This window comes from Oncorhynchus masou, chromosome 1 (assembly GCF_036934945.1).
Source record: "Oncorhynchus masou masou isolate Uvic2021 chromosome 1, UVic_Omas_1.1, whole genome shotgun sequence".
Taxonomy (NCBI): domain Eukaryota; kingdom Metazoa; phylum Chordata; class Actinopteri; order Salmoniformes; family Salmonidae; genus Oncorhynchus; species Oncorhynchus masou.
This window is the reverse complement of record NC_088212.1, coordinates 49,504,931-49,649,109: the sequence shown is the minus strand read 5'-3', so window position 1 is coordinate 49,649,109 and position 144,179 is coordinate 49,504,931. Positions and strand designations below refer to the sequence as shown.

The 144,179-nt window shown below is 42.2% G+C and overlaps 2 protein-coding genes and 1 long non-coding RNA gene across 5 annotated transcripts; 1 reads left to right on the top strand and 2 right to left on the bottom strand.

Moving 5' to 3' along the window:
- Window positions 1-4,945: 4,945 nt before the first annotated feature.
- Window positions 4,946-31,510, bottom strand: surf4l (surfeit 4, like). Its single transcript, XM_064973878.1, has 6 exons — window positions 31,290-31,510; window positions 28,295-28,481; window positions 15,892-15,968; window positions 15,696-15,739; window positions 6,878-7,064; window positions 4,946-6,450 (listed from the first exon to the last, which is right to left on the bottom strand). Exons 1-6 carry the CDS (start codon window positions 31,335-31,337, stop codon window positions 6,184-6,186), a joined length of 810 nt encoding a protein of 269 aa, XP_064829950.1. The 5' UTR covers window positions 31,338-31,510; the 3' UTR covers window positions 4,946-6,183.
- Window positions 31,511-55,723: 24,213 nt separating this feature from the next.
- On the bottom strand, window positions 55,724-57,687 carry LOC135555528 (uncharacterized). The gene is made up of 2 exons (XR_010457882.1): window positions 57,546-57,687; window positions 55,724-56,348 (listed from the first exon to the last, which is right to left on the bottom strand). It is a non-coding gene; the product is annotated as an uncharacterized LOC135555528 (long non-coding RNA).
- A 974-nt stretch (window positions 57,688-58,661) lies between these two features.
- LOC135545889 (regulator of G-protein signaling 3-like) lies at window positions 58,662-141,482 on the top strand. Of its 3 annotated transcripts, XM_064973865.1 has the most exons (23): window positions 58,662-58,806; window positions 59,602-59,652; window positions 60,068-60,126; window positions 60,541-60,635; window positions 60,805-60,873; window positions 61,530-61,590; window positions 62,544-62,643; window positions 63,847-63,926; window positions 78,462-78,543; window positions 90,101-90,206; window positions 91,773-92,163; window positions 92,652-92,691; window positions 101,407-101,675; window positions 102,316-102,396; window positions 114,844-114,955; window positions 115,512-115,555; window positions 120,311-120,433; window positions 120,988-121,722; window positions 123,211-123,281; window positions 126,597-126,695; window positions 127,220-127,281; window positions 128,965-129,131; window positions 137,845-141,482. In XM_064973865.1, the coding sequence occupies exons 1-23, from the start codon at window positions 58,728-58,730 to the stop codon at window positions 138,040-138,042; spliced, it is 3,174 nt and encodes a 1,057-aa protein (XP_064829937.1). In that variant the 5' UTR covers window positions 58,662-58,727; the 3' UTR covers window positions 138,043-141,482. The 3 variants fall into 3 exon arrangements, with proteins under 3 accessions (XP_064829937.1, XP_064829921.1, XP_064829928.1); XM_064973849.1 differs by lacking the exons at window positions 58,662-58,806; window positions 59,602-59,652; window positions 60,068-60,126; ... (3 more) ...; window positions 62,544-62,643; window positions 63,847-63,926 and adding an exon at window positions 73,340-73,516; XM_064973856.1 differs by lacking the exons at window positions 58,662-58,806; window positions 59,602-59,652; window positions 60,068-60,126; ... (4 more) ...; window positions 63,847-63,926; window positions 90,101-90,206 and having other exon boundaries at window positions 78,459-78,543.
- Window positions 141,483-144,179: the final 2,697 nt, after the last annotated feature.

Here is a 144,179-nt window from a genome sequence, read left to right as displayed (position 1 = left end):
TGTCCCTAAAATGTTAGCTTTGGCTCAGTTTAGGCTGCCAGATTTGGGAAAAAAGACTCGGGCCTAGTCTGTACCGTCATTCATTTCATCCTCGGGCCGAATACCTGGGCAGTTTTTTAACATGGTTGATACATTGGAGGCAATATATGACAACTACTAGAAAAAATAGAACAACATGAAATATCCAAGAAGCAAGGCCTGTTATTCCAAACGGATTTTCATAAACACTGGATTTCATATATAAATTCCTGTATTTTTTTCAATTTCGGTGAGTCTCTTAATTAGTGGGTTAAAGTAACATACAGTGGGGAGAACAAGTATTTGACACACTGCCGATTTTGCAGGTTTTCCTACTGACAAAGCATGTAGAGGTCTGTAATTTTTATCATAGGTACACGTCAACTGTGACAGACGGAATCTAAAACAAAAATCCAGAAAATCACATTGTATGATTTTAAGTAATTAATTTGCATTTTATTGCATGACATAACTATTTGATCAGTAAGAATTATGGCTCTCACAGACCTGTTGGTTTTTCTTTAAGAAGCCCTCCTGTTCTCCACTCATTACCTGTATTAACTGCACCTGTTTGAACTCGTTACCTGTATAAAAGACACCTGTCCACACACTCAATCAAACAGACTCCAACCTCTCCACAGTGGCCAAGACCAGACTTTTAGACAAGAAGATGTTTGAAATTATTTTCCTTCTGAGTTTCCTGCTAATACAGGATGTAGGTGGTGTTTCCTATTTCTAACACAGAGATGCATCAGCAGGATGAGGGCATCAATAGGTAGGTCATCCTACACTGACAGTATAGGAATAATTCAGTTCTGTTGGATTTTGGCTCATACAGGTGTTTATGGAAATGATATAGTAGATAATAGCAAAAAGGGCAGTGAAAGAGAATATTATGGATATTAATAATAACTCAATCAGAAGAATTAGTTAAGATTGCTGGCAGAGACAATGGGAGGAAAGTAGTAAGGGCAGACTTTTTATAGTACAAGGAAATCGGTACGGGACATACTGCCATTAAATGGGAACAGAAGGGAGGTTATGTTGTATAGGATGAGATTAGGGCATTCGGGATTTAATTCATCTTTGAAATTGATAAGGAAACATGGTACTGGAATTTGTAATGGAGAGGAGACGGTTGAACATGTACTATTATTTTGTTAACTGTATGATGTAGAAAGGGAGAGTTTGTATGACAGGGTCAAAGAGGTTGGTTGGGAATAGGCAGTGGGTGGTATTTTGGGTGGGGGGTGATGGGAGTAGTGAGGTTTTAGAAATCCAGGTTTAGAATATAGTGAGAATAGATGAGTTTGAGGCTGGTCACGACCTCAGGACTGTAGGTGGTGGTGTATGCACCTGTCAGTTGGTTGCGATTCGCCAGTAAAACTTAAGAGAAGAATAATAAGAAGGCAGAAAGTGCCATCTACATGAGCCATCTTAGTGATGGATCTGTACTGCTGTTGCTCATTTCATGGCAACGTTTGCAAATAATAGATACAAATGATGTACTTACTCATGATATACTTCTGCTAGGTTAGCCTACTTTGCTGTTAACATTTAATTTGAAAGGTTTTGGGGAAAGTATTTATTTCAAAAACCAAGAGTTATCACCAATATTCCCGGAAATGTTTTTTCATCACTGAGCAAATTTCAGGTATGCTAAGTGGGGCGGCAGTGTAGCCTAGTGGTTAGAGTGTTGGACTAGCAACCGGAAGGTTGAGAGTTTAAACCCCTAAGCTGACAAGGTACAAAATCTGTCGTTCTGCCCCTGAACAGGCAGTTAACCCACTGTTCCCAGGCCGTCATTGAAAATAAGAATTTGTTCTTAACTGACTTGCCTGGTTAAATAAAGGTAAAAAAAAAAAAACTTGAAGGTTGTCAAAATTTTGTGCAACTTCCAGCACGCATTAACTGTGAACACTGATGGCTGAACATTGATAACCACTTTAAGTTTGTTTTAACAGTGGTCAATTAGTCTACTGTGGCTATATAATCATAATGTAGGCCTACCAGAGTTGCCTACCATCAAAAACAATGTAGAAAATGCATCCCATAACATTTTAACATGGAAATATTGTAGCTGTTCTATCGTTCAGCCAACAGAAGCAGCCAATGTGTTGTGTTCAATGTAGGCCTACATTCCATAAAAACTTTTGAAAAAAACATGCAGGGCTTGACATTAACCTGTTTATATACTTGTTTTTCAGACGAGGTGACTGAATGTTGTTTGATGCAAGAAACCACTTTACAAAATAAAATGCATCATTATTCCTATACCTGCCCCATAGCGAGCATCCAGACTGAACTGTTGTGAGCTCGTTTGTCCTCACTAGGTAAGGAATTAGGCTGTCTGACAGGTCTCCTCCTTTCCCACGAGTGACAATGTCCATGACCTCAGACGTCACTGGATCACTGTGGGTGAACCTTTTCACTTGGACAGACGTAACTGGGGCGTTTGTCCCTTTCTTGATGTAGAAGATTTTAGCCTGGGAGTGCTCAGTGTGTGCGACCGGTAAGGAAAGCCTTGAGAGGCCGTCTGCATTGCAGTGCTGCTCAGACCTTCTGTACTTGATATCGTACTGGTGAGCAGATAACAGTAATGCCCATTGCTGCATGCGGCTGGCTGCGAGCGAAGGCATGCCGGTGTTGGGACCAAAGATGGAGGTGAAGGGTCTGTGGTCTGTCAGCAGTGTGAATCGTCGGGCCAAACAGAAACGAATGCAATGTTTTAACTCCAAACACATAATTGCTCTCAGCTTTACTTAAAGTCCGTGATGCGAAAACAGTTGGCCTTTCTTCACCTGATGGCATGATGTGTGAAACAGCACCATTGCCATAAGGCCATGCATCACATGCCAACGCTAATGGCAAGTTGGGGTTGAAGTGGGTTAGGGCCTCTGATTGAGCGAAGGCTGTTTTTACTTTATTGAAGGCCTCACATTTTTCTGTCCATTTCCACTGTTTGGTTTTGTTCAAAAGTTCATGCAGTGGCTTTAACAATGCTACCTAGGTTCGGCAAACTTTGCGTAGTACGTCAGTAATCCAAAGACTGATCTCAGATAACTCAAGTTCTGTGGGTATGGAGCTTCCTCAATGGCCTTCACCTTTTGACGGTGCCTTGCGGAGCCCCGAACTGTCGATGACATGGCCCAGGTACTCAACAGAAGCCCGGAAACACTTGCATTTGTCCTTCCGGACCCTCAGTCCGTACTCCTCCAGTCTCTGTAGTGTAGCGTTCAGGTTTCTTAAGTGCTCCTGCTCGTCTTTGCCGGTGATGACTAGATCAAGGTAACATTGGACCTCGGTGAGCCCGCTCACTATCTGGTCCACATCCATCTCTGAAACAAGGCCAGAGCTGAGGTGATTCCAAAAGGAAGCCTCCGGTACCTGTACAGTCCTTTGTGAGTCACTATGGTCAACAGTTCTTGTGACTCTTGGTCCACATGCATTTGTAGATAGACTTATGTCAGGCCTATCTTACTGAATTTGTCCTCCAGCTAAACCAGAAAAGAGGTCGTCAATGCAGGGTAGTGGATATTTCTCAGCACTCAAGACTGGGTTAATGGTGACTTTGAAATCACTACAGTCTGAGTGATCCATCTTTTTTTATGACTGCAACGACAGGTGTAACCCATTCACTAGGTCCAATACTCCACTCTCGACTAGTCTGTTTAGCTCAGTTTCAACTTTTGGTTTTATGGCGTATGGGACAGGTCTCGCTTGCTGTCTGGTTTCATAGGCACTAACAATCACACTTCCTCTCATTGGAACAATCTCACCGGTGTGAGATGTGGGCTGTGGTGTGATGTGGTTTCTCCTTGTATACAGAAAAGATATGGCTGCTCCAGTGTCCACTTGCATCCGTACTGCTTTTAAAAAACAAACATTTATTTTACTAGGCAAGTCAGTTAAGAACAAATTCTTATTTTCAATGACGGCCTAGGAACAGTGGGTTAACTGCCTGTTCAGGGGCAGAACGACAGATTTTGTACCTTGTCAGCTCGGGGATTTGAACTTGCAACCTTTCTGTTACTAGCCCAATGCTCTAACCACTAGGCTACACTGCCGCCCCAGTGTAGCCTATCTAGTAGCGGTGTCACCCAGTATCCGTGGCCATTGTCTGAAATGGACAAAACACACAAAGATTCTTCCCCTTCTGACAGGGTATCACTTTGTTCATCCTTTGTGTGCTCCATTTTATGTACTTTCTGAAGTCGCTTTTCCTTTGTTCACTCAGCAACAGCAGTCAACCTGTTTGGCCCTCTGTTTCAGCACAAGGGCCGGTACGGCACGGCTATGCTGGAGCTTAGACTATGCACTCGCCACACCACACCCACCTCAACTGCCTGGTGCCAAGGGAAGCTGTCAGTTCATAAAAGGTCAGGTCAGTCTAGCTTAGTGAAGCAGCCTTGTTCGCTACTGACCACAAAACGGACTCCTTGAAATGTGATGACAAAGAGACAGCCTGGGAGGAGATTGCAAACCTAAACTGATGTCCCCTCATGGTCTCTTCCACGTTGACAGGAACTCCTGATTGCTAGTATTGAGTCAGTGGGAGGAGTCGGGGCTACTCAGTTATGCCAATAAAACCACTGTGGCCGTAACTTCAGATTTGTCCAGTAGATGGCACAACTAACTAAAAGATTAACAGTTGAGCTACAAATTTAAAAAAAGATCTGGTTTGAACTAGAATAAAAAAATGTAACATGTATCCATTTATCAACTTAGGTCTTTAGTGCATTTAAATATTTGATTCACCTATCATGAAACAGAATAGTGGAAAATCTAGCAGTCACAAGTTATGAGGACAGTGAATTCATACTTTTAGACTGCCCTCAAAATGTCAATTATTTCCTGATATCATGGGAGCCTTGATATTCATGGTGGAAAAAAATTGTGCGGAGAAACACAGCCATCTACACAAAGCCATAATAAACACAGAGTTTATGCTTTTGTTTATGATTTATAAATATTCAAAAACAAATAGAAAATCATTATTTTTCTCATACATGAATAAATGGAAAAACACTGAGTGAGACCAATGATAGAGGGCTTTAAAGCTAAATGGCCCTGTTGTGCTGGATGACATAGAATACTATAATTAACCAATTGTAAACTTTGGACTCAATTGACAGCACTCACATTTGTCATATGGAATAGTTTAACATGCTATGAGGACTCATAGTTGTGACAAAATTTAAATAAAGAACAGAATAGAAATCCCCTCATGTGAAAGTGTCTGTACATTAAATGGCTTAAGGTGTTCATGGGATTCTACAAGGCACAGAGAAACTCAGAAAGTGGACAAATACAGTAAAAAGCAGCTAACATGCTTTTTATTTTAACTATGCAAGTCAGTTAAGAACCAAATCTTATTTACAATGACGGCCTAGGAAGAGCGGGTTAACTGCCTTGTACAGGGGCAGGACGACAGATTTTTACCTTGTCAGCTCGGGGATTTGATCTAGCAACCTTTTGATTACTGGCTCAACGCTCTAACCACTAGGCTACCTGCCGCCCCAGTTCATTGAACTGTCAAATTATGCAACTAGCCAAAAGGTACTTTTTTATCCCTTGTTCATCCTAACTTAAAATATTTGATAGAAAGTACTGCATTTGCCCCTTCATAGAAACCTACCTAACCATAAATATAGTAATGTATCTATTCTGTGCTAACTCAAATCAGCACAAAAGCAGCTACCATCATTTACACACAAGAGTGTAAAACTTGTCCTCTAAAACAGTGGGTTGTGTCTTTAGTTAAGGGCTGGCATTATTGAAAGCATAGACAAAAGATGCGCACAAAAAAAATAGCAAAAGAAGCATGAAAGAATTACAGTATATAAATTGTACAAATACACCATTAAAGAAAATAACTTGAAAATTGGTCACTAAAATATATATTTGTTTTAAAAGAAAAAAACATTTGATGTATTGGATATCCCCAAATCGAGAGATGGCCATGTCACGACGAGCTACAGTAGCAAAATAAAGACTGCAAACCATTTGTAAAGGTGCCTGTGGAGGACAGTCACAGAAAAGTTAGCGAGGGAGAATGAGACAGTGCTGAGGGGAGGGGGGTAGAGGGAGGAGGTGCGTACTGCTTAGGCCATGTTCGGTAAGGTGGGTCCCTGTCCTGTCGGTCCTGGTAACTTGGGTCGAGTTTCACCACAACTTCTTCTTTTCGTCCATGGACACCCCACCGGGCCCCAGAGCCACAATCAGTAGCAGCCCACCGATCACAGACATGGTCTGGAAGAAGTCGTACTTGAGGAAGTCGTGCATGGGCTTGTAGGCGGGCACCATCCAGAAGGCATTGAAGTATACGTTGACGGCAAACAGCCACAACACCAGGGTGAGGGCGGCCAGCTTGGTCTTGAAGCCGATTGCCACCAGCACGATCAGAGCTGTGCCCACCAGGTTCTGCAGAATCTAAAATGAGCGGAAGGTGTACAGTAGGACAGCAGTCAATGTTCATTCAAACTCGTACCAGGCTTACAGTAGCATGTTGATATGGTTGCATCCCAAATGGCAACCTATACTTTATATAGTGCGCTACTATTGTCCAGGCACCCCTAGTCAAAAGTAGTTTTAATAAAATGTTAATTAATAAATAAGGGAATACAAGCTGACTGCCTGAGACAAACAGTTTAGACCCGGGTTCAAATAGAATCAAATGTTTTTTTCAAATACATGAGGTGCTTGATTGAGCTCGCAATGAAACCAATGGAAGTCCCAAAAGTAAAATAAATAAATCAATTTAAATAAACACCCTCATCCAGGCAGGCTCGATCAAATGCTGAATCAAAAGTAAAGAACAAATGCGATTTGAATCGGTATGCAGGAGCTCAGAACTCACAGAGATGAAGCTGGGGTCAAAGTGCAGCAGGGTCATGAACATGAGCACCAGGAGAACCCGTCCTCCCAGCTGCATGTACTGCTTGGGCGAGTGCTCTCCCATTGACGGCACCCCAGCAAACATGCTCTTCCCCTCCCCACGCGACTCGGCTAGCAACAGCAGGAGCCCCCCGCCCAGGGCCAGGTTCCTGGAAAGGAGGAGGCAGAGTGAGAGGGAGAAAGAGTTAAACAAAGCAAGTGTATTTGCAGTTTTGCACAGAGATGTACAGTGGTTCCTCCTTTAAAAGTTGCGTCATACTGCGGCACACCTTGCGTGCTGCCTCAGCATTCTGTGGCACCTCATTTAATTCTCAGCCATTTTTTTCTGTTACTGCTAGTTTGACCACTAGAGGGCATATTTGAGAAGTATTTGATAGTCTTCCATATTGCAGACACACGTGAGACTGGGGTTCAATTTTTAATGGGGAGGAAGGAGTAGGCTGTCCTTGTAACTGATTCCATATGTGTTATTTCATAGTTGTGATGTCTTCAATATTATTTCACAATGTAGAAAATAGTAAAACTATAGAAACATCCAGGAATGAGTAGGTGTGTCCAAACGGTTGACTGGCACTTGCTTAATTTGATTAATATTATGGTGCTTTTAGTCCATGAAAAACCCTCGGTAAATTCAGACCGTTTCGCTCTCGGAGAACACACTGGACGTTCGGGCCGAGGCAGTCAAGCACCCAAGCTAACGTTGGCTAGCTTCCTAGTTACTTCCATACACAAATGAGACCACTGACCATTTTACTCACCCAAGCAGAGCTGGTTAGGCATGTTCTGTTAATTGTAATTGTGCTGCAGGAAACAATTTAATTATACATTTTTGCCGACGTTTACCGACACTGGCCATAATCAACGGGTGTTGAGCGCTCGTAAATTCATAATTCCCGAGCTCTGGTACACTCAGACGAGAGTGCTCTGAAATCGGAGTAGATAGTCAGAACGAATTTACGAAAGCACCCGAATGTCCATTGAGAACGCACACCGACAATACCATTTAGCTAAGCTAAGAATGACAGGAATAATCAAGTCCATAAACGTTGGGTAGTTAGATAGCCTATAGTTAATAAACTGTCAAGTTTGATGTATAACTACTAACGTTAGGTAGGTTAGGTAGCTAACATACTGGTACATACTGCTGTAATGATATGCTATGTGGACAGTGTAGCTAACAAATTGTCAGCCAGCAAAACATGTAAGGTAACTTATTTAAAAAGTAATTACTTTGAGTTGCAAGCTACCACAAGGACGCGCTCTATCGACTCTGCAGACAACTACGAAGAACTGTGTGATGGCATCTCAGGTAAGCCGCACTGGGCATTCTTCCGTCCAGCTTTTACATAGCTCCTACGATTCAGTGTCGGTTCATAACATTGTACTATATTACATACATACCATAGAATGAATCATGCAATTATTATTCTCAAGCTAAACAAAATCATTTAGCTACGAATGCCTGTTCTCGCCATTTTCAGTTTAATTAATCTAACTTTCTTTCATGGCAACTCATAAGCCGGCCATGTCCTATTTGTTTCACAGTCAATATATAATCATATTTCATGACAGTGTAACAGTTAGCGTTGTTACAGAAGGATGAAAGAACACAATATGTCTGTCAGGGAATGCAAGGATGCCCCATGTGGGCTTTAGAATGGTCAAAGGAAGTCTCAGAGCAATGGGCCATCGTGTACAATGGCGAAGTCTTTGCAGAGTGTAGATGGTGCAGGTATCATTGCCAGAATGATCCAGCTTCGTTGCATTGCTTTTTCCTGCACCCATCTCTCATCCACATTGATACAAATCGTAAACTCAGCAAAAAAAGAAACGTCCCTTTATCAGGACCCTGTCTTTCAAAGAAAGTGTAAAAATCCAAAGAAATTCACAGATCTTCATGGTAAAGGGTTTAAACACCGTTTCCCATGCTTGTTCAAAGAACCATAAATAATGAACATGCCCCTGTGGAACGGTCATTAAGACACTAACAGCTTATAGACAGAAGGAAATTAAGGTCACAGTTATGAAAACTTCAGACACTAAAGAGGCCTTTCTACTGACTCTGAAATAACACTAGAAGAAAGATGCCCAGGGTCCCTGCTAATCTGCGTGAACGCGCCTTAGGCATGCGGACTGCAGTTGTGGGCAGGGCAATAAATTGCAATGTCCGTACTGTGAGACGCCTAAGACAGCTCTACAGGAAGACAGGTCGGATAGCAGATCATCCTCGCAGTGGCAGACCACGTGTAACAACACCTGTACAGGATCGGTACAGCCAAACATCACCCCTGCGGGACAGGCACAGGATGGAAACAACAACTGCCCGAGTTACACCAGGAACGCACAATCCCTCCAATGCTCAGACTGTCCTCAAAAGGCTGAGAGAGGCTAGACTGAGGGCTTGTAGGCCTGTTGTCTGGTGAGGACCTGCCTTACATCACCGTCAACAACGTCGCCTATGGGCACACCCCCACCGTCGCTGGACCAGACAGGACTGGCAAGAAGTGCTCGACACTGACGAGTCACGGTTTTGTGTCACAGCATCATTGGACTGGGCTTGTCATTGTAGGCAATCTCAACGCTGTGCGTTACAGGGAAGACATCCTCCCTCATGTGGTACCCTTCCTACAGGCTCATCCTGACATGACCCTCCAGCACAACAAAGCCACTAGACATTACTTCCGGCGCCGACAGAGATGGCCGCCTCGCTTCGCGTTCCTAGGAAACTATGCAGTTTAGTTTTTTTTACGTGTTATTTCTTACATTAGTTCCCCAGGTCATTTTAGGTTTCATTACATACAGTCGAGAAGAACTACTGAATATAAGATCAGCGTCAAATCACCATCAGTACGACCAAGAATATGACTTTCGCGAAGCGGATCCTGTGTTCTGCCTTTCAACCAGGACAACGGAATGGATCCCAGCCGGCGACCCAAAAAAAACGACTTCGAAAAAGAGGGAAACGAGGCGGTCTTCTGGTCAGACTACGTAGACGGGCAAATCGTGCCCCACTTCCTAGCATTCTTCTCGCCAATGTCCAGTCTCTTGACAACAAGGTTGTTGAAATCCGAGCAAGGGTAGCATTCCAGAGGGACAGAGACTGTAATGTTCTTTGCTTCACGGAAACATGGCTCACTGGAGAGACGCTTTCGGTGGCGGTGCAGCCAGAGGATTTCTCCACGCATCGCGCCGACAGAAACACCTTTCTGGTAAGAAGAGGGGCGGGGGCGTATGCCTTATGGCTAACGAGACGTGGTGTGATCACAGAAACATAAAGGAACTCAAATCCTTCTGTTCACCTGATTTAGAATTCCTCACAATCAAATGCAGACCGCATTATCTACCAAGAGAATTCTCTTCGATTATAATCACAGCCGTATATATCCCCCCCCAAGCAGACACATCGATGGCTCTGAACGAACTTTATTTGACTCTAACTAACTTTATTTGACTGGAATCCATACATCCTGAGGCTGCATTCATTGTAGCTGGGGATTTTAACAAGGCTAATCTGAAAACAAGACTCCCTAAAATGTATCAGCATATCGATTGCGCCACCAGGGCTGGCAAAACCTTGGATCACTGTTATTCTAACTTCCGCGACGCATATAAGGCCCTGCCCTGCCCCCCTTTCGGAAAAGCTGACCGACTCCATTTTGCTGATCCCTGCCTACAGACAGAAACTGAAACAAGAAGCTCCCACGCTGAGGTCTGTCCAATGCTGGTCCGACCAAGCTGATTCCACACTCCAAGACTGCTTCCATCACGTGGACTGGGACATGTTTCGTATTGCGTCAGGCAACAACATTGACGAATACGCTGATTCGGTGTGCGAGTTCATTAGAACGTGCGTTGAAGATGTCGTTCCCATAGCAACGATTAAAACATTCCCTAACCAGAAACCGTGGATTGATGGCAGCATTTGCGTGAAACTGAAAGCGCGAACCACTGCTTTTAATAAGGCAAGGTGACTGGTAATATGACCGAATACAAACAGTGCAGCTATTCCCTCCGTAAGGCTATCAAACAAGCTAAGCGTCAGTATAGAGACAAAGTAGAATCTCAAATTAACGGCTCAGACACAAGCGGTATGTGGCAGGGTCTACAGTCAATCACGGACTATAAGAAGAAATCCAGCTCAGTCGCGGACCAGGATGTCTTGCTCCCAGGCAGACTAAATAACTTTTTTGCCCGCTTTGAGGACAATACAGTGCCACTGACACGGCCTGCAACGGAAACATGCGGTCTCTCCTTCACTGCAGCCGAAGTGAGTAAAACATTTAAACGTGTTAACCCTCGCAAGGCTGCAGGCCAAGACGGCATCCCCAGCCGCGCCCTCAGAGCATGCGCAGACCAGCTGGCTGGTGTGTTTACGGACATATTCAATCAATCCCTATACCAGTCTGCTGTTCCCACATGCTTCAAGAGGGCCACCATTGTTCCTGTTCCCAAGAAAGCTAAGGTAACTGAGCTAAACGACTACCGCCCCGTAGCACTCACTTCCGTCATCATGAAGTGCTTTGAGAGACAAGTCAAGGACCATATCACCTCCACCCTACCTGACACCCTAGACCCACTCCAATTAGCTTACCGCCCAAATAGGTCCACAGACGACGCAATCTCAACCACACTGCCCTAACCCATCTGGACAAGAGGAATACCTATGTGAGAATGCTGTTCATCGACTGCAGCTCGGCATTTAACACCATAGTACCCTCCAAGCTCGTCATCAAGCTCGAGACCCTGGGTCTCGACCCCGCCCTGTGCAACTGGGTACTGGACAACCTGACAGGCCGCCCCCAGGTGGTGAGGGTAGGCAACAACATCTCCACCCCGCTGATCCTCAACACTGGGGCCCCACAAGGGTGCGTTCTGAGCCCTCTCCTGTACTCCCTGTTCACCCACGACTGCGTGGCCACGCACGCCTCCAACTCAATCATCAAGTTTGCGGACGACACAACAGTGGTAGGCTTGATTACCAACAACGACGAGACGGCCTACAGGGAGGTGGTGAGGGCCCTCGGAGTGTGGTGTCAGGAAAATAACCTCACACTCAACGTCAACAAAACTAAGGAGATGATTGTGGACTTCAGGAAACAGCAGAGGGAACACCCCCTATCCACATCGATGGAACAGTAGTGGAGAGGGTAGTAAGTTAAGTTCCTCGGCATACACGTCACAGACAAACTGAATTGGTCCACTCACACAGACAGCATCATGAAGGCGCAGCAGCGCCTCTTCAACCTCAGGAGGCTGAAGAAATTTGGCTTGTCACTAAAAACACTCAAACTTCTACAGATGCACAATCGAGAGCATCCTGGCGGGCTGTATCACCGCCTGGTACGGCAACTGCTCCGCCCACAACCGTAAGGCTCTCCAGAGGGTAGTGAGGTCTGCACAACGTATCACCGGGGGCAAACTACCTGCCCTCCAGGACACCTACACCACCCGATGTTACAGGAAGGCCATAAAGATCATCAAGGACAACACCCACCCGAGCCACTGCCTGTTCACCCCGCTATCATCCAGAAGGCGAGGTCAGTACAGGTGCATCAAAGCTGGGACCGAGAGACTGAAAAACAGCTTCTATCTCAAGGCCATCAGACTGTTAAACAGCAACCACTAACATTAAGTGGCTGCTGCCAACACACTGACTCAACTCCAGACACTTCAATAATGGGAATTGATGGGAAAGGATGTAAAATATATCACTAGCCACTTTAAACAATGCTACCTAATATAATGTTTATATACCCTACATTATTCATCTCATATGTATACGTATATACTGTACTCTATATCTACTGCATCCTTATGTAATACATTTATCACTTGCCACTTTAACTATGCCACTTTGTTTACATACTCATCTCATATGTTTATACTGTACTCAATACCATCTACTGTATCTTGCCTATGCTGCTCTGCACCATCACTCATTCATACCTTTATGTACATATTCTTTATCCTGTTACACTGTGTATAAGAAATTAGTTTTGGAATTGTTAGATTACTTGTTGGTTATTACTGCATTGTCGGAACTAGAAGCACAAGCATTTCGCTACACTCGCATTAACATCTGCTAACCATGTGTATGTGACAAATAAAATTAGATTTTAATGCTCGTTCTGTGCGTGATTTCCTGCAAGACAGGAATGTCAGTGTTCTGCCATAGCCAGCGAAGAGCCCGGGTCTCAATCCCATTGAGCACGTCTGGGACCTGTTGGATCGGAGGGTGAGGGCTGGGGCCATTCCCCTCCAGAAATGTCTGGGAACTTGCAAGTGCCTTGGTGCAAGAGTGGGGTAACATCTCACAGCAAGAACTGGCAAATCTGATGAAGTCCATGAGAAGATGCACTGCAGTAATTAATGCAGCTGGTGGCCACCAAATACTGACTGTTTACTTTATTTTGACCCTCCCTTTGTTCAGGGACCCATTATTACATTTCTGATAGTCACGTCTGTGGAACTTGTTCAGTTTGTGTCTCAGTTGTTGAATCTTATGTTCATACAAATAAACGCAGTTGACAGTGAGAGGTTTCTTTTTTTGTTGAGTTTAGATTTGAAAAAGACATTAAAGAGTTATTTAAACTTCTTTATTCTTACATCATTGAAAATTTGTCTAGGAATAAGTATGAAATTGGAGTTCTTCATTATTTATGTATTACCAGTTGAAGGTTAATAGGTTAAACATTACACTTTAAATTCCAATGCTTTTTTTTCAAGATACAACAGGCAAGCATATTATTTTGTATCCATATTGCTTATTTCCCATCACCTCACGAACAACCACAATACCAGTCCAGTGCTAAGCTTTCTGTGCTGTATTGACATATCCTGAAAATGACATCTGCTGCTTTAGATTGAATGGTCATATTGCAAGTTATTGTTTTCATATCTATAAAATAAGCTATTTTCTGTACTTTGAGTATGAGCTGATCAAGGGGTCAAAAATGTAGATATTGCCAGATGTTCACTGTCTAAGGAACAGACCGTGGAAGCGTTATTCCATAACCAGAGGTAATTAAACTGTTCTTTTTCCCCTCTGCCTGTCTTGTTGTACATGGAACCTGTCTCACATGTACAGTTGAGGGAGGAAGGGGGGGTACATTGACCTGTCGAATTCTATCCACCTCCTCTGTGTGGGATATGTTCCTACCTCGTCTATGGGCAGATCTGCAGCATTTCAGAGTTGGAATAATCACCATTTAAGTACAGAGGCATTACGGAATGCTGTGGCATTACGGAATGCTTCAAACACCTGTGCACTTTTGTTTTGCCTTAGCACTACACAGCGGATTCAAATGATCAAGTCATCAAGCGTCAAGTGGTATTTATGTCTAATAATGACATTATCTTCCATTGTTTGTCCTCACGTGTTTTTCAGCATAAACTACTCTTTGTCCACAAGCAGGTGAGACCACACACACAATTAAGTCTCTTTCACTTCATCCCTCTCCTCCCTAAATCCTCTAGGTCATATCAGTTGTGTCGGTGAACCCCTCCCGCATCTGAACTGGCTGACACAGCATGATCATAGGTGAGAGGTCAGGTCAACAGGAAGTATTGTTAAAGAGATGCTTTACATTGAAAAACAGAGAGATGTAGTAGTCCCAGAGGTAATGATCCAAGATCAGTTTTGCATTTCACCTCCTGATGACTGACCGTGTTAGAATAAAATCATGCTTAATCATGCTCTCTCTATCCATCGGTCTCTCGTCTGCAGGTATGTTTTGATATGAGAGGGGAATCCAGTCCCGTCATCGCCACCTCAACCACTTAAGATACCCTTCGGCCCAAGGCTAGTTAGGAAACACTATGTAATTGTGATGAACTGAGAGAATATTAGGGTAGCACTAATTCATTAATCATATGCTGTCTACCTCTGTTCTTACCTCGTTCCCTTCTACACCTCTCTCCCCTCATTTTATAATGCACACCCTATATGCATTTAAGTACAGATTGAACTTGTATTTAGAATAATTATAACATGTATTAACACCTGGATAATGAACTTTTCAATAAAGCATTTCACATTCTCCACTGGCTGAATATATTGACCAAATACTTATTTTCCACCATAATTTGCAAATAAATTCATTAAAAATCCTACAATGTGATTTTCTCTCTCATTTTGTCTGTCATAGTGTACCTATGATGAAAATGACAGACCTCATCTTTTTAAGTGGGAGAACTTGCACAATTGGTGGCTGACTAAATACTTTTTTGCCCCACTGTATATAGGACTTGCAACCTTGGCACAAATTTATTCCAGTGTAAGTCGGAAGTTTACATACACCTAGGTCAAATACATTTAAACTCCGTTCCACAATTGCAAAATTTTTATCCTAGTAAAAATTCTGTCTTCGGTCAGTTAGGATCATCACTTTATTGTAAGAATGTGAAATGTCAGAAAAATAGTAGAGTATGATTTATTTATTTCATCACATTCCCAGAGGGTCAGAAGTTGACATACACTCAATTAGTATTTGATAGAATTGCCTTCAAATTGCTTAACTTGGGTCAAGCATTTCAGGTAGCCTTCCACAATAAATTAGGTGAATTTTGGCACATTCCTCCTGACAGAGCGGGTGTAACTGAATCAGGATTGACGGCCTCCTTGCTCGCACACACTTTTTCAGTTCAACCCACTCATTTTCTGTAGGATTGAGCTCAGGGCTTTGTGATACCACTCCAATACCTTGAATTTGTTTAAAAGACTTATGACCACCAACTTTGCACTCATTGGTTAATTTGAAAAAGACAATCAAACGACTCACCTCATCAAGAATTTAAGATCCCATAAAATGCTGTAGGCAATAGTCTGAAATGGTAAGATGATTAAGTGAGACTCTGGTTTCCCTTATGTATTTAATTAATTAATTATAAAGACTGTAAACAGAATATAGTATAATGAATGGTTTCATCTTCTGCTGTATTCAGCCCATATACAATTAAAAACAAGTTTAGACTTACCTGTAAAGAAAGGATTCCAAATAACGCAAAGCAAGCATACTGGACAAAATTCCTACTGAGGATAAGGACACAGCCACCTGTTTGAAAGAGAGAAAAATATTTAACGAGGCAAGTCAGTTAAGAACAAATTATTATTTACAATGACGGCCTACCCTGGGACAATTGTGCGCCGCCCTACGGGACTACAAATCACGGCCGGATGTGATACAGCCTGGATTCTCTCCCTCCCTAGGCCAGTTCTCAGGGCCCAACTTAACTGCAACTTGCAATCCCTCATCTGCTAGATAGTGATGGGGAATAAAATCAATACAGTAACGCATCAGGATATTATATCGATATGACTGATAGGTAGTGTTAGCTAGCACTAGTCGGCTGTACCTGTGCCAAAACTCCGGTATTATTCATCCTTTAGCGTTTTCTTTGTATTAAAGTTAGCCGACATGTTTTCAGCACTTATTTCAATGAGTGATCAAAACTTATTTTAACATGCTTTCTCATCTCTCTGCAGCAGACATATAGTGAGCAATATGTTTGGAACATCAAATCGCAATACATATAGAATCGTGAGAATTGCAATACATATCGTCTCGGCACATAAGAATCGTGATAATAATCGTATTGCAATGTCCCTGGCAATTCCCAGCCCTACTAGCAGTCTCCCCAGGCATTGCACCAACATATTCACTACATAGTGAACAACTAGCCTCTCACACCTAGCTGTCCGAGTAGGTTCAGTAACTCCCCTAATTGTCCTGGTAGGTTCAGGAGCTAACCTAGGTGCTCTAGAATGTTTACTAACTCACCGACACTAAGACTTTCCTGTAATTTCAAGTGTTTCACAGCATGGATGCTTTAGACTACACTGTACCGTGGGTAAAAAGCTGAGAAAAATACTATAACTAATTGGAAGCCTCATGTAAAAATGTACATAACACTGTTTAACAGTTATATCGTATGCCTACTGTAGATTCAAATAATCCGTCTCAGGCGCCAACCTCATGCTGTCGGGTGAGACGCATGATGCTCCGACTATTTTAGTAAATATCTTGAAGTGGAAATATATTTTCAGCAGCTACCTTGATTTGTTTATACACTGAACAAAAATATAAAGCGCAACATGCAACAATTTCCAAGACTTTACTGAGCTACAGTTCAAATAAGGAAATGAGTCAATTGAAATAAATTCATTACACCCTAATCTATGGATTTCACATCACTGGGAATATAGATATGCATCTGTTGGTCACAGATACAGTACCTTTAAAAAAAGGTAGGGCGTGGATCAGAAAACCAGTCAGTATCTGGTGCGACTATTTCCTTTGCATAGAGTTGATCAGGCTGTTGATCGTGGCCTGTGGAATGTTGTCCCACTCTTCAATGGCTGTGAGAAGTTGCTGGATATTGGCGTGAACTGGAGCACGAAGTCATACATGGCGATCCAGAGCACCCCAAACCTGCTCAATGGTTGACATACTCTGTTTCATCAGCTGTCCGGATGGAAGGTCTCAGACAGTTCCGCAGGTGAAAAAACAGATGTGGAGGTCCTGGGCTGGCGTGATTACACGTGGTCTGCAGTTGAGGCCGGTTGGCCGCACTTCTAAATTCTCAAAACTGACGTAGGAGGTGCCTTATGGTTGAGGAATGAACATTCAATTCTCTGGAGGACATTCAGACCTCAACTTTAACCTCATTGTTAAGTTAGACTTGTTCTAAAATTGATGAAATAATAGCTAGCCAGCCCCCCCCAATCAACACAATACCCCATAATGACAAACAAAACAGGGTTAGAAATGTTTGCAAGTGTATAAAAAAATGGGGAGCTTCTCCCATTCTCTGCAGAGCCTCTCCAGCTCTGTCAGGTTAGATGGAGAGCGTCGCTGCACAGCTTTTTACAGGTCTCTCCAGAGATGTTCGTTCAGGTTCAAGACCGGGCTCTGGCTGGGCCACTCAAGGACATTCAGAGACTTGTTCCGAAGCCACTCCTGCATTGTGTTGGCTGTGTGTATAGGGTCTTTGTCCTGTTGGAAGGTGAACCTTGATACCATTCTGAGGTCCTGAGCACATTTTCATCAAGGCTCCCTCTGTACTTTGCGCCATTCATCTTTCTCACGATCCTGAATGGTCTCCCAGTTCCTACCATTGAAAAACATCAACAGCATGCATGCTGCCACCAACAAACGTAGGGATGGTGCCAGGTTTACTCCAGACATGACGCTTGCATTCAGGCCAAAGAGTTTCATCAGACCTGACAACCTTGTTTATCATGGTCAGAGTCCTTTAGGTGCCTTTTGGCAAACTCCAAGAGGACTGTCATGTGCCTTTTACTGAGGCATGACTTCCGCTTGGCCACTCAACCGTAAAGGTCTGATTGTTGGAGTGCTGCAGAGATGGTTGTCCTTCTGGAAGATTCTCCCATCTCTACAGAAGAACTCTGGAGCTCTGTCAGAGCAACCATCGGGTTCTTGGTCAAGGCCAAGGCCCTTCTCCCCCAATTGCACAGTTTTGCCAGGAGGCCAGCTCTATGAAGAACCTTGGTGATTCCAAACTTCTTCTACTTAAGAATGATGGAGGTCACCGTGTTCTTGGGGACCGTCAATGCTGCAGACATGTTTAGGTACCATTCCCCAAATCTGTGTCTCGACACAATCCTGTCTCAGAGCTCTACAGACAATTCCTTCGACCGCATGGCTTGGTTTTTGCTCTGACATGCACTGTCAACTGTGGGACCTTGTATAAAGTAAATTTTATTGCATGTGAACCTTTGGAAATACCTGGATTTCTGCATAAATTGGTCATACAATTTGATCTGATCATCTAGGTCACAATAGACACAGTCTGCTTAAAACATGTCTATTGAACACACCGTGTAAACAATCAAAGTGCAGGGTGGAAAAGGTGTGTGAAACCTTGGATTTAATAACTGGTTGACCCTCATTTAGCAGCAATAACCTCAACCAAACGTTTTCTGTAGTTGCAGATCATTCCTTTTTATAAAACTGTTTCAGTTCAGCAATATTCTTGGATGTCTGGTGTGAACTGCTCGAGGTCATGCCACAGCATCTCAATCAGGTTGAGGTCAGGACTGACTGAGCCACTCCAGATGGCGTAATTTCTGTTAAAACTATTCTGTTGATTTACTTCTGTCTTTTGGGTTGTCGTCCTGTTGCGTCACCCAACTTCTGTTGAGCTTCAATTGGCGGACAGATATCAAGACATTTTGCAGGAAAATGTAAGGCTAAGCTTGGGAATTCATTTTTTCCGTCGATGATAGCAAGTTTTCCAGACCCTGAGACAGCCCCAAATTATGATGTAAGTCGCTCTGGATAAGAGCGTCTGCTAAATGACTTAAATGTAAATGATGCTCCCTCCACCATACTTTACAGTTGGGATGAGGTTTTGATGTTGGTGTGCTGTGCCTTCCAAACAACTCAACTGTAGTTTCATCTGTCCACAGAATAGTTTGCCATTAGCGCTGTGGAACATCCCGGTGCACTACTGCAAACCTCAGACGAGCAGCAATGTTTTTTTGGACAGCAGTGGCTTCTTCCGTGGTGTCCTCCCATGAACACCATTCTTGTTTAGTGTTTTACGTATCTTACTTCCGGCGCCGACAGAGATGGCCGCTTCGCTTTCCTATTTTGTTTTTTACCTGTTATTTCTTACATTGGTACCAAAGGTAATCTTAGGTTTTATTACATACAGTTGGGAGGAACTACTGGATATAAGAACAACGGCAACGTCAACTCAACATCATTACGACCAGGAACACTACTTTCCCGAAGCGGATCCTATGATTTGCCCAACACCCAGGACAATGGAGCGGATCCCAGCCGGCAAACCAAAACAACTTTGCCATAAAAAGGGGCAAGCCGGTCTTCTGGTCAGGCTCCGGAGACGGGCACGTCGCTCACAAGCATACTACTCGCCAATGTCCAGTCTCTTGACAGCAAGGTTGATGAAATACGTGCAAGTGTAGCATGCCAGAAAGACATAAGAGACTAACGTTCTTTGCCTCACGGAAACATGGCTCACTTCGAGACACACTATCGTAGCCGACAGAAACAAGCATCTTTCTGGGAAGAAGAGGGGCGGGGGGGTATGCCTTATTATTAACTAGACGTGGTGTGATCATAATAACATAATAGACATGTTTTAAGCAGACTGTGTCTATTGTGACCTTGATGATCAGATTATAAATCACAGCCGCATATATTCCCCCCCAAGCAGACAAACGGCCCTGAACAAACTATTTGATTCTATGTAAACTGGAAACCACATAATACAAACAGTGTAGCTATTCCCTCCGCAAGGCAATCAAACAAGGTAAGCCTCCGTATAGAGACAAAGTAGATTCAACGGCTCAGACACGAGAGTTGTGGCAGGGTCTACAGTCAATCACGGATTACAAAAAGAAAACCAGCCCCAGCACGGACCAGGATGTCTTGCTCCCAGACAAACTAAACAACTTCTTTGCTCGCTTTGAGGACAATACAGTGCCAATGACACAGTCCACTACCAAAACCTGTGGACTCTCCTTCACTGCAGCCGACGTGAGTAAAACATTTAAACGTGTCAACCCTCGCAAGGCTGCAGGCCCAGACGGCATTCCCAGCCGCGTCCTCAGAGCATGCGCAGACCAGCTGGATGGTGTGTTTACGGACATTCAATCAAACCTTATCCCAGTCTGCTGTTCCCACATGCTTCAAGAGGGCCACCATTGTTCCTGTTCCGAAGAAAGCTAAGGTAACGGAGCTGAACGACTACCGCCCGGTAGCATTCACTTCCATCATCATGAAGTGCTTTGAGAGACTAGTCAAGGACCATATCACCTCCACTCTACCTGACACCCTAGACCCACTTCAATTTGCTTACCGCCCAAATAGGTCCACAGACGACGCAATCGCAACCACACTGCCCTAATCCATTTGGACAAGAGGAATACCTATGTGAGAATACTATTCATCGACTACAGCTCAGCATTTAACACCATTAGTACCCTCCAAACTCATCAAGCTCGAGACCCTGGGTCTCAAGCCCACCCTGTGCAACTGCGTACTGGACATCCTGACTGTGCCGCCCACAGGTGGTGAGGGTAGGTAACATCTCCACCCCGCTGATCCTCAACAGTGGGGCCCCACAAGGGTGCGTTCTGAGCGCTTTCCTGTACTCCCACGACTGCGTGGCCATGCACGCCTCCAACTCAATCATCAAGTTTGCAGACGACACTACTGTGGTAGGCTTGATTAACAACAATGACAAGACTGCCTACAGGGAGGTGGTCAGGGCCCTCGGAGTGTGGTGTCAGAAAAATAACCTCACACTCAGTCAACAAAACAAAGGAGATGATTGTGGGCTTCAGGAAACAGCAGAGGGAGCACCCCCCTAACCACATCGACAGGACAGTAGTGGAGAGGGTGGAAAGTTAAGTTCCTCGGCGTACACATCACGAACAAACTGGATTGGTCCACCCACACAGACAGCGTGGAGGCTGAAGAAATTTGGCTTGTCACCAAAAACACTTTTACAGATGCATAATCGAGAGCATCCTGGCGGGCTGTATCACCGCCTGGTACGGCAACTGCTCCGCCCACAACCGTAAGGCTCTCCAGAGGGTAGTGAGATCTGCACAAAGCATCACCGGGGGCAAACTACCTGCCCTCCAGGACACCTATACCACCAGATGTCACAGGAAGGCCATAAAGATCATCAAGCACAACAACCACCCGAGCCACTGCCTGTTCACCCCGCTATCATCCAGAAGGAGAGGTCAGTACAGGTACATCAAAGCAGGGACCGAGAGATTGAAAAACAGCTTCTATCTCAAGGCCATCAGACTGTTAAACAGCCATCACTAACATTGAGTGGCTGCTGCCAACATACTGATTCAACTCCAGCCACAAAAATGTATCACTAGCCACTTTAAACAATGCCACTTTTATGTTTACATACCCTACATTACTCATCTCATATGTATATACTGTACTCTATACCATCTACTGCATCTTGCCTATGCCGTTCTGTACCATGACTCATCCATATATTGGTATGTACATATTCTTCATCCCTTTACACTTGTGTGTATAAGGTAGTTGTTGTGGAATTGTTAGATTAGATTACTCGTTGGTTGTTACTGCATTGTCAGAACTAGAAGCACAAGCATTTCACTACACTCGCATTAACATCTGCTAACCATGTACATGTGATAAATAAAATTTGATAAACGTCAGAGATGTTAGAAAATTCCAGAGATTTCTGTAACTCCTTTGCTGACATTGTAGGATTCTACTTATCCTCCTTGACTTTTCTGCACTGTGCTCTTGCAATCATCTTAGCAGGACGGCCACTCCTAGGGAGCGTAGCAACCATGCTGATATTTCTCCATTTATAGACAATTTGTTTTACCGTGGACTAATTAACATCAAGGCTTTGAGATACTTTGGTGATCCTTCCCAGGTCAACAATTCTTAATATTCTGAGATCTCTTTTGTTCAAGGCATGGTTCACATCAGGCAATGCTTGTGAAAAGCAAACAAACTTGTGTTATTTATAGGGCAATGCAACTAACCAACATCTCCAATCGCATCTCATTGATTGGACTCCAGGTTAGCTGACTCCAATTAGCTATTGGAGAAGTCAATAGCCTAGGGATTTACATACTCAACGCTGTATGTTACAGGGAAGACATCCTCCTCCCTCATGTGGTACCCATCCTGCAGTCTCATCCTGACATGACCCTCGAGTATGACAATGCAACCAGCCATACTGCTTGTTCTGTATGCGATTTCCTACAAGACAGGAATGTCAGTTCTGCCATTGCCAGCGAAGAGGCCGAATCTCAATCCCATTGAGCACATCTGGGACCTGTTGGATCGGAGGGTGAGGGCTAGGGCCATTCCCCCCAGATATGTCCGGAAACTTGCAGGTGCCTTGGTGGAAGAGTGGGGTAACAACTCACAGTAAGAACTGGTAAATCTGGTGCAATCCATGAGGAGATGCACTACAGTACTTAATGCAGCTGGAGGCCACCAGATACTGACCGTTTACTTTATTTTGACCCTCCCTTTGTTCAGGGACATTCCATTTGTTAGTCACATGTCTTTGGAACTTGATCAGTTTATGTCTCAGTTGTTGAATCTTATGTTCATACAAATATTTACAGGTTAAGTTCGTTGAAAATAAACACAGTTAAAAGTGAGGACTTTTTTGTTGTTGCCGAGTTTACATACAGTTGAACTTGGAGGTTTACATACACCTTAGCCACATACATTTAAATTCAGTTTCACAATTCCTGACATTTTAATCCAAGAAAAAATTCCCAGTCTTAGGTCAGTTAGGATCACCACTTTATGTTAAGAATGTGAAACGTCAGAATAATAGTAGAGAGAATTATTTCAGGTTTTATTTCTTTCATCACATTCCCAGTGGGTCAGAAGTTGACAAACACTCAATTAGTATTTGGTAGCAACACCTTTAAATTGTTTTACTTGGGTCAAGAAATGTGTAGCCTTCCACAAACTTCCCACAATAAGTTGGGTGAATTTTGGCCCATTCCTCCTGACAGATCTGGTGTCACTGAGTCAGGCTTGTAGGTCTCCTTTCTTGCACACACTTTCAGTTCCACCCACTAATTGTCTATAGGATTGAGGTCAGGGCTTTGTGATGGCCACTCCAATACCTTGACTTCATTGTCCTTATGCCATTTTGCCACAACTTTGGAAGTATGTTTGGGGTAATTGTCCATTTGGAAGACCCATTTGCGACCAAACTTTAACTTCCTGACTGATGTGTTGAAATTCTGCTTCAATATATCCACAATTTTCCTTCCTCATGATACGATCTATTTTATTAAGTGCACCAGTCTCTTCTGCAGCAAAGCACCCCCACAACATGATGCTGCCACCCCTGTGCTTCACGGTTGGGATGGTGTTCTTCAGCTTTCCAGCCTCCCTCTTTATCCTCCAAACATAACGATGGTCATTATGGCCAAACAGCTCAATTTTTGTTTCATCAGACCAGAGGCCATTTCTTCAAAAAGTACAACCTTTGTCCCCATGTGCAGTTGCAAACTGTTATCAGGCTTTTTAAATGGTGGTTTTGGAGCAGTGGCTCCTTCTATGCTGAGCGGCCTTTCAGGTCATACCGATATGACTCGTTTTTACTGTGGATAGATACTTTTGTACCTGTTGTTTCCTCCAGCATCTTCACAAGTTCCTTTGCTGTTCTTGGATTGATTTGCATTTTTCGCAACAAAGTACGTCTCTTGGAGAACGAACACGTCTCCTTCCTGAGCGGTATGATGGCTGCTTGGTCACATGGTGTTTATACCTTTAGGTGTTTGGAAATTGCTCCCAGGATCAACCAGACTTGGAGGTCTACAATTTTCCCATGATGTGTGTAACTAAGTCAGGTTTGTAGGCCTCCTTGCTTGCACACACTTTTTCAGTTCTGCCCACAAATTTTCTATGGTCAGGGCTTTGTGATTGCCACTCCAATACCTTGACAAAGGGATACTGAATTTGAAGGTAGGCCTTGAATTACATCCTCAGCTACACCTCCAATTGACCCAAATTATGTCAGAAGCTTCTAAAGCCATGAAATCATTTTCTGGAATTTTCCAAGCTGGTTAACCTCTTACACTTATGGTGGCGCTATTTCATTTTTGGAAGAAAAACGTTCCCGTTTTAAACAAGATATTTTGTCACAAAAAGATGCTCGACTATGCATATAATTGCTACTGTTCGAAAGAAAACACTCTGACGTGTCCAGAAATACAAATATCTTCTCTGTGCGTGCCCTTTAACGTGAGCTTCAGGCAAAACCAAGATGACTTGGCATCCAGGAAATGACAAGGATTTTTGAGGCTCTGTCTTTCATGATCTCCTTATATGGCTGTGAACGCAAGAGGAATGAGTCTGCCCTTTCTGTCGTTTCCCCAAGGTGTCTGCAGCATTGTGACGTATTTGTAGGCAGATCATTGGAAGATTGACCATAAGAGACCACATTTACCACGTGTCCGCCCGGTGTCCTGCGCCGAAATTGGTGCGCAAAAGTCACCTGCCAGTATTTTTCCATGGGGCAGAGAGAGAGAGAAGCAAGCTTCCAAGAACTGCATGTCAATGAAGAGATATGTGAAAAAACACCTTGAGGATTGATTCCAAACAACGTTTGCCATGTTTCGGTCGATATTATGTAGTTAATCCGGAAAAAGTTTCACGTTGTAGGTGACTGCATTTTCGGTTCGTTTCGGTAGCCAGGCGCAATGTAGAAAACGGAACGATTTCTCCTACACACAGACGCTTTCAGGAAACACTGCGCATTTGGTATGTGGCTGGGAGTCTCCTCATTGAAAACATCAGAAGCTCTTCAAAGGTAAATGATTTTATTTATTTGGTTATCTGGCTTTTGTGAAAATGTTGCGTGCTACATGCTACACAAAATGCTATGCTAGCTTTGCATACTCTTACACAAATTAGTCAATTTCTATGGTTCAAAAGCATATTTTGAAAATCTGAGATGATAGTGTTGTTAAGAAAAGGCTAAGCTTGAGAGCAAACGCATTATTTTAATTTTATTTGCGATTTTCAGAAATCGTTAACGTTGCGTTATGCTAATGAGCCTGAGGCTTAGTCACAATCCCGGATCCGGGATGGGGAGTTTCAAGAGGTTAAAGGCACAGTCAACTTAGTGTATGTAAACTTCTGACCCACTAGAATTGTGATATGTTGAATTATAAGTGAAATAATCCGTCTGTAAACAATTTTTGGAAAAATGACTTGTGTCATGCAAAGTAGATGTCCTAACCGACTTGCCAAAAATATAATTTGTTAAGACATTTTCGGAGTGGTTGAAAAACAATGACTCCAACCTAAGTGCATGTAAACTTCAGACTTCAACTGTAGATCCATGACTACATGGAACTCTATTCCACATCAGGTAACTGATGCACGCAGTAGAATCAGATTTTAAAAACACAGGTAAAAATACACCTTACGGGACTGTAGAGACAAATAGGTGCAGACACATGCAATTCTGGGATCTCCTTTTTCAGCTCATGAAACATGGTACCAACGAGTGATGCACCGATATGACATTTTTTGGCCAATACCGATATCCAATATTTTCCTTGCCAAAAATCCTGCGGCCTTTTAAGCATTCTAGTACAGTTTATTTAGGATTGTGGCTCAATGACATGGGTTATCAGTCTGCTCAGTGACACCCAGAGAACATTAGCATCATGGCTCAGACTCTGAAACAACTGAATTGAGCCACATTTATTGTCAACCAGTGTGTATTGAACACTATTTGAGGAGAAACAATACTGTGTGGATGTTTAGGAGCCTGATAACTCTGAGGACGACGCTGGGGAAAAATATATTGGGTATTAAGTAGACTGTTACCCCATTTCATTGATCCCCAATCCTTAGGTAAAGCTGTACAGTGCAATATGAATGTCAATACACTCAATAGGCTGACTGGGGAGGTGATTTCCCACAAGTCACAGTCCCGCGATAAGAGCTACAACGCTAATATTTGCATAACAGTTGTGTTCTGTGGGTGTCACTGAGTTGACTGAACCCCCACTTAATTGCTTCACATTCCAACCTTGTTTAACATTATCTAGTCTAAATATGGCATGATTCCACCAATTGTAACCTTCTGCATCACTTTCAAAGAGGTACTTTTATTTTGAAGGCAAACTCCTCTTGTGCCTAATCCTTATTGTGGCTATCTTCACAACACACAACCAGGTCAGGTCAAGCCTCACTAGCCAGATGAAGCTATCTGGCTGCTTATAACGTTAGCTTTGGGCAAAAGGGATAATTAACTGGCTAGCAATTTATTTACATTAACTGAAGTTCAATTTCAATAGGCGAAAAACAAGTGGCTACCAAGCTAATACTTAAATCACAAGGACTACTAAATCCTTTCTAAGAAAAGTAAAAATGAATGCAGTTTCTACTGGTCATTGTTTTCAGGCTGGTTGTATTGGTGCTATCTAGGTACCAAGCTAAAGCTAGCTAGCTACCCCAGAAGTTGCGGTCAAACAAATAATGCTTTATTACCTTCGTGGTATTGTAAACACATTGTTCGTGGCCAATGTTTGCATATTTTTTTTTTACAGCTTTGACAGTGCTACTGATAATAGTGGTGGCGCTTGGCTTGCACGTGCAAATTCAGAAGACAACATTCTATAATAGAACGGTATTACTTGATGGGTCAAATTAAAAGCTTATTTAACGCGTCAAAGTGTTATTGTCAAATAGTGTTATTTGACGTGCATCTTTTTTGATATGCAAAGACCCAAACGGCATTCCATAGTACGTTGTGAAGCTAATAGCAGTGACGATATCACAGTGTAATTCCAGTAAGGCAACATCTGAACAATAACGTGGTAACGTTAGTGTGTACCGGTGCTCAACCGGTCGCAAAGGCCCACACCAACCATGACAAAACGGTTGATTGTCAATGGCAATGAATTCCATTAATTTGTCATTAATGGATTTCGCCTTTGAGTTGTCTCGCTGAAATATTCTTACTCTTTCAAATTAGTGCTCGAGCCACACAGCAGCCATTTTGGGCTAGGTTAGGAATGCTGTGTTGCACATGGAGTGAACATTTTATGTGGCGTCATTAAGTCATGTACCTACGTATGCATGTAAGCTTTGACATTAGTTTAACGCTGATGTGGAAAAACCAGACATCGGGCCGATACTGATGTTGGCATTTTTAGCTAATATCGTCCTATTCCGATGTTCACAGATATATTTTGCATCCCTAGTACCAACACTTTACATTTATATTTTTGATCAGTCTAGTTAGCAAAGGTTTGAAGTAGGTGTATCTAGCTGTCTTATTTGCATTTGTTCAATGCCTCAATTGAGTCGATAAACTATATTGGATATATGGCTGTACAGATTCCTGGTTTGAATTAACCCAAGATGAACCCTGAAGATGGGACAAAGTGCATGACAAGGTGGCCCAGAGGAAGCCAGCTGTTCTCAACCCCTACATTGCCCCATTCCTCCAAGAGCTCACTGAGTTTGGATGACCACACACACAAAAGCTTGATATGTCCCTTGTCACCTGTCTTTTTACCCACAGAGTAACTAGTGCTCATCCCTCATTCTAATTCTTTATTTTTCTATGCTTTTCCTAATTGGTGAGAAGAGATCCTGTAATGTATTTGACAGTACTATTTTGCTTACTGTAAAACATTACAGCATCCATTAAAATGTACAGCAGGGAGCTGCAATATCTTTTTACAGTAAGGAAAATAGTACTGTCAAATACATTAGAGCATCTCTGCGGTAAAGCAAAATTACAGTATTAAGCTGGCAACGCAGGGAAAAGCTTTACAGTGCAACGGTTCTCGTAGGTTCAGTAACAGGTTCAAGTAACTCACCTAGCTGTCCTAGCAGGTTCAGTAACACGAAGCAGGCGGCCAGAAAGTAGCCACAGCTCCAGGTGGCCTCAATGTAGTCCCGCTGCTCATTCCACTGAAACCACATGCGAATGCCGTCCTCCAGGAAGGTGCTGATCAGACACAGGCGTGCCACGTGAGGAAGGTATTGTTTGGTCACTCTCAGGAACTGCCAGAAAAGAGGAAGTGGTTGATTAAATGGTTAGTCAGAGAGAGTAGCTCAGTCACAACACATGCAGTTGCAGGTGTGAGGTTAAGTTTTCCCTAGGTACATATCTAGGATCCCTCCCTCAATCCAAACCTTAACCATGAGTGAGGAAAATGCTAAATTGACCCAAGATCAGTATCTAAGGTCAACTATTGTAGTCATTAGTGGCGTTTCAGGCAGGTCGTCTTCTGTCCAGTCACAAGTGTTGAATGTCTCAGGTTAATATGACATCCTCTGGGATGCATTAGCATAATAACAGACAAACTGGATTGCCCCCAGCATTGCCGCTGGTTGGAGCCAGGAGAAGATGATTTGCTTACCGGGTATGTATTCTTATAAGCAGAATTACAAACTAGCCGGTTGTGTCTACAGAGGATCGGTGAAGGGAGGGTGCACTGTTGCAGTAGTGCTTGTACTGTCCCTCTGATGTTAGGCTATAGGCTAGGATATATCAGTACACTAGAATGTAGGCTAACAGTGATATGGGGGGGGGGGGGGAAATCGATAGTTACATATAGCAGTTAGGGATGCAAAGGATCGTAAATTAACAGTAAATTTCCACGGGAAGTTAAGCCCGTGAATTTGATGAATTTTGCTTAACAAGGCAATTCTAGGCCTTGTAACATATTTTGGTTAAACTATCCCCAATTCGATGGAAGTGATGGTACGTGTGAAAGGGTTAAACAGCTGGGAAAATACCAGAAAACGATGTCATGGCTTTAGAAGCTTCTGATTGGCATTATGTGAGTCAATTTGAGGTGTACCTGTGGATGTGTTTCAAGGCCTACCTTCAAACTCAGTGCCTCTTTGCTTGACATGGGAAAATCAAAAGAAATCAGCCAAGATCTCAGAAAAAAAATGGTAGACTTCCACAAGTCTGGTTCATCCTTAGGAGGAATTTCCAAACGCCTGAATGTACCACGTTCATCTGTACAAACAATAGTACGCAAGTATAAACACCATGGGACCACGCAGCCATCATACCACTCAGGAAGGAGACACGTTCTGTCTCCTAGAAATGAAGGTACTTGCAAAAAGTGCAAATGAATCCCAGAACAACAAAGGACCCTGTGAAGTTGCTGGAGGAAACAGGTACAAAAGTATCTATATACACACAGTAAAACGAGTATATCGACATAACCTGAAAGGCCGCTCAGCAAGGAAGAAGCCACTGCTCCAAAACGGTCATAAAAAAGCCAGACAACGGTTCGCAATTGCACATGGGGACAAAGATCGTACTTTTTGGAGAAATGTCCTCTGGTCTCATGAAACAAAAATGTAACTGTATGGCCATAATGACCATTGTTCTGTTTGGAGGAAAATGATGGAGGCTTGCAAGCTGAAGATCACCATCCCAACTGTGAAGCACGGGGGTGGCAGCATCATGTTGTGGGGGTACTAGCATCATGTTGTGGGGGTGCTTTGCTGCAGGGGGGACTGGTGCACTTCACAAAATAGATGGCAACATGAGGGGGAATTATGTGGATATATTGAAACAACATCAAGACATCAGTCAGGAAGTTAAAGCTTGGTTGCAAATGGGTCTTCCAAATGGACAATGAACCCAAGCATACTTCCAAAGTTGTGGTAAAATGGCTTAAGGACAACAAAGTCAAGGTTTTGGAGTGGCCATCACAAAGCCCTGACCTCAGTCCAATAGAAAATGTGGGCAGAACTGAAAAAGCATGTGAGAGCAAGAGGGCCTACAAACCTGAGTCAGTTACACCGGCTCTGTCAGCAGGAATGGGCCAAAATTCACCCAACTTATTGTGGGAAGCTTGTGGAAGGCTACACAAGGCTACAGATTCACAAAAATAAAATTGTCTCTGTGGTAGAATGTTTATTTTCTGATTGGCGTTTTTCTTAAATGTATTTAAATCCCATCAGGTAGCCTGATTTCAGATTTCCATGTGAACAGGATTATAATATTTCTTGCAAAGCATGTAAACGTTTTAAACAAACTATTATATTAATCTGACTATCCATGTTACTGTGTTTACTGCCAACAGCCTGAGGTAGACAATTCATAGACACTAACTGATTTAGCAGTCCACCGCTTACCTATTGATGATAGTATCTTCTGACTGGGTGAGTTTTGTTAAGAGCCCCGACACTGGTCTACACATTAACATATCGCTTGCGGTACGTTTTTGGAAACATAAGGAACGTATCTTTCATTTAAGCTTAACGATTTTCTAAAAACTAAAAAAGTTCAACTAAGACACACCTTTATATGGTTCGTGTTCCCACACGGCCATATCTCCATGTTTACATTGCTTGTTTTCAAAGATAGATGGAAGACATTGGCGGCCACATGTGCTAATCAGCCATATAGCTTGCGCCTAACACCTGTGTGTAAGCATAACTGCTATATTTTTTTATTATAACAATTATGTCAGGGGCATATCAGCATATGTTTCGAAAACAATTATTGGCGTTTCTAAGAGTAAGAACACAGCGTCGGAAATGTACCAAATGTGGACGAATGTAACCGCTGAAACCCATACATACGGAGCAGAAGTATTTTCGAAAGCTAAACCAGAGGGAGCCACTACTGCAACTGTTTCGGCTTCATGACTGTACGATTGAAGAATAACTCAAACGGGAAGAGACTACACACACCATCATTGTTCATTAATATACATTCACTTTTTTTATCCACATTCTAGTTTCGATATCTTGAAAAAGTGAGAAGACTCCCTCCCCTTAATTCAATGATGACTCCTGTCTGGTTCTGCCGTAGCCGCGAGGGCCTTGTGCACTGCTTACCTGGTCTGCCACGTCCTCCGCATTGCTCATCAAATCATTCTGCGCCATGTCACGCTCTGAGTCTGGTACTGCTGGTGCCACAGCAGTTTCCTAGAATTCGAACTGACAAAAAATCTGACCTGTCGCCTTGAGTTTTTTCAGACGCTAGCTCCTCTTCATCGAAGAAGTGCAAACGTTTCCTCCGCCCCATAACACAGCTCCCTCTGTAGGCAGTAATTGCCATTAGCGTGCCACGTATACTGATCCAAGGGGCTAGTGTTCTGGTTGGGAAGCACGCCATTCCATGTAGACAGAGGAGACTGGCGGTACTGCAGTTTAACTGACGCGGAGCCCAGAAAACGCCCTCAAAGAGAAGTCAATTTTCAAAATTATTTAAGAAGAAACTTTCATCATCACCTTTGTGACAAATATCCATTGAATTTTTCCATGAATTGTCTTCGAGGCCAATTTTCTTCCATCACTCACAGCCGAAGTTTTATATTTTACATTTTATATTCATGCTGCTAGGGCTCCTGAGTGACACAGCGGTCTAAGGCACTGCATCTCAGTGCTACAAAGGGGTCATAATTGTCCCTGGTTCAAATCCAGGCTGTATCACATCTGGCTGTGATTGGGAGTCCCATAGGTTAGTGCACAATTAGCCCAGCATGGCCAGGGTCGGCTGTCATTGTAAATAATAATTTGTTTAACTGACTAACCGCCTAACCAGTGGCGAACCGTCAGGTGGGGCATTAAATTAAATTGAAGCTAAAAACAAGAATTTGACATATAAATTAATTTTAATTTTAAATGTGCCTGTTTTTGCATGTTATTTTGGCATTAATACATGTCGCATATCAGTTTGCAAACAATGTAAAAAAAATAATTATTATTATTGAGGTTACAAAACAGCATAAAAATATGGTCTCCATTTTTAGGGGCTGACATTCTGCACATTTTCTCTTCGATAAAAGAGTAGCTCTCTATACAGTTTGCTGTTCCCAAATCTGCTTTGAACAGAGTGGACTAAGTTTTGTAGACTTTACCCTTCGCAAAACTTTTTTTTGAAATGCGCTGTGTAGAAGGAATGCAAAGGCGAATTGAGTTATTGCAAGCACATCACAGAGTAGGCGTTCCCTAACGGAAATATGCAGATGTATGCTAGAACACGCCAATAGGATCTCGCTAGCGTGTGCTTGGCTCTGCCCACGTCCTTGCTTGCTCTGCTCACTATGACTCATTTGTTTCCATTGAAAATGACAGGCAGTGGTGTATCTTGGATTAGTTGTAAATCCTTGGCGTATGGGGTTGGTAATGTTCTCTAGTTGAGCCATGATTGGCTCAGTGTTCTGTCACTCATGGGGATACTACATCACTGCAAAATGTACAGGCAGAACAAAAACATTCAGGCCCCTATTGTGCTGCCATAGAGTTACATTAGAAGTGGCGATCCAAGAAAGCTCAAGGTCATTGGCCACAGATAAAATGACGTCAAATCACATTATATCTACAGTAACTTTGATTTGATCTTTGATTGGACAAGCTAGCAGTCATCATCTTGAATCAAGTCGACAATCTACTGGAAAATCCTTTTCAATCCTTGTCATATGAAGAGAAATTATGAAGAGAAATTATAGATACAATGTTTCGGTGCTCATCGGCCATTGGATATAAACATTACACAACAAGTTGGAACTTGCAAATTCAACAATGGGTGGTTTGGGAGGAATCAGTGGCTAACTGCAAGCATTGCAAAGCAATCACTAGCCTGCTCTTCAGTGGAGTGGATGTGTGGTCCAAGTCTGAGTTTAAGAGTCTCTTTTCCAAGCTTAAAAGGATAAACATTCAACATTGGCCATGCTGTCAATCCAGCATGACTTCTGCCCCTTTCAAAACAACTGGAAACTCAGAATTGGGAAATCTCAGACTTCAGTGAGTTCAAGAGCTCTGAAAAAAACGAGCCCGACTGGGAAAATACATTTTGAACGGTCATCCAACTCAGAATTCCAACCTGCCTCTTTCTAGAACTCCAACCTAAAGATCACTAATGTCATGATTCAACCTTGTTTTTTCCTGAATCCCCTGCTATCTTGAAAGAACCATAAATCCAGAGAATGCCAGACTTTGATGACAAAATTTGCCCACGAAGGAGCGCCGTGCCACATTCCTGTTCAAGTGAACACAGCACAACAAAGTGAGTCCATAAATGTATTTTATGCTGCTGCAAAAATGATGTAATATGCCAGGGAGATATGTATACTGTAGCTAAGAAAGTAATACTATGTGTATGTTGGAAAGTAAGCTGTTAGTAGCCCATGTGCCTCACCCTAATAATTTGGTCCCTTTTCCCCTGATAATTTAGCCTACTGTTCTGACTTGGTGGTGCACATGTAGCTTATAGCCTGTTTTAGAGAAATGTCATCATTGAATATTGTAAGAGCTTTCATTGTCTGCTTACATGCCCCCTTTATTTATCCTACTGACTTGGTATACAGGGAGAATACTGTAAGAACGGCCCATGTTCTGAATTCTGTCGCTGCACATTTCAAACATGCTGAACAAATAGTTATATAGACCACGTCTGTCCTAGCACGCTCATTAATGTCTCAATCGAAATTACAGATTGTCTTTTATCCGCTCATCACCCCCTTATGCCATAGTTTGTACATCTCAATTGTCAGTGGAAACCACATTTGTTTAAGCAAGTCAGCCATATCAACTATGTTTTTTTTTAAGGCAGTAAACGAGGCTGAATGAACTGTTCCGCAGCCAGACAAGGCTCGCCTGATAGCCAGGTTGATTTGTGGTAAGGTGTTGAGATTGCTGTTGGGACTCTGCCATTGGGACAGCTTTATGTAGGGCCTAACAGTTTGTGGGAACCATTTGTCACCGTTATAGCCCAATTAATGTATCGTTTATTGTTGTGTTGTGTTGTGTAGTGGCTTTGCTGGCATGTATCTAAAAAATATATATTTTAGCTTGCCCCACCAAGATTTACAAGCTAAAATCGCCACTGACCCCAACCTTAACCATCACCTTTACTATATTAAATGTCAACTTCAAGGGGGTAACTTCAGAGTTGGAACATCCCAAGGATTCTAGATAGCGTGGACTGTGTTATGATACTGGTGGTTTGTCAACACTAATTATTTGTAAAGGGACATGCTGGAAGAAAAAACAAGAAAATGCTGTCATCAGAAAACAGGAGGCGTGGAATTTTTCTCTTTTCCCCTGTTAACGTTTCTTAGATTGTCCGATTATAATTACATTTGCTTGTATGCATATCACCCACCTCACTTGTTTTATTTGATACATCAACACCGAAATCATATTAATGGTTGGAAGTTAACCTCCATAGTTGTGAACATACTGTATCATTGGCATCAGTCAAAAGGTACTTGGTGTGTGACATTGTGTGACAATGAAGACTGAAACATCGAGCAGGTCTACGTTCTATGTGCTCGATTTTTCAGTCTTCGTATTTTCAGATGTATTTTCTTATAATAATGGGTATTTCATACCACAACCTTGTTGTAACAAAAAGTACGCTATTATGCACAAACCAACAAGTGTTAACTTTAACCAACAGGCGACGCTACACTACAATAAATGGTGGTGGGTTCGGGGACTCAGAGAAATTGTGAGCTAGCTGTTCATCACTACTGTACTATGTAGGCAAAATTTTTCACCAGCAGGTTAAGTTATATTGCGGCTAGGAATAAGCATCACCAATAATATTTTTATTTAACTTGGCAAGTTATTTCAGAAAAAAATCTTATTTTCAATGACAGCCTAGGAACAGTGGGTTAACTAGTTCAACCCTTGGTCCCAAATGTGATTTAATAAACTCAATCATTTGTTTCAGATTGGTATTGGGATTACACTATCGCCATAAGGTTGCAATTGTAAAATTGAAGTCATTACAATATTCTCCAGTTTCTCTGTCTGCCTGTCGGTGTCCGTCACACTCTAATTTCACAACACCACAGTCAACTACTTCCATCATAAAACTTTTAGACAGCCTCAGTTAGCATAGTGTCTTCAGATATCTAATTATTGATTTGATGGAGGGTTACACCCAAAAAGGTTTTGGTGATAATAATCCTTGACTCATTTTTTCCTGCAGGTACAGTGGGGCAAAAAAAGTATTTAGTCAGCCACCAATTGTGCAAGTTCTCCCACTTAAAAAGATGAGAGAGGCCTGTAATTTTCATCATAGGTACACTTCAACTATGACAGACAAAATGAGAAAAAAAATCCAGAAAATCACATTGTAGGATTGTTAATGTATTTATTTGCAAATTATGTTGGAAAATAAGTATTTGGTCAATAACAAAAGTTTATCTCAATAGTTTGTTATATACCCTTTGTTGGCAATGACAGAGGTCAAATGTTTTCTGTAAGTCTTCACAAGGTTTTCACACACTGTTGCTGGTATTTTGGTCCATTCCTCCATGCAGATCTCCTCTAGAGCAGTGATGTTTTGGGGCTGTTGCTGGGCAACACAGACTTTCAACCCCCTCCAAAGATTTTCTATGGGGTTGAGATCTGGAGACTGGCTAGGTCACTCCAGGACCTTGAAATGCTTCTTACAGAGCCACTCCTTCACTAACCACCTGGTCATGTTCAAAGAGGAAAAGGAAAGAATCCCACACAAATCCTGTCGACTTCCTACTCCGTCTGCTGCCTCTTCTGCTGGTCACACTGCTGCGTCTTCTGCTGGTCACACTGCAGGTCACTCTGTTTTTATCTACAGTGTATTTTGTTCCCCTTCATTGTTCTTTTGTTGTCCTTCCTGATTAATTTACTTCAACCATCTCATACTTCATCCTTCCTTCACCAATCTTGTCCCGTTTTACCAACCTCCTAAAGCAGTTCCCCACCATAACTGACCTCAGCCTGCCACCATCACCAGACCTCAGCTTCTCCCTCCCACCATCACCAGACCTCAACCTCAGCCTCCCACCATCACAAGACCCTAGCTTCAGCCTCCCACCATAACCAGACCCCAACATCTGTCTGCCACCATCACCAAACCCAAGCTTCAGCCTCCCACCATCACCAGACCTCATTCTCAGCTTTGGCCTCCCACCATAACCTGACCTCAGCCTCTGCCTGCCATCATTGTCTCTGCTTCCAACATCCCCCATATTCTCTTATCCTTTTCCCCCCCCCTGTGTCGCCAGCCTCCACCATTAGTGCAAAAAGGCCTTTCAGGGATGCATCTGGCCTCAAGGCTACTGATTTAGAGTGTGTGGTGGCTTATTTCTGTATTTACCAAATGAGGAGAGTTCCAAACTTCACACACCAGTCAGAGTTATACTTAAACTACATATTTAATAATAAGAGCTTTGCAAAAGCCTTTGACAACAGAAAAGTACAAAGGTCTTTTATAGCCAAGATACACCCCTGTCAATCTACATGACGAACCACAGATCTTAGGAACAGTTCACAAAGGGACTTTATAATTGAGAAAGGAGTATCCCTTAGCCAGATAACATTCGCTATAAATTATCGTTCAGTTTGGTCCCTAAGACGATGTTCTAATCTCGTTCCTGGTAATTCATAGCACAAAAACATTACCTCATGTTATCTGGAATGCTCTTTAGGTTTTATCACCCAAAGACATCGTAAATCTCCTCTGTCAGTGCTATCTCATAGAGGCCCATCCTCAGTGGAACACACAAACAATAGTTAACAGAATACTCTATTCTGTCGAATAAAACAACTATTATAATTCAATACAAGCATTATAACATAATCTTGCAATTTTCCACGACAAGTGTGAGTTCTGACTCAAAGTACCACATTTATCCACATTCAAATTAATAAATGGTCACAACATCTTGTTTCCTCCTGGGCTGAATGACATCTAGGCTGGGAAAGCTGGGGGCATTTTGTGGAGTAGAGTGACCCTATAAGCTGTTGTCATGGAAATTACCACCAGGGATACCTGAAGTCAATCTTAAATTAATCATTCTTTATTAACAGCAAGCTGGAGAGGTCACAGTCAAACTTAGACGCATAAACTACAGGTCTGAAGTGAGGTCCACCGGGGAAGTCCCGTCAGTTCTCTTATATGCTGCAAACACAGACAAGTTATATTTGCATGATTTTGCTTGTTCATCATTCATAATTAATTCATCAACATTTGGTTCATGTCAGGATTTGGCCAGGGTTGTTCCGGGTTTTGGTCACTAGATGCCCCCATTGTGCTTTTTGACCTTATGTTTTTTCCCTTGTTCCCCATTATTATTTGCACCTGTGCCTCGTTTTCCCCTGATTGTATTTAAACCCTTAGTTTCCCTCAGTTCTGTGCTCTGTGTTTGTATGTTAGCACCCAGCCCTAGTGTTCTGTGTATTCTTGTCGATTCCGGTGGATGCTCTTGTGGAATTCTGTTTTTGTTTTTGAGTATCTCCTGAGGCTTTTTTGTGCTATTCCTACCACCTTTTGGATTTGCCATTTTTGTATTTAAGGACTTCTCCTTTTTACTTTATTAAATACACCGTCTTAAGTACTGCTGTGTCTGCCTCATCTTCTGGGTTCTGCTGACTATTCGTGGCTCAGTTGGTTAAGTGATTGTTTCTCACTCTGGAGACCCAGGTTCGTAACCGGGTCCTGACAGAAACACAGAGCCAAAAATAAACCCAGAGGCAGCCAGTTCCACGGACCTTTTTGCCATGCTGTCCCACCACCAGGAGACTGTCCAACGCCACGAAGCCGCCCTGGTTCAGCAAGAGGCCTTAATGGCTAGACATTGTCATCTTCTGTCGGAGATGCTGACTTCCATTAAGCAAATATCTGATCGTCTTACCCCGGCAACAGTTCCCGTCCCAGTACCTCAGATTCACGTACCCATGGCAGTTAACCCCCTGGCTGAACCTCGTCTTCCACCTCCCCAACGGTTCTCAGGTGATCCAAGTGCTTGTTAAGGGTTTCTCACCCAATGTTCTCTCTCCTTTGAGCTACAACCCTCGTCGTTTCCCACCGACCGGTCTAAGATCGCTTATATCATCACCCTGCTGTCGGAAAAAGCCCTGGCCTGGGCTACTGCTGTGTGGGATGCCCATAGTTCCTGCTGTGCCAGCTACTCTGCCTTTGCTGAGGAATTCAAACGAGTGTTTCAAGGCCCAAGCAGTGGTTCTGACTCAGCCAAACAGCTCCTGATTCTCCACCAAGGTTGGCGCAGCGTGACGGACTATGCCATCCAGTTCCGCACGGTGGCAGCAGCAAGTGGCTGGAACAACGAGGCGCTCACGGTGTGCTTTCTGAAAGGCCTTTCCGACACTATCCAAGATGAACTGGCCACTCGGGAACCACCGGACAATCTCGAGTCCCTGATCAAGTTGGCCTCACGCATTGACCAGCGTCTGAGAGAGAGAGAACTCAACCGTAGACCTCTAGCCCCTATCAGTCCCAGCTCCGAGTCCCCACCTTTATCCTCGCTGGCTCCATCGGAACCCATGCAGATTGGACGCATCTCCCAGGCTGAGAGAGACCGCCGGATGAGGGAGCGACGCTGTCTATATTGCGGCAAACCGGGCCATTTCTGTTCCACGTGTCCCGGGCTCCAGGGAAACGCTCTGTCCCGTACAGACCGGGGGGAACTGTAACGGGAAACATAACCTCCTCCCATCCGTCCAACTCCCGTCTGCTCATTCCAGTCACCCTCTCCTGGGACAACCACAAGCTTCACCTTCAAGCCTTGGTAGACTCTGGAGCCGCAGGTAACTTCATGGATGGTGTCTGGGCGAAGGAGAATGGCATTCCCTCTGAACCTCTAAGTGAACCCATGAGGGTCACTACATTGGATGGAAGCCCTTTGGGATCTGGACTTGTCACTCATGTCACTACCTCCTTGCGACTTTCAGTTTCACAACACCAGGAATTGATGAACTTTCATTTGATCTCCTGTTCCGAGTTCCCTCTCGTCCTTGGATACCCCTGGCTTCACAGCCATAACCCTCACATCGACTGGTCTGTGGGCACTATCAAGCAGTGGGGTCCTACGTGCCAAGCTACTTGTATTTTCCAGAATTCCCCGAGTTCTACTCCCGAGTCTTTAGAATCCATCGACCTGACCCGAGTTCCCGAGTGTTACCATGACCTCAAACTGGTGTTTAGCAAACAGAGGGCCACCATGCTACCACCCCATAGACCTTACGATTGCCCCATCGACCTGTTTCCGGGCACTTGCCTCCCCAGAGGTCGGATCTTTTCCCTATCTCCACCCGAACGAGCTGCTATGGATACCTACATCAAGGACGCTCTGGAAGCAGGCCTCATGCGTCCATCCACCTCCCCGGCGGGAGCAGGGTTTTTCTTTGTGGCCAAGAAAGACTGTGGATTACGTCCTTGCATCGACTACCGGGGACTCAATGCCATAACCGTCCGTAACCGTTACCCGCTACCCCTTATGGCCACAGCCTTCGAGCTGCTCCAGGAAGCAGTTGTTTTCACTAAGCTTGACCTGCGGAACGCATACCATCTTGTGCGGATCAGACCTGGTGACGAGTGGAAGACCGCTTTCAACACGCCTACTGGTCACTATGAATACTTGGTGATGCCCTTCGGCCTGACCAACGCCCCAGCGGTGTTCCAAGCGCTCATAAACGATGTTCTTAGGGATATGCTTAACATATTTGTGTTCGTTTACTTGGATGACATCCTCATCTTTTCGAGCTCCCTTCAAGAACACACTAAGCATGTCAGACAAGTACTCAAACGCCTCCTGGACAGCCATCTGTACGTTAAGCCGGAAAATTGTGAATTCCATTCATCCCGAGTACAATTCCTGGGATTTGTAGTGGAACCCGGTCGAGTCCAAATGGACCCCAGGAAGGTAGGGGCGGTAGCGGATTGGCCCACCCCCAAATCCGTTAAGGAAGTTCAGCGTTTCCTGGGCTTCACAAACTTCTACCGCAAGTTCATCAAGAACTTCTGCTTGGTGGCAGCCCCTCTCTCAGCTTTAACCAAGGGTGGCAATGCAAGGTTTTTGTGGGGAAGAGAAGCTGAGACGGCCTTCCAAGGACTCAAGCAGCGCGTTCTCTCTGCTCCCATCCTGATACTACCGACTACGGATGAACCATTTGTGGTGGAGGTAGACGCATCAGAGGTTGGTGTTGGAGCTGTCCTGTCTCAGAGGGGTGAAGACAAGAAGCTTCATCCGTGCGCTTTCTTCTCACACCGGCTTACCCCGACTGAGAGGAACTACGATGTGGGGGATCGTGAACTCCTAGCGGTTAAGATGGCATTGAAGGAATGGAGACACTGGCTCGAGGGGGCTTCTCACCCGTTTCAAGTGCTTACGGACCACAAAAATCTGGAGTATATCCAGCAGGCGAAGCGGTTGAACTCTAGACAAGCTAGATGGTCTCTTTTCTTCAATCGATTCCAGTTTATCCTCACCTATCGGCCCGGGTCGAAGAATCTCAAACCGGATGCCCTGTCCCGAGTCTACGCTCCTGCCATTCGAGATGACACGGACATGCCTGTCCTTCCTGCTGCTAAGATTGTGGCTCCGATCTCGTGGCAAGTTGAGGATACCGTGAGACGTGCTCAAGCTAGCGAACCGGACCCGAAAGGAGGTCCTGCCAATCGGTTGTTTGTCCCCAAGGCAGTGAGGACTCAGGTCCTTCTGTGGGGGCACTCCTCTCGCCTCACCTGTCATCCGGGTGTAGGTCGCACCTTGGAGTTCATCCAGCGTAAGTTCTGGTGGCCTACCATAAGAGAAGACGTTGCCACTTTCGTCAATGCCTGTCCCGTGTGCTGCCAGGGCAAATCTTCTCACCTCCGCCCTCAAGGACTCCTTCACCCTTTACCTGTTCCCCACAGACCCTGGTCCCATATCTCATTGGACTTTATTACTGGACTTCCTCCATCCCATGGCAATACTACTATCCTAGTCATAATCGACAGGTTTTCAAAGGCGGCCAGGTTCGTCCCTCTGACTAAGTTACCTTCTGCCAAGGAAACGGCTGAGTTGGTAATTAATCATGTGTTCCGAGTCTTCGGCATTCCTCAAGATATGGTTTCTGACAGAGGTCCCCAGTTCGCCTCAAGGTTTTGGAAGGCCTTCTGCCAAATCATGGGGGCTTCTGCCAGTCTATCTTCAGGGTACCATCCGGAGTCCAACGCCCAAACAGAGAGGATGAATCAAGAGCTGGAAACCACCCTCCGATGTATGACTCGTGACAACCCGTCCACATGGTCATCCTTTATTGTTTGGGCCGAATACGCGCACAACACCTTGCGCTCCTCCTCCACTGGTATGTCCCCGCACGAGTGTCAGTTTGGCTATGCTCCTCCATTGTTCCCGGACCAGGAGGCAGAAGTCAGAGTGCCTTCAGCCTTGAAGTTCGTCAGACGCTGTCGGCTTATGTGGAGGAAGACCCGTCTTAATCTTATGCGTTCCTCACAGAGGTACCAACAACAAGCCAACAGACGTCGCCATCCCGGGCCTACCCTGCGCCCCGGCCAGAGAGTCTGGCTCTCCACAAGAAACCTCTACGGGAGGAGTCTCGCAAGCTGTCCCAAAAATACATCGGTCCCTTCAAGGTTGCCAGGAGAGTTAACCCAGTTTCTTATCGCCTACACTTACCCAGATCCCTTAAGATTAATCCCACATTTCACATTTCATTGTTAAAACCTGTTGTTTTTTCTCCCCTTGTCCCGGCAGACAGACCTCCCCCTCCGCCTCGTGTCATTGGAGGCCAGCCGGCTTATACCGTCCATCGGATACTGGATTCCCGCCGGGTGCAGCGGTCCTGGCAGTATCTGGTGGACTGGGAAGGCTACGGTCCCGAGGAGCGCTCCTGGGTTCCTGCCAAAGACATCCTGGACCCTGACCTCATTCGTCAGTTCAGGGCCCTCCACCCTGAGAGAGCTGGTAGGAACGTCAGGAGCCGTTCCTAGGGGGGATTCTGTCAGGATTTGGCCAGGGTTGTTCCGGGTTTTGGTCACTAGATGCCCCCATTGTGCTTTTTGACCTTATGTTTTTCCCTTGTTCCCCATTATTATTTGCACCTGTACCTCGTTTCCCCTGATTGTATTTAAACCCTTAGTTTCCCTCAGTTCTGTGCTCTGTGTTTGTATGTTAGCACCCAGCCCTAGTGTTCTGTGTATTCTTGTCGATTCCGGTGGATGCTCTTGTGGAATTCTGTTTTTGTTTTTGAGTATCTCCTGAGGCTTTTTTGTGCTATTCCTACCACCTTTTGGATTTGCCATTTTTGTATTTAAGGACTTCTCCTTTTTACTTTATTAAATACACCGTCTTAAGTACTGCTGTGTCTGCCTCATCTTCTGGGTTCTGCTGACTATTCGTGGCTCAGTTGGTTAAGTGACTGTTTCTCACTCCGGAGACCCAGGTTCGTAACCGGGTCCTGACAGTTCATGCATGTGACCGACCAATACCTCATGACAATTCCTCTCTCCAAGCTGAGACCTTGACACAGGGATAACCCTTTCCATTCTCAAAACAATGTTGTGGGCATTCTGCAAAATTGCAATTACTGATAGTGACGATTCCTCCCAGGCACGATCAATCAGTCACTTGCATGCACCCAGTCAAATTGGTTATTATTAATCACAAACACAGCATTTTCCTTCACATTCCCTCCTCTCCTCTTCTGTGATAATAACCATTCAATTTTAAGGTAAGCATTAGATTATAGCTTCTATCAAAATGTTGTATACTTCTATTAAAGTAAGGGAAATCAACACATAAAACCAGACACTTCATCATTTCATCACTTCATCTGGGTTTTACAATCTAATTAGTATGGTATGACTATCATCATAATAAAGGTTATACTTCTATTAACGGGAGTGGATTTATCAAAAATACACACATGTACACAGCATGTTAATAACACAATTAGGCAAACTAAGAAAAAAACACACGCTGCAGCCCATTTGGAAATTGGGATCCCCAACTTCCAAACAGGGATTCCAACCATGTTGCAACTTTCACTCTGATTGTGGGGAATTATTCTTAGAAACAGTGTATTTGGCAAGATCAGTCATATTAGAAGAGTGATCTGGGACACAAGTACAACATTCATCGCCAATGATTGCACGAGTGCCCCCTTGTCCTGCCAAAAAACTGTCAAGAGCCTCTCTGTTTTGCAGAGACAATTTACGCAATTCTTTTAGCATTGCCACTTTTCTCCAAGTATCTAGAGATCTCCCGAATTTGATCTAGGGCATATGCAACTCCATATCGAGGGAAAAACACACCAAATAACCTGGAGGCAAGTGCCTGAGTGTGTGATGTCATCTAGAGACCTCTTATCTCTCCTCATTCCAGGAGGTCTCTTAAACAGAGCCTACAGATCTTCTCATTGTTTGGAACGGTTCTCATAGCTATCACCACAAACCCAACAGTGCAAGCATTTGATCCATTAAGATTCAATGGACATTGTTGGTCATAGGCTTAAAATGAATTTCTTTCCAATTGTTAGGTTCTAAATGAACCTATTAAAAAACTCACAGACACTTAATAAAGCTCAAAGCCAATGCATCTCTGTTGCTAGAACGAACCTTAGTGATATATGTTCTTCCTCACTTTATTTGACCTGATCTCTGCCCCAAAGTGTTCACTCCTCCACAACTCACGGCTGTCATGTTGACTAGTATCAGACTGTGTGTCTTTTTCCTCCCATAAGATCCCTGATGGTTAACAATAACATATCCGGACAGAATGTAAACATACATTCCCCTCCCCTCTCAGTGCCATGAATAAGTACATTTCATATTCTCATAACCCAACACAATGATATAGTAAAGTTCACCATCTTAACCCTTTCATGCTTGAGTTCCAAATATCTCTAACGGTCGCTCCAGCCTGAGTTTTTTTATGCACGTGATGTTAGAACGTTCTCTCCATTCCAGAATGTAATTGTTAAGCAACAATACATTTAATCGGTGCTGCCCTCAAACCAAAGCACGCGGCCTGTTTTTAGTTATAAGGCTGTTTTCAATTTGACAATTTCAAATGATTTGCTAGCAAGTTTTTTATTTTCTAAGAACATTCATTCACATAAAAGTAGTCATTTTTACTTTACAATTTTTTTTTTTACATTTCTAATCCGGACAAAATTCCCCAAACACTTCCCAATTGTTAGTGCAGTTCAAGTCTCCCCTCCTGCACACACATGTTCACATCTTTCGTCTGTTGCCTGCATCGCAGTCATAGTTGTTTTCGTAACCAATAATAACTTTGGAGATGTGTGTGTTTCTATCAAAGTATGTGCCTTATGACGTTATAATAGTTTTTGCATGTCGTTTCTACTGTAGCATAATATTTTTGTGTACATTCCTTATAACCGCGGACATGCGAGGTAACGTTACTCATTTCATAACCTTTATGGTGTTATACTCAATGCTTAGGTAGTTGGCTACATTATTCTATTTGCTCTGGAAAACAATGATAATTGTGTCAGAGAAATATTAGCATGTGTTGTATTTTGAAGCCAACCTGGCTTTATGTCTCCCAAGTGACGGAGCTGTAAGGAACAGCATCTCAGTGCCAGAGGCGTCACTACAGACACCCATGTTCAAATCCAGACTGGTTTCTATCAAAGTTAGTGCCTTATTACTTTATAATAGTTTCTGTATGTGGTGTTATACCGTTTCTACTGTAGCTCACTGTGTGTATGGAGCATAATATATTTGTGTATATTCCTTATAACTGCAGACACGCTAGGTAATGTTACTAATTTCATAACCTTTATGGTGTTATAGTCAATTGTGCTTGTGTAACAGTGTTGGTTATGTTTCCACTTGCCTCTAAAGAAATGTGTATTTAATGTTCAAGCATTCTTATTGGTTAGTTCAACTCTGATGACAATAAGGTGTGTTGTGATTGGCCCCGCTTGCAGATAGGGGGAGATCGCGAACGTCAGGTCTTCCCAGTATGAAAAATGTGATGCAGGGTGTAGGTCACGTTCTGAATACTGTTTTCTATTTTACAATGTGTACAAGTTTGCTGTACGTTACTGATTTATACATGTGTGGGTATATGGTACCTGTTAGGGATTGAGGGGCTTTCTGGGATGTGCTTTGGCATATGATTGCTGTAAATAAGCGTGTTAGCTAGCATGCACCGATGGAATGGTCACATAAGCACCCCTGCTAACACAGTTGTCTTCATGAAGCAGATTTTGCCATCAACAGCCATCAATATTGTTAAGCCCTGCACAACTAATGTGCCGTTTCCCATTTAACAAAAGCAACAGAAATAAATTATGCTCAACTGGGACCACTGGCTGATGCGATTTACTTGGAAAAAACATTGCAAGGAGTGTACGATATACATCTGTTACACTAGTTACATTATTCTATTAGCTCTGTAAAACAATGCTAATTGCATCAGAAGTATTGGCTTGTTGTATTTTGAAGCTACCCTGGAAATGTTTTAAAATATCTTCTTATAACCACTTGGTCATTTTCTGAGTGCATTCCACAAAGCTGTTTATCATGTTCGCCTTATCCACTGCCCCCATTTTGAGGTTATAGTCAAGCACACAGTCTGGTTTGATTTTTTTCTCTCCTGTCAGGTGGTCCACCTTCTCTGTGACCGGCGTGGTTGCTGTGTGGACAGTGGAGAGGACATGGATGTCTCGTTTGTCATGCCACTTTACTGCCAGCTGTTGACATTTCTTATTTTGTATAACGGGTCATTTAAGATGGCAGTAGCATTGTTGATGAAATGCAGTTTAAAGAATGTGGCAAATAAGGGAGTTGCAAACACAGGATCTGTGCTCCAGTATTCTCTTAGTGAGTTATTTTACTATCCCCATGAGAAGGACTGTCACCAGGAAGGTATAAATTTCACTAATTGTGGTTGCCCCCCCCACTCCTGGCTCTCTGTAGCTCCAATGCATAGTGAATGGTCTCTGCTATGTCTCCCACCAGCTCCTCTGTCAGAAAGAACAGATGGAAATGGCAAGGGGCGTTGCACTCCAGACTGGGACTCATCAAAGCAAACAGCAGGGCCAGGAGGGTGAAATGGGTGGCAGCCTTCCAGCTACCACAGAACTCCTGTATTTCATCCATTGTAGGTCTGCCTCCAACACCATCAGCATCTTCAAAGGGAACTGGAACTTTGTCAGTGGTAAAGGGGTCCTCAAATTCAGGGTTCTCAATGGCTGGGGGGCAGCTTCTCACTGACAGTATCTGATTCCTGGCTTTCAGACTCATTGTCAGAATTGTTTTAAATCTCCAGAATTTCCTCATTTGTGAGTTGTCTCCTTTTGAAAGACTGCTAATGCTACAGCTTAGCTCACTAGCTACATACATAGACAACAACACTGAATGGCTCAGAGTGAGCGGTTACTTGATTGACTGCCTGCATGCGAAATTTGTATCAACTTTCGATTTCTAGAAAGTGTTTTACTCAATTATTTTGATAAACGGTGAGCTCAACCGTGATGTGATTAATTATACATAGTAATTGCTATTAGCTAAATCATATTGTAGTTTATGTCAGCCGAGAGTTAGAAAATATGACCGATTGTGTTGCGCCAATCTTTCCTCAGCGCTAGTATATACATGTAGCCTACATTTTTCCTGTTAGGATGATTGTGTTATGCTATAGATACTTCTGTGAATATCTGAACATTGCATCCAAAAATAAACTGCTCACATTCTGGACATAACTTTGTAAGGACTGTTTGTGTAAATAGTTTCAGGAAAAAAATTGTGGCCAGTTGAAATGCTGATTGTAGCGTCATTCGAAACTGGCCGTTCTCAATAAGCGTTCCAGGACCCCCAGTAAAGGGCGGAAGGAGGACGAGAAACTGAGAGATGAGGATGAGAGTAAGCCCCAGCAGGAGGTAGCCACGGTAACAGAGAAGCCGTGGATGCTTCCGTATGATGCTGCGTTCCACCAAGACCATCCTCCCGCTGCACGCGGAGGGTGAACAGTACAGTGCCTTCGCCAGGCTGGTGAGTGAGGTGATGGGCGGCGCAGTGGAGGTGGACAGACAGCATGACTTCCTGTGGGAGCTCCACCTCAGTGAGCTGCGCTACGAACTACAGTCCAACATCATCCCCATCGGACAGATACGCAAGGGAGCTTACTACCACAGGGTTCTGCTTTATAAGGTGTTGGCTAACCGTATCGGTGTGAGTTGTAGCCTGGTGAGGGGGGAGTATAACCGGATGTGGAATGAGGTCCTCTCAGTTGGGAAGCCCCTCTACCCAGGGTGCCAGCCCCAGCCCAGAGCTCATCTGGTGGACCTCATACACCAGCCTGGGAGGCTGCTGAGAGCCAGTACACCCCAGGCTACAATACCAGACTATATAACCACACGTTAAAATACACTTTATAACTACACTATACCATACCCTGTGTGGTCCACCACACAACCCCAAGTTATACAATGCCAGACTGTACTGTACTTTATAAACAACACCAGACCTTATAAACCGTCTGAACTAGAAAAAAAAGGAAAAAAATCATTCTAAATAAGCATTAACTTCTGGGCCACTCCAGGCTTGCGTTGGTCCCTTTGGCTCAGGACTCCTACGACTACCATCTCACCAATATAGGAACATATTTCAGAGACAGGCCCCCTTTGTACTTTGCCTCCGGCCACAAATACATTTGCACATAAATCATTCCATCGAAATCATAAGACATGAATTGCTCCACATATATAGTTATAAACTAACATACAATCCCTGATCTGGAACAATGTTCACTCACATGTTCAACACCACCTAGAAACCATATTGACTTTCACAGGGAAGAGAGAGAACACATGTTATAACAGTTTCACACCAACCTTGATAAAAATGAGATTGGGGCAAGGTTAGCCCAATCTACAACCTAGTGGCTCTCCTCACATTTTAGGGGCATCGCTCTGTCTCTAGAAGCCTCGCCTATAGGGCAAACTATTAATAAATTATCCAACGCAAATTTAGAATGACAGTCCTTAGTGCTTTGCGTTGGTTCTATCACTTGAATTTAAAGCCCTCAACTTAGTATACACCGACGACACTGGCAGAACGTACATTGACAAAAAGTATATTAATCTTATATTTCTAGCATTAACTTTTCTCATCACAGCCCTCATTTGCGGGAACGACAGATTGGTATCTCAATGCATTCTTAGTCTAAATTACTATAAATTCCGCAGTTTGCAGGCCTCCACAAATCAACCTGATACCCCAAATACATTTTTTATGATAAGCCTAAATCATTAACTGGGATGGTTGACCCCCCCCCATTCACGGCACGCATTCTTCTGTTTTTTCTTTATTTTCTTCTTCAGATAGCTTTACAGTTTGTCCTCCCAATGGCACACATGTTAAAAGTAGATGGCACTTGATAATGTCCGGATTTCAAAATCTGGTGAATAATCTGATTTTCCCAAGCAGACTAATCTCCCACCTGAGCCGCTGTCCTTTACAGTCCATTGTGTCTTGTTTATTTTCCTACCAGTACACCAGCAGTGTGAGAAATGTTTGGACAAGATCTCTCTACATGCTCACTCCACGTGGACTCCTGTCGCACTCCTGTCAGAAAAGGCAGTCGATAGCTTCGACTGGATGGTGTGTACAGGTAGCTGGCTTTGACTCAGGTTTCAGGTAGAAGTGGTGAAGGACCATAGTGAATGCCATTGTCGTCATTACTTCAGCGGGTTAGAGGGGGAGAGGCTCACACTGTTCTTGGTCAAATTATCCCTTCCATGCATCTAGATACCATCTGTGGTCACCTTCGCCATAACCATGAGTAAAAAACAGTTTAGTTTAGGGCAATTCTGATTCAGGAAATCCAGACAAACTATTCCCTCTATGACAAATTATTACTTCTACCAATATTCTTAATGCAAATGGCAAAGACAAATATCAAAGAGAATAACAACACACAGATTAAACAATTTTTTCAAATTGGTTTATACTCCCCCATCATATTGGTTTCCGCACAGCAGAGTTACAGGTTCAGGGGTCAGAGGGCTAATTCTTAGGGAGAAATCCCGACCATCCAGCAGACTCAATCTGGTGAGATTTTAATTGAAGCAAGACAAAAACAAAACAACAGCAACAATGCACTTCTTCCTTTTTGACACGACTCACATTGTGGTTCATAACAACACTGCCGGTTGAATCAAAATAACAAATACAATTTGAATTACAACCCTTGATAACTCAATCTTAAAATAATTGTATTGCATAAGGTAATTAAAGGAATAGTAAAATAGACTAGAGACAGGTTTCCCTCATTCAGGGGCAGCGCTCTCTCTCTGTCCTTCTCTGGTGGTACAAATTACACATAGGACTGTTGATAAATTATAAACTTCTTCACAATGATTAGTGTTTGCATATTATATTTAAATCTTATCCAATGTCTCTAGTGTTGTTATTTTGCTGAACACTAGATGGTTGAATTTGATTTTTGGCAGTTAAACGAGCTACTCCGGCAAGAAAAAAAACTCACCAAAATTGTTGTTTTGTTGTATTTAAAAAAAATGTGAATTATGTTTTTATTTGGCGTAGCCCTGATGGCATTGCCAGGGGTATGTGTGCCCCAGTTTGGGAATACCTGCCCTAGTTGATCCTGCCCCCGTGGAGGCTCCTCAGAGGAGGGAGGAGAGGACCATCTTTCATTCAGAGATTTGTCCTGAAGCCACTCCTGCATTGTCTTGGCTGTGTACTTAGGGTCGTTGTCCTGTTGGAAGCTGAACCTTCACCTCTGTCTGAGGTCCTGAGTGCTCTGGAGCAGGTTTTCATCAAGGATCTCTCTGTACTTTCCTCTGTTTGTCTTTCCCTAAATCCTGACTAGTCTCCCAGTCCCTGCCTCTGAAAAACCTCCCCACAGCATGATGCTGCCACCACCAATGCTTCACCATAGGGATGGTATTGGCCAGGTGATGAGCGGTGCCTGGTTTCCTCCAGACGTGACGCTTGGCATTCAGGCCAACGAGTTCAATCTTGGTTTCATCAGAGCAGAGAATCTTGTTTCTCATGGTCTGAGAGTCCTTTAGGAGCCTTTTATCAAACTCCAAGTGGGCTGTCATGTGCCTTTTACTGAGGAGTGGCTTCCGTCTGGCCACTGTACCATAAAGGCCTGATTGATGGAGTGCTGCAGAGATGGTTGTCCTTCTGGAAGTTTTCTCCTATCTCCACAGAGGACCTCTGGAGCTCTGTGAGAGTGACCACCTCCCTGACCAAGTTCCTTCTCCCCCGATTGCTCAGTTTGGCCGGGTGGCCGGTTCTAGGAAGAGTCTTGTTGGTTCCAAACTTCTTCCAATTAGGAATGATCGAGGCCACTGTGATCTTAGGGACCTTCAATGCTGTGTACATTTTTTGGTACCCTTCCCCTAGATCTGTGCCTCGACACAATCTTGTTTCTGAGCTCTATGGAAATTTCCTTCAACCTCATGGCCTGGTTTTTGCTCTGACATGAACTGTCAACTGTGGGATATTTTATATAGACAGGTGTGTGCCTTTCCAATTCATGTCCAAACAATTGAATTTACCACAGGTGGACTCCAATCAAGTTGTAGAAACAGCTCTAGGATAATCAATGGAAACAGGATCGACCTGAGCTCAATTTCGGTCTCATAGCAAAGGGTCTGAATACTTATGTAAATAAGGTATTTCTATTTTTATTATTTATGAATTTGCCAACATTTCAAAAAACCTGCTTTTACCGTATCGTTATGGGGTATTGTGTGTATATAGATGAGGATTTTTTATTTATTTAATAATTTTAGAATAAGGCTAATGTAACAAAATGTTGTAAAAGTGAAGGGTGTAACGGGTGTTGTCGTCAACAAAGAAATACAAAACATAGAAAAAGGAACATAGAATGCCCACCCAAATCACACCCTGACCAAACCAAAATAGAGACATAAAAAGCTCTCTAAGATCAGGGCGTGACAAAGGGCTCTGAATACATCCAGAATGCACTGTCGCTGCATTAAATTATGTTATTTGCTACTAACCTGTGTATGAATATCATTAGCTTAATTAAATACCCTCATTCCCTGTTAATAAAACATAAGACATTTGAAATGAGTCATAGAAATAGGCCTATATTCCTGTCTGAAAGAACGCATAAAAAGACTGAGGTGAGTCCAAGAAAGAGAGAAGCTCGCAATTTGGGACATTACTGCATTATACTTCTATTGTTCCATTTTAAAGCTAGGACTACAGTACACAGGCGGCAGGGAGAGCTGGTGGTAATTTACCATAACGTTGATGCCAACTCTCGATAAACCCCACAGAAGAAGAGGTGGAGATGACAACGCCGGTAGCTAGCTAGCTAGGACAACGGTAATGTGATTCCATACATTAAAACTAGTTAGATGGAGTTTGCCTTCTCCCTTTCTCTCCCTGCAGTCTAGAACTGGAAAGCTGCAAGAATGAGTCATGTGGCTTGTGATGTTTCTTTGTGCACTACTAGCTCCCCAATTATGGCCATATGGCTAAAAAGATGGTATCACATTATACTTGTCATGGCTTTCCTCCTCCTCTTCTGAGGAGGAGTAGCAAGGATCGGACCACTACGCAGCGTGGTAAGTGTCCATGATACTTTAATAATAACTGAACACGACTCAATACAAAAATAACAAAGAGAATGAAAACCGAAACAGTCCTGAACGGTGACACAAACAATAAAACAGGAAACAATCACCCACGAAACACAGGTGGGAAAAGGCTACCTAAGTATGATTCTCAATCAGAGACAACTAACGACACCTGCCTCTGATTGAGAACCATACCAGGCCAAACACAACATAGAAAAACGAACATAGACAACCCACCCAATTCACGCCCTGACCATACTAAAACAGAGACATAACAAAAGAACTAAGGTCAGAATGTGACAATACTTGTGTGCTAGGATGAAAGTGTTTCTTTGTCAATACACCCAACAATAATAATTTGGCATATAACCCATACTATCTTAACTGTCAATAACTTTCACATTTATAATTGTATGTTTCATGAACCCATTGTGACAAAAATAACTAAGGTCAATTTCCTTACAGATCTTCAACAGCAAGCTCCTCTGGCACCCATGTGAGTTGATGTTGTCTACTGGATATTTGTTTACCTATCTGCCAATAGGTGCCCTTCTTTGCGAAACCATTGGAAAACTTCCCTGGTATTTTTGGTTGAATATGTGCTTGAAATTCACTGCTTAATTGAAGGACCTTACAGATAATAATGTGAGGGGTACAGAGATGGGCAGAGTCAGTCCATGCAACTCAAATTAAACTCTAAAAGGTCTTTACCTATCACATCTATAAACAAATTATTAATCATAACCTCGTGTCATATTGTCATTCTGAACATCCGTAACCTCCTTGCATCTGCAAAAACCCAAACCTTACTTATGATTCAGTACTACACAAATTGGTTTAATTATTTATTTACTAGCTAACTAAATGGTAACACAAGGTAAAAATATACTTTAAAAACAGGTCCCTAGCAGACTGACACCAATATGGCTGCTTGTTACAAAAGACAGAGGGAGAGAGGGAGGGGAGAGAGAGAGGGAGAGGGAGGGGAGAGAGAGAGGGAGAGGGAGGGGAGAGAGAGAGGGAGGGGAGAAAGAGAGGGAGAGAGAGAGGGGGGAGGAGAGAGAGGGAGGGGGGAGAGAGAGAGGGAGAGGGAGGGGGAGGAGGGAGAGAGAGGGAGGGGGGAGGAGAGAGGGAGGGGGGGGGAGAGAGAGAGAGGGGGAGAGTACTTATAGTACTCTTATACTAAACCACCGCTTCCCTGAACTACTGTACGTGTCTTTGGAATGGCAATTTCACCATGACCCATCATCTGCTGATCACCAGTTCTCTTAGCTACAGATTGTTACACCAGATAATGTGATTTAACCAAAAAATGTTGCTATCCATTACTGGGAGTTACAGGATAGGTACTGTTTGGTGTAGCACAGAGAATTTTTGACCGACCTTAGCGATGCTGTCTTCATCCTCGATTCAGGGAAAAAGGAGCCTCATAAAATGTCCTTGTCTAGTGGCAGGGGTCAGTTTGAATTTAGAAAATGCTGTTATTAAAATAAAATAATTCTCCATAAAGTACTTCAAGAATATGTGCGCCGCCATTGTGTCTATTTCAAGTCTTCTCACTCATTGATTGAGACAGGTCTCTGACATGCAGCACTTTGGGGTGGACACCCACCTGTCTCGATAAATGAGAGACTTGAAATTGACAAGATGTCAGCAAAAATCTTTGGGTAAATCACACTATCTTCTGTAACAATCTGTAACTACAGTTCCCTGAACTTGTGTGTCTTTACACCTGAAAAATACTTGGACACACTGAACTGTACTACATTGTTGATACTATTTGTTTTGTATGCTACTTTTACCATATACCATTGTTCTTGAATACCCAGGTCTCTTGAGTTAGGATTAAATATTGTACACTTCTGTATTTTACATTTGACAAATAAACAAACATTATTTTGATATCTGGTTGATGCTACATAGCCCTGTAAAGCTTATTTAAATACTTGATCTTCTGTGAATCCATAAGGGCAGACAAATTTTGAAGATTGATAAAAAAATATATCCATATTTATGCTATGGTGGTTCTACATCAGGGCTATCCAACCCTGTTCCTGGAGCGCAACAGTCCTGTAGGTTTTCACTCCAACCCTAATCTATCCCACCTGATTCTAATGATTAGCACCCGTTACCACAGTCAGGCCAATTCTGATATCCATTAAATGGTCTTAATCACGTCAGATCTTTTTTAGAACTGGTCTGTTTGGTCAAAAGACCAATTAGTGGGAAAAAAATCTTAATTGGACTGCCTGTGTAAAAGCAGCCATAGTCCTTCATCTGGCTTCGATACACTGGCAATGGTGGGCTGGGGAAACTGATACTCTTTGTGCTTATGGCAATGGTGGGCTGGGGAAACTGATACTCTTTGTGCTTATGGCAATGGGCTTCTCCTGTCTGTGGTGAATGGCCAGCTGGATAAGACTGCCGATAATGGTGTAGGGCTTCTTAACCACCAACTGTTTGCTCCTCTTGCAGAATATTTGCTGGTACTGCACCTCTCCTGGAAAGACATGGTTGTGGTCTTAGCATTTTACACTTTTTGTGGAAGGGACGTAGGGCAACATGCCTTTGTTGGTAAAGGTATTAACCTAATGGGACCTGCTAGCATATTCATTATGGACAATGAGGGGACATTGGGAGCTGCTTTTGAGAGGAAAGATTAGTCAACAAAGTGAATGGACTGGGAGACTAAAGATGTGAAAAGTCTTAGGAAGGCAGTTCTCACACAGTATGAATTGTTGTGTATGGGAGATAAAGAAATGGCACCTCAATCGTTCTCATACAGGGTAGCCTAGTGGTTAGAGCGTTGGACTAATAACCGGAAGGTTGCAAGTTCAAACCCCTGAGCTGACAAGGCACAAATCTGTCGTTCCCAGGCCGCCATTGAAAATAAGAATTTGTTCTTAACTGACTTGCCTGGTTAAATAAAATAAAAAATACATGTACTGTCTAAGCACAACTCTTTCAACCAAAACCCCCTTCCTCATCTCAAAGTACTGTATGTGAAACTCCCCCAGCCCATTGACTTTGACTGATCATTCTTGTCAATAGTAGCCCTTTGCAGGGGAGTTTTGTAGACGTGCCTTGGTATTGTGTTTTGAGGATAATCCCTGCAGAAAGAATGAGGTGGTTGTAATTACTGTTGTAGTCTTGATTTTCTACATTTCAGTGTCCCTTGCTGGTTTCCGTTCCACAATATTGTTGTGCTCCATAACTGCAAGGTGTGTCAGCTCCCTCATGCTTGTGTACACAAAATGCCCCCCTGCTTTGCAGTATTTTTCAGCAGGGCACTGTGGAATGGCTCCAGATAACCTGTTTTACAAAGAGAAAAGGTACAAATTGAAGATTAGACTAAATGGATTACATGGTCTGGAAGGTACTGCTGTCCTCAGGCTACCTCTAACCACCTGTAACCCCATAACACAAACACTACCCAATTCATGTTTATACCATGTTAACCCATTGTTCCCCAGGCACGATGGCATTTCCCTTGCTGTGAGCTAACTTGTGTCACTAAATTGGCAGCAACTTTGCCAGCCAGCTGAGATTGGCTGAAGAACCAGCTAACCAACCATAGACGATTTATAGAAATGCATCATTGCTAACAACACACAGTGAGTTAGCTATGTCGACAATTATATTTTTAGTAATGGAGTGTTTTCCAGACAAGCGTAGAATAATGGCTACCAAATTGAGATAATTTTACTAGATAAAGACTAACTAGTTTACATTCGCTAACATCAGTCAAAGATAGAATGAAAGAACAAACAAACATGTTTACTCTACTGAAGGTAGCTATCAGTCTAGCAGTGACTACCATGGCATAGGCAAAATTGATTAACAGTGTTTGTGGCAGACCAGCGGGTTGGGTCAAAACGTGTACAAAGATTAGATACGGACAGAGTTGGATGAGCTCAGTTTCAAAGGTGTTTATTAAAATAATAGTTCAAAAGAAAAGAATAGGTCTCCCCCATGAGACCCTATTCGGGATACTGTCTTCTTGGCTCCGGGTCTTGCTGTATCCTGTGGGGATTAAAAACTGAACTCACTCCTGTTACCTCTGTCCCCAACTATACGGGAGTCCTGTCTTCCCCTACTCTCTCCCCTGTGTGCTGCCCTTCTGGCAGCTTCATGGGACTGGTACAACTGGTGAGCAATCAGCCCCAATTAGTCCTGTCCGGAGAGCCTGTCGAGACCTGGCACGTCCAGCAGATGGCGCCATCGCATCGTGATGTATACTCCGTCTGTCACCAGGCCTCAACAAGTCTCCCCCTGGTGGCTGACCTGCTGTACGCCAGTGTGTATACCAAAATATAGCTATATGATTTGCAGGACTGTATAACGTTAGCTAGTTAACTTAGCAAGCTAGCTAACGTTAATTGAGAAAGTTCTGTTTTCTGGTGAAGAAAAAACATTACTGGTATCGCATCACTTCTCAGCTGTCGTCGAAATGTATTCCCCATCAGTTCAGCCTGAAAATCCTTCTGATAATGTTTGGTCACCGCATCATTCTTGATAGTCCCAAGGCACTGGTAGAATCTGGTAGGCAGAATGATGAAAGATAACTAATTTTCGCGCTTGTTTGTAACTAGCACAGCCACAGAACACCACACGGTCATGATGACAAACAGTGATAAACAAACGTTTTCAAAAAAAATATTGCCTAGAGAAGTTCTGAGAATACTGTGTGTTGGTCGTTCGAAGAAAACAATGACATTATTCAGGTTTGTGTGCATGCCCCCTCTACCTAGCGGGCGGTATCAGCATTGAATGCCAGACTTTGGTTCACTATGAGCAGCTCAATAAACAGGGAGTCCAAACTTCCCGATTCTACCAGTGAAATAAAAATGCGCTTGTTCTAGCTTCTGGTTTGGATAATTGTGATGTTTACGATAAAAATGTTATGTCGTTAATATAGTAATGACTATATGCCTGGCAGAGCCAGGGTGAAATTCCCCTTTAATGTTTTGTATACTCAGTGTCGAATCTCAATACTTTTATCGGCACCTAAGTATCATGGTAACATCGTATCGTGAGGTCCCTGGCAATTGCCATTTTATAACCTCATATTGAAGCACAATGAGGTATTTAGGAATTCCGACAATTGATTGAAAATAAATGTTCTCAGTAGTAATCAAGCATGTGTTGTTTGTTGCTGTTGCTAATATTTGAACGATTACGCTCTTTGTTATTTGTGTCATGTATTGTATATGATCTATCCTACTGGATGTCATTTTTCATAGTTCTATGTATGCACTCTCCTATACTCCCCTCCCTAAGGCTACTAGGTAAAATCCATTGCTCAATTGAAAAGGGAAGTGACCCTGATAAACAGTACATGCCGTATATCTTCAGTGACAGAAAAATATGATGTGGCGTTATATAAAAGGCTGTTGTTTTGCCGTATCAAAACTACAGTCATGCACTGTTGCTTGAGTGCTTGCGTTGCTATCAACATTAGCGCCGCTGTAGTCTTGTGTAGCCAGACGTCATGTTGTTTTCATGTTGTAAGGCAACAGCAGCAGCAAAAGTAGTTTCTTTATTCTTTAGAAATCTTGAAAAGCATTGACACTAAAACACAATGGCTACCGTTCATTACAGTGCATATTAGAAGACAGTCTGTATGATTTCCTGTCAAAAGGTTGCTACTCGTTTAGCACTACTGATATACCATAAACCAAGTGTTACTTGCTTTGTAAAAATGCCATGGAATGAACCTTGGGATGCATTGTTCACCTTTTGTTGTCTGTGACCCACTCTGGCATTCATCACCATCTTAGTGTGGCTTTAAATTGCTGCTTGGCTGGTGAGAATGAGTAAGTCATAAAGATGAAAGTCCATTAACAGATAACAGACCACTGCTTGGACGGCTAGGATCTTCGAGCTCACATGAACTGGCAACAGTAAAACATGGTGAAGAGTAGGGTTGCCCCCTAGACGCTGATCTTGGGTCAGTTTATTATTTCCCCCACTAATGGTTAAAGTAACTGTCCAGATGAATTTCAATAAGATTGAAATATTTTTCCATCCAAAAAAGGGCAATTAAGTCTGTTAAAAGGAAAATGTTCTGTTGTAATAGTGTAGGTGTACCCCAACAACAGAATGGTGTGGGCGTGTTCCGGTCATTAAAAAATATGAACGATAGTAAGACCGCTGATTGGCTAGCTCATTCTCCTCAAGAGGATGACAAACTCCTCTATGAGGAAATAGTAAGCATTTTTAAACGATCTGTTTGAGATACAAGTTTGAGTTGGGGTTTTTGAAGTGCTTTTTCTCCAATTTATTCTTTGGCCACATATGAGTATAATACAACAACATTGTTTCGGTATGTGGTAGCAAAATATGAACTTTTAAAAGTGAGATTTTCGCTAGACAGTTACTTTACGGTTAGGATTGGGAGAGGGGAAGCTGATCCTAGATCTGTGCCGAGTGGGAAACTTTACCCCGGAGCTAGATTGGAGGGGTTTTAATGTGCTGGGAAGGGCTCAGGTGGTTCCTCAGAGCATTCTAGGGGCCCATGAGTGGTCTGGTCCATGTTTTGAGTGTGGCTGGCTCCAGGGTGAAATCCCGTCATAATGCTCTGGTGTGAAAGGGCAATCTGGAGCACTGACGCAGCAAAGAAGTCACTCAATTGTTTCTAGCTGTAGCAGCAGGTGGACTGGCCCCTCCCTCCATTCAAACGAGTTCCCAACCAATCAGAGGGCCCCATTTCCAATTTCTGTTCAAAACCAAAAGGTGGTTAAGAATTATGAGCACACACAGTTGTCTTTTTCTCTCTTGACTGGCCATACATTCACTGACAAACTGATTTATTTGGGTCATTGAGGATTCCTTTGGAGCATGGATTGAGCCAAGTAATGTGGAGAAGGGTTTTTATTTAGTCTTCAGTCTTTGTTTACTGTTGAGCATCATTATGATATGGACGACTGTCAAGTCCCAGTGATAAATTCAGGCAAAGTCAAGTTACAGACATCCTCAACCCTTTTACAAACCTTTGGTGAGTTTTTCTGTTTCTACTTTCTTTATGGGTTTGTCTTGTTTCTGCACCTGACAATATGTTACTGTTTTAGTAACCTAATGCCCTAATATGCCTTTGTTTTTATTTTGAAACGTTGAATCAACCCAAAAATCTGTATTTTATTTTGGTGGTTTTTCATCCTATTTATGTGCACATTTTTATGGTGTTCTTTAGGGGGCCTTTTGGAGGCGTAGCAGGGTTTTTTTTTTCTAAAAGGAGTTTGTAATTCCAAACCCCCTTCGTATTGAATAATTAATGTTTGGCACAACAGTGGGACGCTTGAAAGAGTAATAGAGAGTAGAGTAGCATGACGGGAAAGTGGCCAACCTGGGGTTCGACTGTGTGTAGTTTTGATTTGGCAGTGCTCCACTACACCCAACCCTGGCTTGCATCCCAATTGGCACGCTATTCCCTATTTAGTGCACTACTCTTGTCAGAAGTAGTGCACTATATAGGGAACAAGGTGCCATTTGGGACTCAACCCCAGGCTCTGAAAATGACAGTTTTAGTTGTGGAATTGAATTAGTTAAAATAATTAGAAGGAACAGTCCTTGGTTAGTTCTGCTCTCAGTGAGTCATTATGGCCTTCATGTGATCAAACATGCCTAATCATCCATACGGAGGCCATAATTATCTGATTAATAAGTTATTAATGTGGCAAACTGTCACATTTTAATAACATACTGTCATCATATGATCCAGGACAGCCCTTCCCGCACCTTACTCCTGTTTTTTACTGTACGCCCTACTGAATGTTTCTTCTTTCACATCTAGGTCAGCTGAGAGTGTCAATAATGCCATACAATGGCTGCCTTAATATTCAGAGTAAGTATGGTATGCAGTATACTGAAGATCAGGGCCCATTTTCATAAAGGGTCTCAGAGTACAAATGCTGATTTAGGATCAGTTTGGTATTTAGATAATAATGAAAAAGATTACTTAGACAGGGGTGACCTGATCCTAGATCAGCACTCCTACTCTAGTTCCTAGATACATACGGTCCCTGGTTGTGGTTGAATCTTGAATGTGTGGTAAAGTTAATGAAATGATTAATGATAATATGGGTCTGTGATTGAATAAGCCGTTTGGACAACTAACCCGGGCTCAAGTTGTTTGCCCCATTAAACACCATTTTCTTTTATTGACGTAAGTATTGTGTAAGTATTCCATGTTATTTGGTCTGCAGTAGACGGTTGGATGTGTAACCTCTTGTGTACTCGTCACAACTCTTCATTCGCAGTCATTGAAGCCAGAGGACTCCTTGGGAATGAAAATAGGAAATGTGATTTTTATATCAAGGTAAATTCTTGCTTCCCTTAGTTTGTTTACAGTTGAAACTAAGACAGGGATTCAATCTGATCATTCGTTGTAGTGCGCTTGACATTGGTTAATTTTTGGTTGAGCCTGCATAAGCAGCATTTATCTCTATGAAAGATGCATTATCGACATGGCTCTACAATGTGTAATTGGATTGAATCCTGGCCTAGGTGTTCAAACAATTACTCCATTCTTCACAAACAACAAGAACATAAACAAAAAATGCATAGCTCCAAAAATTCAACTACCATATGGATGTCACCTTCTAGCGTTACATTTACCCACCAAGTGGCAGGGCTGCAGTTTTTCTGAAAAAACGAATCCCAGATTTTAACTTTAAATGTCTTGTCTGCTGGTCTGTTTGTGTATTATGAGTCCAATTATTGTCAATTTCAGCTAGCGATTATCCCAGACCTCAATCACCGTACTCATCGGAAGACCGAAACTGTATTAGGCTGCAAAAATCCTCTCTCCCTTGAGACCTTTTTGCTGTGAGTGGTGTTTTTTAAATTCTTGTGAAATCCCCTTCAGCCTGTTGAAATGTTTGATACATACAAATGTTAAGCCTTATTATGAGAGCTCTTACATACTTCCAACAAGTTATAAAGCATTATACATGAAGATTTTAATAAGCTAAAGTGTTATCTCTCTGTTACTCAGGGCTATTAGCGTGGAGGATTATCAGAAGAGACTGCTGGTCACTGTGTGGAATTGCAACCCATCCTCCAGGTATTTGGTATTTCATGTTTTTCATTATTTCAAGTATTATTTATTTTTTGATAATGATGAATTATAATTCTTATTATTAGTTGTATATAGCTTTGTTCGTTGAATATATGGTATTATTATATGTGTGATGAAGTTTGTCAACCTCCGGTCCATGGAATGTTGCTGGCTGGTCCCTGAGATGGTTAACTGACCCTAATTTAATCAGTTATACAGTGCTAATGTTAGCAGCCCCCTAAAGAGGATAAACTATAGCTTGCCAGTCTCTGGCATCAGAAAGGTTGAGAAACACTTGGCACAGGACAGTACAAGCAGATCATTGTGAATTTAGGCAGATTTCACTGTGATCTAGATTTCACATTCCCAGGCAAGCATCTCCTTGAAGCACTCTCTTGTCAGCTGTTCCAGTATTGGGCATATTACCATTTATGATATGGAGGAAGGAGAACTTGGATTACATTTTCATTGACTGGGAAAATGAGAGAAAAAAGCGTCATATTTATAGTGACGTTTCCCTTTGGAACTGTGGATGTAGGGTATAGTTGCCCCTATATCTTGGGTCAGTTTAGCCTTTTCTCCATTAAAGGTTAGGAATGGGGGAGGGGAAGCTGTTTCTAAGATCTAAGGGAAACTTAACTCTGGAGCTCTTGTGTCTACAGGAGGAGTGAGTTCCTGGGCTGCATGAGTTTTGGAACACACTCGCTCATAACTTCATCAAAGGTGACTATAATCCGTGGGGGGGGTTTATCTTCTAATACTACAGGTTGGGACTCCTGTTTTTTGTTGTGTGTTTGAGAAGGAAAAACTGAATAAAAAATGTATTGGTCAGGTACACAGTTTGACACATGTTATTGCTGGTGCAGTGAAATGCTTACGTATGTTTCTAGTGCCAACAGTGCAGCAATATCTAGCAATACAATATCAACAAGAAATGAAGACTTATCAGAATGAGTAATATCAGAATGAGCAGAGTCTGGAATATAAATATACAGTATATAGGACGAGAACCATGACTAGAATACAGCATCTACACACAAGATGGGCAAAACAGCATGCAAACATCATTAAGTGACCAGAACATATGCTTGTGCTGTCGAGGCAATTATTTCTGCCGGATTAACTGCTATTTTAAAAAAATAATCTCATCCACTGTTTACCGCTACACAGCTTTATATAACACACACACACACACACACACACACACAAACAGCCATCTGTGGGCTCTGGGCTGGCCTTCGGTTGGGCATCAGCTGCTGGAGTGCAGTGAACCTCAGTTACTGTGCATGCAATCCTGAGGGAGGTGGTCATGAGATAGCTTAAGTTAGCTGGGCAGGGCTTTGGCGCTGCTACACGTCCTCGTCATGAAAGCATTCTGAAAGTCACAAAGTAGAATTTAAAAAATCAACCTCCCTGCAGTCTGTTATTTTAACCTCTTTTATTCTCTCCTCTTTCTTCATTGTCTCTGTCATGTCTCTTCATTCATTCTCTTCTCTCTAATGCCCTACTCTCATTTTCTTACTCATCCTGTTTCACAACAACAAACACATTAACCCACAGAAACATATAAATGTTAACACTAGCGTGACCAATCATCAGACAGTGTTTAATTTTGACACCCCCCACCATCAGAGGCTTATGACTTTTGACTAACCATATTATACTGTGTCTGCTAGGTGATCAGTGGCTGGTATTATCTCCTGGGCGAAGAGCTGGGGAGAAGCAAGCATCTGAAAGTGGCTTCGAGACACCTCACAGGCAGGCAGGACTCTGCTGGTGAATTGAGACGGGCGCATCTGGCTTCTAAGCCACGGGGTAGGTGGGATTCACTGGATAATGAGGGGCTGGGAAAATAGGTCCATTTGGACAGATTTCTCTCATTCTTTTTCCTGCTTGCAACTGTGAAAAAGGAAAGTGCTGCTCAGCTACTCTATATCTAATAACATTTTATGGCTATTTGAACGTTAATATTGTAACGGCTCTTGTTTATAGAAGGAAGAGTGGACCAAGGCGCAGCGTGGTAGGCGTACATAGTGTTTTTATTGATGACACCAAAATAACAAATACAAAAAAGCAAACAGTTCTGTCAGGCACACACTAAACAGAAAACATGATCCCACAAACCCCAAAAGGAAAATGACAACTAAAATATGATCCCCAATAGACAGCTGCCTCTGATTGGGAACCACACTCTGCCAAAAACAAAGAAATAGAAAACAGACTTTCCCACCCGAGTCACACCCTGTCCTAACCAAACATAGAGATCCTTATTATTCTCTAAGGTCAGGGTGTGACAACTATGTCTTTAGTGAAACCGATATGTCCCATAAACAAATTAATTGAAGTGTTTCACTTTGGATTGTCCTGAGTGATTCAACATCAGGGAAACAACTCAGTTGGAAAGGCAGGCTGCTGAATGAGATGCCTGACATACCTCAACATGTTCTTTTCTCATCCACTTTGACATGCAGGCGATTACGTTTGATCTCCTCTGTGTGGAAGGAGGAAAGGTGGGAGAGGGAGGAGGCTCTCTCTGACATGGAACTGTTTAGAATGTGCGAAAGCAGCCAATGGTATTGTCTCCATTGAAGGGCTCCCTTTCATCCAGGATGTTTTAGGAGACAGTGTTACTTGAGAGAGAGTTGTAATCACCAAGGTTACACTAAGGAAGCCCTAGTGACAGGATAGGGGGTAGGAGTCATGCAATAGGACGTGTCCCTTTTTCTCTGTCTCTGAAAACAGAAGTCTATGTAACCGCAATCTAGAGTGATCTCCAGAGCTCTCAGCACACGACTCTCTCTGAGTTGAACTCCAGAGCCTTGTTGACTCGCTACCGGAAAGCTTAGCAGTGCACTCTATCAGAGTGCAGAGTGCTAGTCCGGACGCTGTTTCTTTCATTGCAAAGTGGCTGCTACTTTTGAGCTGAGATGTTTTGGAAGAGCAGTGCTTCAGCTTGGGATCCTTTGGACGATGTTTCAGAAGCTGCCTTGTCCAACCATGGTGCTCCAGCCTCTGGGAAGGTGCTGCCTTCAAGCCCAGAGAATATGCTATGCTTAACAGTGAGTAGTACTCCATCTCTCCTCCTTTCTAGTTCTCGAGAGGGCAGTACAGTATAGATGAAAGTGTTTGACATCCATGTGATTGCCAAAGCATGTGTTGGAAACATTCATACTGATTCATGGATATCGGCGGTGTTTGGCCTCTAAAAGCTTGAAAGGCACATTTTCATATTTTTATTTAACCTTTATTTTAGCAGGGAGTCCCCTTGAGACCAAGTGCTCTTTTTCAAGGGAGCTCTGCATGAACACCATTTATTACATTTACAACATACAAAGTAAAAAGTATACTTTGTTACAAGCAATTTAAAAAGCAAAACACATTACTCAATTAACACCTGAATTGCCCTAGAGGCACCAGAGCATGAAGGTTCAGAGTACTCTGCAGATTGTTTCATAAATGGGGCGCAAAGAAAGTTTACTGTACTTAATTTGGTACTGATCAACGGGACCCCTAGAGTTAGCCATTCCTGTGATTGGGTCTGGTGCCACGTATGTCTGTAATTTAACAAGTTATAGGAGAAGTTTGAATGAGGGCTTTATAAACAATAAGGGAGTAGTGCTTTGATCTATGAGACTTGAGAGAGCCATCCTACTTTCTAATACAGAATGCAGTGATGTGTACTGAACCTATTGCTCGTAATAAAGTGTAGTGATATAATGATAAACTATGATTTGTTTTGTTATTTAATGAAAAGCATTACCCATTCCTATAAAAATGTATTCTACATTTCTAAACTACATCACAAACATGCTTTTTGAAAGATATCTTTTCATCAGTCCAGATGCCCAGATATTTACAGTGCCTTGCAAAAGTATTCGGCCCCCTTGAACTTTGCGACCTTTTGCCACATTTCAGGCTTCAAACATAAAGATATAAAACTGTTTCTTTTTTGTGAAGAATCAACAACCAGTGGGACACAATCATGACGTGGAACGACATTTATTGGATATTTCAAACTTTTTTAACAAATCAAAAACTGAAAAATTGGGCGTGCAAAATTATTCAGCCCCCTTAAGTTAATACTTTGTAGCGCCACCTTTTGCTGCGATTACAGCTGTAAGTCGCTTGGGGTATGTCTCTATCAGTTTTGCACATCGAGAGACTGACATTTTTTCCCATTCCTCCTTGCAAAACAGCTCGAGCTCAGTGAGGTTGGATGGAGAGCATTTGTGAACAGCAGTTTTCAGTTCTTTCCACAGATTCTCGATTGGATTCAGGTCTGGACTTTGACTTGGCCATTCTAACACCTGGATATGTTTATTTTTGAACCATTCCATTGTAGATTTTGCTTTATGTTTTGGATCATTGTCTTGTTGGAAGACAAATCTCCGTCCCAGTCTCAGGTCTTTTGCAGACTCCATCAGGTTTTCTTCCAGAATGGTCCTGTATTTGGCTCATCCATCTTCCCATCAATTTTAACCATCTTCCCTGTCCCTGCTGAAGAAAAGCAGGCCCAAACCATGATGCTGCCACCACCATGTTTGACAGTGGGTATGGTGTGTTCAGGGTGATGAGCTGTGTTGCTTTTACGCCAAACATAACGTTTTGCATTGTTGCCAAAAAGTTCAATTTTGGTTTCATCTGACCAGAGCACCTTCTTCCACATGTTTGGTGTGTCTCCCAGGTGGCTTGTGGCAAACTTTAAACAACACTTTTTATGGATATCTTTAAGAAATTGCTTTCTTCTTGCCACTCTTCCATAAAGGCCAGATTTGTGCAATATACGACTGATTGTTGTCCTATGGACAGAGTCTCCCACCTCAGCTGTAGATCTCTGCAGTTCATCCAGAGTGATCATGGGCCTCTTGGCTGCATCTCTGATCAGTCTTCTCCTTGTATGAGCTGAAAGTTTAGAGGGACGGCCAGGTCTTGGAGATTTGCAGTGGTCTGATACTCCTTCCATTTCAATATTATCGCTTGCACAGTGCTCCTTGGGATGTTTAAAGCTTGGGAAATCTTTTTGTATCCAAATCTGGCTTTAAACTTCTTCACAACAGTATCTCGGACCTGCCTGGTGTGTTCCTTGTTCTTCATGATGCTCTCTGCACTTTTAACGGAGCTCTGAGACTATCACAGTGCAGGTGCATTTATACGGAGACTTGATTACACACAGGTGGATTTGTATTTATCATCATTAGTCATTTAGGTCAACATTGGATCATTCAGAGATCCTCACTGAACTTCTGGAGAGAGTTTGCTGCACTGAAAGTAAAGGGGCTGAATAATTTTGCACGCCCAATTTTTCAGTTTGAAATATCCAATAAATGTTGTTCCACTTCATGATTGTGTCCCACTTGTTGTTGATTCTTCACAAAAAAATACAGTTTTATATCTTTATGTTTGAAGCCTGAAATGTGGCAAAAGGTCGCAAAGTTCAAGGGGGCCGAATACTTTCGCAAGGCACTGTATATAGTACCGTCATACCTTAATGGTTCATGAGCTAAGTACAACTAACTGTCTTACCCTATCATAACCCAAAACAGAAGGTTGTTGTACTCCATTGTTTATCTTTTTGTTGTAATTTAGTTTTTGTAAACAAACAATTTACAGTGGCAAGAAAAAGTATGTGAACCCTTTGGAAATACCTGGATTTCTGCATAAACTGGTCATAAAATTTGATCTGATCTTAATCTAGGTCACAACAATAAACAGTCTGCTTAAACTAATAACACACAAACAATTATACATTTGTCTTTATTGATCACACCGTGTAAACATTCACAGTGCAGGGTGGGAAAAGTATCTGGTTGACCCTCCTTTGGCAACAATAACCTCAACCAAACGTTTTCTGTAGTTGCGGATCACACCTGCACAATGGCCAGGAGGAATTTTGGACCATTCCTCTTTACAAAGCTGTTTCAGTTCAGCAATATTCTTGGGATGTCTGGTGGGAACTGCTCTCTTGAGGTCATGCTACAACATCTAAATCAGGTTGCGGTCAGGACTCTGACTGGGCCATTCCAGAAGGTGTATTTTCTTCTTTTGATGATTTACTTCTGTGTTTTGGGTTGTTGTCCTATTGCATCACCCAACTTCTGTTGAGCTTCAATCAGCGGACAGATAGGCTAACACGTCTTGGGAACTTAATTTTTCCGTCGATGATAGCAAGTTGTCCAGGCCCTGAGGAAGTGCCTCCAAACCATGATGCTCCCTCCACCAAACTTTACAGTTGGGATGAGGTTTTGATGTTGGTGTGCTGTACCTTTTTTCTCCACACATGTTCCTTCCAAACAACTCAACTGTAGTTTAATCTGTCCAAATATTATTTTGCCAGTAGCTCTGTGGAACATCCAGGTGTACTTTTTTTAAACTTCAGAAGTGCAGCAAAATGTTCAGCAGTGGCTTCTTCCATGGTGTCCTCCCATGAACACCATTCTTGTTTAGTGTTTTATGTATCGTAGACTCGTCAACAGAGATGTTAGCATGTTCCAGAGATGTCTTTAAGTCTTTAGCTGACACGCTAGCATTCTGCACTGCCTCCTCTAGGGAGAGTAGCAACAGTGCTGAACTTTCTCCATAGACAATTTGTCTTGCCGTGGACTGATGAACATCAAGGCTTTTAGAGATACTTTTGTAACCCTTTCCAGCTTTATGCAAGTGAACAATTCTTAGGTCTTCTGAGATCTCTTTTGTTCAGGGCATGGTTCACATCAGGCAATGCTTCTTGTGAATAGCAAACTCAAATTTTGTGAGTTTTTTTAAGGCAAGGCAGCTCTAACCAATATCTCCAATCTCATTTCATTGATTGTACTCCAGGTTAGCCGACTCCTGACTCCAATGAGCTTTTGGAGAAGTCATTAGCCTAGGGGTTCACATACTTTTTCTAACCTACACTGTGAATGTTCAAATAATGTATTCAATATAGACAATAAAAAAACAATAATATTTGTGTTATCAGTTTAAGCACACTGTTTGTCTATTGTTGGGACTTAGATGAAGATCAGATCAAATTTGATGACCAATTTATGCAGAAATCCAGGTAATTCCAAAGGGATCACATACTTTTTCTTGCCACTGTAGGGCTTCAAAATATGATTGAAAGTTGATGTCATAGATGGTGTTATGGATGCAAGGACTGACCAGCCATGTGGTTACATTTTTCTATCTCCATCCCTCAGCTTTTTTTGTAAACACAGTGGTGGTGCTACCATTGGGCTAAAACACAAACTCAGGATTGTGGCTTTAACTTAGGTTAATTGAGTATGTGGGAGGAAATATTTGTTCAGAAGCGATCAAACATTCGTAAATGATGAATTGTTGTGCACTCACACAGTTGTATTAGCTGATTGCATATTGGTCACACCAGTGCTAAATGTTTTACATTTTGACTGTCATTACTGAAGGCAGATTTTTCTATGCATATTGAAATTATTCTTTTCATTTTCCAAACATGAACCAGACATTACTGTGTGTTAAAATTGAAGATGCATGGATGAAGTGCATATGGTTTGGCTTTGTAACCCACTACTAGCTAACTATAACATTAATTGTTGAATTATTTTTTACTTTGAAATGTCCTTGTTTTTGAAAGAAAAGCAAAAAACAAATCCATTATCCACGGCCGCTTTTTAAAAAATGGAATATCTACACAGGCGTACAGAAGCCCATTATCAGCAACCATCACTCCTGTGTTCTAAGGGCACGTTGTGTTAGCTTATCCAAGTTTATAATTTTAAAAGGCTAATTGATCATTAGAAAACCCTTTTGCAATTATGTTAGCATAGCTGAAAACGGGCCTCCGTTAGACTAGTTGAGTATCTGGAGCATCAGCATTTGTGGGTTTGATTACAGGCTCTAAATGTCCAGAAACAAAGCACTTTCTTCTTACACTCGTCAGTCTATTCTTGTTCTGAGAAATGAAGGCTATTCCATGTGAGAAATTACCAAGAAACTGAAGATCTCGTACAACGCTGTGTACTACTCCCTTCACAGAACAATGCAAATGGGCTCTAACCAGAATAGAAAGAGGAGTGGGAGGCCCCGGTGCACAACTGAGAAAGAGGACAAGTACATTAGTGTCTAGTTTGAGAAACAGACACTTCACAAGTTCTCAACAGGCAGCTTCATTAAATAGTACCCGTAAAACCCCATTCTCAACGTCAACAGTGAAGAGGCGACTGCGGGATGCTGGCCTTCTAGGCAGAGTTGCAAAGAAAAAAAACATATCTTAGACTGGACAATAAAAGATTAAGATTGGCAAAAGAACACAGACACTGGTCAGAGAAACTCAGCCTAGAAGGCCAGCATCCCGGAGTGTATATACAATTGAAGTCGGAAGTTTACATACACTTTGGTTGGAGTCATTAAAACTTGTTTTTCAACCATTCCGCAAAGTTCTTGTTAACAAACAATTCCAGTGGGTCAGAAGTTTACATAAAATAATTTGACTGTGCCTTTAAACAGCTTGGAAAATTCCATAAAATGATGTCATGGCTTTAGAAGCTTCTGATAGGCTAATTGACATCATTTGAGTCAATTGGAGGTGTACTTGTGGCTGTATTTCAAGGCCAACCTTTAAACTCAGTGCCTCTTTGCTTGACATCATGGGAAAATCAAAAGAAATCAGCCAAGACCTCTACAAGTCTGATTCAAAAAATAGTAGACGTCTACAAGTCTGATTCATCCTTGGGAGCAATTTCCAAACGCCTGAAGGTACCACGTTCATCTGTACAAAAAATAGTACGCAAGTATAAACACCATGGGACCATGCAGCCGTCATACCACTCAGGAAGGAGACGCGTTCGGTCTCCAAGAGATTAACATACTTTGGTGCGAAAAGTGCAATTCAATCCCAGAACAACAGCAAAGGACCTTGTGAAGATGCTGGAGGAAACGGGTGCAAAAGTATCTATATCCACAGTAAAACGAGTCCAATATCGACAACCTGAAAGGCCGTTCAGCAAGGAAGAAGCCACTGCGGTTTGCAACTGCACATGGGGACAGATAACATACTTTTTGGAGAAATGTCCTCTGGTCTGATGAAACAGAAATAGAACTGTTTGGCCATAATGACCATTGTTTGGAGGAAAAAAGGGGGAGGCTTGCAAGCCGAAGAACAGCATCTCAACTGTGAAGCATGGGGGTGACAGCATCATGTTGGGGGGAGGGTGCTTTGCTGCAGGTGGGACTGGTACATTTCACAAAATAGATGGTATCATGAGGTAGGAAAATTATGCGGATATATTGAAGCAACATCTCAAGTCATCAGTCAGGAAGTTAAAGCTTGGTCACAAATGGGTCTTCCAAATGAACAATGACCCCAAGCATACTTCCAAAGTTGTGGCAAAATGGCTTAACGACAACAAAGTCAATTTATTGGAGTGGCCATCATAAAGCCCTGGCCTCAATCCCATAGAAAATGTGTGGGCAGAACTGAAAAAGCATGTGCGAGCAAGGAGGCCTACCAACCTGACTCAGTTACACCAGCTCTGTCAGGAGGAATGAGCCAAAATTCACCCAACTTATTGTGGGAAGCTTGTGGAAGGCTACCCGAAATGTTTGACCCAAGTTGAACTTCTGTATTTAAAGGCAATGTTACCAAATACTAATTGAGTGTATGTAAACTTCTGACCCACTGGGAATGTGATGAAAGAAATAAAAGCTGAAATAAATAATTTGCTCTACTATTATTCTGACATTTCACATTATTAAAATAAAGTTGGGATCCTAACTGACCAAAGACACATAATTTTTAGTCTGATTAAATGTCAGGAATTTTGAAAAACTGAGTTTAAATTTATTTGGCTGAGGTGTATGTGAACTTCCATCTTCAGTCTGGACACACCTACTCATTCAAGGTTTTTCTTTATCTTTACTATTTTCTACATTGTTGGCTGCTTTTCCTTCACTCTGCGGTCCAACTCATCCCAAACCATCTCAATTGGGTTGACGTTGGGTGATCGTGGAGGCCAGGTCATCTGATGCAGCACTCCATCACTTTCCCTCTTGGTCAAATAGCCCTTACACAGCTTGGAGGTGTGTTTGGGGTCATTGTCCTGTTGAAAAACAAATGATAATCCCACTAAGTGCAAACCAGATGGGATGGCGTATCGCAGCAGAATGCTGTGGTAGGCATGCTTATGAAGTGTGCCTTGAATTCTAAATAAATTAGACTGTCTCACCAGCACAGCACCATCACACCTCCTCCTCCATGCTTAATGTTTGGAACCACACATGCGGAGATCAATCGTTCACCTACTCTGAGTCTCACAAAGACACGCCGGTTTGAACCAAAAATATAACATTTGGATTAATCAGAGCAAAGGACAGATTTCCACAAGTTTAATGTCCATTGTTCGTGTTCCTTGACCCAAGCAAGTCTCTTATTTTTATTGGTGTCCTTTTAGTACTGGTTTCTTTGCAGCAATTCAACCATGAAGGCTAGATTCACACAGTCTCCTTTGAACAGTCGATCTTGAGATATTCATTTTATCTTGAGATGTGTCTGTTGAACTCTGTGAAGCATTTATTTGGGCTGCAATTTCTGAGGCTGGTAATACTAATGAACTTATCCTCTGCATCAGAGGTAACTCTGGATCTTCCTTTCCTGTGGTAGGCCTCAAGAGAGCCACTTTCATCATAGCGCTTGATGGTTTTTGCAACTGCACTTGAAGAAACAAAGTTTTTGAAATTTTCCGGATTGACTGACCTTCATGTCTTAAAATAATGATGGACTGTCATTTCTCTTTGCTTATTGTAGCTGTTCTTGCCACAATATGGACTTGGTATTTTACTAAATAGGGCAATCTTCTGTATACCACCCCTTGTCACAGCACAACTGATTGGCTCAAATGCATTAAGAAGGAAAGAAATTCCACAAATGAACTTTTAACAAGGCACACCTGTTAAGTCCATGTGACTACGTCATGAAGCTGGTTGAAATAATGCCAGGAGTGTGCAAAGTTGTCATCAAGGCAAAGGGTGGCTAATTTGAAGAATCTCAAATATAAAAAATATATTGATTTGTTTAACACTTTTTTGGTTACTACAGGATTCCATGTGTGTTATTTCATAGTTTTGATGTCTTTACTATTATTCTTCAATGTAGAAAATAGTAAAAAATAAAGAAACACTAGAATGAGTAGGTGTGTCCAAACGTTTGACTGGTACTGTGTGTATGTATGTGTATGTATGTGTGTGTGTATATATATATATATATATATATATATATATATCCTTAGCCATATATATCCTTAGCCATATATATAGATCATCTTTTTACATTTTAATGTCAAATTTGACTTCTGCTATTAGGTTTTGCGTCAGCATTTCTCTAGCAGAGTTTTAATGGAAAGGAATGGACTAGCAACAACATCCACAAACCAATCATGTCAATGGTGGATCCCCCCCCCCCACTCTTACTGTAATAAGTTAAAAGTGCTTATGCTGATAATAGAAAAAGGCAAAATAATGACAGGGAAGTGTAGGCTATTGATGTTGTTGTCTTTCAAATAGCACTTCATTGTCCTGCCCTCTAACTCTCTTACTCCACCTTCCCCCGGTCTGCTTGGCAGTCTCTACGTTTCCTAGTCCCACAGACAAAGATGGGAAGTAGCAAAAGCCAACATTTTGGCTGTAATATGAAGCTGGGGCATCGCAGTAATTTAAGTTTAATCTGCTGTTTGATTCCACTTACAAGTACTGTGGGTGTGTCCGAAATGGTACCCTATTCCCCATGTAGCCTAGTGTACCACTTTTGACCAGAACCTATGAGAATAGCCCTATGAAGCTCTGGTCAAAAGTAGTGCACTAAAGTATACAGGGAATAGGGTGCCATTTTGGAAGCACTCTGTGTTTTCCCTCCTGTAGAGGGAGGGGCCTTTTCAGCCCACAGTGGAAGCTGGTCAAACAAATAACTCTTAAAACAAATAACTTTTCTTCGCCTCAGAATCAGGGATTCACAAACCCTCACTTTTTGAATAATGTTTTAATTTCTTTACGATTTAAAAAAAATGTGTTGTATTGTCTGCTGTCCAAAGCATTACTGTTATTCTGTGGTGGAAATTAAAAATAACTTATGTTGAGGCATTTAATCGTAACACAATAAAAACAACACAAAGATAAAATTAGGAAATATATATAAAATAGTACAATAAACCTTTCTACTAAAACCATCCTTCCTATACCTTCCATGAAGGCACTTCAAAGTACTTTACACATCTTTTCACAAACCCTGATTCCTATGAAGGTGACGAGAAGTAAATTTATTGGAAATTTGTGTGTGGGTTAACGTGAGTCACACGAGACTAGGGTAAATGTACTGAGAGTGGAGTGACACCACTGTGCCTGTTTAGTTCAGGAAACACGTTGGCTTATCAAGCACAGACATACTGCTTGGCCACAGGTTGGGGGTTGGAAGGTGGTTTCCTGCTATTCTTCTGCCGAGTTGGGTTCCCATGAGTGGAAATGCTTGGTTCACAGCATTAGAGTGCAGCAAAGCAGGCTACTGGTCCCACTTCACATTGCACTTGCACTGTCTGATATCCTACTGAATAATATGCTATCTGCCGCATGTATAATTTAATCTGCTGAAGCTATGCATACCATCCACGGGCTTTGCAGGGTCTGCATCGGACGGAATCTGCCTCAGGTTTGTCACACTACTTTCGTCAGGTCTGACACAGTTGAGGGGTAGAGAAGGATTGGGGAACTTCAGATTATTGTGATTGTGTGAACTGGGAGACTAATACATATAATATATCAGCAGTGTTGAATTAGCAGTGCTCTTATTAAATAGGTGCAGGGGGACATTGACCCTAGACACTGATCTTGGCATTTCCCCCACTAATGGTTAGGATTGGGGGGAAGGTGATCCGAGATCTGTACCTATAGGGGATTGTATTGGTAGCTTCAAGTTAGTTTCAGTCATGTCAATATTCTGGATGGTACTGTAGTTTGCATTTTCAACCGGTTGAAGACTTGCTGGAGGAATGCTGTTCATACTTGAAGCTTCGGGGATTTCATCTGAGCTGCACACTTGAGTTCCTATGTACACCTTAGCCAAATACATTTTTACTCAGTTTTTCACAATTCCTGACATTTAATCCAAGAATAAATTCCCTGTTTTAGGTCAGTTAGGATCACCACTTTATTTTAAGAATGTGAAATGTCAGAATAATAGTAGAGAGAATGATTTATTTCAGCTTCCATCACATTCTCAGTGGGTCAGAAGTTTACATACACTCAATTAGTATTTGGTAGCATGCCTTTTATTTTTTTAAACTTGGGTCACATCTATTTTGTGAAGTGCACCAGTCCCTCCTGCAGCAACCCCCCCAACATGATGCTGTCACCCCTGTGATTCACGGTTGGGATGGTGTTCTTCGGCTTGCAAGTCTCCACTTCTTTCCTTCAAACATTACTCTGGTCATTATAGACAAACAGTTCTATTTCTGTTTCATCAGACCAGAGAACATTTCTCAAAAGTACGATCTTTGTCCACATGTGCAGTTGCCAACCGTAGTCTGGCTTTTTTATGGCGGTTTTGGAGCAGTGGCTTCTTCCTTGCTGAGTGACCTTTCAGGTTATGTTCGATATTGGACTCGTTTTACTGTGGATATAGATACTTTTGCACCAGTTTCCTCCAGCATCTTCACAAGGTCCTTTGCTGTTGTTCTGGAATTCATTTGCACTTTTCACACAAAAGTACGTTCATCTCTTAGGAGACAGAACGCGTCTCCTTCCTGAGTGGTTTGACGGCTGCGTGGTCCTATGATGTTTATAATTGTGTAATATTGTATGTACAGATGAACGTGGTACCTTCAGGCATTTGGAAATTGCTCCCAAGGATGAACCAGACTTCTGGAGGTCTACTTTTATTCTGAGATCTTGGCTGATTTCTTTTGATTTTCCCATGATGTCAAGCAAAGAGGCACTGAGTTTGAATGTAGGCCTTGAAATACATCCACAGGAACACCTCCAATTGACTCAGGCTAATTGACATCATATATCAGAAGCTTCTAAAGCCATGACATCATTTTCTGGAATTTTCCAAGCTGTTTAAAGGCACAGTCAACTTAGTGTATGTAAACTTCTGACCCACTGGAATTGTGATACAGTGAAATAATCTGTCTGTAAACAATTGTTAGAAAAATGACTTGTGTCATGCACAAAGTAGATGTCCTAACTGACTTGCCAAAATTATAGTTTGTTAATAAGAATTTTGTGGAGTTGTTGTAAAGCGAGTTTTAATGACTCCAACCTAAGTGTATGTAAACTTCCGACTTCAACTGTAGATCGAAGTTGGCTAAACTTGAAATTACATAGCTTAGCTAGCTACTCACTAGCACGTGAGCTTGAGAGATTGTTTATGAGAACTGTGCTACTTCTCTATAATGCCTTCTACATGTACATTATTAGTGAATGTGCATGGTTCTGGTTAAATTTGTAACAAAAAGGGCATTTTCATAGACCGACTTGAAAGCCAGATCAGTGATTATTGCAAAAAGTGCAACTATTTTGATAAAATAATATATTTATTTTTTAACCTTTATTTAACCAGGCAAATCAGTTAAGAACAAATTCTTATTTTCAATGACGGCCTAGGAACTGTGGGTTAACTGCCTGTTCAGGGGCAGAACAACAGATTTGTACCTTGTCAGCTCGGGGGTTTGAACTTGCAACCTTCCGGTTACTAGTCCAACGCTCTAACCACTAGGCTACCCTGCCGCCCCAAATTACTATTACCTTAGTCCTGTTTGCAACCAAAGTCTTTCAAGATATGTTCGCCCTCTGGTTGGTATTGTATGATTGGAAACTAATGTTGGCGTGGCTTATTGTTAATACTTTATTTGTTTCCTATTTTATGTCATCCAAAAGTGTCTGGTATGGTAATTTCTTATCAAGATCATGGGTAAAATATCCCTGGACAGTCCATATTTGAAATTTGTAAATACATAAAGTCAATCCGGGGGATTGAGTACTTTGTACAGAAGGGTGTGGGCCAGAATCAAACCCACGCGGACCTGGTAGGCCTAAAATGTGCACGCTGAAGGCAGTGGCCTAACCCCTAGACCACCGTATGCCATGTTTGAACAACATTTTGACCTTAGGATACACATGTATGTCGTAGCTTAGTGGAGACCAATATCTATCTGGGGTTATTCATCTATAGAAAACGATGGTTGTTGATGTGTATGTCTGCATTTCAGATACATTTTTGAATACACGTTTGAATGTTTCAGTAATAGGACGGAGGACTAGCATTTGAACAATCGGGAGATAATTATTTGCTAGCAAGCTCTGATCCCAATGTCTTGACTGTCCCTGCATGGAGAGAAACTAAACTGCTATTTTTCAGTGATTTGCAAGGTTCATTTGAATTTCCTTATGCAGCAAGAAAATCCTCTGCAACAAAAGAGTGATCAAGTTAAGATCCAACATCTGTAAAGCCAGTCATCATCTGTGAAACTCATTGTGTTGAAAACCTGTTTATCATCCATAACAATGACATCTTTCTTGGCACCAACCCATACTAAGCTAAAGGAATTCATCGGAATGCTAGTTGAATCATTTCAGAATAACTGTGCCAGCCAAGCACACCAGAGTAGCTCGAGTGTTGTAGACCCAAGTCCACATACTTTTTTCCCCCATTTCTGTTTGAACTGGTGCCTCTAGACAGACATCTTGATTGGGACTATTCAAACACGGTCACTGTCTTTACTGTTAGTCCAAGCCGTGGTTAGTAAGTTAAAGGTCAGTCCACCTCAAAAACCACAAGAAAGAGGATTTCGACCCCCACCATCTGATTGTTGAGAAATTAATCCTGTAGTTAAAAAAATATGACTAGCATTCCTGCAACATTATTTTGTTGAACTATAATTTGATCTCTGAGAAATTAAGATAATTGATTGCACCCAAATTGGACATTTACATTTATAGGATTCATATAATATTCAATAAATATATTACCTAACATCCGATTTGAATCACACTTTTTTCTAACAATGAGTTAGACCAGAAGAATCCATACAAATAGTTCTGACCACTAGATGGTGCTGTTCCTGCTATAATGTTAAAGGTATAGTTCACTCAAATTACAAAATTAAATATTGGTTTCCTGTAAGCAGTCTATGGACAAGGTATGACAGCAATCCGTGCTTTGGTTTTGTTGTCCACTGTTTCAAATACTAACTTTTTAGCATTTATGGCACAAATCCAATGCAAGTCATTTTAATGCTTCATGGCCAAATCATCCTAAAGTATCTACAAATTGATTGTGTAGCTCAATGATGTTTCTTAAAAATAAAAATGCTAATATAGTGTCCATTGATTTGCATTGGATTTGTATCACAAATACAACAATGTTAGCATTTGAAACCTTGGCCAGGTAAACAAAACCAAAACATAGGTTGCTTTCATACTTTGTCCATAAACTTCTTACAAGGACACCAATGTGCAATTTTGGTGAAATATCCCTTTAAATTTGAGAGGGGGAATATTTTTTTACATAAAAATCACCTAATAGCAGGAACAGCACCATCTAGTGGTCAGAACCTAGTAATATCAGGATGTAGTATGGGACATAAACCTAACAACTTCAATAACCAAATTCACTGAGAATGCATTACATAGGATGAAGAAACGATACTCAGAGCCACAGCTCCATACTACTTGTGAGACATAGAGAACTGATACTGTAGATTTGTTGTTGGGTGTGGGGGGTCCATGGGTGGCTTTTGACCATTTTCTTTGGATTCCTCAAAGTTTAGTCCAAATTGGATGTTAGGTACTGTTGAATATTATATGAATCCTATCAAATTAAATGGGCAATTTGGGGGCAATCAATTAGCTTAGATATCAAATTATATTTCAAGAAAATAATGTTGCATGAATGCTAATCTTATCTGCTTTTAACTACAGAAATGATGAACGACCCTTAAGGATGTTCGGAACAGTTCCCATGTTTGTCAGCAAAGGTCTCCTAGGTCAAATCTCCCAGCAACAGCGTGCCCCGCTGTTTCTCTGGCTTCTTAGTGTTTTTAATATCGCTGGCGGCTTGAGGCCGTGGCATTAAAGCTTTTGTCCTGGGAAAGCTCCCATGGAGCCCAACTTTTTTTTATTTTTTCCTGACCTGGTTACAAGGGACTCTGCACTGCTGCTGCTGCTATTAGTGGCTGTAGGGGGTCCAAGCCAATGGAAGATGTCACGTTTGAAATGTTTACTTCTGGCCTTGGGATTTTCATGAGATACTGATTCTCACACTGTACTGTATAGCCGTGATCACACTGCACTTAGCCCAGGGTTAACAGCCTTCTTAGCCCTGGGTTAAGAGATTTCAGCCCAGGCTGAGAACAATGCAGTGTAAAAAGGCATTATTTCTCAATGTTTGTGCACTTAGACAGTGATTGATTAATTCTACGATTCAGTGTCAGTTTTTTTAAATTTTGATGAATACAATTACATGGAGGAGGAACCTCATTCTACATCAGCAGTTCTACTCTGAGACGCTTTATGAATGTGCTCCACTTACATGGGTAGGAAGGCAGCAAGTTCAATGGGAATTCAAAGTAATATGATCTCTTTGGCTCTGGCAGGTGACTATCCTTCGGGGTAAAGATGGCTTCGGCTTCACCATCTGCTCGGACTCACCTGTGCGTGTTCAGGCTGTCGATCCAGGTAAGTTGTTGCCTGGTCCCAGATCTAATTGTGCTCTCTTGCCAGCACTATGGTAAGGATGTTTGAGCAAGGCACTTAACCCTAATTGCTCCAGGGTCGCGTGATAACAGGGCAATTCCACGGTAACAGAATGATGCTGAATCTCAGATTTTCTGTTTAAAATTTATATCAAACCAAAAACAATGATTTCAAAGTAAAAAAACAAAAACATACTACTCTATGCATAAGGACGACGTTTAACAATTTCCACTGAATATTTCATAAAAACACATTTACTTGAAGAACAGGGCAGATGAAAAGTTTGGTAACAGAATGACAGTTTGTGCTGTTTGAGCCTTCATTCTGTTACCAAACTTTGCATCTGCCCTGTTCTTCAAGTAAATGTGTTTTTAAATAAAATATTCAGTATAAATTGTTAAGAGTTGTCTTTGTGCATAGTATGGTTTGTTTAAAGCTATAATCCTTAGTTCCTACAGTGGTTCCTCCAATTTAAAGTTTTGAAGTTGTGCTGCGGTGCATTGAGATACATTATGATATAGTACAGTGTATTGCGTCACCGCAAGGGGGAGTTAGAATGCTGATTATGCTTTTGGGTTCAGTGTAAAGCATTGGTACACAGGCGGTAATGTGTCTCTCTACTCACTGAATGAATGACGTCAATTGAAGAATGATGGAAACCAGATAGAAACTGATAACTGTGCACATGACTTCACAATTTGAATGAACTGAATAATGAGGATAAAGAAGAAGAGGGTGAATGGAATAGTGTAAGAATTGTTCTTCTTCTGGGCCTCCGAGTGACGCAGCGTCTAACATGCTGACCAGACCGCTCGCGTCCGCATGTTGATTTTGTCCACTCAAATCAGACGCGTATTAGGACACGCAGGTTGAAATATCAAAATGAACTCTGAACCAACTATATTAATTTGGGGACAGGTTGAAAAGCAATTAAACTTGCTTGCTGTTGTCCAGGGATATAAACATTGTTGTTATTTTACCTGAAATACACAATGTCCTCTACTCCAACAATTGATCCACAGATAAAAGGGTAAACATAGTAGGGTAAAAGGGTAAACATATTTCTAGTAATCTCTCCTCCTTCAGGCTGCTTCTTCTTTGGACTGCCTGTTGGCAATCAACTTTAAGGTGCATTACCCCCACCAACTGGACGGGAGTGTGGACCTCAGTTCATCTTTCAATCACCCATGCTCGTAAAAACCAATGAGGAGTTGAAAGAGGCGAGACAACAAAGTTCTATTTTAGTGCCTGGCAATGCAGACGCTCACGAACAGTGTGGGTGCAATGTTTGAACAACATGTATGTGTAAATTTATTTTGTGACGCAAGCGGTGTGGTCAGCATGTAAGGCACTGCATTGCAGTGCTAGAGGCCTCACTACAGACCTGGGTTCGATCCCAGGCTGTATCACAACCTGCCGTGATCGGGAGTCCCATAGGGCGGCGCACAATTGGCACAGCGTCGTCCGAGATAGGGGAGGGTTTGGCCGGGGGGGCTTTACTTGGTTCATCATGCTCTAGCAACTCCTTGTGGCGGGCCGGGTGCCTGCAGGCTGACCTCAGTCATCAGTTGAATGGTGTTTCCTCCGACATCATTGGTGCAGCTGGCTTCCATGTTAATCAGGTGGGTGTTAAAATGGTTCTTCCTTTAAAAGTTGCGTCATACTGCAGCACACCTTGCGGGCTGCCGCAGAATTCTATGCCACGTTATTTCAGCCATTGTTACCATTAATGCTAGTTAGTGCTAGTTTGACCACCAGAGGGCATCTTTGAGGAGCATTTGATAGCCTTCAATATTGGCTGTACCAGAGAATTTAAAACCTGTTTTGTAAGAACAGTATACGGGATTGATTTTAAGAAATGTAGCTTAATTAATATGATACATTTTATGGTGTTTCTATTCCATACAAAATTAAACCCTTAATGTTTCCGTTAGGATGGAATGGAAAACATGGCGCTGTACAACGTGACGGTCAGGAGAAGGCTTCAGTACTAAGAGCATAACATTTCCACACCCTAATTCGAGTCTAACCAATACCCAAATGAAGATTCCGTGAAAATAAAAATGGCATTGATTTATCAAGACCATGGCTTGTCTCAGAGCAGCATGAAACGGTGCCGAAATAGTTGACCACAGCGGTTAAATTATTGCTTCAAATCCTATTGCTTCTTACTTCAATATGCTTTTTAAATAAATAAGACCTACACCACTTTTAACAACACAGTAATCAACAGTCTTCCTACTGTAGGCCTACAGTATTATTATAATTTTTTCAATGACGTGTCTCTCAGCCAATAATTAGATTTAGAGGTTTGGGGGGGCATTTTTTGTTAGGGCAAATCTGATCTGTGAGAATATGTAAGGGTCTTTTGTATAATTCTAAATTAATAATAATAATAATAATAATAATAATCACTTTGTTTAAAAATAACAATATTTTAGAGATGATTTCATTTTCAAATAACCTAAAGTGAGCGAGTTAAAAGACAATTCTTGAACATGGGGTGAGACATTGTTACTAATTTGTAAATAAAGCCAGTTTGTTATTTAGAATTATTTATTTCTGTTTTTAGAGGGAGAGAAACCAAAAGCCTACCATCGCCTCATGGGTCTCAAAGGTCGTGGCCGGCACGGGTATTGAACCAGCATCTGTAGCAACACAGTTTGCATTGTGATGCAGTGTTTTAGACCGCTGCCACACTCGGGCACTGTACATTGTGACCGGTCGGGAGTAAACTACAGTAAGAGCAAAATAATAATTTCCACACCTAATTTTACTCTAAGTTTCTCTTAGAATAAAAACCTTAGTGTAACAGTTTTAGTTTTAGTTAGTAATACTGACGAGTAGTAACAAAAATAAGTGACAGAGCAATATAAATTCTTACACTATTGTTCTCAATTCAATCACCTTCATCCTCATCATTCAGTTCATTGAAATAAAATGTTGAAGTTGTGCACAATTATCAGTTTCTATTTGGTTTATGTCGCCCACTCATTGTCAGTTAGAGACACAGTAGCGCCTTGGGACCCAAAAGCATAATCAACTCCCCCTTGCGCTGGTTTGGAGTGATGAAGTCGTGATGCAGGGTACTGTACTAAACCACAAATTACCTCTTAGTCCTGCAGCATAATCACAAAAACTTTTAGTTGATCAACCACTGTAAGAAGCACGGTTTGGCGTGTCATGTTTTGGGGTACGCATGACCCGAACTTCATCTCCCGAGCCCGTTGTGGAGTTGAATCAATGAGACAAGATCAAAATTGGGGAGAAAAAGGGGGTACATTTTTTTTTTGCTCTTTCTCTGTCGCGCACGAACAACCGCTCACACCTGTAAAAATATACCTTTTTGTTCATACTTTGTCAAAAGAAGCTGTAATTGGACTGAATCCTATTACTCACTTAGTATAACTTGTTACACTGTAATATTTTTATTTTAAGAGAAATAAAAATATTCTGTTATATTCCATTTTATTCTTACTGTAAAACACAAAACATTAGGAACAACTTCCTAATATTGAGTTGCACCGCTATTTGTCCTCAGAAAAGCCTCAATTTGTTGGGTCATGGACTCTACAAGGTGTCAAAAGAATTAAACACGGATTCTGGCCCATTTTGACACCTTTGGGTGGTGATACACACTGGAAACTGTTGAGCGTGAAAACCCCAGCAGCATTGCGCCTGGCAACTACTACCGTACCCCAGTTCAAAAGCGCTTAAATCTTTTCTTTCCCATTCACCCTCTGAATGGCTCACATACACAATCCATGTCTCAACTATTTAAACGCTTAAAAATCCTTCTTTTTAACCTGTCTCCTCCTCTTCATCTACACTGATTGAAGTGGATTTAACAAGTGACATCAACATACGTCAGAGCGCGCAACAGCACATTGTACTGTCTACAATCAGTTTGTTGTTTATATTAAATATTTTTAATTAAATCGATTTTATTCAGAACTAAAGTTTTGTTGCTAAGGATTCCACGACACGGTTAACCTTTATGGCTGGGACTGCAAGTTTGTGTTAAATGTTTTTGCGTGGATTCCGCAAGTGCTAGCTGGCAGTACAACAGACACCTGTCGTCGTCATGGGAAAGACTCATTGCTATCTTTTCGGAAAACAACTGGTTGCAGTAAAGAGCCAACCTGGATACTTGGAGATCACCAACAGCTTTACACTACGGAGGAACAACGTACTCCATGATGGAAAGATCCGACTACCTCACAAAAGAGACAGACGATTTACTTACCGTTGAAGTAGAGGCTAGTGCTCTGGCTGGAATCCATGCAACAATGGAAAAGTTGTGTGAGGAGGTAACAAGGCTGAGGGGAGTTTGGAGTTTAGCCAGACTGAAATTCTCAAGCTCCAAGGAGAGAACAAGGCACTCACAGCCAAGGTAAAAATCCACGATTCCAACATGGATTGTCTACTCAGGGAAAACAGGGTGATGAAGGAGTCGCTACTAGACATACGAAGTCGTAGCATGCGTGAAAATTATGGGATTCCTGAGGACGCGTCCAATAATCCAGAATACACGATCAGAGAATTCATGCAATCTGCCTTGAAACTTCCTATAGAGACTGTAAACAAGGTGGCTTTTCACCAAGTACACAGACTTGGAGCTCGAAGCGACAAGACCAAGGGTCCCCAACCGATCATCGCAAAATTTGAACACTACCAATAAAAGGAGCTGATCAAAAGCAGGGGAAGGGAGCTTAAAGGGACCAAATTCGGTCTCAATGAACAATTTCTAAGGGCGTTAAAAAAAGGACAAACTCTTTATAGATGGACAGCTATTCCGAGACAGCTCCATTACACCATGGCTGTACTAAATTCTACAGGGACTTCAGGTTACGAAAACAAGAGATTATGGGAACTGTAAACATATCTGAACACACATGTACTCAATTCCATACTCGCTTACACATACGGACTTATGCATACACACACCTGATCTTGCTCTCTTCTCTCAATCTATGGTTCTTCTCTTCTCTCACTCTCTCTCTATTGTCGAACTGTTTTATAATTTAATATGTTTCTTGTTTGTCTCTTTTTATGTATTTGTCTACAAGTTTATATATGTTTACAACAAGCAAGGGGAAGATATCAGAATTGGGGAATAATAACATATTGTACGGAATACATTTACACTGTAGTGAAACCGTCTCTTGAGTAATGCAAGGTCTCTTTCATGATCACGTGAAACATCAATTGCTATGGAAATCCTGGGATGTGTTTTTCAATGATTTTAATGGTAATTATGATGCAATTATGATGGTGATACGATATGGATTACAATTATCATCATCTATAAGGCTATACGCACTACATGCTACACACATATACACTCAACCATGCAAAGTAGTGTAGCCTACAGTAGGTTACGTAGACCTGTTTTCCCCACCAATCAACACACAGAGAAATAGACAAAAATAGTAATTGAATAGAGGCGTAGTGATTTTATGAGCGTAATCAGATTATCTTATTGTAAATTTATTATGTACAATCATATGTGTTAAACATGTTAAATTTGTAGTGTTGGCCAATTAATTGTGCTAACATTATATACTTGTTATGTTCTGGCCCTCCATCATCCACCATCCAGTTGACCACACCCTACCCGGGTGTGGTCAACTATTTTAGCACCATTTCGCGCTGCTCTGAGACAAGCATGGGGACTGGTCTTGATAAATCAATGAGATTTATATTTTCACTGAATCTCCGTTTGGGTATTGGTTAGCCTACAATTAGTGTGGAAATGGTCATGTTTTTGTTTTTCTTGGAATACAAACATCATAATATTAATCAAATTAAATCAGCTAAATTTAAAATAAATCCAATATACTATGTTCTTACAAAAAAAGTTAAATGCCCTCTGGTGGTCAAACTAGCATTAATGGCAATTAATGGCTGACAATTAAATCACGTGCCATAGAATTATGCGGCAGCCCGCAAGGTGTGCTGCAGTATGACCCAACTTTTACAGTAAGAACCACTATAAAAAAAATTAAAGTCTTGATTTAAAAAATGGTGTAGATGTGCTCAAAGATACCCTCTGGTGGTTTGAACGGGCATTAACGGCATGCACTGAAGCACACCCTCCAAACCACGGCATACCGCATGCTATACCGTGGTATGACACAACTTTTAATTGAGGAACCACTGTACCAGAAGCAGTGTGGGTAAAATCACTGGGGATGCCAAGCTAGTAAAAAAGCCATATTACTACCTATGTTGTGATATTTGCGTTGTTTGTTCTATAAATATTTTTTTCATATGCCACCATGATATACAACAAGACCGGGACAACAAAAAGACAAGTCGCACAGTGGCGGAATAAATTCAACTACATATACGTTTGTTTCATCACAAAACTGGAGATCAATATCTGGCCGGTGAAATCCACACAGCAAATATTGTGCATAACAAACCGTTATATAACCTGCAGCATGGTCAAGCAAGGTAATGTTAGACAGTTTACTAAACTACTACTGATTTAGAACCACTGAATAACCGCAAGTTGGCACAAAGACAACAGGAGCACTGCTTTCCTCTATTCCAGCTTAATTTCTAGTCATTTAAACATCATCAACTCAACAAATCTATATACAGTACCATTCAAAATAAAATATATTTTGATTTGTTTAACACTTTTTTGGTTACTACATGATAACATGTGTTATATCATAGTTTTGATGTCTTCACTATTATTCTACAATGTAGAAAATAGTAAAAATTAAGAAAAACCCTTGAATGAGTAGGCGTGTCTAAACTTTTGACTGGTACTGTATCCTTAGTTTAATACACTGAAAATAAACTTAAAGATACCAAAAACAATTAATGTGTCTGGCCATGGGACTGATGTCTGTCTCCATACGCACTGTGTGCGTGCTTGTGTACAATTTTTTTGTTTGTTTGGGGGGAGGGGGACCTACCCAACTTTAAGACTAGTTGAACACCAATGCCATCCTCCTCTCTTTCATGTTGGCAAAACAGTCTATGGCTCTCATTTAGTAAGCTTTTAGTTTCTGATAGGTTAGCAAGCATTTTAGCTAGGTAGCCTAACTTCCTAATATGGGCAACAATGAGCCAACTGAGTTGGCTAGCTAGTTAACGTGAGCATACTAGGCTATGTCTAGGCTACATATTGGGCTCCTGAGTGGCACAGTGGTCTAATACACTGCATTGCAGAGCAAGAGGTATCACAGCAGTTCCTGGTTCAAATCCAGGCTGCATCACATCTGGCTGTGATTGTGAGTCCCATAGGGTGGTGCACAATTGGCCCTGTGTTGTCTGGGTTTGGCCGGGGTAGGCTGTCATTGTAAATAAGAATTTGTTCTTAACTGACTTGCCTAGTTAAATAAAATATTGACCTTCAATTGGCTCAGGCCAGTGCACAATATATGAATTTATGGTTAGATCAGAATTTCTGTCATAATCATTGACCTGTACAGAGAATTAAGTCCACATCTCCATCCATGGCTTAATAAAGGGCTGATTTAGCAAGCTCGCTACTGCAGGACATCAACACAAGCAGACCAGAATCAAACAGGTTTGTCTGACAATGATGACATTTTGCTTAGGATGTGATTTGATTGGTGTGAATCCAAACTGGCCAAACATGGGGGGCATTTCGCTGCTCCAGGAAAACCCTCAGTTGAGCTCAGGTCAACATTGATTGGCACATTTTTTAAATGTTTTTTTTTAAATTTAATTTTAATTTTTTTAAATTGCTTACTTGCTGGCATCGATCAATCAAATGCAATGGCAGCAATATGTCATACTCTTTTGTTCCAGACAGATACATGGGCTACACATACTGAGACACGGGCACGCTCTTCCCTCAATTGGATTTCTCGGGTTTGATTCAGCCACTTGCGAATTTGCAGAAAATTATGAAAACACAGAGAGATGAAAGACAAATTATTTTATAATTGTACATTTTTATTGGTCAAATATTTGGGGAAGCCTGACTTCCTTTGGCATCCATGAATACACGCCACTGCACTGTGAAGTCGGCCAAAATTTTTGAAAATGACACAAATATTAATTTCCACAAAGTATGCTGCTTCAGTGTCTAGATATTTTTGTCAGATGTTACTATGTAATACTGAAGTATAATTACAAGCATTTCATAAGTGTCAAAGGGTTTTTATTGACAATTACATGAAGTTGATGCAAAGAGTCAATATTTGTAGTGTTGACCCTTCTTTATCAAGACCTCTACAATCCGCCCTGGCATGCTGTCAATTAACTTCTGGGCCACATGCTGACTGATGGCAGCCCATTCTTGCATAATCAATGCTTGGAGTTTGCCAGAATTTGTGGGTTTTTGTTTGTACTCCCGGCTCTTGAGGATTGACCACAAGTTCTCAATGGGATTAAGGTCTGGGGAGTTTCCTGGCCATGGATCCAAAATATCAATGTTTTGTTCCCCGAGCCACTTAGTTATCACTTTTGCCTTATGGCAAGGTGCTCCATCATGCTGGAAAAGGCATTGTTTGTCACCAAACTGTTCCTGGATGGTTGGGAGAAGCTACTCTCGGAGGATGTGTAGGTACCATTCTTTATTCATGGCTGTGTTCTTAGGCAAAATTGTGAGTGAGCCCACTCCTTTGGCTGAGAAGCAACCCCAAACATGAATGGTCTCAGGCATGACACAGGACTGATGATAGCGCTTACCTTGTCTTCTCTGGACAAGCTTTTTCCCGGATGCCCCAAACAATCAGAAAGGGTATTCATCAGAGAAAATGACTTTACCCCAGTCCTCAGCAGTCCAATTCCTGTACCTTTTGCAGAATATCAGTCTGTCCCTGATGTTTTTCGTGGAGAGAAGTAGCTTCTTTGCTGCCCTTCTTGACACCAGGCCATCCTCCAAACGTTTTCACCTCACTGTGCTTGCAGATGCACTCACACTTGCCTGCTGCCATTCCTGAGCAAGCTCTGTGCTGATGGGGCTCTGATCCCGCAGCTGAATCAACTTTAGGAGACGGTCCTGGCGCTTGCTGGACTTTCTTGGGCTCCCTGAAGCCTTCTTCACAATAATTGAAAAGCTCTCCTTGAAGTTCATGGTTGATTTAGGTGCAATCTTACTGTCAGCAATATCCTTGCCTGTGAAGCCCTTTTTGTGCAAAGCAATGATGGCGGCACGTGTTACCTTGCAGGTAACCATGATTGACAGAGGAAGAACAATGACTCCAAGCACCACCCTTCTTTGAAGCTTCAAGTCTGTTATTCGAACTCAATCAGCATGACAGAGTGCTCTCCAGCCTTGTCCTCATCAACACTCACACCTGTGTTAACGAGAGAATCACTGACATGATGTCAGCTGGTCCTTTTGTGGCAGGGCTGAAATACAGTGGAAATGTTGTTTTGGGATTCAGTTCATTTGCATGGCAAAGAGGAACTTTGCAATTAATCTGATCACTCTTCATAACATTCTGGAGTATATGCAAATTGCCATCATACAAACTGAGGCAGCAGACTTTGTGAAAATTAATATTTGTGTCATTCTCAAAACTTTTGGCCACGACTGTACATCCATGTGTGGACTTACCTAGGAATGACATATACCCATTTGATTCTCGAAGAATATCACTTTAAAATTTCTCATGAGCTTAGTTCAAATATCTTACCCCATCAGAACCCCAAATATAAGCTTGTTTTACACCATTGTTTGTAAATGATGTATGTGTAAACAAACACTGTACAGCCTCAAAACTTGGTGAAAACTATAATGTTGATATCATGGCTGGTCAGTACTTGCATCAGCTTTTTACGAAAACAGAGGCATGGTGTCCGATTTGTTATTGTTTCAATTAAGGTTTAACTTTGCAATCATTGGTTTTTGTTTGGCATACAAATTAAAGTGAAAAATCTGAGTCTCAGCATCATTCTGAGGGGTATTCCAGAAACCAGAACTTGTGCAAACTCAGAATTTCCAACTCCAGAAAGAGAGCTTGAAAGAGAGCCTGATCAGAAACCATAGCAATGTCTTCTCTGAAGCAAACCTGCTACCTACTAGTTTAGCCTAATCTTAACCTGTCCTGGTGAATAGATACTGGACTTCTTGTTCATCACTATGGCCTCTTCCTTCTTGGGAAATCCACTTGACATCGGAGTCTGCTTTGTTTGCCGGTGCTTTCCAGAGGGAACAAACTATTGGACCTCGAATACATCCTTTAGATCAGTGGTTCCCACACTTTTTATCGTCCCGTACCCCTTCAAACATACAACCTCCAGCTGCGAACCCCCTCTAGCACCAGGGTCAGTGCACTCTCAAATACTGTTTTTTGCCATCATGAGTGCCATCATGAACGAGTGTGAGTTTGTCACAACCTGGCTCGTGGGAAGTGACAAAAAGCTTTTATAGGACCAGGGCACAAATAATAATAAATAATTTCTCTTTTACCATCTTACATATAAAACCTTATTTGTTCATCGAAAATTGTGATTAACTCACCACAGGTTTTAATTTATTTTTACCTTTTTTTAACCAGGCAAGTCAGTTAAGAACAAATTCTTATTTTCAATGACGGCCTAGGAACAGTGGGTTAACTGCCTGTTCAGGGGCAGAACGACAGAATTGTACCTTGTCGGCTCGGGGGTTTGAACTTGCAACCTTCCAGTTACTAGTCCAGCGCTCTAACCACTAGGCTACCCTGCCGCCCCAGGTTAATGAGAAGGGTGTGATTGAAAGGATGCACATAACTCTGCAATGTTGGGTTGTGCCTGTATGTTGGGTTGTGCCTGTATTTAGTTTTCGTGCTAGTGAGGGCCGAGAATCCACTCTCATATAGGCACGTGGTTGCAAAGGGCATCGGTGTCTTAAAGGAGATTTGCCAAGGCAGGATACTCTGAGCTCAACCCAATCCAGAAATCTGGCAGTGGCTTCTGATTAAATTCAATTTTCACAGAACCGCTTGTTGCAATTATGATGAGGCTCTCTTGTTCAGATATCGGTAAGTGAACTGGAGGCAGGGCATGAAAGGGATAACAAAAAAGTCTGTGTGTTGTCCTTGTTAATGCAGACAAAGAGCTCCAACTTCTTAATCATAGTCTCAATATTGTCCAGCACATTGAATATAGTTGTGGAGAGTCCCTGTAATCCTAGATTCAGATCATTCAAGTGAGAAAAAACATCACACAGATAGGCCAGTCATGTGAATAACTTGTCACCATGCAAGCTTGGGTGCTGCCATAGAGTTACATTAGAAGTGCCCACCCAAGAATGCTCAAGGTCATTGGCCATAGATAAATGTGGCCCAGAGACTTGGCCCGAGAGTGTCTCAGAGGAGAGGGTGTCTGCTACCCCGCCAGCTCGCCGCAGGCCAATGCTCACGCAAGATTTGGTGTTGGGTTGGCGAGATTAAACATTAGTGGTTGTTCATGGAGTTACTGGATGAGTGTGGCTTCTTTTACTACCATACTGTGTAGCATTATTGTTGATATTGGTTGCATTTTCATTTATACTTCCTGTTTCGTCATGAGTCATTGTGTTCTTTTGGGTTCTGTGTGTGTGCGTGTGCGTTTTGTGTCTCAGGGAGTCCAGCGCACCAGGCTGGCTTACAGCAGATGGACACTGTGCTGCAGCTCAATGGCCAACCAGTGGAGCAATGGAAGTGTGTCGACCTTGCTCACGCATTCAGGTAGCCTACAGTCCTACACTGTCCGATCTCCCTTTGGGTTTCACCTGTCCTGAACATACAGTACATTAGGGCTGACCCGATTTAGTCAACTAGTCAATTGTTTGGTCGATAGGCTGTTGGTCGACCGAGATTTCTTTAGTCGAGCAGTCACAATATATATTTTATTGTGTGTGTAATATATATTTTATTGTGTGTGTAATATATATATATATATATATATGGTGTACAAGACACCTGTCTGATTCACGCCTGTCTCGGTACTAATCCACTGCGGACGCCACAGGGATGGCACAATCCATTACTGTCAGACTTGATACTGAAATTGTATATGGTTATATTAATTAAAAACAATGGTGCAACATTGATAAATCAAATATTATTTTATAGCAAATGCACTTTCTCCCGCATTGGATTCGGTCGTTGTCCGCCGTTCTGAAACCTATTCTTTCGTGCGCTGTACAATTTGCACCTTTCCCTTTGTTGCTATATGCATAATAGAAAAGTTAATCAGCATTTTGGGATTGAGAACCATTTTTTATTTAACTAGGCAAGTCAGTTAAGAACAAATTCTTACTTGCAATCGAACAGTGGGTTAACTGCCTTGTTCAGGGGCAAAACGACAGATTTTTACCTTGTCAGTTAGGGGATTCGATCTTTCGGTTACTGACCCAACACTCTAACCACTAGCCTACCTGCCACCCCAAATTCAGCAGAGGCAGCAGCAGCAGAGACGAGGAGCAGCCCTTCCTTAGCCTAATTTTCTAAGAAAATTGAGAGAATAAACCCTGACTTAATTAGGTCTATAATCAATAGCCTGACTGTTATATGGGCCTGGCTTTATAAATCATTCATATACAGTGCATTCGAAAGGTTTTCAGACCGCTTGACTTTTTACACATGTTTTTATGTTACAGCCTTATTCTGAAATGGATTCAATTGTTTTCAAAATCAATCTACACATACCCCATAATGAAAAAGCAAAAACAGGTTTTAGAAATGTTTACAAATGTATTAAATATGTCAAAGTAATGCTCTTTACGTGAAACATGCTTACATGTGTCACGTAAAGAGAGCATGGGTTGAGGGAATAGGGAAAATATTTTTGAGTGATAGGGAATGGATTTGGTAACATAACTTTTCAGTCAGAAACCAAATGGCTGTAGTGATGTTGCAGCTTCAGCACAGACAGCGCAATAATCACTTGCTGTGCTGTGGTGCCTTTTTAATTGGCTTTTCACTCCAGTCACACAGGCACTCGCTGTCATTGTTTTAGCACAGTTTGACCATCGGTCTCCTTCTTGAGTCGTCATTTTGTTATTTAATCAAACAGTGTGCTTAAAGCATCAGACAAGCTCAGTGCATATGTAGTTTAATTTATTCAAACATATGGAATATGTAAATATGCATTTAAACATTTAGACCAATCAATTGGTTGAAAGAACAGGATGACTCTCGGACGACCAAGATTTTTTGTTGTTGCCAGGAACAGCCCTACAGTACATACTGTGCAACAGGTTCTCTCCTATCAAATGTGTTGTCTGAATCAACTGTCCTCTCCGTTCACAGAAACTGCCACAATGCGATCACTGTAGTGGTATGGAGGACCCTACCTATTATGAAGCCGTATTTTGAGGGCCTGATCCACAGACCGTCTTATAAGGCCTCTGCCTACGACACTGTGGTGTCCCCGGCGGGGAAGAAACGAGACAAGACCCCGCCTTTGCTGACCCACCCCGCCCATGGCAGACGGAGTGGACGTAAGCTAGGGCTGGTGTCAGAGGGCGGCCATGGATCCTTGTGGAGGGACAAGCGAGAAGACAAGGGAGAGTACTACAAGGGACAGGAGCCAGACTACGGGACTACTAAGATAAGGACTCGGACCCTCAAAGGCACCCGGGTGACCTCATCAAATGGTGACAACTACATTATCCTCTCCCCTGTGGACCCGGGAAGCCAGGTGATTGTATAGACTACATTATCCAAATATTTTTGTGACTCATAGGCTGTATGCCCAAATGTCACCCCATTCCCTATATAGTGCACTACTTTTGACCAGACCCTTATGGGTCATGGTCAAAAGTAGTGCACAAATTAGGGAATAGGGTGCCATTTTGAATGCACGCTTAGGTTTAGCGCTAACTGTTCCTCTCTTGATTCATATTCAGCTTATGTTTACTCAACGTATGTAGTTCTGTCCTTGAGCTGTTCTTGTCTATTGATGTTCTGTATTGTGTCATTCTGTATTATGTTTCATGGTTTGTGTGGACCCCAGGAAAAGTAGCTGCTGCTCTTGTAACAGCTAATGGGGGTCCTAATAAAATACCAAATACCAAAATTATACATGTCACCGCATGCACCACTGTCCATACTGTAAACTGTAGACCTTTAACCCCCTTGTCATCTTCTGACCTCACTAGACGGTTTTAATCCTTTTCTACTTCTCAGATCTTGCATCCTGTTTATCAAGACCGGAATGGTACACTTGGTAAGCAACTTTCATAAGATTAACTAACCAGTCAGTAGATTTGATAACACTTTACTAAACACTTAAAAAACGTAAGCTTGCAGGTATAATGCTTATAATATGTATTTGTTTGGGTTGTGAAGCTGCAACTTTTAATTTGGCTCTATACTCCAGACAAGATGAACTGGCAACAGACAGAGAACACAGGAGACAAGGGGTTGTGAGATAGTGGAATATATATGGAGGGAACGGCGCAATAGAAGAGGGGCTAAGAATCTTGGAGATGGGGAAAGAGACGATAAAATGGAGGGACAGTTTTCTGGACTCTACCCAGAGGGGCAGATCCCGAGTGGACAGCCATCCCCTCTGCCCACGACGGTTGCGGGGAGCAGGGTTCCGGTGGCGGTCCACCTGTCGTCGGTACCTGGAGGTGGTCTGAGAAGAGCGGCCTGGGCTTTCTTCCAGGTACGGCGACAATGAAGGACAAACACCTGGGCAGAAGGTGTGCTGACCTCTGCCTCTTGCTCCGGGAAGAGCGGGGGCTGTTAACCTAGGGAACACTCAAAAGGTGAGAGGCCCGTAGCAGAACAAGGAAGTCTGTTGCGAGCATATTCCACCCACATGAGTTTCTGGCTCCAGGTGTTGGGATTAGTGGAGACGAGGCAGCGAAGAGTCGTCTCCAGGTCCTGATTGGCTCGCTCCAACTGGATGTTGGACTGGGGATGAAAACCAGAGGACAGGCTGGCCGACGACCCAATAAGGGTGCAGAATGCCTTCCAGAACCGGGAAGAGAACTGGGGACTGCGATCGGAGACCATGGAACAACTTCAAAGATTTTACTGACTTACAGTTCATATAAGGAAATCAGCCAATTGAAATAAATACAAAAGCCCCTAATCTATGGATTTCACATGACTGGGCAGGGGAGCTTGGCAGCCAAGGCCAGCCAATCTGAATGAGTTTTTCCCCACCACAAAATGGCTTAATTATAGACAGAAATAGTGAACATTTCTCCTTGGCCAAGATAATCCATCCACCTGACAGGTGTGACATATCAAGAAGAATGTGTTCATTAGTGTTCTATTCTTATTTACAATAAGTGACTCCAAAATGACACACTACATTATTTAGCATTCATTTCTATTGGGCACAACATAATCTGAAACACAACCAAAACAAGCGTCAAATGTATCCAACAACTTTGTAGAGCCACAAGCTTGATGTGGTCATTGCGTGCTAGGAATATAGGACCAATTACTAAAATTGACTACTCTAAAGACTAACTCTAAAGACCAACAAAAATCAACTTCTTGTTTTGAAAATGACCTATGTGGCATCGATAAGAGACAGAAACATTTATTCTGGTGTCAAAATTTACTACAAAATGTACAGTAAAAACAATAATTCTGGTCATAGTCAGTCTCGTCCTAAACTGGGATTTGCGAGTTGAACAAAATGGTATGTCATGGAATGAAGGGTACCATAACGGTTTTCCTTGGTTTGGATTAATTTCAATCCTGCCTGACACAGCCGGCATCACTCAAGTAATCATCAATTGCACGCGACCCCATCGTAATGCCCATGGTCAATTTGGTTTGGCATTCGATATCCCTATGGGGCTAGTTAGGGACCATCAGTAAATGTTACTCACCACCTGGATTCGGTCTTATGTAGCAAAATGTGAAATGGTGTTTTTTACATTGGATAAAAGTAGAGACTTAGAGCTACAAAATGGTATATCATACACTGCATTTGAGGAACAATGGGAAAATAATTCTGCTTTGAAAGTTGATCAACTTGTAAACTCACTTTTGAGAAAATCGCCTTTGAATGTTTTGGTATCTAGTGAAGAGCTCTTCTTTGTCTACACCCATTCAGCATCGTTCACACCCAGTTAAGCTTTAGCCCCACCCATCTCGTTTTGCTCTCGAAGCCCACACTTGACGCTCTGGCCGATGATTTGTTTACCTCTGGATAACATGAAAACAGCCTAACCAGCTCTGCTGGCAACAATTTCATTACGCTTTTTTGCCGATGTTTACTGACACCAGCCATATTCAACGGGTGTTGTACACACGTCACGTTAGATAACAAGCTAGCCAGCCAACGTTAGCTAGTTAAACAACAATGAACAAAGTGCCAACACTGCCTAACATTATGCTCTAACTAGAAAAGCAAACAGCTCTGGGAAACAAATAACGTCCTCTAGGGAGCCAGACAGGTGACATTAGCTAGCTAGCTAACAGTACACTTTAGCTTAAGACATATAGCTAGCTAGGTAGGTTTTAACAACGTTTAAGATCACACACATCACATAATTTTTTAAAATTTATTTCACCTTTATTTAACCAGGTAGGCTAGTTGAGAACAAGTTCTCATTTACAATTGCGACCTGGCCAAGATAAAGCATAGCAGTGTGAACAGACAACACAGAGTTACACATGGAGTAAACAATTAACAAGTCAATAACACCGTAGAAAAAAAAGAAAAAAAAGGGGAGTCTATATACAATGTGTGCAAAAGGCATGAGGAGGTAGGTGAATAATTACAATATTGCAGATTAACACTGGATTGATAAATGATCATGTACAGGTAGAGATATTGGTGTGCAAAAGAGCAGAAAAGTAAATAAATAAAAACTGTGGGGATGAGGTAGGTGAAAATGGGTGGGCTATTTACCAATAGATTATGTACAGCTGCAGCGATCGGTTAGCTGCTCAGATAGCTGATGTTTGAAGTTGGTGAGGGAGATAAAGGTCTCCAACTTCAGCGATTTTGCAATTTGTTCCAGTCACAGGCAGCAGAGTACTGGAACAAAAGGCGGCCGAATGAGGTGTTGGCTTTAGGGATGATCAGTGAGATACACCTGCTGGAGCGCGTGCTACGGATGGGTGTTGCCATCGTGACCAGTGAACTGAGATAAGGCGGAGCTTTACCTAGCATGGCCTTGTAGACGACCTGGAGCCAGTGGGTCTTGCGACGAATATGTAGTGAGGGCCAGCCGACTAGAGCATACAAGTCGCAGTGGTGGGTAGTATAAGGTGCTTTAGTGACAAAACGGATGGCACTGTGATAAACTGCATCCAGTTTGCTGAGAAGAGTGTTGGAAGCAATTTTGTAGATGACATCGCCGAAGTCGAGGATCGGTAGGATAGTCAGTTTTACTAGGGTAAGCTTGGCAGCGTGAGTGAAGGAGGCTTTGTTACGGAATAGAAAGCCGATTCTTGATTTGATTTTCGATTGGAGATGTTTGATATGGGTCTGGAAGGAGAGTTTGCAGTCTAGCCAGACACCTAGGTACTTATAGGTGTCCACATATTCAAGGTCGGAACCATCCAGTGTGGTGATGCTAGTCGGGCATGCGGGTGCAGGCAGCGATCGGTTGAAAAGCATGCATTTGGTTTTACTAGCGTTTAAGAGCAGTTGGAGGCCACGGAAGGAGTGTTGTATGGCATTGAAGCTCGTTTGGAGGTTAGATAGCACAGTGTCCAATGACGGGCCGAAAGTATATAGAATGGTGTCGTCTGCGTAGAGGTGGATCAGGGAATCGCCCGCAGCAAGAGCAACATCATTGATATGTACAGAGAAAAGAGTCAGCCCGAGAATTGAACCCTGTGGCACCCCCATAGTGACTGCCAGAGGACCGGACAGCATGCCCTCCGATTTGACACACTGAACTCTGTCTGCAAAGTAATTGGTGAACCAGGCAAGGTAATGTTAGCTAATGAGCAAGCCTGCTAACGTTAGCTAGTTAACAACAATGAACAAAGTGGCAACAATGCCACAGTGCTGGGAGCTAACCAACCAGGTCCAATGTTAGCTAGCTAACATTAGGCTCTAACTAGAAAAGCAAACGGCTCCGGGAAACAAATAATAAGCTATGGAGCCAGGCAGCTAACGTTAGCTAGCTAGCAAACAGTAAACTTTAGTTTGAAATGAAACTACTTTCTGTCAAAATTAGAAATGTGTAATATCTGAAAATGTAGCTAGCTATCTTGCTTCCCCTGTCAGGAATGCCATACCATGGCTTCCCTTAGTTTGAAGATGTAATCCGGAGACAGGTGTTTTCTCCATCTTTAGCTATCATACTCAAATTCCACTGATTTCAAAACTTGATCCCCCAGAAAATGGAGAGGAACACTTATGCAGTGCCACTACACAATAACTTTTTTTTTTTAAAAAGCCGCGTTCGACAGGATTACCAACACAGACTGATGAGCTCAAATAGACAGACGCCTTCAAAATGGCAGACCAACCTGAACTGCTCTCTCGGCATGTCCAGCCCACTCATTATCTTAGAGGGAAGGTTGCTAACTTTTTCTGGGGCTGAACCAACAAGGCTCATAATTTCACAAATGTATTTACAGATGGTATACAAGTTTGTTATTAAGGCACATAAAAGTACACATGTTTGAGAAGGCATTTCTGCCAAAATAAACACATTTTGATTTAAAAAAAATATTTTTTACGTTCAAATGGCTCTTCTATGAAGTTGTGCCTTGTGACATATGCCTAGTTTCCTGAATAGGGTCACAAATTACGCAATGTACATGGGACAATATTTTAAAATGTCAATAGCTCCAAATTTCAATGACTTAAAAACTTTAAATCAACTATACTGTAAATTGTTAAAATTAATTGACAAATATTGAAAGCATTTAATGAGACAGCTAAAAGATGTCAAACATGAAAATATTATCCCATTTATATGGTGTAAGTTATTGACGGTCCTGAACTATCTCCAGAGATAGGCTATCCAAAGTCAAACCAACTTTGCCACAGTTGCACACCAGCGGGCTGAAGCTAATTGGCTAAATGATTTGGCTAACTCTCCCCACCTGCAACCAAACACAAGAGACACTCACATCAAACCACACCCCGAAACAACTCAGGTTTGAATTCAGTCATGGCTGCTAGCATTTCTTAATGAACCAAATCTAAATATCATACTCCCCAAAAAATGTTAACCTCCCCTGTGAGAGGTTAGCATGTCTTGGGAGTATGATCTTTGTGCCTCAGTAAACTTTCTCACGCATCATTATTCACGACTCATTAATGATTATCCGTAATCAAGGCAGCATCCACATTAATGTAGATGTGTTCTGAAACTATTATATTCTTATTGACAATGAAAGTGACTCCAATATATTATTTACCATTCTTTTCTATTGGGTACAACATAAACTCAAACACAACTAAAACAAACGGCAAATGCATCCAACAAGTTTGTAGAGTCACAAGCTTGATGAAGTCACTGCGTGCTAGGAATATGGGACCAAATACTAAATATTTCACTACTTTTAATACTCATATGTGAATTTGTCCAAATGCTTATGACACCTTCAAAATGGGGGGACTAGATACAGTTGAAGTCGGACATTTACATACACTTAGGTTGGAGTCATTAAAACTCCTTTTTCAACCACCACAAATTTCTTGTTAACGAACTATCGTTTTGGCAAGTCGGTTAGGACATATACTTTGTGCATGACAAGTAATTTTTTCAACAATTGTTAACAGGCAGATTATTTCACTTACTTCACTGTATCACAATTTCAGTGGGTCAGATGTTTACATACACAAAGTTGAAAATTCCAGAAAACTATGTCATGGCTTTAGAAACTTCTGAAAGGGTAATTTACATAATTTGAGTCAATTGAGTTGTACATGTGGATGTATTCCAAGGCATACCTTCAAACTCAGTGCCTCTTTGCTTGACATCATGAGAAAATCAAAAGAAATCAGCCAAGACCCCAGAAAACAAATTGTAGACCTCCACAAGTCTGGTTCATCATTGGGAGCAATTTCCAAAAACCTGAAGGTACCATGTTCATCTGTACAAACAATAGTATGCAATTATAAACACCATGGGACCACGCAGTCATCATACCGCTCAGGAAGGAGACACGTTCTGTCTCCTAGAGATGAATGTACTTTTGGGGTGAAAAGTGCAAATCATTCCCAGAACAACAGCAAAGGACCTTGTAAAGATGCTGGAGGAAACGGGTACAAAAGTATCTATATCCACAGTAAAACGAGTCCTATATCAACATAACCTGAAAGGCCGCTCAGTAAGGAAGATGCCACTGCTCCAAAACCGCCATAAAAAAAGCCAGACTACGGTTTGCAACTGCACATGGGGACAAAGATTGTATTTTTTGGAGAAATGTCCTCTGTTCTGATGAAACAAATATATAACTGTTGGCCATAATGACCATCATTATGTTTGGAGGAAAAAGCGGGAGGCTTGCAAGCTAAAGAACACCATCCCAACCGTGAAGCACGGGGTGGCAGCATCATGCTGTGGGGGTGCTTTGCTGCAGGAGGGACTGGTGCACTTCACAAAATAGATGGCATCATATGGAAGGGAAATTTATGTGGATATATTTAAGCAACATCTCAAAGACATCAGTCAGGAAGTTAAAGCTTGGTCGCAAATGGGTCTTCCAAATGGCCAATGACCCCAAGCATACTTCCAACGTTGTGGCATAATGGCTTAAGGACAGCAAAGTTAAGGTATTGGAGTGGCCATCACAAAGCCCTGACCTCAATCCTTTTGAAAATGTGTGGGCAGAACTGAAAAGACGTGTGCGAGCAAGGAGGCCTTCAAACCTGACTCAGCTCTGTCAGGAGCTTATTGTGGGAACTTATTGTGGGAAGCTTGTGGAAGGCTACCCAAAACGTTTGACCCAAGTTAAACAATTTAAAGGCAATGCTACCAAATACTAACTAAGTGTATGTAAACTTCTGACCCACTGGGAATGTGATGACCGAAATAAAAGCTGAAATAAATCATTCTCTCTACTACACTACTCAAAAAAATAAAGGGAACACTTAAACAACACAATGTAACTCCAAGTCAATCACACTTCTGTGAAATCAAACCTTCCACTTAGGAAGCAACACTGGTTAACAAATTTCACATGCTGTTGTGCAAATGGAATAGACAACAGGTGGAAATTATTGGCAATTAGCAAGACACCCCCAATAAAGGAGTGGTTCTGCAGGTGGTGACCACAGACCACTTCTCAGTTCCTATGCTTTGTTTTGTGGCCATAATGTTTTGGTCACTTTTGAATGCTGGCGGTGCTTTCACTCTAGTGGTAGCATGAGACGGAGTCTACAACCCACACAAGTGGCTCAGGTAGTGCAGCTCATCCAGGATGGCACATCAATGCGAGCTGTGGCAAGAAGGTTTGCTGTGTCTGTCAGCGTAGTGTCCAGAGCATGGAGGCACTACCAGGAGACAGGCCAGTACATCAGGAGACGTGGAGGAGGCCGTAGGAGGGCAACAACCCAGCAGCAGGACCGCTACCTCCGCCTTTGTGCAAGGAGGAGCAGGAGAAGTACTGCCAGAGCCCTGCAAAATGACCTCCAGCAGGCCACAAATGTGCATGTGTCTGCTCAAACGGTCAGAAACAGACTCCATGAGGGTGGTATGAGGGCCCGACGTCCACAGGTGGGGGTTGTGCTTACAGCCCAACACCGTGCAGGACGTTTGGCATTTGCCAGAGAACACCAAGATTGGCAAATTTGCCACTGGCGCCCTGAAAACAGGTTCACACTGAGCACGTGACAGACGTGACAGAGTCTGAAGACGCCGTGGAGAACGTTCTGCTGCCTGCAACATCCTCCAGCATGACCGGTTTGGCGGTCGGTCAGTCATGGGTTGGAGTGGCATTTATTTCGGGGGCCTCACAGCCCTCCATGTGCTCGCCAGAGGTAGCCTGACTGCCATTAGGTACCGAGATGAGATCCTTGTGAGACCTTATGCTGGTGCGGTTGGCCTTGGGTTCCTCCTAATGCAAGACAATGCTAGACCTCATGTGGCTGGCGTGTGTCTGCAGTTCCTGCAAGTGGAAGGCATTGATGCTATGGACTGGCCCGCCCGTTCCCCAGACCTGAATCCAATTGAGCACATCTGGGACATCCTGTCTCGCTCCATCCAGCAACGCCACGTTGCACCACAGACTGTCCAGGAGTTGGGAGCAGATCCCTCAGTAGACCATCCGCCACTTCATCAGGAGCATGTCCAGGCATTGTAAGGAGGTCATACAGGCACGTGGCGGCCACACACACTACTGAGCCTCATTTTGACTTGTTTTAAGGACATTTCATCAAAGTTGAATCAGCCTATAGTGTGGTTTTCCACTTGAGTGTGACTCCAAATCCAGACCTCCATGGGTTGATAAATTTGATTTCCATTGATAATTTTTGTGTGATTTTGTTGTCAGCACATTCAACTATGTAAAGAAAAAAGTATTTAATAAGAATATTTCATTCATTCAGATCTAGGATGTGTTATTTTAGTGTTCCCTTTATTTTTTTGAGCAGTGTATTATTCTGACATTTCACATTCTTAAAATAAAGTGGTGATCCTAACTGACCCAAGACAGGTCATTTTTACCAGGATTAAATGTATTTGGCTAAGGTGTACAGTTGAAGTTTACATAACTTCCGACTTCAACTGTACATACAGACAAGTGCTTTCATTTCTATATGGTAAAACAGATAAGTATGAAAATGCCCTCAAATAAAAGGTGACATTCTATATTGTCGCTTCATATGAAACATTTGATCTCAAATCCAAAATGCTGGAGTTTAGAGCCAAATTTAATGTTTTTGATTCACTGTCTAAATAAATACATAGGGGAGTAGTATACAGTATGTTAACTTTCTATGTATATGTATATTTTTCTGAGAGGATATTCTTGCATTCATGTTTTACCAAAACAGGTAAGATTTATCAAAGTCACCCACGCGGTGGACTTCAGAAGGGCAATGGCTTTCTACAGGACACTGCTAGCGGGCTACAGGCCACAGGCTTATCTTCTCAACGCTCCATCATCGGTAAGACGGCTACCATGCTGCCCCCATCTGGCTACCAACCCAGCTATGGCAATTACCAGAACTGCACCATTGTCCAGTCTCATCTGCCCTACTCCAATTACGGAACCTACGTCACGCTGGCCCCCAAAACCCTCATCTTCCCCGTCTTTGTTCAGGTTGGCTCTTTTGTTTTATTAATTTGTGTTATGACATGATCATGTTTTTCTTGAGCTGACTGGTGGGTCTGTTGTTGTTGCTGTCAGTCATATTTGTCCCTTGGCTGAACTGATCAGATGCATGATTGGGGTGTCTGGATGAGAAGCAAGTAGAAGACTATCAAACTGACAGCAGGGTAGTGTTTGAGGTGACGTTGTAGCAAAACATTGTTTTGCATCAAATTGTTGTGGAACGCAAAGCGAAAACAATTGTTTCTTATTTGACAAGTTCCAACAGTACCACCCCATTTGACTGTTTTCTTCCCTTTCGGGCCTAGTGAACATGACCCAGCATTAGTGAGATTCATGATTGTGATGGTGTAATGTTATTTAGCATCCAATTTAAACTCGACCTAAGAGGTTTGATTTTAGAGAGATAGTAAGATAGACAAAATCATATCCTGTGTGTATATCCTCACTTGGTAGAGCATGGTGCTTGCAACACCAAGGATAGTAGGTTGATTCCTGCTGTGGCAAATCATACAAAAATTGTATGCACGCTTCGGATAAAAGAGTGTACTAAATGGCATATTCAGTATATATGATATCAAATCATGCATTATTAGCACAGGGGTGTTTACTGGTGTGTTCTCTCTTGTAGCCCCTGGAACTGTGTAGCGAGCGAACACTTCTTCTCTCAGAGGAGATGATCCTGCATGAGAGCCAGTGCATGTCTATCAAGGTACAACATCCTTTCTCTTCTGTTGTGTCATTTACGCTGACACTTCACATTGTTGCTCTTCTACCTGTGTCATTACACTGTAATGACATGGTTAGATTATTACATAATAGTTTAGCCGTAGCTTTGTAATTGCACAGCGATGAAGTTGAGTGGTTCTTGTTTTTACACCAGTGGACTAAGGAACAGTCCCTATTCTTCTTGTGCAATTAAAAAAAGCTAAACTTTGTTTCTATTCAATTATAACACAATTGCTGAATTACCATTGTAATACCAAGTAATGTAATGTTAGAATAATGATCACATAAGGTATGCACAACAATTAACATTGACATTTCCTACAAATATGCCTTTTTTCTTTAGTCTTGGAATTTGTTGAATAGTTATATTTCCTACATTATTGATCTGCCTTTGCACCAGAGTCATTTTTCAGCACAAATGTCAATTTTCTCTGTCAGGTTTCTAGTTTGTTCCAGTGATACCCCATAGAGAGATGCACAACCATGCACTATTATTAGGACGGATTAAACATTACCTGGTAAAAGCCAGATCCATATCACTGAACAATGTGTGAGAAATGGAATGCTATGACTGTGTCCCAAATGCCATCCTATTCCCTATGTAGTGCACTACTTTTGACCAAGTCACGTAGGGCATTGGTCAAAAGTAGTGCACTATAAAGGGAATATGGTGACATTTCAGATGCAATGATATGGGTCTCTTTAATGGTGATGTAGGATACACAGAACTTGATATAGTTACTTCTCAGATACAGACTGACGGTTTATGATAAAGTAAAACAAATGTGTGCTGCCTTTTCACCAAGAAGAAAGGAGATGGCTGGATTTGATGTGTCTTACAGTAAATTCAGCATTCAGCATTCAAAGTAACGTCCCTTTTTCGGGACCCTGTCTTTCAAAGATGATTCGTAAAAATCCAAATAGATCTTCATTGTAAAGGGTTTAAACACTGTTTCCCATGCTTGTTCAATGAACCATAAATAATGAATGAACATGCACCTGTGGAACGGTCGTAAAGACACTGACAGTTTACAGACGGTAGGCAGTTAAGGTCACAGTTATGAAAATTTAGGACACTAAAGAGGCCTTTCTACTGACACTGAAAAACACCAAAAGACAGATGCCCAGGGTCACTGCTCATCTGTGTGAACATGCCTTAGGCATGTTGCAAGGAGGCATGAGGACTGCAGATGTGGCCAGGGCAAAAAATTGCAATGTCCGTACTGTGAGACGCCTAACACAGAGCTACAAATAGACAGGAGGGACAGCTGATCTTCCTCACAGTGGCAAACCACGTGTAACAACACCTGCACAGGATTGGTGCATTCGAACATAACTGCTTGAGTTATATCAGGAACGCACAATCCCTCCATCAGTGCTCAGACTGTGCCCGCAATAGGCTGAGAGAGGCTGGACTGAGGGCTTGTAGGCCTGTTGTAAGACAGGTTTTCACCAGACATCACCGGCAAAAACGTTGCCTATGGGCACAAACCCATCGTCGGTGGACCAAACAGGACTGGTAAAAAGTGCTCTTCACTGGCGAGTTGCGGTTTTGTTTCACCAGGGGTGATGGTCGGATTTGCGTTTACACCAAGGTCTGTACTCTGGAGCGGGATTGATTTGGAGGTGGAGGATCCGTTATGGTCTGGGGGCGGTATGTCACAGCATCATCGGACTGAGCTTGTTGTCATTGCAGGCAACCTCAACGCTGTGCGTTACAGGGAAGACATCCTCCTCCCTCATGTGGTACCCTTCCAGCAGGCTCATCTTGACATGACCCTCCAGCATGACAATGCCACCAGCCATGCGCTTGTTCTGTGTGTGATTTCCTGCAAGACAGGAATGTCATGGCCAGCAAAAGCCCGGATCTCAATCCCATTGAGCACGTCTGGGACCTGTTGGATCGGAGGGTGAGGGCTAGGGCCATTCCCCCCCAGAAATGTCAAGGTACTTGCAGGTGCCTTGGTGCAAGAGTGGGGTAACTTCTCACAGCAAGAACTGGCAAATCTGGTGCAGTCTATAAGGAGGAGATGCACTGCAGTACTTAATGCAGCTGGTGGCCACACCAGATACTGACTGTCACTTTTGATTTTGACCCCCCTTTGTTCAGGGGGACATTCTTCCATTTCTGTTAGTCACATGTCTGTGGAACTTTTTCAGTGTATGTCTCAGTTGTTGAATCTTGTTATGTTTATACAAATATTTACGCAGTTGACAGTGAGAGGAAGTTTCTTTTTTTGCCGAGTTTACATTTTATGGTCCTTATGAATTTAGTTTATAATAACTTTTTATTAGCCGGGATTGTCCACTGAGTAACACTGGCCACTGTTTTCCAGGCAGTCCTGGAACAGTATTTCTCAGCTTAGCTTTGCTTCTCTTCAACAGTGCGCAGATGTATATATTTCATGGTTCTGTTATTTAAAAAAAAATGTTATGCTATACAATATTACAGTCAGGTCCATAATCATTGACAGCATTGATTAAGATGAGCAAAAAAAGACTGCATAAAATAAATAATACACATACTGTGCTATATTGCATGCAACAACCACAAAAAAGTATATTATTTTATACTACTGCAATTGCTTAGAGACAAGTAGTAAAAAAAATCTTAAAGATAGGAGTCAAAATTATTGTCAACCCAGTTTTCAGTAATCCAAGCACCCTGACAGCACTGAGCCTTTTTCTAAAAATGTTTTATGAGATTAGAGAACACTCTAAACAGAATCTTTCCAGATCCTTGATATTCTTTGTCTGTGCTTGTGGACTGCCCTCTTTTTAATTCAAACCACAGGTTTCAATGGGGTTCAAGTCCAGAGACTGAGATGGCAAAAGAGTACCACAGTATGAGTCATAATGCCCATTAAACCTAGCGGTCAAACAAGGAAATAGTTCCAATGGTTTTTCCACCATTAATTTTTCCCATAGGGGATTTTAGAAACTCTTAAAATAAGGGTTGTGTTTTGTGTAGGCTTACCCTGGCGTGACGTTTTGATAACCGTGTAAATCTCTCCAGTAAAAGGTGACTTTCTTTATTGCGTTCTCTTTATTTTCAAACTTTCCCGCAAGTTATTTTGGCTGCTGTATTTAACATTCAGCAAACAAGAGCAAACTTGCATCCCTCTTCGAAAAGTCTATTAGTTTAAGAAAGGCACAAAAAAAATGCTGCTCACTATCTCATGCTCGTTGTGCAGTATGGAGGAGACCCGAAAAAACACAAACAAAAGCTCCAAAAATACCAAAATATAGTGCATTCAGAAAGTATTCAGACCCCTTGACTTTATCTTACATTGAGGCTATATTCAAAAATGTATGAAATTAAAAAATTTCCTCATCAATCTACACACAGTAACCAATAATGACAAAGCAAAAGCAGGTTATTTAAAATGTTTGCTAATTTATTAAAAATTGAAAACCGATACCTTATTTACATAAGTATTCAGACCCTTTGCTATACGACTTGAAATTAAGTTCAGGTGCATCCTGTTTTTCCATTGATCATCATTAAGTTGTTTCTACAACTTGATTGGAGTCCACCGGTGGTAAATTCAATAGATTTGACATGATTTGGAAAGTGTCACGCCCTGGTCTTAGTATTTTGTGTTTTCTTTATTATTTTGGTCAGGCCAGGGTGTGACATGGGTTAACTATGTGGTGTGTTTTGTCTTGTTTTTTGTTGTTGTAGGTATTGGGATTGTGGTATAGTGGGGTTATCTAGAAACGTCTATGGTTGCCTGAAGTGGTTCTCAATCAGAGGCAGGTGTTTATCATTGTCTCTGATTGGGAACCATATTTAGGCAGCCATATTCTTTGAGTGTTTCGTGGGTGATTGTTCCTGTCTCTGTGTTAGTTTGCACCAGATAAGGCTGTTTAGGTTTTCACGTCACGGTTCTTGTTTTGTATTGTTCGTGTTTATTATTTTATTAAACATGAATCAAAATACCCACGCTGCATTTTGGTCCTCCTCTCCTTCATCAGTAGAAAACCGTAACAGAAAGACACACACCTGTCTATAGAAGGTTCCACAGTAACAGTTGACAGTGCATGTCCGAGCAAAAACCAAGCCATGATGTTGAAGAATTATCCGTAGATAATAGCCTCCATCATTCCTAAATGGAAGAAGTTTGGAATCACCAACTCTTCCTAGAGTTGGCCACCCGGTCAAACTGAGCAATCGGGGGAGAAGGGCCTTGTTCAGGGAGGTGACCAAGAACACGATGGTCACTATTACAGTGCTCCAGAGTTAATTTGTGGAGATGGGAGAACCTTCCAGAAGGACAACCATCTCTGCAGCACCTCACCAATCAGGTCTTTATGGTTGAGTGTACACTGGTCAGTAAAAGGCTCATGACAGCCCGATTGGAGTGTGCCAAAATTCACCTAAAGACTCTCAGAAACAAGATTATCTGGTCTGATGAAACCAAGATTGAACATTTTGGCCTGACTGCCAAGCGTCACATCTGGAGGAAACCTCGCACCATCCCTACGGTGAAGCATGGTGTTAGCAGCATAATGCTGTGGGGATGTTTTTTAGCGGCAGGGACTGGGAGACTAGTCAGGTTTAATGAAAAAAAGAACAAAGCAAAGTACAGAGAGATCTTTGAAATCCTGCTCCAGAGCGCTCATAATTCTCTAAATGTCCTTGAGTGGCTCAGCCAGATCGAACATCTCTGGATAGACCTGAAAATAGCTGTGCAGCGATGATCCCCTTTCAACCTGACAGAGCTTGAGAGGATCTGCAGAAAAGAATGGGAGAAATACAGGTGTGCAAAGCTTGTAGCAACATACCCAAGAAGACTCTAGGCTTTAATCGCTGACAAAGGTGCTTTAACAAAGTACTGAGTAAAAGGTCTGAATACTTTTTAATTTATTTATTTGTTATTTTATTTATTTCAACTGTATTTAACCAGGTAGGCCAGTTGAGAACAAGTTCCTGGCCAAGATAAAGCAAAGCAGTGCGACACAAACAACACAGAGTTACACATTGGATAAACAAACGTACAGTCAATAACACCATAGAAAAATCTATATACAGTGTGTGCAAATGTAGTAAGATTAGGGAGGTAAGGCAATAAATGGGCCATAGTGGTGAAATAATTACAATTTAGCAATTAAACACTGGAGTGATAGATGTGCGGAAGATGAATGTGGAAGTAGAGATACTGGGGTGCAAAGGAGCAATAACAGGAGCAAATAACAATATGGGGATGAGGTCGTTAGGGTGGGCTATTTACAGATGGCTGTGTACAGGTGCAATGATCATTAAGCTGCTCTGACAGCTGATCCTTAAAGTTAGTGAGGGAGACAAAAGACTCCAGCTTCAGTGATTTTTGCAATTCGTTTGTCATTGGCAGCAGAGAACTGGAAGGAAAGGCAGCCAAAGTAGGAGTTGGCTTTGGGGATGACCAGTGAAATATACCTGCTGGAGTGCATGCTATGGGTGGGTGCTGCTATGGTGACCAGTGAGCTGAGATAAGGTGGGGCTTTACCACGAAAATACTTATGACCTGGAGCCAGTGGGTTTGGCGACGAATATGAAGTGAGGGCCAGCCAACAAGAGCTTACAAGTCGCAGTGGTGGGTAGTATATGGGGTTTTGGTAATGAAACGGATGTCACTGTGACAGACTACATCCAATTTCCTGAGTAGGGTGTTGGAGGCTATTTTATAGATGACTTCGCCGAAGTCCAGGATCGGTAGGATAGTCAGTTTTACGAGGGTATGTTTGGCACCATGAGTGAAGGATGCTTTGTTGCGAAATAGGAAGCCGATTCTACATTTAATTTTGGATTGGAGATGCTTAATGTGATTCTGGAAGGAGAGTTTAGTCTAACCAGACACCTAGGTATTTGTAGATGTCGACATATTCTAAGTCAGAACCGTCCAGAGTAGTGATGCTAGACGGGCGGGCGGGTGCGGGCAGCGATCGTTTGAAGAGCATGCATTTAGTTTTACTTGCATTTAAGAGCAGTTGGAGGCCACGGAAGGAGTGCTGTATGGCATTGAAGCTCGTCTGGAGGTTTGTTAACAGACTGCCAGAGGTCCGGACAACCGGCCCTCCGATTTGACACACTGAACTCTATCTGAGAAGTCGTTGGTGAACCAGGCTAGGCAGTCACTTGAGAAACCAAGGCTGTTGAGTCTGCCGATAAGAATGTGTTGATTGACAGTTGAAAGCCTTGGCCAAGTCGATGAAGAACGCTGCACAGTATTGTCTCTTATCGATGGCGGTTATGATATAATTTAGGACCTTGAGCGTGGCAGAGGTGCCCCCATGACCAGCTCGGAAACCAGATTGCATAGCGGAGAAGTTACGGTGGGATTCGAAATGGTCGGTGATCTGTTTGTTAACTTGGCCTTCGAAGACTTTAGAAAGGCAAAATAGGATAGATATAGGTTTGTAACAGTTTGGGTCTAGAGTGTCTCCCCCTTTGAAGATGGGGGTGACCGTGGCAGCTTTCCAATCTTTAGGGATCTCAGATGATACAAAAGAGAGGTTGAACAGTCTAGTAATAGGGGTTGCAACTATTGCGGAGGATAATTCTAGAAAGAGAGGGTCCAGATTGTCTAGCCCAGTTGATTTGTAGGGGTCCAGATTTTGCAGCTCTTTCAGAACATCAGCTATCTGGATTTTGGGTGAAGGAGAAATGGGGAGGCTTGTGCAAGTTGCTGTGGGGGGTGCAGAGTTGTTGACCGGGGTAGGGGTAGCCAGGTGGAAAGCATGGCCAACCATAGAAAAATGCTTATTGAAATTCTCGATTAACGTAGATTTATCATGGTGACAGTGTTTCCTAGCCTCAGTGCAGTGGGCAGCTGGGAGGAAGTGCTCTTATTCTCCATGGACTTTACAGTGTCCCAGTACTTTTTGGTGTTTGTGTTACAGGTTGCAAATGTATTGAAAAAGCTATCCTTTGCTTTCCCAGCTGCCTGTGTATATTGGTTCCTAACTTCCCAGAAAAGTTGCATATCGCGGGGGCTATTCGATGCTAATGCAGTACGCCACAGGATGTTTTTGTGCTGGTCAAGGGAAGGGAAGTCAAGTCTGGAGTGAACCAAGGGCTATATTTGTTCTTAGTTCTACATTTTTTGAACGGGGCATGCTTATTTAAGGAAAGCACTTTCAAAGAGTAACCAGGCATCCTCTACTGCCGGAAGTAAGTCAATGTCCTTCCAGGATACCTGGGCCAGGTCTATTAGAAAGGCCTGCTCGCTTTAGTGTTTAAGGAAGCGTTTGACCGGGGACCCATTAGGGACGCAGGCAATTAAGGCAGTGATTACTGAGACTTATGTCAATGTGATATTTCAGGTCAAATTTTTTAAATAAATTTGCTCAAATTTCTAAAAATATTTTTTTGCTTTGTCATTATGGGTTATTATGAGTAGATTGATAAGGGCGGGGGTGTAATCAATTGCAGAATACGTCTGTAACGTAACAAAATGTTGAAAAAGTCAAGGGGTCTGAATAATTTCTGAATTCATAAGCATTCACATCCCTGTTTGAATTACCTTTGGCAGTGATTACAGCTGTGAGTGTTTCTGGGTGAGTCTGTAAGAGCTTTGCACATCTGGATTGTACAATATTTGAACATTATTCTTTAAAAAATGTCAAGTTTAAGTTGGTTGTTGATCACTGCTAGATATTCAAGTAACAAAGTTTTGGAAAGCAACTCTTGTGTATATTTGGCCTTGTTTTAGGTTATTGTTCTACTGAAAGGTGAATTTGTCTCCCAGTTTCTGTTGGATAGCAGAGTGAACTAAGAATTTTGCTGTGCTTAGCTCTATTCTGTATCTTTTTATTAAAAAAACTCCCTTGTCCTTGTCGATGACAAGCATACTCATGACATGACTGCAGCCGAGGTGAGTAAAACATTTAAACGTGTTAACCCTCGCAAGGCTGCAGGCCCAGACGGCATCCCCAGCCGCGCCCTCAGAGCATGCGCAGACCAGCTGGCTGGTGTGTTTACGGACATATTCAATCAATCCCTATACCAGTCTGCTGTTCCCACATGCTTCAAGAGGGCCACCATTGTTCCTGTTCCCAAGAAAGCTAAGGTAACTGAGCTAAACGACTACCGCCCCGTAGCACTCACTTCCGTCATCATGAAGTGCTTTGAGAGACTAGTCAAGGACCATATCACCTCCACAGACGATGCAATCTCAACCACACTGCACACTGCCCTAACCCATCTGGACAAGAGGAATACCTATGTGAGAATGCTGTTCATCGACTACAGCTCGGCATTTAACACCATAGTACCCTCCAAGCTCGTCATCAAGCTTGAGACCCTGGGTCTCGACCCCGCCCTGTGCAACTGGGTACTGGACTTCCTGACGGGCCGCCCCCAGGTGGTGAGGGTAGGCAACAACATCTCCACCCCGCTGATCCTCAACACTGGGGCCCCACAGGGGTGCGTTCTGAGCCCTCTCCTGTACTCCCTGTTCACCCACGACGGCGTGGCCACGCACGCCTCCAACTCAATCATCAAGTTTGTGGACGACACAACAGTGGTAGGCTTGATTACCAACAATGACGAGACGGCCTACAGGGAGGAGGTGAGGGCCCTCGGAGTGTGGTGTCAGGAAAATAACCTCACACTCAACGTCAACAAAACTAAGGAGATGATTGTGGACTTCAGGAAACAGCAGAGGGGGAACACCCCCCTATCCACATCGATGGAACAGTAGTGGAGAGGGTAGTAAGTTTTAAGTTCCTCGGCATACACATCACAGACAAACTGAATTGGTCCACTCACACAGACTGCATCGTGAAGCAAGGCACAGAAGCGCCTCTTCAACCTCAGGAGGCTGAAGAAATTCGGCTTGTCACCAAAAGCACTCACAAACTTCTACAGATGCACAATCGAGAGCATCCTGGCGGGCTGTATCACCGCCTGGTAGGGCAACTACTCCGCCCACAACCGTAAGGCTCTCCAGAGGGTAGTGAGGTCTGCACAACGCATCACCGGGGGCAAACTACCTGCCCTCCAGGACACCTACACCACCCGATGTTACAGGAAGGCCATAAAGATCATCAAGGACAACAACCACCCGAGCCACTGCCTGTTCACCCCGCTATCATCCAGAAGGCGAGGTCAGTACAGGTGCATCAAAGCTGGGCCCGAGAGACTGAAAAACAGCTTCTATCTCAAGGCCATCAGACAGTTAAACAGCAACCACTAACATTGAGTGGCTGCTGCCAACACTCTGACTCAACTCCAGCCACTTTAATAATGGGAATTGATGGGAAATGATGTAAAATATATCACTAGCCACTTTAAACAATGCTACCTAATATAATGTCTACATACCCTACATTATTCATCTCATATGTATACGTATATACTGTACTCTATATCATCTACTGCATCCTTATGTAATACATGTATCACTAGCCACTTTAACTATGCCACTTTGTTTACATACTCATCTCATATGTATATACTGTACTCGATACCATCTACTGTATCTTGCCTATGCTGCTCTGTACCATCACTCATTCATATATCTTTATGTACATATTCTTTATCCCCTTACACTGTGTAAAATATATTAGTTTTGGAATTGTTAGTTAGATTACTTGTTGGTTATTACTGCATTGTCGGAACTGGAAGCACAAGCATTTCGCTACACTCGCATTAACATCTGCTAACCATGTGTATCTGACAAATAAAATTTGATTTGATGATGCAGCCACCAGCATGTTTGAAATTATGAACAGTGGTACTCAATGATGTGTTTGGAAGGATGCCTGTATCTTTGTAGTGACTGGGTGTATTGATACACCAGCAAAAGTGTAATAACTTCACCATGCTCAAAGGGATATTCAATGTCTGCTTTGTTTTTAATTTGTATTGGTGCCCTTTGCGAGGAATTGGAAAACCTCCCTGGTCTTTGGTTGAATCAGTGTTTGAAATTCACTGCTGGAATGAGGGACCTTACAGATAATTGTTTGTGTGGGGTACAGAGATGAGGTAGTCATTCAGAAATCAAGTTAAACACTATTATTGCACACACAGTCCATGCAACTTATTATGTGAGTTGTTAAGCAAATGTTTACTCCCGGACTTATTTAGGCTTGCCATAACAACACAGTTGAATATTTATTAACTCAAGACATTTCTTTTAATTTTTAATTAATTTGGCAACATTTTTAAAAACATAATTCCACTTTGGCATTATGGGGTATTGTGTGTAGGCCAGTGACACAAAATCTAAATTTAATCCGTTTTGAATTCAGGCTGACACAACAAAATGTGGAAAATGTCAAGGGGTGTGAATAATTTCTGAAGGCACTGAAGCTACGGCCCTGGGTGTGTTTGACTTTGAAAACCAGAAGCATATTCAGAAAAGTACCTGATACCTACGGTAGAATATGGTGGTGGCTATTTTGCTTCCACTGGTCCTGGGACCCTTGTTAAGGTCTACAACATCATAAACTTTACCAAGTTCCAGGAGGTTTTAGCCAAAAACCTGGTTGCCTCTGCCACTTTGCCACAAGTGTGTCTTCGTGGAAGACAATAACCCCAGGTACTAATCAATATCCACAAAGAAAATTGTTAATTGACCACAAAAATCAACATTTTTCTATGGCCATCTCAGTCCCTGGACTTGAACACCATAGAAAACCTGTGGTTTGAATAGAGGACAGCAGCCGTAAGAGCAAACAAAGGATATCAAGGATCTGGAAAGATCCTGTATGGAGGAATGGCCAAGATCCCTCCCAATGTGTTCTCCAATCTCATAAAACATTTTAGAAAAAGTGTCAGTGTCGTTATCATCACAAGGGTAGGGTGTAAGAGCATTATAAACAGGGGTGCCAATATTTTTTTACCACTATTTCTTTATTTTGTATTACTTGTTAAACAAAATCTCTTTGTCTGAGCAATTGTATTAGTATAAAATAATGTAATTTATCCATTCCTTTGTTGAATACAATAATATAGCTCAGTATTTGTATTATGGATGGACTTTCCAAATAAAGTGCTACCATTTATTTTATAGTCTTTTTTGCTGATCTTTTCAAGGGTGCCGATTAATTATGGAGCTGACTGTATATACACTGAACAAAAATATGAAACGCAACATGTAAAGTGTTGGTCCCATGTTTCATAAGCTGAAATAAAAATTCCTGAAATATTCCAAAGACAAAAAAATTGAATAAATACATTTTGTGCACAAATTTGTTTACATCCCTGTTAGTGAGCATTTCTTGTTTGCCAAGATAATCCATCCATCTGACAGGTGTGGCATATCAAGAAGTTGATTAAATAGCATGATCATTACACAGGTGCACCTTGTGCTTGGGACAATAAAAGGCCACTCTAAAATGTGCAGTTTTGTCACACAACACAATGCCCCAGATGTCTCAATTTGAGGGAGAGTGCGATTGCCATCTGTCCAACAGATCCGTTGCCAGAGAATTCAATGTTAATTTCTCCAACATATACCAGCTCCAACCTTGTTTTAGAGTATTTGGCAATACATCCAACCAGCATCACAACTGCATACCGTGTGTAACAACGCCAGCCTAGGACGTCCACATCCAGCTTCTTCACTTGCGGGATCATCTGAGACCAGCCACCCGGACAGCTGATGAAACTGTGGGTTTGCCCGATCGACTTTCTGCAAAAATTGTCAAACTGTCTCAGGGAAACTCATCTGCGTGCTCGTTGTCCTCACCAGGGTCTTCACCTGACTGCAGTTAGACTTCATAACCATCTTCAGTAGGCACAGATGTACCAGGCAGTATGGCATTGTGTGGGTGAGCGGTTTGATGATGTCAACGTTGTGAACAGAGGTGTTCTGTGGTGGCGGTGGGGTTATGGTATGGGCAGGCATAAGCTATGGACAATGAACACAATTGCATTTTATTGATGCCAATTTGAATGTACAGTGATACCGTGACGATATCCTGAGGCTCATTGTCGTGCCATTCATCTGCCCCATCACATCATGTTTGAGCATGATAATTCCCATGTCGCAAGGATCTATACACAATTTCTGGAAGCTTAAAATGACCCAGTTCTTCCATGGCCTTCATACTCAGACATGTCACCCATTGAGCATGTTTGGGATGCTCTGGATTGACATGTACGACCAATATCCAGCAACTTTGCACAATCATTAAAAAAAGAGTGGGACAACATTCCACAGGTCACAATCAACATCTTGATCAACTCTATGCGAAGGAGATCTGTCACCCTGCATGAGGCAAATTACTGGCTTTCTGATCCCCGCCCCTACCTTATTTCAAGATATCTGTGACCAACTGAAGCATCTCTGTATTCCCAGTCATATGAAATCCATAGATTAGGGCCTAATGAATTTATTTAAATTGACTGATTTCCTAGTATGAACTGTAACTGTGTTTATTTTTGTTCTGTGTACTACGCTCTGTGACTCAGTGCCTTGCCCTCTGTCTCCCCCTGAAGGTGACATTGCTCATCTACACAGACCTGATGCTGCTGACTAGGGAGGATGAGGCAGGCCACTGTAATGTGCTGCAGAACCCCCTGTACCTCCACCAGCTCCGCCTGCGGGATGGTGAGCGCGCACACACACACACACACACGAGTAGATAGAAATTATGAGACATAGATACACATAGTGCACACACACTTACAAACATGCCTGTGTTGTGTTTTTGTTGGCTGATGGGACCTCTTTGTGCTGGAGGGATGGGGCCGGGTGGATTTGGGGACTGTGGAGGCCTCAGTGACTCTGGAACTGGAGCTCAGCTGATGCCCCATTGATGCCTTGTCTGCTTCGAACAATGGACTTGTCTCCAGCTCCGACGAGTACAGAGGCAGGCGGGGTGTTTGGGAAGACGGGGGGGGGCTGTGTATCCTTGACCTTCCTGTCACACTCCATAGCAGCACTCATCAGCTGGGGGATCTATGTGGGAATGTCCTATAGGGCTGAATTATCAAATTCCTCGCTACTCGTCTGTACTTGGAAATGTCAGAGGATGGAAGTGATATGAAGGATGAATTTTTGGATGAGGCGATCAAAGGATAAACAATGTCTATTTAAGGATGTGGGATTTGCTGTCTGTTTCTCTATGCTGTGTGAGATGTCGTTTTTCTCTCATCCCATACAGTTCCTGTTGATGTTTTGAGGTTGTACATCATCCACTGGACAGAGGTAAACATGAATGAAATTTTGTAATTTCTTTTTAATTATTTGACTTATTATTTACAAATCCAACAATACAATGTGTGTCTGGTTTCGAATAAGAAAGCAAGAAGACAAATTTCCATACAAAATACAAATACTGTATTATGTTTCAGGTAAAACCTAAATGCAGACTGCATTGAAGTAACAATGTTCATTACAGGGGCAGGCAAATGACAGGTCAAGGCAGGCAGGGGTCGATAATCCAGAGTAGTGAGTAAAGGTACAGTACGGCAGGCAGGCTCAGGCAGAGTGGTCAGGACAGGCAAGGGTCAAACCAGGAGGAAGATAAAAAGAGACTGGGGAAAAGCAGAAGCTGAGAAAAAAAATCGCTGGTTGACTTGACAAACAAGACGAACTGGCAACAGACAAACAGGGAACACAGGAATAAATACACAGGGGATAATAGGGGAGATGGGTAACACCTGGAGGGGGGGGGTGGAGACAAGGACAGGTGAAGCAGAGCAGGGATGCCACCTGGTTGAGCGGGTGTCGGCATTGGAATTAAGAGATGAGGCCTGGGTCCAGGATGTCCCTAGCGGAGCCCCAGCACCTCTCCTCCGGGGCATAACCCTCCCAGTCAATCAGGTACTGCAGTCCGCTGCCCCGAGGTTGAACCTTCAGGAGACGTATCACCCTGTATGCCGGTTGGCCCTCGATGAGACAGGGGAGAGGGGTGGGCCTGGAAACAGGAGACAAAGGGCTGTGAGACATGGGTTTACATCTAGACACATGACAAGTAGGAAGTATACCTGAGGTACGGGGCAACAGAGGACGAACAGCAGAGGGGCTAATGATTTTGGAGCAGGGGGGTGGTCTCGGCTTCAGGGAGTGTAGCCGCAGGGCTGTAGCGGTGTGCCAGTGCATCAGGCTGGTCGTTCGGTGTTGCGGAAGCGAAGTGACCCAGGCCTTACTGAACCTCTCCCGGAGGTCCTGGTACTCTGCGGGAATGGCAGAGGGGTCAGGGCAATTTTCAAGCCCCCAGGAAGACATCCTGGGGCAGGCAGAGCTGATTTCAGGCAATGAGCGTGGCGGAATGGGCTCCAGCCCATGAGGGCACCAGTAGACCAGTCAATCGAGGGATTGTATTGCTGGAGCCAAGAGAATCCCAATACCACAGGAACTTGCGGAGACTTAATTATCAGGAATTGGATTGTCTCGCTGTGGTTCCCCGAATACTCGTAGGTTGATGGGGGTGGTATGGTGGATGACCTGGCCTATAGAGTGCCAGTACAGCACTTTAACATTCATGGGAATGGAGAGGGGTTGACTAGGGATGCCCAGCTCAGACGCCAGAGTAACGTCCATAAGACTCATATCAGCCCCCACGTCGATGAGTATCTGGAGAAACTTGGACTGGTTGCCCCACATTCAGGGTAGCATGGAGAGGGGGACGAGTAGGGGGAGAAGCAAAATTGTCTTTAAGACCCACCAGAGTACTCATTCCTACCAATGAGCTAGGTCTCTTGAAGGGACAGGTAGACACAAATTGACTAGCAGTACTGTAATACAGACAACTCTGGGTGTTAAGTCTGCGTACGCGTTCGGCTGGAGACAGCCTAGCTCTACTGAGCCGCACCGGCTCGGGAAGAGGTAACTCGGCAGACTTCGGAGGCTCTTGGAGGAACTCGGGTAAGCTCAGATCCTCTCGGGGGCATAGACGCTGAGAACTTCCGGAGTTGATCAGATACAAGGTGGGATCCTTGAGTGAGCGATTGGGATCGCAATCAGACCTCTTCTCCCTCCTATGTTCCCGTAGCTGTCCATCGTTTCGGATGTTCAAAGCGATGAGTGAGTCGGTAGTTCATGGCTGCAAGCTCATCCTTTACCTCCTCCGATAATCCGTGCAGGAACGTGTCGAACAGCGCTTCCGGGTTCCAGGCACCCTCCGCTGCTAGCGTGCGGAAATCCAGCTCATAGTCTGCCACACTGAGGGAGTCCTGCCGAAGCTGGAGTAACTTCCGGGCAGCCTCTCTTCCGGACACCGGAATCTCAAACTTTTCTCCCCTCCACCATGAATACCTCCACACTGAGGTAGGCGGCTGATTGTTTCTCCCACACCGCCGTGGCCCAGGCGAGTGCCCTCCCAGACATCAGCGTAATAATGTACACTATCCTCGAGCGGTCCGAGTGGAACGAAGGCGGCTGCAGCTCGAAAATGAGGTGGTACTGGGAGAGAAAGCCCCAGCAGGTTCTGGAATCTCCATCGTAGTGCTCCAGGGGAGGTAAGCGGGGTTCCCGGGATACCAGGGTGATTGCGCTGCTACCAGACAGGTTACCGAGGGGCTGGGAGGTTACCGTCCTGGTACGCTGCCTAGTAGGCAAACCACAGAATTGCCCCCAAAATGCGTCCAATGCTAGGTTGTGACGTTCGGCCTCGTCCTGGAACCTTTCCATCAGACTGCGTAGCAACTCCTTGTGCCTACCAATGGTGGCTTGGGACCGGGTGGAGACAAGCACAAGGACAGGTGAAACAGATCAGGGTGTGACATACTGAGCTATATTGTATGATAAAAAATGTAGGAAATTATATTATTTTATACTAATACAATTGCTTAGAGAAAGATTGTTTAACAAGTAAAAAAATATACAAAAATGATTGGCATCCCTAAAGATTCTTAGAAATAAATTTCAACAAAATTGAATCTGTTTTTACATTCTAATTTTTAAATATCTCTTTGTATGTTTATTGGATAGAGAGAGACAGGAGAGAGTGCTGAATTGGGTCTAATCCTGAATGCTGATTGGTTAAAAGTGCATTCCAGCCGATGTCTATTCTAGAAGTTACCACCGGCTAAATCTATGACATTAAAATGCCTATTTACTCTGCTCCATCTGACTGCCATGGTCTCATCAGCCCATTCAGGGAAGTTATAAAAAGACTGAATGACTGGGTCGCGTCTCTAGCAACCGAACCAATAGAACAAATGACCAGCCGGCTTGGGTAGCAACCCTAGATGTGTTTTCGGGACTATATTTTGTGGAAGGATGAAATAGTATGAATAAATTCCATCAAAATAACAAACTCACAAATGAAAAGACTAATGGTTGTTGACTTTCATAAATCAGGCAATGGGTACAACAGAAATCAAATATACCACTTATCACTATTAGGACAACAATTAAGAAGTTTAAAACCACTGGTGCTATGGTAATCTTGCCTGGTGAAGGACGCATGTGTACAGGGTTGGGTAGGTTACTTTCTAAATGCATCCATTACTGTTACTAGTTACCTGTCCAAAATTGCAATCAGTAACGTAACTTTTGGATTACCCAAACTCAGTAATGTAATCTGAATACCTTGTTACTTTCCGTTTATGAGGATGCTTTTTCAATGCTGAATTGAATGTCAGAAGGGAAAACAAAGGTTTCAATGTATTTTTTCACAAACATCCATTCTGAATTTAAAGGTCTACTGCCGCTTAAGAGCCAATCTCTCTGGTTTTAAATGGCCTAAATTGCATTGATATGAGCCAGAAACATTAATTCTTGTGTAATTCAGCTCTTACTTGGGCTGTCAGTGGTAAAACCTGAGACTGGTGTTGTTGATAAGTAGCTAAGTTTTGTTTTATAGCTAGCTGCTACATGTCATTATTTAATAGGCTATACTGCTATGATACTGTGATGTAACTAGCTAAATACATATGCCTCTCCCTAACGTGTAATGTGAGAGGAAGATTTACCTAGCTAACGTTGCACCTGAAGACAGGTTTGATGTATGTTGCCAGCTTGCTTTCAATGTTTCAACTCGAACTGGCTACTTTAAGATGCCTGCTAAATAATCAAGCAAACTAGCTAGCTAGCATTTGAGGGCTAACCCAAAAAAAAGATGCCTAGTGGTTAGAGCACTGGGCCAGTAACCGAAAATCTGTCGTTCTGCCCCTACACATAAAACTGAATTAGCTGACCATCTTGAGATTGCAAGTCAGAGGGGAGAAGTCCTCAACTTGAAAACTTTGTTTTCTCCATAGCAAAGCTAGCTTAGTTTACCACGCTCTACTCACTACTACACTGACTTTTTTGTTGTGATTGAATAGCAAAGACACACACACATCAAACCACACCCTCAGTTAAGGCCACATGAGCATTGATGAAAAACAAAGCCAAATCAGGATGTGCAGTCGCCCTTTAAAAGTAATCCAAGAAGAAATCTATTTTTTCTAAAGTATCAGTAATCTGATATTTTAGCTTGTAAAAAAAAAATGTAATCAGATTATGTAGCTGTGAACAATGTATATCTTGTCCCCATGCACAGTGAAAAGGATGGTTTGGGAGGCAATGAAAAGTCCAAGAGCCACAGGAGAATTACAGAACTTGGTTGCATCTTGGGAGCACCAAGTTTCCAAATGTACAATTAGACGCCACCTCCATGAAAATAGGCTATTTGAAAGGGCAATACTATTTTTATTATTTATTTTATACGGTAATTTTTGCTTATCTTTATCAGTGGTCATTTTTGAGGTGACTGTATACATATAACTAAAATGTTTACACTGTCTATTAAAGCCTTGTTTTGACACATTGAATGCCGCATTCGATTCAGGACTAGCTCTTGTTTACAATAGACCACTTCAAAAAAGGCGGTCATTCCTCGAAAAAGGTTTCAAAATGTTTAGCTAAGGTTCTAGATTATTGTGTTGTAGGACAGCTGAGTTACTGAAGACCGCGGGCATTCAACTCTCAGTAGTAAATCCGACCCCTATTTCTCTGTGTTGTCTATTGTAGAGGAGTGAGTGCCTGTTCAGTCTGGAGGCGTACACGGTGGAGCAGAAGAGGCGGGTACATCAGTGCCTGCGGGAGAACATTGACAAGCATCTGGAGCAGAGGGATACACTTGTACATGATCAGGTACACTGCCTACTAGGGTCAAATTGAAATGGACACCCTCCACTTCTTTTCAACTTTCTCAAAATTCCCAGGAGTTCCAGAAATTCTGGTTGGCGAATTCCATATTACCTGCTTATGCCCTCCTGATTCCAGGAATCTTTCAACCAGGATTTCTGGAAAACTAGGACATTTTTGGAAAGTTACGTACATTTTTCAACTTTTGCAATTTTCCTACTGTCTGCATATCTGACTCCTCAGTTTTGACTAGCAACATAGGATTGTGAATATGTTTGTTTCTTATCAAGTCCATTCAAAGTCACACTATGCACTGTCAGATGAGGCTAGAATTATACAAAAGGATATCCTTTTGAGAAAGGCAAGTTGAAGAATGGTTAACCTTGATCACATATGTAGTTATTTGGATCTGAGGGGATGTGTAGTTCAGGGATTCTGCACAATCCCACTGCAATGTAGTTATTTCAAAGGCACATTCGCTACATTCTAGATGGCCTCCAAAGCTAAAGCAATGAACCAATGATTTAATAGCTGAGAGTTGCCCCGCTGTGTGTTGACAGATGTTGGAACCAATGGCTGATGTCCATTGTGAGCTCGGTATCCTAAATCTGGGCCGTCAAGCCACCGAAGAGCCCTCCTCGCATGGCCCTTCCTCCGAACCCTACAGCATGAGCAGCCCGCCAGCCAATATTCCGAACCTCATCCCCCTGGTGGTGCGCAGCACAGAGGACCTTGGTATGAGTTTGAGCAGTATGAGCCTGGAGAGAACGAGCATCTGGAAGGTAAGGGAGAAGGTGGAGGGAGACGAGGAGAGGCCGCAGGGTGAGGGAGAGAGCGCCACTGAGACGTCAGAGACAGCGTGTATGGGTGCCATACCTCTGTCCCCCTCTCCGTCGTCCTCGCTCACAGTCCCAGACATGCGCTTCCTCGATCGCTCCTTCAACACAGAACCCATGGAAGAAGAAGAAGAAGAGGAGGATGAGGAGGACTGTGACAAAGACTGCCTGGAACGTCGGAGCATCGGGGAATGCTCTCCCTTTAGGAAGCGGGGTGAGGGCATGAGCGGTGGTGACGAGCCTAGGGTCCTCCACAGACGCACGCTTAGCGAGGGCAGTCTGCTGCAGGAGCTGCGCTCGCCACGTTTCATCTCCGACAGCACCATCCACCGCCTGGACAGAGGCCACGCTCCCCCACCGGGCGGCTGGATGCGGCCCTCCCCCAAGACCCTGAAGAAGGAGTTGACAAGGAACGGAGGCTCGGTGCACCAGCTCTACATGCTCCTCTCAGGGAGGAAGGTAAGTCTCTGCAATTACCACTGCAAGTAAGATGGCGGTGCTGTTCACCTCAAGATAAAAACTTTAGACTAAATATTAGCACTTCACATACTGGTGGGCAATAACCTTCAATCTGGATAACAAAACAAATCATGTATCGACAAATATTACGAAAACAAGCAACTTGACAGAGAGTAATGAACACAGCCGATTTAAGCTTTTCACCACCGGGAATGGTAAGGTGAAAACAGATCTGTTAAAATCGATAAATGACAAACTGGGCATACTTGAATTAGTCAGTACAGATATAAAGGAGTTGAATGCAAGCCTCAACATGAGTGATGAAAAGCTGCGACAATGGAGAAAGCAACAAACAAGCTTAAACGTCCGTTTAAGATTGAAACGGACGTTAATGAACTTAAAAAAGGAGAACATCTTTCTGAGATTAGCCTTACTTGACATTCAGACTATCTCAAATGTGCTTTCTTTAAAGATAAAATAATGGTTAAAAGCCTGGGTAAAAGTCTTACTGGCACAAAAATAGGCATGAATGATCTGGTCCCGAAGTAAATTGCAGAACAGTGCAAAGTTCTGTACCCAATCTTCAAGGAGAATAGATTAAAAGGGAAATGTGTAGCTCTTGTAGTCAATAAACTGTATATTGATAATCAAATGTTCCCGAGACACAAATACTACTCTGTGGTTATTCTAAATATGACAAAGTTCCTATAGAGGAGTCGAATAATGGAACACCCAATAATAGCCATGGTAGGGATTGTGAGAAAAATGTATATACAGTGCCTTTGGAAAGTATTCAGACCCCTTGACTTTTTCCAAATGTTGTTACGTTACAGCCTTATTCTATAATGGATTAAATAAATACAAATCCTCAGCAATCTACACACAATAAAACCCCATAATGACAAAGTGAAAAGAGTTTTTTTATAAAAATACTTTCCATTGATCGTCCTTAAGATGTTTTGACAACATGATTGTAGTCCACATGTGGTACATTCAATAAATAGGACATGATGTCAACTGTCCCACAAAATACAGCCACAGTAAAATAGATTGTGTCCGTAAAATATATAGAGTATGTATAAGCTGAAAGTAGAGGCCTAAGTGTTGCTGTTCATTAGTTTACTTGAATTAGGGGAAGTGGGGTATGGTTAGTGGAAAATGATGAAGGAAAATGTATTTTTTAAAGATGTATATATGTGTTGAGATAATGCCAAGAGTGTGCAAAGGGTGGCTGGCTACATTGAAGAATCTCAAATATGAAATATATTTTGATTTAACACTTTTGTATACTACATGATTCCATGTGTTATTTCATAGTTTTCTTGTCTTCACTATTATTCTTCAATGTAGAAAATAGTACAAATAAAGAAGAAACTCTGGAATGAGGTGTGTCCAAACTTTTGACTGGTACTGTACTTGCTCTCTTATTTTTCTCTGCCTTTCTCATGTTCTAACTCTCTCTCTTTATGTTTCTTTCTTTCGTCCAAGGTATGCAGTGAATCTGACTGTAACTGTGAGTTTAAACATGGCTGCACGAAAAAGAAGAAATCCACGAACCTGTAAGTCCTGACAAAATGTGGACATTGGAAAAAAAATCTCTAGCAGTCTTGACAGCATAATAGAAGAACTACAATGAATGATATACGTATGAGTTTTGTCCCTAGGACATATCAAATATACGCAGATACGACACTGACACATGATTGTCAAGCAATTTTACCAGTAGGACATTTGAGTCACTACAGAGAAGTAGCTACCTCATGTTATCTCTTAGCTGCTGCCGTAGCTAAAGCCCTAAAGCTAATGTGGCCGACTGTGTTACTTTTATATATGCCACTGGTTGCATCCCAAATGGAACCTTATAACCTTCTTTTGACCAGGATCCATCAGGACAAAAATATGTTTAAACAGCATATTTTTTTGTTGGTTTTTCATTCAAATTATAAGAACATTTCATAAAATTCCACGTGAATTCACAGCAATGGTTTGGGTGTCACGGTGCATCCCTTTCAGATGGTTACACATTGCACCAGTACTACCATTACTGTACCTCAATTCCCCCTCACCAAGTTTGCCTTTCGTTCTCAGAGAATTGCCATACAGGACTTTGCTGCTCTTGCTTGCCATTTTCTGCAATTTTCCAACTGTTAATGACGATGACGTAGTGGTGGAGAGTGACTCCCGGCGCCGACTCCCGTTTTTTGTGTCAAGATAGCCGGGATCGACTTTTAAGATTCAGTATTTCTGGAACAGAAGAGACTGAATAGTTGCCATACTTCCAAGAACACAAAACCTCGCAACTTTCATAGCGAGTTAGCGAGGGACGGAGAGAGATGGGAGGGTCGGCCACCAGGCAGACAGAGTAAGAACCGTGCACTAGGCCTATCTATCTGCATCTTGCAATGGAATGCTGTGTCTTGGCTTGCAATGTCTCACAACTTCAGTAAAGCAGGGCCTATGATCAATGAATAAGCTAGGATATTCTACACACAACATTTTACATTTTAGTCTTATCCAGAGCAACTTCAAATTAGTACATTCATTTTAAGATAGTTAGGTAAGACAACACATCACAATCGTACTAAGCACATTTTCCCTCAACAAAGTATTTATCAGCAAAGTCGGTGCTAACCTTCCCACTAGCCATGATTGGCTGAGATAATGAGAGGGCTGGTGACAGGAGAGACCATGTGACTTGACTGTGCCGAGTGACTTGAGATAAAAGAGGAAAGGGCCGAGAACCCTTGCCCCGAGGGACTCCAGTAGTGAGAGCACGTGGTGCAGACACAGATCCACGCCACCTAGTAGGAGTGACCTGCCTGGTAAGACACCCAACCCTGAGAGGGTGGAAAAGAGGATTGATGGTTCACGGTGTTGAAAGCAGCGGATAGATTTAGGACGATGAGAACAGAGGAGAGAGAGTCAGCTTTAGCAGAGCGGAGCACCACTGTGACACAGACGAAAGAGATCTCAGTTGAGTGAGTCGTCAAGAAGATGATTCTGAGAGAGATAACGATAGAGTTGGTCAGAGACTACACACTCATGTGTTTTGGAAAGGAAATAAGGGATACTGGTCTGTAGTTTTTGACATCAGCAGGGTTGAGTGTTGGTTTCCTGAGGAGGGGAGTGACTCTGGCCCTCTTGAAGTCAGAGGACGCAGCCAGTGGTCAGGGATGAGTTGATGAGGGAAGTGAGGAATGGGAGAAATTCTCCAGAGATGGTCTGGAGATGGGAGGGGGGGATGGGGTCAAAGTGGGCAGGTTGTTGGGCCGGTGGACATCACTAGTCATAGGATTTCATCTGGAGAAAGAGGTCAAGCCACAAGGTAGTTCTCTGTGAGTGGGACCAGTTTATGAGTGAATGACGAGCGGATGTCGTCAACCTTTTTTTCAAAGTGGTTAACAAAGTCGTCCACAGAGAGGGAGGAGGGAGGCGGTGGAGGAATAATGAGGGAGGATAAAGTGGAAAAGATTTTCACATCACACACAGGCAGAAACTTAAAATGTAGAGGTGATAGAAAGTTGCCTTGTCAGCGGACACAGAGGAAGAGAAGGTACAGATGTGGGATCTTAACTTGATCACTTTTGTCGCAGAGAATCTTCCTGCTGCATCAGGAAATTCAAATGAGCCTTGTGAATCTCTGAAAATGAGCAGTTCTCCTCTCCATGCAGGGGAAGTCGAGTCATTGGGATCAGGGCTTTCTGTCAAGTAATATTCTCTCTTCAGTGTGCACATATAGTCCTACCGTGTTCGTGTGGGTTTGATTCCAGCCAACACCCATCTGGCACAAATAACTCAATCTCCCCCGATTTACTTGATTAAGTTTCACGTTTCAAATATGGGCAGTCCGGGATATTTGACCCACAATCTTGATAAGAAATTACTATACCAGACACTTTTGGTTAAGATAAATAGGAAACAAATAAAATAATATCTATAGGCTACATCAACATTAGTTTCCATTCATACAAAGTGTTGGATAAATTGCCACAGTAGATTTGGCATGGTAAACAAGGAAATATTTTTGTTCTATTGTACGGCCCTTAGTCTGATCAAAAAGGGCTAAATTGTTCCAATGGCAACACCGACATCATCTTTTAGAGAGCGATAATGAGGTAACCAATAATGGTTGCAATTGTGATCAACTGTGGGGGTGAATTTAGCACGTACTGATGGTTTAACGAGACATCAGCTGGCAATAATTTAATCTAGTGCAATTTATGGTTGAAATAAACCCTATGTTATTTGATTGATTGTAAGTCGCTCTGGATAAGAGCGTCTGCTAAATGACTTAAATGTAAATGTTAAATGATTATATTCCAATAGGCTACCCGATAGCCTAGCCATGCGATAATTTGATTTGGGCCATCAGTTGATTGACAGATGTAGGCAGTATCTTGTCTTGCATGCTTTGCAAATTCACCAAAGTATGTTCCACAACTTTTCCCCCCATCTTTTCATATTGAAATGGACAGCTACAACACAGGGAGATCGGCTGACATGACGAATTGTGGGTGCTATCATATTTGACCTCCTCCTCTGGTTTCTTCTCTGTTCTTCAGCAGATGCAGACTCAATCACAATCATTACCAAATGTTGCTATGCTCAAATATTTCTATCATGATATAACTACTCTCATTTTCATTCCCAAAATGATCTCTGCTTATTTTTGAGCAAGAACTGTGGAGACTAGAGACATGCTTTTTCATTTAAAAAAAAATGATTTATCTTCTTTTTGATTTACCTAGAATGTTGTTGTTTCATCCAAACCTTTTTCATTTTCTTCAAGCTGGTTATTTAGCAGCATCATAGAATCTCCTAGCTAGCTCGACTTCATGGGTTATACTCATAATAAAAATATATGTTTTCCACAGGGCCAAAGACATGAAAAATCGCTTGACTTTCTTGAGGAAGAACGATTTCCACGGCAGCAACCCAACAAACGGGCTGGAGAAAGTCCTGAAGTCAGTCAAGTAAGAGCCTCCTTGTAAAGAACACTCTGGATATGAGTTTCCCCTAGTTACAGATCTAGGACCAGCTTCCCCTCGTCCAATCCTGTCCTTAACCATTCGTGGTGGAAATGCATAACTGACCCAAGATCATCGTCTAGGGGCAACTTCACCCTCCACTGTAAAGCACACTCCATCCACTGGTGCATCCCAAGACCTCAGAAGAGGATACTGTAACTCAAACTGACTTCATACACTAGTCATTTGAAAAGCATTACTGTAACAAACCAACACCTGTCGATCAGTTTATGATCAGCATATCATGTTTTTGCAATGAGAGAACAATTACTGTCACCGTTTTCCTCAATCACCTCAACTCCGTGCTGCTCACAGTAGGATATACATTTAATCATAGTCAGATTATAATGATAAACACTTACAGTACCAGAGGCACAGTGTGAGAGAAGGGTTTTTCTTTGAAAAGCTCACACACAATAATACGAAATGTGATGTATTCGTCCTTTGTCTTTCTGTGCTGTCATTTTTAGGCCCTCGCCAGAGGAGGCCCTGAAGTGGGGGGAATGCTTTGATACGCTGCTGGCTCACAAATGTACGTTTTTCAACGCACTAAGATCCTAATGTCTTTATTTTTTATTTATAAGGTGCTTCACATAGTATTTTTTATTGTAATTTCAGAAAATGTCCATAATGTATTTGCCGCTAATAGTAGAATGATAGTATTTCACAGTATTACTTCCCCGCCAGTGTTGTGATTGGCTGTGATATTTGCCTGTTGGTTTCTCCCGCCGGAGCGGCATCTGTTGTCACAAAGGGAAAGATGTTCTGACTTTGTGGCTGTGCTATCTGGTGGCAATAGCTCTGTCATTTCCTAGTTCCTAGCGATTTAGATGGTACAATGATTCCCTACACTATTCAGTGCTTGTTTTCTCACATAAATTGAAATTGAACGAAGTGTAGAATTTTAGCAAGCAGAAAATGAGAGCTTTCCACTAGATAACACAGCCACAATGTCAGAACCGCTTTCCCATTTTGGCAACAGATGGCTGTCATCAATAGACGAAGATCTCAGCCAATTATCAAGTTTGCAGACAACACAACAGTGGTAGGCTTGAGGGTCCTCAGTGTGGTGTCAGGAAAATAACCTCTTACTCAATGTCAGCAAAACAAAAGAGATGATTGTGGACTTCAGGGAACAGCAAAGGGAGCACCATTGTATCGACAGGACAGCAGTGGAGAAGGTGGAAAGTTTTAAGTTCCTATCACCGACAAACTGAAATGGTCCACGCACACAGTGTGGTGAAGAAGGTGCAACAGTGCCTCTTCAACCTCAGGAGGGTGAAAAAATGTGGCTTGTCCCAGAAAACCCTGACTAGTGCACAATCGAGAGCATCCTGTCGTGCCGTATCACTGCCTGGTACTGTAACTGTACCGCCCACAACCGCAGGGCTCTCCAGAGGGTGGTGCGTTCTGCACAACACATCACCGGGAGCAAACTACCTGCCCACCAGGACACCTACAACAACCAAAAAAGATCATCAAGGACAACAACCACCAACCGAGCCACTGCCTGTTCACCCCGCTTCCATCCAGAAGGCGGGTACATCAAAGCTGGGACAGAGAGAGAAGCTGTTTTTCAATCTATCTCAAGGCCATCAGATTGTTAAACAGCCATCACTAGCACAGAGAGGCGGCTGCCTACCAACAGACTTGATATCATTGGCCACTTTAATAAATGGAACACTAGTCACTTTAATAATGCCACTTTAAGAATGTTTACATATCTCACATTACTTATGTCATATGTATATACTGTATCCAACACTATCTATGACATCTTAGCCACTCTGTCACTGCTCATCCATATATTTTATATATTCTTATCCCATTTCCTTTACTAGATTGTGTGTATTAGGTTTTGTTGTGGAATTGTTCGATATTACCTGTTAGATACTGCTGCACTGTCGGATCTAGAAGCATAAGCTTTTCACTACACTCGCAATAATACCCGCTAACAATGTGTATGTGACCAATCAAATTGGATTTGATTACAAAACTGTAAGTAATACTGTGAAACACTATCATCCCACTATTAGTGTCAGATACGTTATGGACATTTTCTGAAATGATAATGCAAAAATGCATGTGCATCACCTTTAACTTTTGTTTAGGCTTTTGTTTAGGCAATGTATATTTTCCAAGGGAGCCATACAAAAAATACCTTGGTCTCAAAATGACTGTGAATGAATAAATTTGACCATTCTGTCTTGGACAGATGGAGTGGCAGTCTTCCAAAGGTTCCTGCAGACAGAGTTCAGTGAGGAGAACTTGGACTTCTGGTTGGCCTGTGAGAAGTACAGGAAAATCAAATCCCAGTTCAAAATGGCCTCCCGAGCAAAACAAATCTTCTCAGAATACATGTCCATACAGTCCTGTAAAGAGGTAAAGCCAATACACAGTACACACACCATGGTTCATCTTTAGAGTAATAATTTAGTGATGCTGCTACTATTTGAGCAGTGCGTTTTTGTGAGAAAGTGTGTTACAGATAAGATGTATTGTTCTTATTTATACCATTTAGAGATACAAAATGGAGTAGGGTGAAGTTGCCCCTAGGTGCTGATCTTGGGTCAGTTTGTCCAGTGATATATATATATATATATATATATATATATATATATATATATATATATATATATATATATATATATATATATAAGAGTACATTCGGAGTATTCAGACCCCATGATCCTTATTCTAAAATTGATTAAATTGTTTTTTTTCTCCTACACATTTTACCCCATAATGACAAAGCAAAAACCGGTTTAGACATTTTTGCTAAGTTATTACAAATACTTAGCTGAAACATCACATTTACATAAGTATTCAGACCCTTTACTCAGTACATTGTTGATGCACCTTTGGCAGCGATTGCAGCCGAGTCTTCTTGACTGCTACAAGCTTGGCACTCCATTGTTCGGTAGCATCGCTGCACAGCTATTTTTAGGTCTCTCCAGAGATGTTCGATTGGGTTCAAGTCCGGGCTCTGGTTGGACCACTCAAGGGCATTCAGAGGCTTGTCCCGAAGCTACTCCTGCGTTGTCTAAGCTGTGTTTCCTGTTGGAAGGTTAACCTTCGCCCAAGTCTGAGGTCCTGAGCCCTCTGGAGCAGGTTTTCATCAAGGATCTCTCTATACTTTGCCTGGTTCATCTTTCCCTCGATCCTGACTAGTCTCCTAGTCCCTGACGTTGAAAAACATCCCCACAGCATGATGCTGCCACCACGCTTCACCATAGGTATGGTGCCATGTTTCCTCCAGACGTGAAGCTTGACATACACGCCAATCTTGGTTTCATCAGACCAGAGAATCTTGTTTCTCCATGTTCAGAGTCTTTAGGTGCCTTCTGGCAAACTCCAAGCGGGCTGTCATGTGCCTTTTACTGAGGAGCGGCTTCTGTCTGGCCACTCTACAATAAAGGCCTGATTGGTGAAGTGCTGCAGAGATGGTCATCTTTCTGGAAGATTCTCCCATCGCCACAGAGGAACTCTGGAGCTCTGTCAGTGACCATCTGGTTCTTGGTCACCTCCCTTCCAAATCATGTCCAATCAATTGAATTTGCCACAGGTGGACTCGAATCAAGTTGTCGATACATCTCATGGATGATCAATGGAAGCAGGATGTACCTGAGCTAAATTTCAAGTCTCATAGCAAAGGGTCTGAATGCTTAGGTAAATAAGGTATGTGTTAAAAAAATCTATAGAAATTTGCAAAAATTTCTAGATCCTGTTTTTGCTTTGTAATTGTGGGGTATTGTGTGTAGATCGAGAAGGAAAAATATTTATTTAATCCATTTTAGAATAAGGTTGTTACGTAACTGATTAACGCATGAGTAACTCATGAGGACCACCACAGGAAAGGTGACCCAGAGTTACCTCTGCTGCAGAGGATAAATTCATGAGAGTTACCTGCACCTCAGATTGCAGCCCAAATAAATGTTTTGAGTTCAAGTAACAGACACATCAACATAAACTGTGGAAGGGACTGCGTGAATCAGGCCTTCATGGTCGAAATGCTGTAAAGAAACTACTACTGAAGGACACCAATAAGAAGAAAAGACTTGCTTGGGCCAAGAAACACGAGAAATCGACATTACACTGGTGGAAATCTGTCCTTTGGTCCGATGAGTCCAAATTTGAGACTTTTGGTTCCAACCGTTGTGTCTTCGCGAGACGTAGAGTAGGTGAACGGATGATCTCTGCATGTGGGGTTTCCGCCGTGAAGCAAGGAGGTGGTGTGATAGTGTCACCAGCAAAGCACCCCAACACCATGTGCTTTATTTCAAATTCAAGGCACACTTAACCAGCATGGCTACCACAGCATTCTGCCGCGATACGCCATTCCATCTGGTTTGTGCTTAGTGGGACATGGACCCAAAACACACCTCTAGGCTATGTAAGGGCTATTTGACCAGGAAGGAGAGTGATGGTGCTGCATCAGATGACCTGGCCTCCAAAATCACCTGACCTCAACCCAAATGAGATGGTTTGGGATGAGTTGGACCACAGTGTGAAGAAAAAGCAGCCAACAAGTGCTCAGCATTATGTGGGAACTACTTTGACTGTTGGACAATCATTCCTCATGAAGCTGGTTGAGAGAATGCCAAGAGTTTGCAAAGCTGTCATCAAGGTAAAGGATGGCTACTTTGAAGAATCTCAACTATAAAATATATTATTTTATAACTTTTTTGGTTACTACATGATTCCATATGTGTTACTTCATAGTTTGTTTTAACTATTATCCTACAATGTAGAAAATAGTAAAAATATAGAAAAACCCTTGAATGAGTAGGTGTTTTTAAACTTTTAACTGGTACTGTATATATACACCTACTATCGGTTTTGATTCAGAAGATGTGTACTTTTCCACCTATTATTTCATATTATTTTTGGCTGACTGCAGCAGATGTGGCTAACAGCTGCGCATGTGCACTCTCATGAGGCAAACTCTTACAGGGTGACTACACAGCTCGCGTCGAGTGCGCGAGCGCTGCAATTAAAAAAATATATATATATATTATTCAATTATTGCACCCACACTGCTCACGCACGCCAACAAACATCTGCGTTGCCAAGGGCTAAAATAGAAGTCAGTTCTATTTGTGACGCAGATCATGCTGCAAGCCCTGCCTCTCACATCTCCTCATTGGTTTATAGAAGCAGGTACCCACGTGCCATTTCCTCATTGGTTATACCCACGTGGGTGACTGAAAGACGAACGAGGTCGGTGGCGATAATGCACCTAATTTATGAAAGTTGCCAATCGCAATATAAAGTCCAAAGAAAAAGCCTGGGAGGAGAGAGGACTAGAAATGATTCGGTTGACCGTTTTTATGTGTGGATTAAATGTTGGAGTAGAGGACCTTGTGCATTTCAGGTAAAATAACAACTCAATGTTTATATTCCAGGACAAATTAGCTAGCAACAGCAAGCTAGCTAAATAGGGCAAATTAGCTAGCAATTGCAAACTAGCGAGCTAAATTGCCATAAATGTTTAATGCTTTTTGACCTGTCCCCAAATTAATGTAATTGGTTGTGTTTTTTATATTTTAACATGTGTGTCGTGATCGCGTTTGGTGTGGGGGGACAAATAAATGTGCGCATGTGCGCAGCCGGTTTAGTTTCCGTGTGAGTTTTATGGGGAGAAGGAGCTGGCGCAAAAGTTAAAACCAGTTAACCTGAAGTTATTTCTGAAAAGTGAAAATCCAAAGATGGTATCAAGAGCAAGGTGGAGTTTGGTCGCTGGCTGCAAGAAATCTAGGGAAGACGACACAAAATGTCACTTTTTCGTAGATGGCTCGTAGCAATGAAAAAAAAACTGTAAATTCGATGTATACACTCCTACAGCCAATCTAAGTGTGTGTAATAGCCTTGCACTTCATTGACTAAGAAAGAGATATATATACAAAAACAAAAAACACAACTCAAACAACGGTTCCTTCTCTATTCTGCATTGTTGTATTCGGCACATTTGACAAATAAACATTTGATTTGTATTCCCATCGACTGGATATGGTACCGTGCCAAAATACAGAGGCGCTTATGAGAAAAGTGGCAAAGCGAGCATCTGGTGGTAGGTAATCTAATCATTGCAGTTTGAGTTGATCTTATTGTGTTGTAACCATTGCACCATATAATGTAGATATGGCCTGGGCGCTCTACCGGTTAGCATGTGTGGCCTGTCTTTATGACAAGGGGTTTGAAGAGATGAGACAGTAATTGTGTCACCTAACACTGCAGAACAGACAGATTAAAATGTAAGGTTGTTGCATTTTAATTACTTGTCTACTCGCTTATTTCATAATCAGAATCTCCAATGTCTGATGTGTGTTGTGCAAGCCATGGTTTATTTTCATTTAACATTTCATGCTTTTAACAACTGTATAGATCATGTTTTAGGGAAGACCTAGATGCAGACAGTGTCAAAGTAACAAACGTTTATTACTCGAACAGGGGGCAGGCAAAAACGACAGGTCAAGAAGGGCAGGCAGAGGTCAGTAATCCAGAAAGGTACAGTATGGGGGGCAGAATGGTCGAAACCGGGAAACAAGAACTAGGAAAAAGACAGGAGCAAGAGGGAAACCGCTGGTAATCTTGACGAACGAAACGAACTGGCAATAGACAAACAGAGAACACAGGTTTTACACAGGGGATAATGAGGGGAGACAAGCACAAAGACGAGTGTGACAGTTTTGCAATGCGTGAACTACATTGCCCCAGGTAGGCCTATTTGGTTGCATGTAGTCTGGTCTATTGTGTATTCGTAACCTCCACCTCCCCTGTCGATAGCGGCCATGAGTATCCTAACAATATAATTACTTTTAGCCCCATGGCCATAAAAAACAAACATTCATTAGATATTACAAACATGGTATCACATTATACTTGTGTTAGGATGGAAGTTTTGCTTTGTCAATACACAATAATAATAATTTGGCATATAACCCATACTATACCAACTGTCAATTCCTTTCACGTTTACAATGGTGTATATATATAACAGACTACCATTGTGTCACAAATAACTGAGAGGTCAATGACCCCAACTCACTCGGCGATTCTAGCCTCAAAGAACCAAGCAACAGCAAGCTCCTCTGGCACCCATGTGAGTTGATGTTGTCAACTGTATATTTTCACACCTTTTCCTGATGTGTTGCCTAGCCATGGCGTATTAGCATGACTACATGTCAGGCAACTGTATAGCCAACTGACATTTACTCCTGAGGTACTGACCTGATGCACCATCTACAACCGCTGTGATTATTATGTGACTATCCTGCTCATCTATAAATGTTTGAAAATCGTTTTAGAACAACCTGGCATTAAATGGGAATGTACTCTTGTCTCCACCCGGCACAGCCAGAAGAAGACTGGCAACCCCTCAGAGCCTTGTTCCTCTTGAGGTTTCGTCCTAGGTTCCTGCCTTTCTAGGGAGTTTTTCCTAGCCACCGTCCATCTACATATGCATGGCTTGCTGTTTGGGGTTTTAGGCTGGGTTTCTGTATAGCCCTTAATGCTGACGTAAAAAGGCTGTTATAAATACTTTTGATTGATTGCGTGGAATAACTTGGCCCAAGATCCACCTGGTGTGTTTATTTGTAATTATTTTTGCAGTCACAGTACCTAACCTTTTTTTGCGAATGTATTAAAAATGAAAAACGAAATCGAGCTCAGTTGCATCCTGTTACCATTGATCATCCTTGAGATCCTTTCTACAACTTGGAGTCCACCTGTGGTCAATGCAATCGATTGGACATGATTTGGAAAGGCACCCACCTGTCTATATAGAGTCCCACAGTTGGCAGTACATGTCAGAGCAAAAACCAGGCCATGTGGTTGAAGAAATTGTTTATAGAGCTCAGAGAAAGGATTATGTCGAGGCACAAATCTGGGGAAGGGTACCAAAACATTTCTGCAGAATTGAAGTTCCAAGAACACAGTGGCCTCCATCATTCTTAAATAGAAGAAGTTTGGAACCCCCAAGACACTTCCTAGAGCTGGCCGACCGGGCAAACTGAGCAATCGGGGGAGAAAGGCCTTTCTCAGGTAGGTGACCAAGAATCCGATGGTCACTCTGATAGAGCTCCAGAGTTCCTCTGTGGAGATGTGAGAACTTTCCAGAAGGACAACAATATCTGCAGCACTCCACCAATCAGGCTTTTATGGCAGAGTGACAAGACAGAAGCTACTCCTCAGTAAAAGGGACATGAGAGCCCACTTGGAGTTTTTTTTTAAATGCACCTTAAGGACTCTCAGACCATGAGAAACAACATTCTCTGCTCTGATGAAACCAAAATTGAACTCTTTGGCCTTAATGCCAAGCATCACGTCTGGAAGAAAACTGGCACCATCCCTACGGTGAAGCATGGTGGTGGCAGCATCATGCTGTGGGGATGTTTTTCAGCAGCAGAGACTGGGAGACTAGTCAGGATCGAGGGAAAGTTGAAAGGAGCAAAGTATAGAGAGATCCTTGATGAAAACCTGCTCCAGAGCACTCAGGACCTCAGCCAAGACAACGCAGGAGTGGCTTCGGGAGTGGCCCAGCCAGACTGGACTTGAACCCGATCGAACATCTCTGGAGAGACATGGAAGTAGTTGTGCAACCAATGGTGCTTCAACAAAGTACTGAGTAAAGGGGCTGAATACTTAAGTAATTGTGATATTTCAGTTTCTTTATTTTGAATAAATTTGCAAACATTGAAAAAAATAACTTTCATCACAGTGTATTGTTTGTAGATTGATTTTTAAAAATGTAATCAATTTTAGAACAAGGTTGTAACAAAAGGTGTAAAAAGTCAAGGGATCTGAATACTTTTTGAATGCACTCTACCTGTAACTTCGACTATTCACAAGTCCTTGGAGTCTTCCACTTCCTGAAAACCAGTGTAGACCCCATAAGGCGATAGATATTTGGCTCGGATGGCATTTACCACGCAGGATGGGACTGGAATCCGGACTCCTGGACCCAATGTCTTACCACAAGAGGACTTACCATGGAGGACACACCATAGTGCTCTCCAAGCAGCACGTTAAGATATGAGCAGCCCTTTTTGGCTTAGAAGCGAAAGAAACGCAAACCTATTATAGGCGAGGTGCTGGCGAGCGGAGTAGAACACTTGAAAAATTAAAGGGAGAGCTGCACACTCTAGGAGCTCAGATGCAATAATGTAATAACCTAATAACCAATGTTGACAGACAAGATGTCTCATCAGGGTATAAGAATAAACACAGGGGTGACTAGTTGATATAGTGTCAAAGGATACACACAGGTGTCTGTAATCATTGGCGGGTGTGGCCTGATATCATTGGTTAATTCTCAGATGTAAAAATAACATACCAAAAACATGAAAGGATAGCATACGATCATAGATACAATTTGGCTACATAGGCCTACAAACATTTACAATAATCACTAGAATGGCTTCAGATTAAAGTCTACGTTAAGACCGAAGGGAGCAAGGGTCTTTAAATTAAAGATCCAGGCAGCCTCTCATTTTAACAATAAATTGTCGCGGTCACCCCCTCTCCTAGGGAGGGTGACCTGTTCGATGCCGATATAACGTAGGGATGAAATCGAGTGGTTTGGCTTATCATTCACATGAAGTTGGGTAACAACCTGCAACCCACCCTGATCCAAAGTAATTATTTTTAATAGAGCATAATCCATAATCACGTTGCCAATTCCTGTTGTGTTCTGTTTTTGTTTTTCTGTCTTCGGTTGGGGGGTACCATATTGTTTGTTTTCATTATCTGTCTGTTTGTCAAACTGTAAATTCATGAACAAAATATAAAAAGTACCATTCAACGATACATTAGCGTGCCTCCACTAGTTTTTTCCATCACTCACAAGTATTTCGGCGTCAGACACGTTTGTAGGTTGTTGTTTACTTCTTAAAACTAATCTGTAACACTATGCATGATGCAAAAACTTGCCTCTGATTGTGAATAAGGGCCTTACGTGCAGTATTTATGTAAAGGGATTCCCCCACGAGAGCTCTGCTGTTGCAGTCTGCCACATAAATTAATGATATAAAATAATCGCAATCGTTTTAGGTGGAAAACTACACATTTTCTGAGAGGACAGCATAGTTTCAGTGTATGGAATCACTTGGGAAATGTTGGATTTTAGGTAAACCTCCCCTTTAATAGACCAATAAGAAAGAGTTCCAAACCTCTCTGCCAATAATGGAGTTTTCCGTTTTCCCTTCCCCGGTCAGACCACTCCCAGACAATTATTTCTTAAGAAATTGCTCTTGGTAAGAAGCTATTTTTGTTTCTTTACCATTTTGAATGAAAACAAATCACAGTAAGGTACAGTATTTAACTCTTACCCAGAAATGATTTGATAGTGAGATAAAAACAGCTGCATTGATCCTTTAAATCTAGAATCCTTAGTTACTCCATCCATTTTTGGATGTATAAATTAGTGATATATAGGAGCTTAGTTCAATTGTTGTACCAAAATACTTTTTTTACTCAAGTTTGTAAACAATGTACATGTGAACAAAGTGTATAGCCTCAAAACATGGTTCAAATTATAATTTTGATATGATGGATGGTCAGTCTATGCATTTGAGAGTGGTTACATTTCTCCAGGCCTGTCCCTCAGCTTTTTCCCAAAACAGAGGCGGGGTAACCAATTTGTTTCAATTAAGGAGTCACTTTAAGGTTAGGATTGGGGGAAGGGAAGCTGCTCCGAGAGTTGTGCCTAGGGGAAACCTCACTCCGGAGTATATGAAACATTAGCAGGGTGTGATATTTAATGTGGCAATCAGCGGTTGAAACAATAAAGTGACGGTTTTGCTAAAAAGCTGAGGGATGGGCCTGGAGAAATCTAACCACTCAAATGCATAGACCGAACTATGGATGCAAAGGTATAGTTTTAACCATGTTTTGAGGCTATACAGTGTTTGTTTACATTACTTTGCTTACGGAGTAAAACAAGCTTATATTTTGGGTTCTGATGGGGTACAACAGTTGAACTCCGCCCATGAGGCATTTATGTTATATTCTACAAAAATCAATGTATATATATCATTCATTTATAAATGTATGTAGCTCCTGCTCCTCCCTTTTAAGAGCCTTCTTCCAATAACAGGTGAATCTGGACTCCTACACCCGAGAGGTCACGAAGGAGAACTTGCAGAGCACCTCGGCATTGACCTTTGACCTGGCCCAGAACAGGATCTATGGCCTCATGGAGAAGGACCCGTACCCTCGCTTCCTGCGCTCGGACCTCTACAGGGACTTGACCAACCAAAAGAGGTTCAACACCATGGTGCCAGATCTGCCCTGAATTGGAAGAGAGATTGAAGACATTGGATGACTTGGAGCCCTGGTTTGTGTTCATTAGAGGGATGGACATTGGAGAGCTGTGCCCAGGTGACATTCACGTTGTCTAAATTGGTTTAGATTATGGTTTGGTACTATTTTTGTCAGTGTTATATACTTACCTCATCTGATTCTCCATGGGCATTTTCCCAACCTGGTTCTGTGGTCATTGGTTTCTGACGAGTTAATTTAAAAAATGTTTTGAACAAATACAGCTTCCATATCCTCATTGGCCTTCCTGTTTGTGGCATAGCCCAAATCTTCACTGCCTTCTATTTCTGTGTGTAACACAGGCAGATTTCTGACACTTCACTATTCCAAAGACTAGAAGATGCTATACACTATATCTAGGAGGTGTTCAACATAGCCAAGAGGCCTTCCAGTGTATTCAAACCGTTGTGCAATCAACAAACATGGTGCAATGAAATCCCCCCCCAAAACATTATACAAGCAATCCTATATGATCTTTTAATATTTCAGCATTGGAAGCTCTGCAATACAAGGTGGTTGCCACTGCTTACAGAAAACCTTCACCATCAGCATCCAGATACTAAGTGCAATATGAATGTGTGCCTTCAGAGACTATTCACACAACCTTTCCTCATTTGAGATTAAAATGTATTTCATTGTAATTTTTTTATCAACAATTTACACAATACTCAAACATATGTACAAATATATATATAGATATAAAAGGAAAATTAAACACTAATATATCTTGATTAGATAAGTATTCAACTGCCTGAGTCAATACCTGTTAGAATCACCTTTGGAAGCGATTACAGCTGTGAGCCTTTCTGGGTAAGTCTAAGCGCTTTCTACACCTAGATTGTGGAACATTTGCCATTCTTTACAAAAGTAGGCAAGTTCTGTCAAATTGTTTATTGATCATTGCTAGAAAACAGATTTAAGTAGATTTTTAAGTCAAAACTGTAACTCAGCCACTCAGGAACTTTCACAATCTTCTTGGTAAGCAACTCCAGTGTAGATTTTGCCTTGTGTTTTTGGTTATTGTCTGGCTGAAAGGTGAATTCATCGTCCAGTGTTTGACGGAAAGCAGACTGAACCAGGTTTTCCTCTGAAATTTTGCCTGTGCTTAGCGCAAACTCCCCAGTCCTTATCGATTACAAGCATACCCATAACATGATGCAGCCACAACTATAGCGTTGAAGTCAGAAGTTTATATACACCTTAGCCAAATACACTTTAACTGAGTTTTTCTTTTCACAATTCCTGACATTTAATCCTAGTAAAAATTCCCTGTCTAAGATCAGTTAGGATCACCACTTTATTTTAAGAATGTGAAATGTCAGAATAATAGTAGAGAGAATTATTTCTTTCAGCTTTTATTTCTTTCATCACATTCCCAGTGGGTCAGAAGTTTACATACACTCAATTAGTATTTGGCAGCATTGCCTTTAAATAGTTTAACTTGGGTCAAACATTTTGGGTAGCCTTCCACAAGCTTCCCACAATAAGTGGGGTGAATTTTGGCCCATTCCTCCTGACAGAGCTAGTGTAACGGAGTCAGGTTTGTCAGCATCCTTGCTCACACATGAATTTTTCAGTTCTGCCCACACATTTTCTATGGGATTGAGGCCAGGGCTTTATGATGGCCACTCCAATACCTTGACTTTGTTGTCGTTAAGCCATTATGCCACAACTTTGGAAGTATGCTGGGGGTCATTGTCCATTTGGAAGACCCATTTGCCACCAAGCTTTAACTTCCTGACTGATGACTTGAGATGTTGCTTCAATATATCCACATAATTTCCCTTCCATATGATGCCATCTATTTTGTGAAGTGCACCAGGCCCTCCTGCAGCAAAGCACCTCCACAGCACGATGCTGCCACCCCGTGCTTCACGGTTGGGATGGTGTTCTTCAGCTTGCAAGCCTCCCCCTTTTTCATCCAAATATAACAATGGTCATCATGGCCAAACAGTTCTATTTTTGTTTCATCAGACCAAAGGATATTTCTCCAAAAAAGTACATTCTTTGTCCCCATGTGCAGTTGCAAACCCTTTTTTAATGGAGGTTTTGGAGCAGTGGCTTCTTCCTTGCTGAGCAGGTTATGTTGATAAAAGACCCGTTTTACTGTGGATATAGATACATTTGTACCCGTTTCCTCCATTGACGTCATTGTGAAATCCCTGAATGGTTTCCTTCCTCTCTAGCAAGTTAGGAAGGACTTCTGTATCTTTGTAGTGACTGGGTGTATTGATACACCATCCAAACTGTAACTAATAACTTCACCATGCTCAAAGGGATATTCAATTTCTTATTTGTTTTGCTTGCTCGACTGAGGGGCCTGAAAATTATCTGTATGTGTTGTGTACACAGATGAGGTAGTCATTCAAAAAAATCATGTTAAACGCTATTATTGTCTAATAAAATGCATTTGCTGCACACACCCAGAGAAAATGATTTTAATGTAGAGGTGCTGACAAATGGTGAATAAACTGTAAGCTATATATAAAGTGTGTTTTTAAACGCTATTATTGCACAGAGTCCATGCAACTTATGTGACTTGTTAAGCAAACTTTTTCTCATGAATTTATTTAGGAGTCGAACACTTGACTCCAGACATTTTTTTAAAACATAATTACAATTTTGACATTATGGGCTATTATGTGTAGGCTAGTAACGAAAAGTATCTTAACTTAATCTATTTTAAATTCAGGCTATAACGCAACAGAATGTGTAAAGATTCAAGGGCTGTAAATACTTTCTGAAGGTACTGTATAAAGGAGAAATAGTATATTACCCTGTACGTTTTTGTATTATAGTATCTTATATAATAGTAATTGTTTTAGGGAGGTTCATATACTACATACAAGTAACAAACAGCGATAACATGGAAAAGCAATTTGTCATCAATAATTAAGCTCATGACATCCACAGCACATATGACTTTTAGAGACCCCTAAGGAGAAACATTTATCCTCAAGGAGAAAAAACAAACATGTTAACCAAACAAATGGGTCATATGAAAAAGAGAGACTGAAGTTATAGAATAACTGGTTTGTTACTTATGCTGCAAATGTATAAAGACGCGTTGCTTAATAAGAGTGCATTCACTATGTACAATCTAACATATGTTATGTTTTTCTACACATGAGAGGATCCAGACAAGAAAATTGTCAAAATCATATTTAAAACTCAAGCCTTTTGAGCTGGCAACTCATACGACCCCATCAAAGAGGAGACTCAAACATGACAATGTCGTCTGAACTTTGACACCCACGTCTTAATTTCAAAGATGTCTTCTCACAGAAGTCCGTTTGAGCTACAAACTAAGTCACCAACAACAGATAAGACTCTCATAAACATTTAGCACTCACTTGTTTTACTGTACATCGCACACAAGCTTTAGGGGCGTCATCGGAAGGTAACCTGTGAAAATAGCACAACATGAATAGGGTATAAAAAAGTGCCATAAACAAAGTGACTAAATATGAGTATTGATGTGTGTGTGTGTAATATATATATATATATATATATATATATCAATCATACACACATCTATACCCATATTCAGTCACTTTGTTTGTGACACTTTTTATACACTATTCATGTTGTACTATTTTCACAGGTTACCTTCCGATGACGCCCCTAGCTTGTGTGCGATGTACAGTAAAACAAGTGAGTGATATATATATATATATATAATGACGAAGCTTGCAGTCATTCGAGCGAGCGTGTGTGCTACGACCGGAACATTAAGCTAGCCAAGACCAACAACACAAACAAACTGACTATACAGATACAAGTTGTGGGTGGAGTTAAACTGACTGTACTAAACACTCTCCTACGCCGAATAGCCTGAAGCCACAGGGCTCTTCTCACAGGCTCCATTTTCCTACGTAGGAGCATTGCTAAATCAATGACAGAGTTGGCTCTTGTACAATGGAAATATTTGTTTTTCCCAATTTTTGAGCGTGGTCGAGGGGAATTCCTTATTATTACGTGTGACTATTGACTCAAACTATAGGACAGACATTCCAAAAACGTATTCCTTTTGATTTCTTTTTGGGCTGTTTTGCCATTTATGAATCTTATCAATGTTTTTCTATGGGCTAAAACAGTAAAAGACAAATTCATTATTTTATACCTACAGGGGTCCTAAAAAGCTATTTAGCTAAATGGTATGACTATCTTAAAACATGTTAGCTTAGTAGATAACACAAACCAAGGGCTTAGATCAGACGTTCAAATAAAATGACTGGTAAGAGCAGTGTAGATTCTGAACTTGTATCATTTTAATTGTCAGTTCCTATTCAATGGATGCGAAGAGAAATACTGATCGTTTTACTGTATTTCATGTATTGTTAACATTAACTTCAATGCAGTATGACCACAATGTTACTTTTGTTCTCCACCATTAGGCAAAATAAAGTACTCTGAAATGGCTGTTGCTTTAGACAAAAAATTTAATAAAAATGTCAGTTTAATCTTGTCATGTCAGACTGGTCTTGTTTTTATCAATACCAAAATACAATAAAATCAAGTATAACATGGCCTCGTATCATTTAATTGCATAAACTGTCAAGCTATTCCACAGTCCAAAGGACACTGGAAGTTGTGGTTAGTGCCCTCACTAAGATTAGAAGGTTCGATCCCAGGTCGAGGTATACTTTAAAGATGGGTCCTGATGCCTCTCTGCTTGGCATTAAGGAGATGGATTGAGGGTAAGTCCCTGCATTAGACTACTGTCCTGTCCAGGGGGCACATTAAGCTGCTAAATGCTACAGAAACAGAAGCTAGCCTCCTGCCCTATGGGCTTAGTAATTGCTACTGCACCTGCATATAGGTCCAGCTGGTGGACGCGACTATGTGTACTGTCACCTACAGAACACTATAGAGGGCAGTGACAATCATACAATAGGAATGACTACAACAAAGACGGTAGATACATGTTCATCATGTATGTAACTTTCTCAATCATTTACCAAAATAATCTGAAATACAACCAAAACTAACAGCAAATGCATCCAACAAATTTGTAGAGTCACAAGCTTGATGTAGTCATTGTGTGCTATGAATATACGATAAAATATTCAACTTTTTACTACTTTAATACACATTTTATCATTTCAAATGAAAGCCACGGTCACTGTCCCAATACTTCTGGAACTCACTGTATATCCACTTCAGGTCAAATTTATGGCCAGCAATATGCAATTCACTTAAACAATTACTTAAAGGTATTTCTACAAGTTTAGGAAAGACGAGAGGTTTAAATATACATTTACCTGAACTTGAGGACATAAGGTCAAGGAATATTATTTGCAGACAGCACACAAACTGAGGATTGGGTGTCCTCCAGACCACTATCCATCTAGCCAACCATTTCCCTGAGATATTGATCTCTCTGCCTGCACCCTACACTCTGGTCGGATGTGGAAACAAGTTCAAGTCAGGACGTGCAGGACACAGTTTCCTGTTCAACTGGTGTTTTTTCCCCGCTTCGAGGGAATAGGTTTTGGCAAACTACGCTCTTAGAAAAAAAGGGTTCCAAAAGGGTTCTTCAGCTAGAATGTGTACACCTTCAGAGATAGTTATTTAGTTATACCATACTTAATGACATCACAAAATAATAAAACACTAACATGATTATTCTTTAGATCCCCACCAACCGTTCCAAACATTTGGATGGCAGAAATGCTGTTCCAATGTCCAAAATTTGGACATTAGAGTTTTTAGGTAGCAAGAGTCTCTCTGCAGCAAAGGAATTTCTTTCCCAATACTGCAGGGCAAAAAGTTCTAAATTTACAACCCATTGTTAAGCAATAAAACAGTCCCAACTTCCCCCTCTCCTCTCCTGTGGGAGAGGGGGGGGGTTATGGCTATCTGTCAGCCATTGCCAGTTGATCTGGCACATTTGATCCTCACCAAGGAGAGAGAGTCATGAGTCATGAGTGTTGTTTCTAAAATGACGTATTTGGATGTTTTTGGAACCTTTGTTCAAGTTCTGTCCCCACTGCAACTGCAGAACAAACTGCAGAACAAGCATGAGGAAGTCGAGTTTCTCTAAATCAAGTGAAATCGCAAAAAGTAGTGTCTGGATACTCTACTAATAGTAGAAGTCCTTAAAGATGA

Coding starts and splice junctions, on each gene's coding strand:
- surf4l (XM_064973878.1), bottom strand. CDS start 31,337: ATGGCGCAGAATGATTTGATGAGCAATGCGGAGGACGTGGCAGACCAG. Junction 28,482..31,289: donor CGGAGGACGTGGCAGACCAG/GTAAGCAGTGCA, acceptor CTTTTCTGGCAG/TTCCTGAGAGTGACCAAACA. Junction 15,740..15,891: donor TTGGAATCCTTTCTTTACAG/GTAAGTCTAAAC, acceptor TTACCATTTCAG/ACTATTGCCTACAGCATTTT.
- LOC135545889 (XM_064973865.1), top strand. CDS start 58,728: ATGGACGACTGTCAAGTCCCAGTGATAAATTCAGGCAAAGTCAAGTTA. Junction 101,676..102,315: donor TCTTCCCCGTCTTTGTTCAG/GTTGGCTCTTTT, acceptor TCTCTCTTGTAG/CCCCTGGAACTGTGTAGCGA. Junction 123,282..126,596: donor AAGAAGAAATCCACGAACCT/GTAAGTCCTGAC, acceptor TGTTTTCCACAG/GGCCAAAGACATGAAAAATC.